We start from the raw sequence: 144,179 nt of genomic DNA, 5'->3' as shown, positions 1-144,179 counted from the left end.
ACACACGCTCTATTGATCTATGATAAACATCGAGTCACCCTTCGCAACCTTTGCCAAACCTAAATTAGTGTGCCGGTTAACCACACATGCTCCACTAACGTCTTGGCAAGGGTACAAAGTGTCATTCCATGGATTAGCATACAATTTCACATTTTGCCTAAAGTAACTATGATTTGGGAATTTTAAAAAATATTTAGTTACTTTGTACTTCATTATACTTTTAATGGAAGGTTTCTGTCCTATCCTACCCGTTCGGCTAACGACCCTCCATTAGTCAAGAGTGCGGTGGGTAAGAGTGGATACCCATTCAATCGCCATTTTATAGACAATTTCCATAAACACCCCTTATAGACTAGCTTCGTAAATGAGGCCTACTAACAGTAAGACTGACTATTTACTCATATATATAATATTAGACTTTTAATGTTACATATATATAGTATAGGGTGTATTTTACACTTTTAAAATACTAGGTGGTTTTATTAGCTTTCTCTTTTAATTAATTTAACAAAACCATGAGGGTGTAATTTGAACTCTTCAAAATACTAGAGTTTTAGAATTTAAATATTACATAATTAAACTATTAATCAAAATTTTAAATTCCAAAACTTGAGGGCAAGTTTTGAAACATTTCAAAACATTATGGTTTAGAATTTAAATCTTTCAAAATTAACTTTTAATCAAAAATTTAAATTCCAAAACTTGAGGGCAAGTTTTGAAACTATTCAAAACACACAAGATCAAATTGCAAATAATTTAAAATTAAACAATTAATTTAAAAATTATCTAAATTTGACTTAATCAAGATAATATACTAGATAATTCAAATCTAAATTACAAATAATCAATCTTTATCTAATAAAACAAATGATTATCTAAATTTTGACAATTATCTTCTATTTTGGCAAGGATATTCACCCAATATGGATAAAATTCGGATTTTATTGACAAAAAAACGTTTTAGGTAATTATCCACAGCCAAAACAAGTCAAAATCCCTCAAAAACAGCATTCTGCGTCTTAGACGCATCGAGTCAGCACTGGACTCGTCGAGTTCACAGTGGACTCGGCGAGTCCAGCCCCAAGAAACTCAAAATTTTCGATTTTAATCTTGAATAATCAAATATAGCATCAAATACATCAAACAAACAGCCCTAGGCTCTGATACCACTGATGGGTTTCGAGCACTACATCATTCCTATGGTGTACATGCAAACCCTAATAGCTTTTGGATCTAGGTTGTCTAATGAACATGCAATTGAATATCCAAAGCTATAAACCCTAGATCTAACATATTATAATCTGAATTAGGGTTTAGAAAAATACCTTTGATTGTTATGTAGTAATAGCAATCATTTCTTTGCTTTGATTGGCTTCAGAAAGCTTAGTGCCTCAAGTGTTGCACCTCTAATGGAGTCACAAACACCACTAAGCAACTTGGATGAATAGAGAAGAGAGAGGAGGCACCAAAAACGGCTGGAAACCCTAATCTAAGTGTTAGCCACGTTTTTGGTGCCTAAGGGTTCCTTATATACTTAGGTTATTAGGCTTATCCAACAAGGAAACCCTAATTTGACTGCTTAAGCCCTAAGCAGCCCATGAACCCCTTCTGGAACATGACTTGGACGATTTCTAATGGGCTTCCCCATAGAATTCATCCAACCTATTATTCCAAGGTGATCCATAGCCCAATTGCAATTATCTTATAATTACAATTCTAGTCCCCTAAGTTTAATGAATCTCTTTTAGCCACAAAATTAATTCTTTATTAATTATTGACTAATATTAATTAAACAATATGATTTCTCCTTTAATATATTATTCTCATAATATATTAATAAATCATAATTAAACCTTTCTCTCATGAATTCATCCTACATATTGCTATGGTGAAGGCAACCCAAAAGGACCATGCTCATAATCAGGTCAAGTACATACCAAAATAGTTATGGACTTAGACACCAATCCAACAGGTTCATCCTCCATTCCCTTTGTTAGATTCACTTCTTGTTCTTGTTTCTTCTTGTTCGGGCATTTCGTTGCGTAGTGTCCGTATTGTTGACACTCAAAGCACCTTTTTTCATGTGGATTTCGATTAGATCGTCCAACTTCTTGAGACAATTTCCTGTCATGTTCATCACCCCGACCACGATCTGCCCCATGACCCCCCGTGTGCTCCCTCTACCGCCTCTATCACCGTTCCAGCCTCTACCCCGACCACTAGCTGCCTTGTTCTTCTATTTGCTTACTGTTTGAATCTCCGTCTTTGTAAACAACAATGAACTTTCACTCGTCGATCCTCCTTGTCGAAGCTTCAACCTGTCTTCGTAGGCTTTCAATCGACCTATTGCTTCCTCAAAAGGCATTTCTTCTACATCTGAATATTGATCCATGGAAGCAATAAGATGAATGTATTTCTCTGTTACTGTATCAAAGAGTTTTCGAACCAATTCTTCATCATCCAGTGTTGAACCGACACTATTATACTTTGAGATCATCCCGGATAACTTCCCTGCATACTCGTCAATAGACTCGCCGTCCTTTATCCAAAGTGCCTCAAACTCACTCTTTAGCATGTGTAACCTGGCCTTCTGAACTCGTTCTTCTCCAACGAACCGAGTTTTCAGTGACTCCCACACTTCACGAGCTGTTTTCTTTTTAGCCACCTGCATCAAAATATCATCCAGGTATTGCTTGGAAGATGAACGCACGAGCCAATTTGCTTTTCTTCTTATCTACAACCACATCTGTTGATGGCTCAATGGATTCCCATAACCCTTGTGCATCCATTATGGCTTCCATCTTAGTGGCCCATGTCGTATAATTCGTAGAAGTGAGAACCGGGCACTGAAATGTAACTGGGTTTTCTTTGGGAGGGTTTGAGGTGTTTGTTACGAGAGACATTTCTGAGGATCGAATGATTTTTAGCATGTACAATTAAACACCAAGCTTGGGCTCTGATACCAAGTGATGGATTCAAAGCCTTAAAACTGAAATGGTGATAACAAAGAGGATGAGTCACTATTGTAATTCTTCACAAACAAAGCTTTATTGAATACTTCTTGACAGGGAAAAACACTTGAACAAAAAAACAGAACAGAAACTAAAATGGAGCTACTTGAAAGGCTGTTGTAACAGGCCTATTTATTCTTACAATAAAGTAAATAAAATGCTGAAAAATTGGTCCACCACCCTATTATCATGGATAACTGTCGACTGTTACCCATCCATAATAACTCATCAACATTAAAATAACCATTAATCAACATACTTAATATCGTGCAAATACATATAAGAATATGAGAATAATAAATTGAATCACATATCGTGCAAATACATCTAATCAGATACTTTTGACTTTGGTACAAGCCTTCACTTTTAACAATTAGTTTTGAATACTTTTGATATAAACCAACACTATAAAAACATCTAATCAATTTTGGAAAGCTATATAGCAAGTTAAAGTTTGATATACATAAGCAACATATGAAGCTTAAATCGATCTAGGAAGTTATATAGTGAGAATGGTAGGTAGAAGATTGGTAATTGGGTTGTGATTATGTGTTTGACTTGGTAGTTGGTGGTGTTAAAACTCTTTATTTCAAAGTTGTTGATATACTCAAGGTTTGATTGCCACCATAGCCTAGCTATCTTTGTGTTTTCCGCAAAAGTAAATTGCTAACTGGGTTGAGGTTTGCCTATTTGATTTATATTGGTTTAGGAACGCGGTTAAATCTCTTATCTACAACACTGACCGCAATATCCAAAATCGACTGATACCGTGATAAAAATATAAGTGACACAAATTAAACAAGCACAACTCTCCTATTGATGAAGAATCAATGCATGAACTTTTACAGATAAAATTCACAACAAAATTCTCTCAAACCTTAGACATATTATATCACTAAGTAATTAACACAAAGAACAAACGAGAAAAAAAACGAATAAAGAGAAGAATTCGACCAAGAACTCATAAAAGAACTCAACCAAGAACTCATAAAGAGAAGAAATCAACCAAAAACAAGAATTTATAGTTGAAAAGATGAAATAACAGAGAAATTGATCTAAATGTAAGTCTAACTCTCTAATGACTAAGAAACTATATATATATATATATATATATATATATATATATATATATATATATATATATATATATATATATATATATGTTTAAGTTATTTTATTCTAACTAATTATTATATGGATGTAGGAATGATTGTAGGCCAGTCATTTCACTTATTTTAAGAAAGTGATTAATACTTATTATTAAATTAAAGATAATTAAAAAATATCATCTAATTTCAATATAAAGGTATTTTAGACAATTGAGATAAATTTAAAAAAACAAAATTCCATATTTTTGGGCATAATTAATGCTCTTGATTTTAAAATTCTTATTTTTTTAATTAATTCAATTTTAACTATAAAGTAATTTTTAATTTTTAATTAAACCCGATTTTATTCTGTCAGAATGACATTCTGTTAGAATCATATTCTCTAGGAATGTCACGATACATATTTCTGTTAGAATGATATTCTATGAGAATGCCAACACAGACTAATAACAAACTTTTGGATACAACTTAAATTTTTCATTACATTCTTAAAAAATAAAAACTTTATATAATATTTTATGACAATGAAATACTCACTAATAACAAACAAAAACATGTATATTATTCCACCTGAATATTCTATCGGAATATATTATTACATATAGTCTTATCCAAGGTTGCAAAAAACGTTCGGCGTTAGCTAGTCGGTGGACTGAGGTCATGGGATTAATTGGCTAGGCGAAGATTAATCGGGTACCATTAATTACTAATTTGTTGAATTTTAAAAAAAATAAATATGACTAACATCATATCAAAGTTCGTAAATAACACTAATATAATAACAAAATAGGTTAATATGATTAATACAACACTAATCATGCCTCAAATAGTTTCCATTGAAATAAAACTTCTTCAAAATGTTAAAATTTCATCGTTTTATAATGTTTCACTCATTATGTATACAGGGATTAATCGCTAGGCGCCCTCTAATCGGTCGAGTATCGTCTAGGGATTAATCGGGATCTAGTCGGGATTTTTACAACAGTGGTCTTATCATTCTATTGTAGATTATTCTATCAGAATATAACGACGAATAGTTATTTCTTTTTTGAAGACCAGTGACCATTGTTCATCTGCATCCCACATGCCATCGTCTAATCTTCAAACCCTTGATCATCATGTTCTTTCCACCCGATGCCTTTCCGTGGAATGGAATTCATGATTCCTTGAGTCTTTTCAAATACTCCAATACAAAATTAGCATTTTTTTAGTGTTCTACTTTTATAAATATAAATCATGCATACCATAATATATATACTGTGGATACCTGCCAAGATTGATGCACCACGGAAAAATGAAAATGCAATATAAAACTTCCATCCAACAAGAGGCCATGGTTTTCCCTGGTATTAAATTATAAATTAACAGTTTGGGAAAGATTATATATAACTTGACCTATAAAAGTGAGCATTTTTAATAATAATCTTATAGAAACAGGGCAATAGACTGCAAGATATTCTTCCAAATAAGGAACTCCTTGAGGAGCATCAATCATTTCAAGGCCTCCATTATGTTTCACTTTCTCATGTGAAATATCTCCAACGTAAAACTGTCGGAATGGAAGGACCGAAGGACAAAATGGTAATTTACTTTTAGCTAAAAATGTTTTGTTATGCTTCATGTATGATATACTAATAGTGAAAATAAGAGGTTTACCAGACAGCTGTATGCAACATCACACATCTGATTTCCAAGAGTGGACAACTCCCAATCAAGAATCCCAATCACTTTATCCGGCATTTCCAAATTTCTACAAAGTCTTAAAGTACTAACAAAAGAAATACGTAATGAAAAAAATTATATATAGAAAATGAACGATTAAAAGCTTCAAAGATACACACCTCAACAGGATGGAAAACAAGATTATCAATCCGAAAGAATCTTCAAAAGGAATATTCTCAAGCAACCAGCCAATAGGTTGCAACATTTTAAGGTTTCTTTCAAATTTTCCTTCACTAGTAGAAGCAATGTACTGGATTGACCATAATATTCAAGACCAATAGCATCAACATCAGTAGAATGAAGAGAAGTTAAAGCTTTAGCAGTAGCATGGTATAAAGCTCGCCTCCTATTGGGTGTTATACCCTAATATAAAAGAAATAGATCAACTGAATATGTACTTGAAGCAATTAACAAAACAAACCAAAAATGGGAAGAAGGTTATTATAATATGTACCTACCGCCATAGCAGCATTCTGATATTCTTTGAAGATGTCAACTGAAGGAAATCGAACAGACAAGCTATGTGTCATCACCAAGGAATCCGAGGAACAATTTTCAGGACTTCGATTATGATACTACGAATAATACGAGGATGGTGTGGTAGGCGTGCAATGTACGTGCTTCACCATAACAAGAGGAGCAGGAGGATAAGTTGTTTCAGAGAGAGAAAACCTGAAGATCTTCTTTGGGCGTTGGTCGATGGAACTCTCCGTCTGTAATACCTCTCCCTCCGCTATTGAGTGACTTCTAGGTTTTGTGTTGCTGGATGACGGGGATGAAGAGGTGAATTTCTAGATGATCGGAAATGTGATTTAGGGAGAATGAAAATGACTACTATTATTTTTTTGAGGTTTGATAGGTTTGGAAGCGGAGGACAGAGACGAAAAGGCGGTAGCAGAGTCAATTACAGCCTACAGAGCTTCATCGTCGAGATCGTTGTCATTTAGGGTTTGGCATATCGGCGAGATAATCTCTCGGAGATGGAGTGATCGACAATTGTGGTAGGGTTTCAGATCGAGTGGTGGAAGACCGACAATGAAGGGTCAATTGATGTTAGTGTTCAGCGATGGAGATGATGATGGTGGGAGTGGCCGGCGGCTAAGAGGACGGTGCTTGGATTGAGTTGGGGGTGAAGAATCGAGATTGGGGCAAATAGGGTTTTTAAGATTAGTGGTAAGCATGCACAGATGATTTAAGGAAAGTAATCCAACTTTTTACGTTAATTAAATATTTTATTAATTATCAAAATTAATTAATGGTTAAAATTACCATTTAACCCTTATTTAGGTTTTTGAAATGATTGGCTCACAATCATTCATACATCTACACAATAATTAGTTAAAATACTCTCTCTCTCTCTCTCTCTCTCTCTCTCTATATATATATATATATATATATATATATATATATATATATATATATATATATATATATATATATATAACATCATAAAAATCAAAGAGATTTGAAATTTTCAAAATCAACCATTTTACATCATTGTTTATAAAAGAGTCATTGTTTTCAAAAACAGTATTTCAAAATCAAAGTTTTCTCAAGACCCAAAGCCATAAAAACAAGAAGTTGGTGCACGATCACGCCATTTTTCCCACGATCCTCTGAAGTACCTAAAATCATAAACTAAAATTGTAAGCCACAGCCTAATGAGTTCCCCACAAGTACCACCACACAAACATGTAACCAGACAAATCACGTGTCCACAACCTCGAGGTTGGATTACCCCTGCCCACAACCTTTTGGTTGGAATGCCCCAGTCTGTTGTCTGACAGCACAAAGCATTACAGTCTTGACCCCACCATATTATGTCGACATATACATAGCAATTAACACATATCTAGCAACAGATGAACATAAGACCAGTCAACAGACAAACAGACAGATCTACGGAATACTACAACATAACGACATCCTATATACCAGGATACACAATCTAGTGGGCTGACACTAGTGCCTTCGACCCACAGGCACAGTGAGGAAAACTCACCTCACAGTCTAACGAATAGCTGAAAAATACATTGCTCCGAATACCGACTCTATAGGTCACCTATTCAACAGATAGAGACCAAGGGTTAACTATAGCTCAAAATACCCAAAATACCTATAAGTCAAACTTGGTCAAAGTCAAAGTCAACGCTCAAGGTCCAAAAGTAAATATTTCTTCCTAGTGGAGCACGCCTTGCATACCAAGAGAGTACGCCCATCGTACTCTGATGTTAACAAAAAGCGGGGAGCTGACATCGTACGCGCAGCGTACCACCAGTTATGCCCAACGTACGCAACCTAGTCCCAAAATTCCATTAAGAGCTTATTACATTAAGCCCTTACACCCAAAACTCAGATCCAAGCCAAAAATGATGTCCTAAGTCATAAAGGTTCCAACTTTATGACTTTGCATGGCTATAAAGTGTTAAATGTCCAAAACCCTAAGTTCTTAACCCAATAAGACATCACAACTCTTGTATTGAAGGGATAGAGGGACTAAGATCACATTTTTTTGGTTCATAATAGCTCCATAATGGATAAAGTTTCCAACTTTATCCATTAGAATGGTCCCAACAAACAGGATCTAGTCTTTAAGTCTCAAAGGGACCCAAAAAGGCATCTTTTTTTCAACTTAATCTATTATGTCCAAGTCTCTAACCTTCATATCTGAATCAAAATGATGTTTAGATGAATAAAGTTACCAACTTTATCCATAACAAGGTCACAAACTTTCAAGATCTAAACTTTATGCACTTAAAGTGACCAAAAGCTCATAACACCCAAAACTAGTTAGATCTAACAATTTCATCATCAAGATTCAAACTTTATACCACTAGAAAAAAGATCAAGCTGGAAAAAACTTTGGATCTACAAGCTCCAATGCAACCAACACTTCTTCAATGAGTTCCTTCTTCTCCATGGTGCACCAAGAACACTCCAAAAAACTTAAAAGCACATTCTTTTTGCTCACAAGACTCAATCTAGGGTTAGGGTTTCAATAGAGGGTGTTGGAGAATTGGAGGGTGAGAATGGAATGAGTTTATGGAAGTTAAGGAGCCTAAATAGGGCTCAAACCACGAAAATAAGGTTTGAGCACTGATCGCTTACGCCCTACGTACTCCCGGTACGCCCAACGTACTAGGGATGCCCTAGTACGCCCTGCATACGCGGCTAACCCAAAAATCGTCCTGACTTCAAATGGTCGTAACTTCTTTGTTCCAACTCCGCTTTTGACGTTCATTATATCCACGAAAAGGTGTTGAAGAGCTCTACAATATTATCTAAATATCTTGGACTAAAAACTTCTCGAACAAAAATCCATATTTCATGCAAGAACCCGACCTATGACTTTTCCCTTTCTACCCTTCGGCCCACAACACAATTCAAGGGTAAAATCTCTTAACTATCATTACCTCCGTCCACAAGGACTAAACTTTTCCTCCTTAAGGCCCAAAACCTTACACAAATAGACTTCCGGTCCATGGCTCAAAAATAACTGGAAACCGAATGTTACAATTCTCCCTCACTTAAATTAGATTTCGTCCTCAAAATTAGCTCTCACTTCTGCTTCACGATGGAACCCCTAGCCGAAAACCCACAGATTTGATCGGCTCTAAACCTCCTCAGCCAATCGTCGTAATGCTAATTCCACACATAGGCGCACAATCGCGGCGAGAACCAACTGGGAAATAGAACCCTTGACTATTTACTATTGTTGAAACTTCCATTCAAAAAAAATGGCGACTCCCGACGCGAGTCTCATCTATATAACTGTTGCAGAGAAGCACGTACAACGCCAACATATTCCACAACTTCCTAGATATAATACCAAACTTCTAGTGAGAACCACGGAGTTGGGGACTCTCAAAACTACAATCACCGAATCAACTCTATCAATATGCTTCCCGAGACTAGTAACCCATCAGATCTAAACTTCAGAACCCATATTCCAGGACTGATATTCATCCATTCATTGAACCCACCCCTTTTCTTGACTAAGAACATGTAACCCCCGGGATTTGTCAGGTATTATGTTGCTTTCTATTGAAGTTATAATTATGAAATGTTGGGATTTTGGGGCGGAGACGTACGTTGTGCGTACAAGGTGTACGCACGGTGTACATATATGAGGCGTGGAGCAGGGAGTCCCCATGCGTACGTCGGGCGTACCCATACATACACGGGGCGTAGGGTGATCAGATGCAAACCCTAAGTTTTAGGGTTTTCCCCCTATTTAAGCAAATTATAACCCTCCAAACCTTATCCTCTCATACTCCCTTGTCCTCACAGTGCCCAACTCGAACCTTAACTCCATTGCATGTATCTTGAGCTTACTTTGAGCATTTTGGTGTTGTTTTGGTGGTTTTGAAGAGCAAGGAGTTTAAAGAGGGAGCAAGGACTTGAAGAGAGCTTGTAAATCTAGAAGTTTGGAATCTTTTTTTGACTTATTTGAGGTATCAAGCTCCAACCTTGACCATTGCATGCTTAGATGTAGTTTTGGGGTGTTTTATATCACATTTTGGTCCCATACTTGAGGTCCTTTGAGTTTTGGAAGAATTTGTTCATAAGAGTTGTCCTTTTGAGCTCTTTGAAGCATTTAGGACCATAAAAATTATATCTTGATGGTTTATCCCCAACCATGCAAGTGATAGATGGCCACAAAATGAGCTTATGGACTTAATGGGTGTCTTAATCCCCATCCATGCATGCAAAAGCATAAAGTTCATAAATTTTTGGCTAAGGACGTTGTTAGGAGCCTAGATCTATGTTATGGACATTAGGACTTAATGGATTAAGTCAAAAGAAGGACTTTAGGGTGACTGGTAGGAACGCTGGGCATACCCCCTAGTACGTTGCGCGTTCCGGGTCAGTTTCCCGCTTCTGGTCAAGGCCAGCGTACGCTAGGAGTACGTGCCAGGTATGCCGCATGTACGCATGAGAGTGGTTAACGTGGTTTTTGGGCAATGGGTGATTAGGCCTGGATTTGTTGGGCCTCATGTCCCACTGTAGAGTAAGGCCTCTAGGCCCAGGACTGAGATTTATGGTATTGGGCCTTTTGGGCTTATTGGGCTTTAAATCTTAAAGGAATGGATTTGGGTCTTAAACTGATTATGGGTTGGACCTTGGGGGAAGAGGCCCATTAGGGCAAGGACTAGGGTACCTTGCCTTGGGACATGAATTAGAAGTTGAGCCATAAGGGAGTCATACTTGGGGCCAATAACTAACTAGGGGACTCTTTATGCTTTAGGAAGAGGAGTCCCGAGCCATCCAAGGAGTACGATTTCAGCACAAATAGTTAAGGTGAGTTACCTTCCCGATACAAGTGGGTCGAAGGCACCAATGCCGACCTACTAGTAGTTGTTACAGTTGAGATGATTGTCTTTGTAATAATTGTCTGGTATGCCACTATCTGTCGAGGTTTATGTGCTTGTATGCTATGTTATTATGTGGTAGGGGTAGGGGTGTAGTAGACCCCATAACCGGTCGAAAGAGACCGAAGGGGTAGGCCAACACCCTGATATGCTAAACAGTATGTGATTTATGTATTTACATCCGAGGATGTTATGTGGCAGTGATAGGGGTGAAATAGAACCTGTAACCGGTTGAAAGAAACCGAAAGGGTAGGCCAGCACCCAGATATGCTAGGTAGTTACCGGTTGAAAGTGATTGAATGGATAGGCCAACACCCTGATATGCTAGGCAATACCGGTTGAAAGAGACCGAAGGGGTAGGCCAACACCCGGATAAGCTGGGCAATATCTTTTTTGTCTGGTATGTGGTATGATGGGAGAACTCACTAAGCATCTTACGATTTTCAGTTTTGGTTTCATGTACCTCTTCTTCGAAAGGAAAGGAGTTGGCATGATTGCAGCGCATCACACTATGATTTTCCGCACATGAGATATGTGGGAGTTGTACCTTGATGTTGTTTTCTTATGACATGTTTTGGATATTGATTTTGATTATGACATGTGATGACACCATTGATGTTTTTAGACTATTGGCTTTTATAACTACGTAATTATAAATGAAATTTTTGGTCATGAATTTTGGGATGTTACAAAACACCACCAAACACGCGGAATGAAGTACTCAAAACTCATCAATCACGAATTTCAACCAATTCCAAATCAATAAGATGTACCAAAAACCTTAAATAAACCCTTGACTCCCTGACACGCCATTATCAACCACTGCTCCTACGAGCAAAGATGATCAATCCAAGAATTTTCACTTTGCATCCAACCCTTATCAGCTCAAGTGTACCCCCACCTGGTAAATCACTCGAGACATTCACAATGAACTTCATGACTCGAGACTCCATAACTGATACCCAACTTGATGCGTGCAAATAGCTACACCAAGTTTTAAATTTATTAACCTAACTACCTTAACTAACTAATTGCACCTAGGCAGTGTACCTGGTCAGACTATAGTATAGCTTTGGGTAAGTCCGGTGTCGATCACAGGTAACAATATTGACTAATTAATCTACTTACTATTAAATTAACCTAATTATTAACAAAGGAAGGGATTTTATCTAATTTTGCAAGTTTAGATGAACTTAATTCTTTAATACAAACTCAATCAATAAACAAACACTTCTGTTAGTTCGAATCCACTTTCACTCAATTGTTTATAAATTAGTCATGACAATTACTGTTGGTTACCAATTAAAATAGTATTAGCAATTTAGGTCTAAATTTACTAATATTAACTAATTCATGTAGATCTATGTATGGTCATATAATAGCTAACACATAACCAATTATTTAAGGGACTGGAGCTATGTAAGATTGATTTGATAAACACAATTATGGTCATAATATGAGTTCTCTAGCACAACCTGTAACAGTCCGGATTTCCAGGTATCCTTTATTGCTTTGATTTTTGGTGTTTTGAGAGGGGACTCGGCGAGTTGGAGCTCAAACTCGCCGAGTAGGATCGCGATTCTGGACGCGGGATTTGATTGGACTCGGCAAGTCCAAGATCTGGACTCGGCGAGTCCGCGCTGTTTAATGAAACCCTAATTTCTCAGGTTTGGGACCTATTTAAAGGGCCTTATGGCCGTCATTTGTACCCAACAGTCCATAGAGAGAAACCCTAGAGTGCTTTGGCGATTTGGGAGAGAAATGAAGCATTTCTTGACCTTTGTGTGTTGTCTAGCAAAAAGGAGGGAGGTTCTAGCCAAGAGGAGGCAAAGGAGGTTGCTATTCTGCGGATTTGAAGCTTAGATCATCGATCTAGAGGTATGATTTCGGTTCATCTTCTGTTTTGTGGAGTATAGTTGGATTTAGGGTTTCTTGTGGCCTTGTTGAGTTGATTTGATGGCCAAATAGTCCCTTGCTAGTGATGAGGCTTTGGATCTGGATCCATAGAGGTCCAGAGAGCCTCATTCATCAAGCTTTATGGAGAGCAATGGAGGTCATGACCTTGGGTAGTGATATTTGTTGGTATTCCTTCATTTATAGCCATATAGAGGTTGTATGTGCATCAAGTTTGGGGCTTTACGTGGTGAATCAGTCTAGAAAGGCCAGATCTATGAATTGTTGGAACAGATCTGACCTTAGAAGCGAGTTTGAGCGATTGCATGGCATGGACTCGCCGAGTCTGATGAACAGACTCGGCGAGTAGCTTGAAGATTGCCTTGGACCGGCCAGTGAGTGGTCCAGTCGAGTCATGGGTTGACTCAGTGAGTCAGGGCGAGTTAGAGAGGGTTGACAGGTGGACTGAGTCGAACTGGGACTCGCCGAGTTGTTCTTGGAACTCGGCGAGTTGAGTCGGGGTGGCCCCGCGATTCTGCCAGGTGGAACTCGTCGAGTCAGGGGGAGTACTCGACGAGTAAAAAGGGAATCCTAGGGTGTTGGTGGAAACGTCTAGACTCGCCGAGTTGCCCTTGTGCACTCGCCGAGTTCGGTCAAAGTTGACCGTTGACCGTTGACCAGAGTTGACCTGTGTTGACTTCTTAGGGATACTCAACCTTAGAGATAAAAAGTGTTAATTAGAGTCATGTGATATTATAGGAGGATTAGAGCTCGGAGGATCGAGCACGGGGGATTTCCAGGATTCGTGAGATACCGAGACACGCGAGGTGAGTCTTCTCACTATACTTTACCTTGAGTAGGTAATCAGAGCTATGTGTTGGTGTGTGTATGTTATGTGTATGCTATGTGTGGTACTGCATTATTTCTATGTGATTATGTTGTGCATGTTTACAGAGTTGGGACCGGAAGGTTCCTAGAGTTAGAACCTGAGGGTTCACAGAGTCTGGGTGAACGGACCCATAGAGTTACAGCCTCGAGTGGCTAATATGTGTTTCATTTGTGGTATTTTGGGGAACTCACTAAGCTTCGTGCTTACAATGTTAGTGTTGTTGTTTCAGGTACTAGCGATGACCGTGGGAAGGCGCCGGCTTGATCCGTACACACTCAGGGGACTTTTGATATGTATTTATGAGATCTTGGGATTTGTATGACATGATTTGGAATTTTAATCTTAACGTTTTATGAAATTAAATGAGAAATGTTTTTATATTTGCGAAAAATTATTTTGAAAATTTACGGTGTTACACAACCTAATTCATTAATTCAAGTTCTCAACTAAGATTAGTTTGATCTTAGCTCTAATAATCTAATGCTCACTAAATTACTAGGTGTTCAAATTCATGCAAAATAATGGTCATTAACTACACCGAATAAGAAGTTTAAGCAATCAAATGAATAAGTTAAGCATGCTAGGTAAACCAATCAAACACAAGACATAACCAACAAGCAAAGTCTGGTTTAATTAAATAAAACCATGAGTTCCGGATTCATCTAGTTAACAGAAGTAGCTAGATTTAGCTGGACACCCTAGCAAGTAAACAAACACAATTCTAATTAATAAACATGTTCATAAGTACCAAACAAATAAACTTATTAAGAACTTTTACTCCCTTGGCTTTGAAACCCTTTTTCCATAACTTTTCTCCTACTAAAAATTGTCTTCTGAAAACCTTCCAACCAGCCAAAAGTCCCTCAAATCGTAATGGCCAAGAGTATTTATAATTTCTGATTTTGCCAAGTTCACGTCGTGAGCCAATAAGTTCTTACGACGTGAATATGAGATAAACGTGTTCGACAAGGATTCTTTCATCCGGATGCATATCTTCTAGATTACTCCACTCACGTCGTGAATCCATAATTGCTCACATCGTGAGTACGCATTATTGCTGGATTTTTTTATCTTTCTTCTTTCAAACCTTCATAGTTCCATGCTTTGTCCATTTTGGTTCCTTTCTTCGAAAATGCTTCACTTTGGCTGCAAATAACAATTTAACCCTATAAGTAGCATAATTATGTGCAAATAACCAAAATATTAATAAAAATGTAAATAAATATTGCCTAAAATATGTATAAATATGGCAATATCACCAACCTTGGTAACCAAACCCCTAATAACAGCTTGCGAACAATTGAGATTTATAATGCAAAAACTTCGCATAGACTTTTCTGATGCATGATTGATACTCCCAACAACCCTTAAGGCTCACTTTATCCAAACCATCTGGTTTGTAAGTCTCCCGACTTCCAACAATGCACTAACACCGAAAGTACCACAAGCAAAAGAAAAAAACAATCATGATCATTGGGCCCACAACCTATGTCTCGAATGCTCCCGATATTACACCGATCTTGTTGACATTCCATCATTCGTCTGGAAACTCACGACCAACACAACGGGGGACTAAAGATACTCAACCTCATTCCACCGCCTCGCAGGAACCCAATCAACGTCCCTCCTAACGCTAACCGAGTACAACAATGTCATACACTTTTACCACACATAATTCCTTTACAGTACAAGCTGCTACCAACCCATAATTTAACGAAAACATGGTCGCACACGAACTGAGAATGGGATAAACGGTCGTACTCTTGTTCCAATTCAAAGGCTATAACCCAAATAAGAACCATGCATATAATTCTAACAAAGTGCTCCATTGCTATCTTTTCTAGCCCACATACACCCCTCACGACAATACCTAATGAACTTACCTCAATACAAACCCTTAGGGAACCCATAACCTTACCCAAAAGGGGCAAAGTACCAAAGTTCTAGCAAAATAACAAACCTCAATCATTAATAGAAGACATCCTCATGAGCGGTCGAAACAAGATTTCATACCTTGATTGAGACTGAACATACCCCATCAATACGTAACTATCTCAATAAATCTTTGAAGGTTATCCATAAATGTAGCTAAGACTCTAGTTGGATCCATCCAAATACCAACCCTGCAAGCACGACATGCTAAAATTAGATTCCACGTAGATCTAATGTCCTGTCTGGAAAACTGAGCAACATTGTCCCAAATTCTAGACTCCTGATAACCAAGGACATCTTCCAAACTCGAGTCGAACTTGACGATAGGTCGATGAATCCGTTGACTTCTACTGATACAACCCAAAATTTTCGAAGAATCTCCACTTTGATGATATATGAAATGACCAATGATCGAGAACACATTGACACCTAATCCAGTGAACCCAAACCCACGCGGAGCTGAACATACCCATCTCTGAAACTGATTTATCGATCGACAGCTGCCCAAGCTAGACTGTAAATAACAATCCATACAACGAGTTGACAAATCCATTAACAACCGATACTCAATCTAAGCGATCCTAGCGCCTCTTCATCTATTCATTGGAATCCCAAAAAGGAACCAATGTCTACAACGAGCTCCTTGACCAACTACTCCCTGCTATGAGACAACTCGTGTATTTCCTAGACACATACATCCGATAGCCACTTGCTCTACACCCCTGACTTGACCAAATATTAAACCAAAATCTCGGATACCCACACCGCAGACCCCTATGAACCATTCTTCCGACACCATAAAATCGAACAGATCGATGATTGTCCAAGAAAAATACCTAGTTCTCCTCCATTTAGGGTCAGAACTACCACCTATTGGTGTTGCAACCAAAAAATATCTCAAACCGGCTCAACCAGGTACAAACCATCCCTAACTCTTGGAATGTATAACACACGCAAGATGATCTTCCAGATAAGGACCAAACAAACCCTAAGAGATTCTAAATCTCATAAACTTCCAATCATAACCACCTTTAACATTAAGGATTTCATGCAAATGCATAAGCAAAACACCAGCTTACTATCCCAAAACATACACTCACCGCTTGCAATCCCAAACGTCAATTCATCGCAAAAAAATCATTAATAAATACAAAAATGCATCATTCTCACAGTTGGGATACATCAGATTCATCGCAAAATAATATCGTTCATAAATACCAAAATGCATCATTCTTATAGTCGGGATACATTAGAGACAACAAAAGTTGTCGCTCTCGATTTTCCTGAAACCATCAGCTAGCACCTGACTTGCCTATATCCCAAGAAGCAGACCCTTGGTCTCATCACGAGGCTTCCATACCACAACAATCCTCCTACGCATTCACACACTATCATACAACCGCCAAACACTGTAGCCAATTAGCCCCATGTTGGGTTTACACCCTAACTCTGAAAGTCACAAGCCTACCCACTCCTTCTCCGAACTCGGAAAAATGGAAGGACACAACCCTCGCCATAGATAGTGACATTCCAATCCATCTGCTAATCACTCATACTCCGGCTGAAATTCTCGATCTGCTCCCGACAACCGCTTCCTTCTTGAGTCCTGTGACCCAACTAGCACTACTTGAGCAAGGCTCTTGAGACCTCAAAATCAACTAACTTACTTAGTTTTGCACCATTCATACCCAAACTGACATTGCCACTAAAGCATACCAATCACCAGACTCATCCTCAGCCTGGACAACCATAACCAAAAGATTGATAGATACAAAAACACTGCCACGAGTCATGGTTATTTGACCATGTTATCTACCAGCTCCTTAGAATCCTCGTGACTTCCTTGATTCAAGTATGGATCATGTGCTTCCAATAGTACGGGCTCAATACTACCTTCCACACCTATCCATATTTCCTTCAAGAATCATCCCGAGTCCTCTAAGTTACCTATTCATAATATTACTTCAAACACCCACTAAACAGCGTATCAACTGCACTAAAGCACTTCCTAGGCTCTTCTAGGATGCAACCCCCACAGATTCGGTCTTGGCTTGTAAATTTAGAGATAATAAACGTTAAAAATGACTTATTGATAGAAGATTATTTAGAATAAATAATCTTAACCAAAGTTATAGTTTATGTCACAAGGATTCGGTACATATAAAGAACGTTGAAAAATAACTTATTAACGAAGAAGTTATGACCCGTCAAAGATTTGCGATTAAACTGGCACGACTCCGCGTATCGTAAAAAGTGAATTTTTGACTAAATATTTTTTAGCCTTAGCGACCCAAACGACAATTGTAGTAGACGTTAAACCGATATCGTGGATATAGAGAACGTGCAAATCTGACTTCATTTGAGGAAGTTATGAATTTTCTAAAATTTAGTGTAGCGGTACACAACTTGGAAATCGAATTTTAGATCGATCGATTTTTAGTCAGCACAACCTAAACGAGATGTGAAGATCTCATTAATAGGAGATCAACGATATAAAAACAGTCGAAAATGGACGTCAGATGACAAAGTTATGATTTTTTAACGAACTTTAACTGTCTAAGATAGTTAAAATATAACTTTGAAAATAAAGTCAAAATTAGCTGACAATGTCTAAACGAAAATTGTCAGTTTATACCCGGGTTTTCGAATTTTAAGTCAAAGGCGGTCCGAGAAGTGAAGAATTAGAAAATTGTGATATTTTTGGATTTTCCGAATTTGTGCAAAATGTTTATGCCATGTGTCAAGGGGGATTTTTGTATGGAAAATTCCAAATTAAACGCTTTCTCATTCCCTCTTCGGTTTTATAATCATTTTTCGATTATAAAAAGTGGGAGAGATTTGAATATGAGAATTCGAAAGTTTTGGATTTTTCATATTATGCGGATTTGAAGACCGATGTGACCTTAAGAAATAGAAGTTTATGCAGTTATTCGATTTGAAATTCTAAAGTGATTTGGGTTTTCCTGGTTCATGAAGGGTTTGGATATAATGAAGATTTTTGGGGTGTGTTTTTATGATAAAAGTTGGGTAATTGATTTGTGGAGATTTGGATACTCCAACTTACCTTTTGATACTAAGATTGTAATGTCCCACACTCTAGAACCCGTATTGGAGAATCATTGAAGAATTGAAGATTTGATGCTCATTTCTACATTTGTCACACTTGAGGTTTCGTTCGTGAAGTTACTCATTTTGGAAGATTAAAGTCGGGTCATGCATTGCTAACTTTAAGAGGGAGAATGTTAGGCTGCAAAGTTATACATGGATTGAATTTGTAATGGATTGAATTGAGAAGACCCACTTGCATATGGGATTGAAACCTTATGACATGAGAGAGAGAGAGAGAGAGAGACTTGTTAGCACCTATATATAGTGGGTTGCATACCATTTGTAGAGTGTGCTTGAGAGATGTAATTCATAGAGAGTTTTGAGTGAGTTAATTATGTAGACTAGATCTAGTTCATTTTTGTAATCTCCTCATGATAATCGAATACATATTTTAGCACCCAAATCATCGTGTTCTTTGTGCTCTTACAATTACGCATGCCAAATCAAATGCTCATAATTCACTACAGGATGGGAAGAAGAAGTTTTTTCATTCTTAATCACAAGATGATCGCGTGACATGTCCTCCTCAAGGTCGGAGAGGGCGAAATAGACATCAGAATGAGTGACCTTAAGTCCTACGAGTCACAAAGGATCCTCGTAAGTTCAAGATCCTAACGATAAAATAATAAATTGAGGATCCTTACCAGTAGACATCGGAAAAGGTGGTAGATGAGCTCTCGTGGAAGCTGGGTGGCTCAGATTTAAAGGTTCTTTCGTTTTCAGGCAAGGCAAGGAGATTCTCGATCTTCTCTTTGGTTTCTTCATTGGCAGGAACAAGTTCTTCGAGCTTAATGGCTGCAAAAAATCGCACAAAAATAAGAAGAATGTAAATATAGGATCCCAAACAAATCAAATCCTACCCTTCTTAACCTAGTTCTTTGGTAGGAGATTGTCGTTTGGGATGAAATCTCATCTCATAAAGAAAAACATTTCTTTCCAGGAACCATCATTATGTTTGGTTTTCAGAACAAGAAGCGAGAAGACCCAAAGGTTGAGATATCATTGATGTAATATAACTCATGTAAACTGATTTTGAGATCCATGGACCGATTCAACCGATCAATCCAGAAAAGAATCATCCAGATCACATGCATGGTCTGAATGTAGGAGATTTTTGTGACTTCGAAGAACTAGTAGATGACGCTAGAAAAAGGATAAGTGAGGCCCAAAGAGAAAAGGAACATGGGGAAGCAGACCTAAGTGGGAGAGACAAAATTTGGTTGGACCTCAACATCAAAAGACTTGAAGATGGTGCCAGCAGGGAAAGCCCCATTTGCTTTCAAAGACGCTATATCATCATTGTTAAAAGAACATGTCTCCTCGTAATTTAGGAGTTTTTTATCTACGAAATCGTCTTAGAAGGAGTGAGGATACTGGCGCGAGAATGGAGGATCTTTTTTCCCATAGTCGATGAAGAAAAATAAAAATAAAAAATAAGACAATAAATTTACCTTGAAGCGATTGATAAACAATCGAAAGAAAAGCTGAGAGAAGTAAAGGACTATTGACAACCCCTATACCCTATGTATTTGGGATCACAGAGGAAAGATAATTGATTTGACGGATAATCATGCCTAATCGAACGTATAAAATTATATCCGTTAGAGTTTGAATCTCAAATTATTTATTTCAATTTAATTAAATTATACGCTTTAAATACTTGAAATTAATTCAGTTATTTTGCAGGTATTATTTGGGGGCAATTGTTAGGGGTAAAGATCCTCAAACCTGTCCAGGATTCCGAACCTTAAAGGAGTCTCAAGATCCCGAAACATACATCATGATCTTGACCATCACTGCTACTATTTTTTTCCTAACAAAATTAATGGATATATTTTATTGGTGCATGTAAATGCTCCACAAATAATGAGTGATACTTTGGTTGTATTTTCCCTTTATTTTGTATTGTTGATGTATTTATCTCTCCCTCCTATATAAAGGGAGAGTTAGTCATTTCTTTTTTTAAGCTAGCTCCTTTTCTAAGCTAGTGCACTTTTCTTACAATACCTACTTTTGACTTAGAATGCTTTATAAAAAGATTCCTTCATTAAAATATGAATAAATGGCCTTTACGGTACCATTTTTCATGGAAAAATAACATTTTTCTTCATCTGTACAGCCCTTCTCAGCCCCCCGGACCGCAGCCAAAAACTGCCTACCGGAGCCTCTTAAGAAGCCTACCCACAACCCCTTCTTAGCCTTGATCCGAGGTCCTCTCAGGTCTCATCCGCAACCTCGGTCAGCAGCCCAAGAGACCGCAACCTTCCCTCTTATATTGAACCGCAACTTCGGATCTCTGATAGCTTGGACCGCAGCCTCGTATCCGCAGTCTCTCACCCGCAATTCGGACCACAATCTTCTTGTCTCCGGTTCGGACCGCAACATCCTTTTTCGCACCGCAACCCGCTTTCCTCCTCGCACCGCAGTCAGCACCATCCGCACCCATTCCGACCCGTAGCCATTCCATCCAACCGCAACTCCGCCTCCGCCTTCCCCTTTGATCCGCAACACCTTAGACCCACAACCACCAGACTTCGGATCTACCCTCCATCAGCATCCTTCTTCGCCCAGACCTCCCCCCTCCTCCTTCCTTCAACCCCTCTCTTCAGCCCCTCCCTCCTTCTTTTTCCTCCCCTCCCTTCCTTTTTCCCTTCTTTTTTTTTTTTTTTTTTTTTTAAAAAAAAAAAACCCTTTTTTAGACTTTTTTTTATTATGTTTTTTTTCAATTATTTTTTTTTCAACCAATTTTTTTATTTATCAATTTATTTTTTTTAACACCAATTTTTTTATTTTAGCCATTTTTTATTATAACCAATTTCTTTTTATTAAAACAAATTATTTTTTTAATACCAATTTTTGCCACAACCGAACCTTGGATTGTCACATTGGTTTACTTCATGCCGATTATTATTATTGGAAGAATACTCTTACCGCAGTCGGACTTCATATTATCTTTTTTGTGATGCTTGCACCGCAACGGCGATTGATCAACAAAGTTGTTTCGCATTATTCACATTATGAGATTTTTATGACTTGGTTGCTTATTTTAAGCAAGTGGACTTTATTTTCTTTGAAGCCACTTCAAGTGTTCCGACACCGCAGTTGGATATTTGGCTATTATTTTTGGCACAACAGATGATTTTCTCAGCACAGCTTCAACAACTATGTCACCCTCCTTCTCATGACCTCAAGAATATTTATTTTACTTTATTTCTCGTGTTTTATCGAGACCCTTCATACATCTAGAGAGAGCTCTCTTAGCTCTTGGTATCCGACACTCTCCATCCGATGATTTGTTGATTTTTGATATCCGGTCATTGGTTATCAAAAATAGGGAGAGAATATCATCTAGATTTGATTATTATTGTTTGAGTTTGGATTTTTGAAGACTTCTAAAGACGATTATTTATTTAGTGATGCGCTGTGACACTTATTTTTGGTCTTTACGGATCAAATTTTTGGCATTACTCGATGTTTTCCGATTCAGATTATTTATTATTCGGACTCTACCACAAGATGATTTTGTGTTCACATCTGGTTTAGTTCTTATGGTTTCACGAGTTTGGATTTGTGATATGTTGAAAACGAAGATTATTTTGGCGATGTGACGTGACACTTATTTTTGATCCTTGGATCAAATTTTTGGCATTGTTGGACCACGTTTTTGGACTCACATTATCTTTATCCGGACTACATTCTATGGATGCTTCACATTTTTAGCAAGTTATTCTTTGAAGAATTTAGGTGTATTATGATTCGAGAACTCGAGATGTTTTTCAGACTTTTGAAGCCGAAGTGTTTCTTTTATTGGATCTTCTACTTGCTCATGGTGACCACCTTCTTCGGGTGATTATGACTGGTTTGAAGATTTGGATCTTATATTTTTTGCTTCATTGGTAGTGCTTTGAAGCCGAAGACCTTCATTGTTAGAGATTCATGGCCAGTTTCAGACTTCACAGACACTTCAGAGTTTCATAGACATTTCAGCACTTGATATCATTTTATTACCACACTTGCTAGTCGGATTATTGTATTGTAGCCTTGTATCATTTATTGTATCTCTCATCATTTGTAAGCACTTAGGGAGAGAATATTGGTGCATGTAAATGCTCCAAAAATAATGAGTGATAGTTAGGCTGTATTTTCTCTTTATTTTGTATTCTTGGTGTATTTATATCTCCCTCCTATATAAATGGAGAGTTGGTCATTTCTTTTTTTAAGCTAGCTCCTTTTCTAAGCTAATGCACTTTTCTTACAATGTAACTTCTAAAGAGAGAAAGTGGTAGGTTCTCCCACCCATGGAGAGTTTCTCTCCCACCATGTTCTTCATGTAATATATTATTATCTCTCTTTGTTCTTAGTCTTCTTCCAAAAACTCATAATATGTTTTTCGTGTTCATACTTACAAAAACACGATTAATCTCGAGATATTTTACTTCCGCATTCACCGTTCGTTATAAAAATGGGTTCCTACATATTTCTTATTTATTCCTCACATATGTAGAAATAGTCGACAAAAGACTCATCAACTCTGAAGAATCGTTTTAATCAAGCTTAAGAACCCGAAATACCAAGTCAAGGCAATGGAGGCTAGTGATGAGAGAGGCTTTGAGGTCATAAAGTGTTTAAATAGGGTCCAAACCCTATAATCTCTGCATGAGTACGCTAAGCATACTCATACGTACGCTCATCGTACTAGATGGAATCCGTGATCACTTTTAATGATTTACACTCAACGTAACCCACCATTACGCTTAGTGTAATGGCTTTCCATGCACTAAACAATAATTAAAAAAAACATGAATTTACCTGGGAACCGGGCGTTACAAAGTATGTTAAGATCAAATGCCCCTAGTATATTCTCCAAATATACTTGTTTGAGATACCATAAACAAAACTCTTTTATTAGATTTACATCATTATCATCAATTATCTCCATAACATAGTGCAAATTAAGATGTTTAAAAGACAAACCGACATTAGAACTGTATTCGAAACCTATCTTTAATGATACCAAATATAACAACCCATCAAAGTTTATATATGTGACGAAACCTATCTTTAATGATATCAAATTTAACAACCATCAAAGTTTATATATGTGGATAAAATATACACGTTAGTTATTCACCTTTGACCTAACATATTTAGTTTCCGCACCGATCGTCTCTAACGACCCTGTAATGCAAATAATAACAAAATTAAATTCTCTGTTTATTAAAAACGTATTTTTTTGAAAATTTATAGAAACATATATTTAATAACATTGATAAAAACATTATATATAATTTAACAGAAATAGATAACTGTTGGACTCGAACTTTTCGTAATACAAATATCAACATTCACCATATAAATAACAAATTTCTTAATATGGATATTTTTTCGCCCTGATTCCTTATCGCATTAGAGAGTATGTTAAGATCAAATGCCCCTAGTATATTCTCTAAATATACTTGTTTGAGATGCCATAAACATAACTCTTTTATAAGATTGACATCATTTTCATCAATCATCTCCATAACATAGTGCAAATTAAGATGTTTAAAAGACAAACCGATACTAGAACTATATTCGAAACCTATCTTTAATGATACCAAATATAACAACCCATCAAGGTTTATATATATGTGACGAAACCTCATATCAAAATTAACAACCCATCAAAGTTTATATATGTGGACAAAATATGCACGTTAGTTATTCACCTTTGACCTAACATATTTAGTTTCCGCATCGATCGTCTTCAATGACTCTGTAATGTAAATAATAACAGAATTAAACTCTTTGTTTATTAAAACATATTTTTTTATTGAAAATTTATAAAAACAATATATTTAATGACACTGATAAGAACATTATATAGAATTTAACAGAGATAAGTAAATGTTGGGCTCAAACTTTTCGTAATACAAATATCAGCATTCACCTTTCTTAATATGAATATTTTTTCGCCCGATTCCTTATCAAGATGCTATTTACTTAGTGCTCACTTGAGAAATACGGATAAAAATGATAGATTACTTGTAATTACAACTGCAAAAATTTAGTTTTGGAATTCGCTTTATTATTTCCTTTTTTGTAGATAGTGTTTAAAGAAAAATATCTATTTTTTTTTTCTCAAAAACAAATGTGAAGTGAGGCAAACTTTTCATATAAGAAGGGTAAAAGTTAATCCAAGGACTCATTCTGCGTTAATTAATATTTGAGGGATAAAGTTTGTAATTAATTGTATATTCTAGCAAACATATCCCCTTTTTGTTTGCTACCAAGAAAGAGAAGCCTCCCTCCTCCTCTCTCTCCCTCTGCCAAAACGTTCTCTTTCCAAAATTATTTTATCTGCGAAATTATCTGGATCATCGGCGATCAATCGAAGCAAAACTCGTTTGAAGCCCTAGAAATGTTGTGTATTCTCTTGTCAGGATTAGGTTAATTCTTCCGAATTTCCATTTCTCCGATCCAGGTTATCGTATAAACAAAACCCTAGCGATTTGGAGCCTTTTGATTCTAGATTACGAAACAAAAATAGAGAACAAATACAAAACCCTAGATTTTAGATTTATGTATTGAGCAGAGATGTTTAGATGAATGCGTTTTGAGGGAGTTGTATAATTTGTTCATGTATATGAAGGGATGAGTTAGTCTGCGTTTGTTCGCGTTCCGTAAGTAATTTCAAGATTGATCTAATGGAAAGGAGTTGTTTGAGTCGATAGGTGGTGTTTTAGGGGAGGATTTTCCAATTTTGAATAGGTTTGATCGGGGCAGAATAGGACTATTGTAAACAAGGCTTTCGAAGCAGTAGATGTAACTCAGTTTTGAATCTCATAGAAGGTTGTTACTTTCGTTAATCGTAGTTGGCTTTTACTGATAGGGTATAGAGGGGTTTGATTGCGGGCAGTTAGATTACGCTGTTACGGCAAAATGAGCTTGGCAAACGACGATGGAAGCTCAGCTATGGAGGCCTCTGAATCGATTCAAGAATCTGAAAAGTAATAGAGAAGTTTTTCAAAAATCTCTTCGTTGAAATTCTCTTTTAGTTTGATATTAATTTGGGTTGATTTTCTGTTTTGTGTTGGATGATTCAGGAAACCAAGAATTTCTTATACCAGAGATTTTCTCCTTTCATTAAGCGAGTTGGAAATCTGCAAAAGCCTGCCGAGTGGCTTCGACCAATCAGTTCTGAGGTAGATTTTTCTAGAATTTCTTGAATCTTTATGCAATCTCTATGCCAATCATGTGAACTATTCATTAAATGCTGTAGTAAGTTGTAACATGGTCTTTTGTTAATTTTGCTTCACTCAAACCAGTGAATTTGAAGATAATAGCGTACAAGAAAGGCCAAGAAGTCATGGCAATTTGCCATTACAAGGTTTTCGTCGTAATGATTACAGCTCTTCACCACCCACTCGGGGTGATTCAAGTACTTTCTCTCGAGGAGTCTATGGAAGATGGGACAATCGCGCGTCTGGATGGAGTGATAAAGATGGAGATTCACAATCTGATTTGGATCCAGGTTGGTTTTTGAGTACATATCAAATTTTTCGTTATAAATCACTATGCACATTGTTCCTTGATCATTAGGGTTAGCTGTCATAGATATGGAATTATGCATTATGCAACAAGTCAACGCAGTTATTGTATCTATATGTTAATATCTATGTCATTACGTATTTAACTGTTTTGATGCTATTATCTCGGAAAATAAGTAGTTGGTTGAATTAAATTATTCGACTCATTAAGTACTTCGTATCGGGATTGATTGTTTTCCATTTTTGTAGAAACTATATCTCTCAGAAACGTTAAAATATCTGTCTGTTTCCATAAAAAACATTGAATTGATGATAGTTTTCTTGTTTAGATTCTGGAAGACGCAATCATGGCAACAATCAATCTAGGAGACCATGGCAAAACTCCGAGCATGATGGACTTCTTGGAAGTGGCTCTTTTCCAAGACCTTCTGGATTTGCACCTGGGACATCTGCTCCAAAGAGTCAATCAAACGACCACTACCATCTTAATAGGAGTAATGAGGCATATCAACCCCCTCGCCCTTTCAAGGTTTAATTTTCATATCTAACCCTGAAGTTTTATAAATATGACCCACACCCCCTTGCGTGACGTGTATATACTTATTTTCATATTTAATGTTTTCTTCAGGCTATCCCGCACGCCCGAACTAATACCCATGACTCATTTAATGATGAAACATTTGGTTCCAGTGACATTGCAAGTCAGGATAGAGCAGAAGAGGAAAGAAAGAGAAGAGGTAAAAACAAAATAAAAAAAAACTTTTCTTTTTGTTGGTGGTTGATGATTTGCGAAGTTGATTTATGCTTTTTAAAAAAAAAAAAATTATTTCTTGCAGCTTCTTTTGAGTTGATGAGGAAGGAACAACAGAAAGTGCTACAAGAAAAGCAGAAATCAAGTGGAAATAAGCTTAAAAGTGATGCATTTAGTGAGCTTTTGGAGGAGAGCAAGGAAGAAGGGGTTTTGGAGGCAAGTAGTGGTGAATTGAATTCTGTAGTTCAATCTGTTCCAAATGAGGATTCTGGGAAATTATCCAGTGTGTTGCAGTCTTCCAAACCCCGACCACTTGTTCCACCAGGATTTAGAAGCACAATACTGGAGAAGAGTTCAACCACAAAAACTATCTCTTCCATGGAAAAAGAGGTAAAGGTCTTACATAATTTATATTCTGTTTTATCTCTTAGGGTCTGTTTGGAATGATGGAAAAGGTCAACTCATGTAAAATAATATCAACCATCTTTACTTATGATCTATTTTACTGATTGATGCATTTGTTATTTAGCAGAATCCTAAACCTGGAATAGAGGAAATCCATTTGATTGGGAAGGGTAACCACACTCAAAATGGAACCCTAGCCCTAGATAACATACAGTCACTTCATAAGTTAGATATAACAGAGCAGGGTGAACCAAATGAGAAGCTTGGAGTTGGTGATCATCATTCACACAGAATCTCTGGTTTTCCACAACTCCATGAAGCTGTTGATGGTGAAGTTTTTCAACTCAATAAAATTCTCAGCAATTCCTCTCAGGAACCTTCAACATCCATTCTTGGAAAGTTTTTTGGATCTTCTACTTCTCCAGCAGTTAAAGATGGTGGGCCCACAGGTTTTCTTGAGGTATGCATTACTACCAATTGATAATCCTAAGAAACCCTAAACTTTTGACTGTTTTACCCCTGATAGTGATACATCTATTTTTGTTCAGCAGCAAAAGACTAAGCAAGATGATCCTCTCAGCCCCCGTAACGTCCAATCTTCCAGATTTGCTCAGTGGTTTAATGAAGAAGGTATCTCTCTCTCTCTCTCTCTCTCACACACACACACACACTGTATACACACATTAATAAGTATGTCTCATAATTATGACTTATGAATTACGAATTGTCTTGTATCTTTTTTGCAGAAAAGAAACCTGTGGATGATCATCTCTCATCTACCAGACCAAATGACTTGCTTTCACTGATTGTTGGCGGTGACAAATCTGCATCTCAACTTCCTAATATCATATCACCCGACCCCCCAATTGCACCATTTGGTGTAATTACCAAAACGCCCTCGGACTCCAACCAGTTGTACAACAATTATAGACATGAATCCGCTGCACCTCCGGTTGTTGCTCCAGTCCTTACATGTGAAGACCTGGAACAAACTATACTCTCGGAATATACCGAAAAAACCTCCTCAGCCTTGCCGCCACCTGTCCCCGATTGGGCTGTTTCCGGCCAAGATAACTCAAATGCTATACCGGTTGACAACCAAGCCACTAATCACCTCCTTTCACTGTTACAAAAAGGAACCTCCACCACCACCATTGATGATGACATGAAATCATCAGAAAAGCAAAACCATCCTCCATCTGAAAAGCCAAAAGACGAAGGGAATCCCGGGCAGAATCTTTCACTGGAATCGCTTTTTGGGACTGCTTTTATGAAAGAGCTGCAATCTGCCCAAGCTCCTGTTTCTGCCCAGAGGGGCATGGGGTCTGCCCGAATGGATATATTTGAGCAGAATGAGCTATCAATGAATGGTCCTTTATCTTCTAGTGTGGAAGGAATGGGAAATTACGAAAGTAACCCCAACCCATTGTCCTCGAAACAGAAACAACCTGTGAAATCAGACGACCCTGAAAGCTGGTTGAAGTTCAACGGTCCACGGGTCGATCCTGACCCGTTGGAGTTCAGAATTCCAAAGGCGAAGATTGGGGAAATCGAGCTGCCCGAAGAGGAAAGCTTGATTAGCGTGGGCGATCCAAATGTGACCCGTGACCCGTTTGGCATATCGGAAAAACTTGCAGCTCTGAATTCTGGTTTTCTTCGTGGACCCCACGAGATGTTTGAACAGGAAAGTAGACAGTTTAATAACAACAATCTTCATGTTCATGGGCAAGGTCCATCTCCTCAAATGCATGCAGCAGCACAAATGAATCAGAATAATAACAATCGGCGTCCAATGTTTCATCCGTTGGATATAAATTCCCAAATGAGATTCCCGGAGCATCTTATGCAACGTGGCACGCCTCCACCACCTGCTCTTAATCAACAGTTTCAACCACCTTTTCATCATCACCCTGATACGCGTGTCACTGGGTTTGACGTTAATCCAGGTCATCATCAGCATCAGCAAATGTTGCCACCTCAGATGCGGATGCAGCAAGGAAACTTCCCTCCGCCTCACCTGATGCGTGATGTTCCAAGACCTTATATGGGAGACAGGGAAGCAGCAGCAATAGCAGCAATGCACGGGTTCCCATTTGGTCAGCAGAGCAACATTGGGGGACTCGGTATGCCATTACCTGGTAAATGTTTGAACCAAACCTTCAATACATAATAATAATAATTAATGTTTGATGTTTGATGTCATTATTTAAAAATTGTGTCAGGGGTTGGTGATGGGAGCCATCCGGAAGTATTTCAGAGGATGATGGAGATGGAACTGAGGGCCCAGTCGAAGCAGCAGATCCGGCCACTCCCGCTGAATAACAACCAAGGTGGGGGACAGGGGCTGGATATGGGTGGTTTCAGATACAGATAGGTGGCTGTGGTTGTGGTTGTGTAATGTACATGTGGACTGTGGAGTGGTCTGTGCTACACCTGCTACCTGAAATCCATGGTGATATTGTTAGTAGGGTTAGGGTGTTTGTTTTGAAACCGTAAGAAAACAGAGAGAGAGAGAGAGAGAGATGGTGAAACTTGTGTTTTCTGGTCGTGTTTTGTGTTTTCTTTTGTTGTTGGACTTGGACAAAGACAAAGACAAAGACAAAGGTTCCGTTCCTTGTTGGATACATATGGTTTGTCAGGATACAGGATGTAGATTCGTGAGATTTTATGTTGTAATGCGCATAGTTTTCTTTTCTTTTGTTGTTTTTGCCTGTTGTTACTCATGCAACATCATCATAACCAAATCACATTCAACTCCCATATATATTTTTCTACTGTGGGAGGGAGGGGGGAAAGGGATCAGGAAAGATCTGGTGGTGGAGAGTGGCAAAAAGAGGGAGGGGGTCGTTTTCTATATACGTGACATAATAATTTCAGGTCATGTGTTATATCAGTTTAAGGCAAGTGTCTTTCACATGCATAACCTAAGTAATAGTTTGAGTTTATCATACATATTTAAAAGGAGTAAATTATACGAATCATCCCTCGTGCAGATGCCAAAATGCATGTTCAGTCCCTATTTTCGAAAATTAACTCGGACCGTCCCTCGTTTGTTTAAAACTTGCAGACTTCATCCCTTAAGACATAAAAAGACTATTTTATCCTTAATAATTTATTTTCTAATTTTCTCTTATTAATTAATTTATTTTTAAATTCAAAATAGAAAAAGAAAAAAAAAAACTCTCCTCAAACCCACCGCTCCCCTTTACCTCCCCCTTCCGTTTCCGTTTCCCTTGTTTATTTTCTTCCCCAACCCTCTTGAAAGAAAAATGGTGGACCTGAATCTCTTGATGCTCTCTCTGCTCCGGCGTGCTCCGACACCGATCATCTCTTCCGTCTCTCACTACTTCTCCGACTCCATTACGTCGCTCTTTCACTATCGTCTCCAACATGTTGGCGAACCTAGACAGAAAGAAGAAAAAATTGACAGACTTGGACGAAAATGTGATAAGGATAAATCACTCCACCTGCGCACCTCTGGTCAGTAGCCACCTTCAACAACCAGCCACCTCGAGCACTAGCCACCTCCATCTGCTACTATAAACCTGAAATCCCTGAAGAAAAAATCCCAATCACCAAAAAAACGATTTTCTGAAATCATCTCTCCTGCTCTTTCTTTCTGAAAATCGAGTTTTAGATCTTAGTTATCATCGATTTTCTTCTTCAAGGCTCCAGATGAAAGATTTCCCCGATATCAGTTGATTTTCCAACAGATGCAAGGGGTTATGTTTTGATTTCTGATAGGGGATTCGATTTATGTTTTCTCCGTTCGAAATAATCCACCACAGTAAACCTAGATTCAAACTCTGATTGAGTGGCTATGTTTTTTCTTATTAGATCTGAGCAAATTGATTTTGGGTTTAGAATTTAACCAAAATGAGTTTGCCCTAATTCTCTATGTTCTCCGATTAGAAACACACAGTGAAAGGATTACAAGTTTCATATTTTTAATTGACTAGCACTGTGTGTGTATTTTAGGTTTTCAAAAAGATCAACCACCATTTTTTATTTTTGGAACTATTTGGATTTCATGTTGATTTTCATTTGAGTTTGATTTCTAAAACGATTTTGAGATTTCTAGAATCATTTGGGTTATAGGTTTCAGATTTTGATTTTTTTTATTTGCAATTTCTGGAACCAAAGAAGGTGCAAATCAGGGTGGTCGGAGAAGATGATCGTAGTATTGAGTATGATCTAAGTTAAGCGGAGAAGAACATACTGGTGGAGAGGAAGATAAGGGGTTTCCGGTGGTTTAAAGGTAGATGGACCCACAATTTTAATTAAAATATATTTTAGTAATTAAAATTAATCAAAAATGTTAAAAATAAATGAAAAATAAAATTGAAAAGGGTATTGTAGTCATTTCATGTCTCGCGAGGGATTAAGCGTGTTAATTTAAACTAATGAAGGATGAGACGTGCAACTTTTAACCAAACGAGGGACGATCCGAGTTAATTTTTAAAAATAGGGACCAAACGTGCATTTTGGCACCTGCACAAGGGACGATTCGTGTAATTTACTCATTTAAAAGCTAGCATTTTTCCTTAAACCTCATGCATTTGAAACCCCCATAAAAATTTGCAAACACCTCATGCATTTGAAACATTCTATTTTAATAAATATCACTCAAAAGTCTCTTAATAATGATTAACAATTCAAAGGTTTTATAACTAATATAATATATTTAATAAACAATTAATGGATACTCTATTATAAAAAGGTCAATCTTTTTGAGTAGATATACAAATACAAATCACATACCAAATTCACAAAGAAAACAAGTTTAAAGGTTTTTGTGCTGGTTTGAGGTTTTTAATTTGTAAGTTTGTTATATATTAATTCTTTTTTTGTATTTTCTTGATTTAAGTATTTTTTTAACAATATCATTGTATGTTGTGGTTGAAATTTTAATGTAAATTAGATTAGATTCATGTTATCGATCATATGTTATGGAATGTGATATATATATAATATTTAATTAATTATTGTATACATGTTTGTATGTTCATGTTGCTTCAAAACAATAATTAATTAAAAATCATGGATATGTCATATTATCCATATTATCCATGTAAGCTTTTTTTAAATGCAAACTGTCTATCTTATCACTTTATATTTTAGTATATGTTTAACATTTTAATTATAATAATAAATGTTTTTTAAAAGTTTATTTCACTTATTAATAATAACAAGTTGTTTTAAAATTAATAAGAAATAATTATAAATAATAAAGTCAAATTACATGGATATGTCATATTATCCATGCAAGTCTCTTTTGAAATGCAATTTGTCTATCTTATTGCTTTATTATTTAGTGTATGTTTCACTTTTTAATAATAATATTAAGTGTTTCTTAAAAGTCTTGTTTAACATATGATTAACAATAAGTGGTTTAAAATTAATGAATAACAATTTTAAATGATAATTACATCAAATTATAAATTACATTTAGCTATAAATAAATTGTATTTTAAATGAACATCATTATTGAAATTAGAAAATAATCGCATAAGTAAAAATATAATTAATCAATAATAATAATTGTTCAAAATAATACTAAATAGATAATTATATTTAATTCTATTAATGAAGAATGTGGGTTGATGTCAATGAATATTATTATTCAAAATAATAGAGATTATATATATATATATATATATATATATATATATATATATATAAATTAGTGTACAAATATTATCTCAAAGTTAATGTCAATAACATAACCATTTTAAACATATAATTTTCAATATTTTAACAATATATTTTTAATCTTCGCTGCGCAATGCACGAGAATTCGTCTAGTTTCAATATATTGTTAAGCAAAACCACAAAGTGGCTTACAATAGAGGATTTTCGAAAAGTTATTTCAGATTTACATAGAGATCATAATGATGATTTTTGAGAAAACTACAAAAATAGTTCCTCTGGTTTGCAATTTTCTTTGATCAAGGTCCAAAGTAGTTTCATTTTGCAAAATGGTCTTTATTTGAGAGTTTTATTGTAAATTTGGTCACTAATTGTAACCATTAAAATGCTTCTGATTTCTTCAACAACGTGTCCCTCACACAATGGCTTTTTTTTAAAAGACATGTCAATATGCTTACCACTAACATTAAACCCTTACATTACATAAATGAGCCCTCAACATCATTGTCCCTTGACATTCTCCCTCCTTTAGTGAGTGTAAAAACATAAAAAAAACCTTAATCCATCAAAGAGTTGAAGTCTTGATTTCTTGAATACAATAGAATATGATACTTACAATGTGGACAATAAGACATGTTGACCGGTTTTTTGATGTGGTGACTATGTATGATGAGTATCAGGGCCGACCCATAGGCCGGGCGAACTGGGCCATGGCTTAGGGCACCAAGATATAAGGGGCATCATGTTTCATCTACTTCTTATGGGTTAGTATTAATATAGGCCCAATTTTTTGTCCAGGTACACAGTTAGTCCAAGTTCAGCGGTAGTAGAGCATATACATAAGCTATTGAGTAGTCGGCATGCCTTCACGCTAATTTCAGAAGTCGAGTAGTCGGCATGCCTTCACGCTATTTCAGAAAACAAGGAAACCGGTCACTTGAAGCCTTGAAATTTAAATCACGAATAAATTGCTATCTGAATACCAGAAACTTTCTTGAGTTTTTAATTCATGATTTTTTTCACGTTTCCATAACACTGAAACTTTCATTGGTTTCTTGAGTTTTCTATTTTTTTTCATTGTATTTCTTTTTGGCTGAATCATAACAACTAGATGCAAGAACACATGATTTCAAGGATTTGTCAAATGAAGTGGAAAGACTCATATGAAAATATGTATGTACTAATTTATGGGGTATTAGCTGTTAAGAAGTTTTTATGGTTTGTTCTAGTCCCTTCTCTTTCTGTCATGAACAAGTAATTGCTTCTCCTCTTGCTTGTGAGTTTGTCTGCTTTCCAGAACTCAACAAACAGTTTAGTTTTTAGCTTAAGTTGGTTTCGAAGCTTTTACAAACCGAAAGCAGTTTTCTTACTGTTTTTTACTAGTCTTTTCTAACTAGAGTGTGCCAATCTTGTGGTGGGTTAATCTTATTTTTGCTCATGTTGTTGGTTTTTAAAGTCGTGATGTTCATATTTTATAATTATGGCTTTATGGTTGGCTTTCCCTCTTCTTATTTATGTTTGTATCTTTTCATTTTTTTATATTTTCTGTTAATAATTTAAGAATTTTTTTTATAGGCATTCATATGTTGTAATCCCTAGTTTTTTAGCCTACTCTTCCTTGGTTTTACCATGAATGAATTGGTATCTAACAAGAACTTAGGAACCTCCATTTTAAACTATAAATAACAACATGAATCCTAAATAAAGTTGATAGCTTTGTGTGAGATTCAACATTCTTACACATACTATTAAGTGGATTATCTTCTAAAAAGGAGATACATATTTAGTTCTTGGTGTCTATTATCCAGTTGATGCTTTCAATACAAAGGAAGAAACTAAGAGATAGTTTTTATCAAAAGCATACAATTTTTATATTTTTTTCCCCTTTCAAGTACGCAACATTTTTGTTATGATTTGTGTGTACCCATTAATTTTGGTATGAATAAAATTTGATTTCTTTTTTTGGATGTAGAAAATTTGTTTTTCTTGGCAACCAACTTGTTTCTTACTTCATATTAAAATGATAGCATGATTTTTTTTTATTGTAATGTGTCTTATTTAACATGGTAGCATGCTAATTTTTTTTGGTAATGTGTTTTATTGGCCTTGGTATTAATAATGCTAATATTACTTGGTGCTGAATTGTTGTCCATCCTTTTCCATTATTCTTTTGGTGATATTACTCTTTGTAATATACACACTTTGTTTTATGATGACTTTTAGTTTAAAAAAGTTGTTTGATGCTTCACAATCTAAATTCAATTTGTTTTTTGTGCATTTAGACCATCATGTTTGTTCGGCTTCACAATCCAAATTTCATTTGTTGTTCTGTGCATTTAGACCATTATGTTTGGTTGGCATGTATTTTTATAGTTTTATACTAAATATGTTTACATTTTGTATTTTTATAGTTTTATACTAAATATGTTTACATTTTGTATTTTTATAGTTTTATACTAAATATGTTTACATTTTGTCAGCATAATCTGTAAATTAAATAATATAAGCACTTTTTACTATTTAACATCACATACTTTTAAAATAAAGGGGCATTATTAAGCTTTTTTTCCGGGGGCATGAAAAACCAATAGACCGGCCCTGATGAGTATCATTGTCTCGTTTTATCCAATTTGCTAAAATTTTGAATGATCAAGCAAAATGCTAACTTGATTTGTGGTTATTATTATTATTATTACTATTATTATTATTTTGTATAGATGGTAATCCCACGTTCATGATCAGTTGCGGATCCAAAACAAATGGGAACTAGGGTCCATAAAACATTAAAAAAAATAGAAAATTTGTATGTATAAAAAAGTGTATGTAAAATCACAAAGGATCATTTTAAAGCATTTGTTTATTATAATAGCATCATATAGAGGTATTTAATTTGAGTTTATATATATATATATATATATATATATATATATAAACCTTGATTTAAGATCACATTAGTGATAAAGCTGGATTTTTTTGGAATTTCATTGCTCCTCCGTGGGTTTTTTTTTTCCACAAAAAATAGATGATAGACAATTTTGTTAGGTTTTAGGACAAATTAAGAGAAAGAAACAAAGTCTCAATTTTTGAAAGGGTGCCAGCCAAAAACAACTGGGGACCAACTCTAAAAACATATGAAACAAATCCTATTTTATCTAATATATATAAGATGGAATCTACAATCAAGTGGGGTCCATGCACTCCACTTCTAACACTCTACATCCACCACTGTTCATGATCTACACCATGATGAAAAATTCACCCGTTTTCCAGGAATAAGGTATACGTATAGGGACAAGTGAGATATTTGGACTTGATTGACATAGACGAGTTCTCAATGCATGAGTTAGATAGTGTCATGGAACAACTATGATATGTGGTACCCCTAGTAATATATTACTATTTTAGTCAACCCAACGAAAACTTGGATTTTGGTCTTAAAGCTCCAGATAATGATGATGTTCGTAGGCTATCTAAGTATATTGGGTCCAACAAAGTGATCAAGGTGTATACCGGTAACACCAACTTGTTAACATATTTCATGTCTCAAAATGACAATCAAATTTGTTATGGAGGAATTAAATGATGATAATGTTATGGAAAATGAACCGCGACAAGAACAATAACATGATGTGTCTTCATTGTCATTGGTAGCATATAGAGGTATATTAAGATAATTGTCACTAGAATTTAGGGCATCCGCAAGTTTAGGGACGGTCCTAACATATTAACATATTTTAGTCTCTGGGCGAAAACCAAAAAGGGGCCCTTTGTTAAAAAAAATTACTTAGGAATAATTATAAAAATTATCATCATAAATATGAGTTTATCTCTTTATAACTAACTTTTGAGTCATTTGTACAAATAATTCTAGTCTGAAATGGTTCGATTTCGGACTTTTTCAGACAAACTTTATTTCACATTAAAAGTATTTTTTCTAAAAAAAAAAATCTGAAAATTCAAAGAGAAGTCCAAATCCGATGAACATTCCAAATTAAGAAGTTGAGAGATTTTTTTTTTAAAAACATTTGATTCAAATGTGAAAATAAATAAACATTATATACCAACACAATCTTAAATGCTCATTTCTTATTTGATGGTAATTTTGGTAAACCCGTAAAACTTGAGTCATTTAAGTATATCTTCCATCATAATGTGATTGTTTTTATTTTTATGATTATCTCTTTACTTTTAAAATAAATTTAGAGCCAAAGTTTAAAATTAGGTTTTGTAAATTATTTTTAACAAATAAACTTACATGTAGAAATTTAATTGGCAGAAGTTGTATAAAGCAATTAAAAGTCAACAAATCTTAAGCGATTAAACTATAATTAGTTTTATATTTAATCTTAGTTTAAAAATTGACATTAATTAAAAAAATACTCCACAAGATTCGAAGTAGAGGCCTTCTCTTCAAAAGGCTAGGCAGTAGGCAATGCGCCTCTCAACCCACATGAGCTACAATCAAATTAATAATCAGTGTTTAAAACTATATATAAAACAAATTTTAAAGTGCTTAAATATAAAATTTTAAAGAGCTACTGTATGGATTCGAACATAAAACCTTCAAAAAAGTAAACAGACGTTGTTGCCATCTCCTCTGCATCGTGTTTACGTATTGTTAGTGTGCGTTTAGTACATATTTATTATATGTCAATACAAATAAATTCATAAACATTGGGACACCTAACGGTAGTTGTGCCCGGGGTCGTTGCCCAGCTTGCCCCACCCTATGGGCCGGCCCTGCACAAGTTCAATGGATTGCCACATCATTTTTCTACAATTCATACAACTTTATTATTTTTTTTTTCATACAATGCATTGATCTTCACAAATCACAAAGTTCATTAACATGTTACAAATGTAATTTATAGTAAATATTTAAGAATTAAAAACTTTTCTTTTTTCCACTGAAGAGTTCAATGACCATTGAACTCCAAATCTATTGAATGTTAAGGTGACATCTCACAATGACAAAGTTTCATCAATTGAATAACACATAGATTTGCCACCTCATTCAACTCTCGCATTGAACTCACTATTGCGGATGCTCAATTTTTGAAACGAAGTGAAGATTTAGGTCTTGTAGTAAGAGATCATGTATGAATTGTGTTGAGGAAGTAACTTTGAGTGAACAAGGGCATGAAGGAGTTCACATGATAGTTGTTACTATGTATGATGTTCCAATTAGTGTAATGGATTGTGAAACACGGGATGCTAATGACAAGGTAGTAAAAGACTGTAATGTTGTTGCAAAAGAGTATGTCCCAGTAGATGTAACTCAAAACATGGGTGACATGGAAGGAGAGCTTGATCATCAAGTGGAAAAAGGCATGATGCACGAATTTGAGCACTTTGATCAATTTATTGGAGATTAACTCAATGATGACAATACAACAATGTATAGCCTAAAGCAAGATGATGAAGATGATAGTAATTCAGACTCTAGTGCTAGTGATTTTCTAGTGGATGAAGAGAATGAAATGGAGGACACAATAAAAATTGATGTTGTGATTTCACCAAATCTTGCTTCTCCTCCTAGGCAATTTAAAAGGATTTTTGTTTGTATAGGAGCTATGAAAAAAAGATTTAGAAAGGGAGTATAAAGGATACATATGGAAATAAATAAGTGTCATAATTCCAACTATTAAAATGATATGAAAGATCCAGCCTCGTGTTACTTGTTCATACCAAGATATACATCTTATTCCAAATAAACAAACACAACATCTTGCAACATTCTGTTACACATGCCACCATATACAACATAAAACATATGATAATTAATCTCCAAGACTCAACATTTCAACAAACACACTCTATCTATATCCTATATACAAAGCAAAAGCAGCCCTCTAAAACGCACTTTGTTCTTGTAAAATGTAAAGTCAACAACAGAAACATATAATATATTACAGTTTACACTTTACACTTTACACATGCCTGCAAAACATCACAAAAAAACATGTGCCTCTAACTGGAAATTGGAGTTTATGTATACGACATGCTCTACCTGAGATTTTCAGAAAAAAAAAAAAAAAAAAAGCAGCAGGAATATTAGACATCTATGAAGACCGTATTGCACTCCCAGACAGCACTTGAAATGGACCGCTTGATGCCACTTTTCCAGTTCCTTCATCATATGACGAAAATACCCTCTTCTGCATGAAAACAAAAACATATATGTTTCTTCATTCATGAAAATGGTACACTGAGTACTACTAGTCTTTTACTACAATATTGCAGAGTACTTACATAGTCCTCGAATTGTGGGCTTTTCAAATTAGCACACAGATTTTTCATCAACAAAACCACCTGAACAAAAAACAAAACAAATTTGATATACATTTGTAATAAATAATCATATACTAATAACAAACTTTTGTAAACATAAAAAAAGACATACTGTCTCGACATCCACTGGATCCATCATCTTCAAGTTTTGCAAGTGATTGCTTTCGTTAGGGTCAAACATCCTCCCAATGAATCTATAGACTTTTGGGAAATCAGGCATCACTGCATGTAACACAAAGTTAAAAAATATATATATAAGTTGGAAAACAAATAACTCAAAACTCTAGGATAAGGGCATTCATGTCTTTTTACACAAACCTCTTCCTGTAGTTTTCTGCTTTAAGTCTTGTCGGTTGTTTGTTTCACCAGTACTGCTACTGCTACAGTTATGCGATGATCTCACATCATCTGCAACCCCCAAAAAAGAAGAAAAAAAAAGTTGGAGAACGAACCAAATTTGTTTTCTTTCAACAATCATCATAATAAGTAAAAACAAAGGGGTTGCAGTTTCTGTTTCAGTTTCAGACCTTGTGTTGCCACATCATTTGTTGCCACATCATTATATGTCCAGGTAGACAAACCGCCATTTGTAGGCCACAAATATGACTCTCTCAATACGATGTCTTCACTAGCAGATTGTGAAATTCCTCCTTTTGGATACACACAGAAAGTACATAAAATGTGAAATTCATCATGCTTAAAAGTTTCTTGAAAATGAGATGAATCAAGATCCTACCATTTTTAGGGGCTTTGTGAGGGTAGGGATGAGCTGCTTTCCTCTTTGGGCGAGGGGGTGGGACATGTTCATTTGCCCCACTCTTCTGGACCTTCAGAAAATACTTCTGGGCATGGCTGCGTATCTGAATAGCAGTCTTGGATCCAACAAAAGCTTCGATTTTTTTCCAGTCTCGATCGAATCTGGAAATTGTCAAACACCAATAAAAACAATCAGAATTTCACAATTTTTGAATGTGTTTACAGTTTACAAGGTAAACATTTACAGTTCCTAAGCATTTTATATCTCTTTTACACCCTTACCAAACAGACTCAATGATTAAACTTCAATCGATAGAAAGGGATAACAGCAGATATCTTCTTGTTCAGTTTATGTTTTCCTCAGACGAATAATTCAACAAAAACTGCAGTTAAGATAGATATACATACAGATGAAGCGCTTCGAGAAACTTATCGTGTTCAATGTCAGTCCAGTTCTGTCTAGACTTGGTAATAGTATACGGCTTCCGAATCTTCTTACTCGCATCATCCACCAATGGGTTCGGACAATTAACGCCGGGACCAGAGCTATCAGTGCTTACCGGCGCCGGCAGCAGCGAATCAAATCCCATGGAAGATTCAACAACTCCTAATCGATGCAAAACTTGAGCGGGTGATTGTTCCGATATCAAAAGAAGGATGGGAAACAAATTAGGGTTTGGATAGCAGATTGAATCGATGGTCTTTGAATTGGGTTTCCAGTTGATTTTAGAAAGTTCTTTGGATTTGAAAGTAAACTGTGTCGATGGGTTGGGGTTTATATATACAGAGAGAGAAAGAGTAGCAACGCGGATGGGTGTCCGGACACGTGTAGAAAGTTGTATGAATTAGATTTGGCCGGTATTGCTACCATCGAACTTCTACATCTACTTAACTTCTCAAATATAGTATGGGATCCCATATATTGCTTAAGCTAGAATGAAATATTGATTAAAAAAAATGTTTACTTTTTAATTTTATGTTTGCCTGCATAAGCGTTTTTTTTATTTAAGAGAAAATGACACTGTAGCATAACAAAATTTTGGCTATGTTATGAATTGATCATCTAAGTTAACTTTTTTTGTGTAATTAGTCATTGAAGTTTCAAATTTTCTTTTAATTACGCTATTATCCTCGATTTTAAAGGGTTAGGCGGTTCCGACGCTTCGTTGACATTGCTGACCTGAATGATTTATCCCTCGTGTATGACACGTCATCAGGAACTTATTAATTGAAACCCTTAATCGACACACTTCCTTCATCCTTATTCCCGTATTCGAAACCCTAAAAACCCTAACACCTCTCAACCATTCGTGCACAATGTCGTCGTCTTCTTCCTACAACTCATCCGTTCCTCACTTTGGTAATGAAGACGAAGTGAAGAAATGCTTATGTGACTTCGACGCACTGGAAAAGATATCGTAAACGGAAAAAAAAACCATACACCTTTTTGAACTGTCCAAACTCTTTGGTAATCTCCGATTTGTTCAAAATTTGTTTATTTTGTTTGAGTGTGATCTTCGTTCGCTTGGATTTTGGCTACTGTCATGTTTGGTTCTAATGTATGATGTTTGGGTTAGCTGAAATCTTGATCTGTTGTGTTTGGTGAGTTTCGATGTTTGATCTGTGATGTTTTGAGCTGAAATTTGTTAAATTTGTTTGGATGTGATCCTTGTTATGTTGGTTTTTGGTTACTGTCATGTTCGATTTTAGGTGTTTGATTTTTATATTCTTTTTGACTTGGATAGATGAATCACAGGAAGAAATGTAAATTCTTCCGCTATATAGATGATTTGCTAGAACTTGGATACTACAAGGTGAAGTTGTATGAAATGAAGTAGGGATTGGAGACATTGGAGGCTTTGCTTGTGAAGGCCAAAAACAACCAAAGATTTGCTCAACTAGAAGGTTGGTGGTTAAGCATGAAGCTACGATTGTAGGGTTGAAGAGGTGCTTGGTGTGGATTGTCTTGCTTTGTATCTGCTTCTTTGTAGGGTTGGATTGGTGTGTCATAAAGTTATTGAAGTGATGGCATAACTTTTAAGTCTTTTGTATGGTTGATGTAAAAATTCCAACCAAGTTACATGTCTTTTGTACGGTTGATGTATAATACCAACCAATATGAATATCTTTTGTTAAGTTATGGTAGTGGGGTCAATGTAAGCTTTTGGATGATTGATTCTAGGTTGATGGGGGTAGTGCTTTGGTTACAAAAATCAGTTTGTAAAATACTATTTATGTAAGTTAATCGAAAGTGTAACTGGAAATTTCTTGACATTATTATAACGATTAGTGTTGGATTATATTATATAACATAGGTAATAATAAGTGAGGAGACTCACCTGATACTGACGGCAAGTAAATCTCACACCCGAACTGTCGGAACTAGACTCCGCCTAGTCAATGAAATAATTAACCCTAATTAATAATTAAGGTCTCAAAACTCAACTCGTGGGTCCAAATCCCACAACTAAGTCCTTTAAGGGAAAAAGACCATTTTTCCCTTCTCATAGTCCAAAACCCTAAATATTGACCAAAGGTCAAAAGTCAACTGCCTAGCGTGTACGTTGGGAATACTCTTCCTTACGCGGGGCGTACTACGCGATCAACGACCAATCGGGGACAGAACCGGCTATGCGAGCTGTAGCCAGGAGTATGCCTGACGTACTCCATCTGATTCAACGTTCACCAAATTTGTGTCTTAATTAGCTAAGACATCTAACCCAACTTCAGATCTGACCATCCTAAGGTGTCTTAATCCATAAAGCCATCGAATTTAAGCCTTTGCATGGCTAGGAAGGGCCCAATGTAACAAACTTTAACTTCCATCACACTCTAAGTTACTTTATTCATGCATGGGCCATAGGGAATTATCAAGCAACCATTTTTATGAATCTACAAGTCCTAAAATGCATGAAAGGACAGCTAATATTCTCTGGTGTACTACAAACTCATAAATGTCCAATCTTGGGGACAAAAAAGTTCATAAAACTCAACCATGGAGATAAAATAGGAAAGCCACGCCCGTCCTACCACATGTATGCCTAGCGTACTAGTAGATCATCCGTATTTCCACAATACACGAGTACGCTGCGCGTACCCTCAAGTGCGCCCAACATACGACCAAAATGTGAAGCCCTTTTTCCTCAACGGACCAATTGTGCAACACGTACGCTCGACGTACCACACTTACACCTAGCGTACTAGAAGATCATCCGCATTTCCACATTACACGAGTACGCTGCGCGTACCCTCAAGTACGCCCAACACATGACCAAAATGCGAAGCTCTTTGTAACATCCAGAGTTCAGGAGTGCAAGTTCAGGGTTCAAAATGAAAATATGGATGGTCAACTCGGCGAGTCCATGGGTAGACTCGGCGAGCAGCGTCGCGATTCTGGTCGCGTGATAAGTGGCCAACTCGGCGAGTCGGTGGCTGGACTCGGCGAGTTGGTGCTGTGTGGAGAAAACCCTAATTCCGGGGGTTGAGCCCTATATAAAAAACATAATACCCTCTCCCCAGCCTCTTTACTCTCCCTTGAAGTCCAGAAACCCTAATATTCGTTTGTGAGAGAATTAGAGAGCATTTGGATCTTGAAGGAGTGTTGTTGAAGAGATCTTTGAAGATTAAGAGGCTTGGAGCAAGGGACTTTTCAAGGCTTTGGCTTATTCTTCTGTTGGAGTCTTCTCTTGAGGTAATAATTCATTGTTTGAGCTGTTATCCACCTAGATCTATCATTTGTGGGATTTTTGGGAGTATATCTAGTGATATCTTGAGTTTGGAGGTTGGATCTGAGGTTGCTACCTCAGATCTAGTGTAGTGATGATCCAAAAGAGCATAAAGTCCCTGTTTAAGAGTTGTTGATGAAGCCTTTTAGTCCCAAACCCTATCCCTAGAGTGTATTATGCTTAGATCTCCTTGGATTCACGTAAAGTTTGCCACTTTACATGATGGATGACTTGTAGAAGAGTAGATCTATGGATTGGAGACCCTGCATGGCTTGGAAAGCCTCTGTATGGGTTAAGAGCTAGTGGTACTCGGCGAGTCACATGGGTGTACTCGGCGATTTGCATGAAGATAGGCAGCAACTCGACGAGTTGGAAGAACAACTCGGCGAGTTGGTTGAAGATAGCCTTGGACTCGGCGAGTCTGGTCGTGAGGTCCTAACCTTTCCTGGTTAAGCTGTGAATTGGTGAGTCAAGGGATGACTCAGTGAGTTGAGTGCGATTAGACTCAGAGTTGTGGGACTCGGCGAGTCTTGGGGAGACTCGACGAGTTAATTCGTGCTATGGGAGTTTCAGAGCATAGGGACTCGACGAGTCAGCGGGGTGACTCGGCGAGTAGAGATAGTCTTGGGCTGACCAGTTGTCTTCCAGGGGTATTTTGGTATTTATTGAGTTCAGTGTTTTGGTTGTTGATCAGTGGTGAAGTTCGTGTCAGAGGTTGGAGCAGCGTGATCTTATCTTTTCAGTTAGCAGTTGCGAGGTGAGTTATCCTCACTATATCAACAGGGTCTAAGGCACCAAGGCCGGCCCTTTATCGGATTGTAATCCGGGTATCGTTGTTATGTTATTGCTTTGCTATGTTTGCATCCTAGTAGTTAGGATGGTATATGTTAGAGACCAGGTTAAGGTCGGTATCCTGGTATATAGGATTATGCTATGCTAGTGACCGGTTAGGTCGGTATCCTGGTTAGGATGATGTTATGTTATGTGATCTGCTAGATCGGTTTGATTGGATGCGTATTGTTATACGATTGTATGTTTATGTGCACATGGTTGTTGGAATGGGGTTGGGTTGAGGTGGGTCCTGCTTTGTGCTGTAGGCCAACATACCCAGGGCGGACCGGTTATCCCGAAGGCCCAGCGAGCGGTCCGGATAGGCTGTAGGCCCCACGAGGGTGGACCAGACGTGCCGAGGCTCGGAGAGTCGACCAGGACGACTGAAGGCCCGGTGCGGGCGGACCGGTCATACTGTAGACTTAGAGAGTGGACCAGGTGGGTTGAAGGCCCGGTGCGGGCGGACCAACCACACTGCCGACTCGATGGATATGGCTAGACTCTGAGGGTAGACCAGGTGGACTGAAGGCCCGATGTAGCGGACCAGTCACACAGTAGACCCGAAGTGCATGGTTGTTCTGTTCGGTTATGATATGTTATGCGTGGTATATGTGGTTCGTATTTTGGGGGTATCTCACTAAGCTTTCGGGCTTACAGTTGTGGTTTAATGTTTTTCAGGTACTTCAGGAGACCGTGGCAAGGCGAAGGCGTGATCATACCGCTCCTCATGTTCTTGTTTTATGATATGGTTCTGGGAATACTCTGATAATAAATGTATTGAAAACCTTTTTGTAATAACTTAATGAAACTGGGTGGTTTTTGAAAAGTTTAAATTGGCTTGGATTTTGGGAGCGTAACACTCTTTTTCCTCAAGGGACCAATTGTACATCTTTTGATAAAGTTAAGAGCAATAATAATAATACATGGTATTCGGATGTTACATATTACCTTATTTTATTTGGGAAAGCGTGTGTATCAGTATATTGAATATGCAGGAGTGGACCAATTTGTCTCCTTTTTAATGTGCAGGAATCGACAAAGTATTAAACATTTGGGACCACATTCTTTTGGTCCATGTACATCATGCACAAATAATCTTAATGTACCATATTACCCATTCGTGTGCATGTATTCAAGAATCAACAACCTAGTTTCTTACATGAAAAACTCAATGGTCCTAAAATAAAACAAATTGAAGCATTCCAATTTAGGCAACCTACTTTCTTACATGAAAAATTCAATGGTCCTAAATTAAAACAATTTGAAACATTCTAATATTTGAAGCATTCCAATTTAGGGAACCTAAAATAAAACAACTTTCATACAACCATTCCAATTTAGACAACCAAGTTTCTTAAATGACAAATTCAAGAGACCTAAATTAAAACAAGTTTGAAAACATGGAAAAACACTATGCTAGTCTATATTAAGAATTTTTTTCTTTGAATTTCTTGGATCATTATCACCACCAACTCTCTTACCCAACTTCAACTTCAAGATTCTCTCTGACTTCCTTTTCCTCATCCTCTTCAATAAGGATGAAATGTGGGGTACTACTGGGACCTTTATAACATGTATATTTGCAACATTCTCCTCTTGAAATTACACCTCATCAATTTCCTCTTCTACTTGAACCTCATCTAATGTCTCTTTAACTTGCACCTCGTCTAATGCCTTCTCAACTTGCACCTCCTCTAGTGCTTCTTCAACTAGCACGCCATCAAATAATTCCTCTAAATCCTCCTCAGCCTGAACTTATGTTACTTGTGTTGGAGTAACTTGCACCTCAAATTGAGTGACTTTTATTTATTCATGTTGTTCACCTTCAACTTGTATATCATGGAAAAAGATTATTATGTAATGAACAAAAACCAACAAAACAATTAAAACATTGTTTTCTTGTCCTCTTTACATTTACTTTTTGGGGTCTTCCAACAGAACAAGTTGCTTTATTGTGACCTGGTTGCTTGTAAATACTGCACTTCATCCCCTTTCCACTTTTAGACACCTTATTGGTACCATTATTAATTGTCGAAGCCTTACTCTTTTTTGTTTGTGTCCGACCATTATTTTCTGTGGCATCCCTCTTCCTTTTAACAGTTGGTCTTCAAGGCATTCTTCTATTCACATTGGGTAAAGGTGGTGTGTATTTAGTTTTTGGCCACATGTTATATCCATAATATGATACACTAGTGAAATCATTTACGTGTCCTCAAGATGAGATATGAAAAATGTTCAAGGTGGTGCAAGAAGTTACAAGGAAAGATGTGGATTGGGCATTTGGAGTCTTTAATAAACTTTAGAGCATAATACAAAACTCGTCAGGAGCATGAGATTCGAAAAAATAAGAGGCATAATGTACATTTGTATCATATTACATAACATGATACGAACATCAAGTCATTTATTGGTATAACATAGAAGCACTTAAAGTACCACATGATTCTAAACAATAACTATCGAGAATTTAGAGATTTAATGTTACGTCGCAATTTTCAACCCAAATTTTTTATTTTTATTTATTAATATATCAGAGTATAATTACATTTAGTGGAAACATGTTGCAAATACGCGTTTGTACAGTCAAACCTTGCCCTTCTCACTAACCAATGAAGTGTCTGAAAAACATTTATAACAATTGGGTAAACGCTAGGCTTAGTGAGTTTCCCAAGATACAATATACCACAATACATATACATACATACAAATAAATGGGTCCAACCAACATACATAACGGGCCCCACCAAAACTACATGGCGGGCCTCGCCTGACATACATAACCATACATAGAGACCACACATTACATCCTACTAATACAAGCATATATAAGCTATACTATCGACTCTATCTTACTAACTCCTATGTCCTAACATATATATATATATACATATATATATATATATACATATATATATATATATATATATATATATAGAGAGAGAGAGAGAGTACTACATGTTATAGTGAGATAACTCACCTGGAGAGTTACTCAGATGATTGATGGATATCCCTCCGGCATAATGGGTGATGCGCCGAACAACTATTAACCTATAATACTTTAACCTATTAATTTCTATGATGATATGGTAATGAAAACTGGATCTTTCACTAATCCCAATGAATACCGAGAGTTCTATCAAATAAGGATCATCCACGTTGAACAGTTGGGATAAAAGATCTTTTTGGCGTATAACCTTTCTGACATCCAACAACCAAGCCAACATTACCATTCTAGACACCTCTCCCATAAGTAGATCAATCAACATTATAACTGGAATTACTAATAAATCTTATTTATATATCCATAAAAACGACTATGAATATAAATATAAGTTACACTTAAAGTGCAACTTAACTAACTTATAGTCGTAGCGAAACATCAGATGCTCCAGGGCCTTGCTAAAGTATCCGTAAACTAGAAAGTAAATGAACTAAGACTACGAGAGAGTTCCAGAGAGGTCATGGAGGAAAAGAGATGTGAGAAATTAATGAAAATTGTCGCCTATTTATAGTTGATTTTGGGGTGCACGCCGCACACATGGTCGGGTACGCGTCGCGTAATTGTTCGGGGTGACGACATGGATCCACGCAGAAAGTGACACGTGACGAATTCTGGGTGATGTGTCAGTGCATGCCGGGCATCTGGTATGTGCGCGCGGCTGATGTGAAGATTTCTGATTTCTTGTAAATTTCATATCTTTTCCGCATGAGCTCCGTTTTCGACAAGTTTTTTATCCACACGTAGCTATCGACGAGATCTACAACTTCCATTTAGACTTCGTCGTCTAATTTTGAATTTATTTTTAAAGTTATATTTTTAATAGGCTTACACTGTTAAAACTTGTATAAAAATCATAACTCTCTCATATGATATTCGTTCTCGACCATCTTTTATGTCAATGAAATCATATTGATGAGATCTACAACTCTCGTTTAAATTGTTTTACCTAACAATCGACTGATTTCTATTTCGGTTTCTTTGTCGTACAGTACTACGCTGAAACTTCTAAAAATCATAGCTTCCTCTTATGAAGTCATATTTGGACGTTCTCTATATACATGCTCTCGGTTTTGCGATTACTATGACTTTCGTGAAGACTATTTATCCTAGATAGCCCTCTATCAAATTGTGTATTTACATAATTGGTCATTTATACTATAAGGCGAAAATGGGGCGTTACAACTCTCCCCCAATTATAGAGATTCCGTCCCCAAATCCTACTCCTAGCGAACCTTAAGGTAATTCCTATACTATCCTACTAGGGTTTCACGAGATCAACTCAGGACCTAGCCGATGTCGCTGCATCGAATTCGTCCATCTGTACTTTTTTGGCCCTAGAACTTCATTTTATACCTTAGGCCTACTCCCGAACTTCTCGCGAAGTCTTCCAAAACCAAATATGCATTGGTTTGGACTACGATTGATGATCACCTTCAGACGCGAAATATCGACACAGTCGACTTGATATAAGACGATTAATTAAGCAAATGTATCTACGACATCCTAACGGAATGCACTCTCCAGATAATACTGTTAGATGCCATTTTATGCATATTATAGGGTAGTTTTCATTATCATTTAGCATCATATTTTGTACATTGGCATGTAATTTATTTAAATAATGTTCAACTCATGTCTTTTGTTAGAATTCCCGTACTGCTCATATTTTTATGTCAATTTCAGATAGTTCGAGTGAAGCAGTGCTTTGGGAGCAGTTGGATGCGTGTTTGGAGCTTAAAATGGAGCTTGGAACTTCTGGAGTATGTTGATGAATGATTTCAAGGTGCTTTGGTCAAGAAACATTCGATTGAATTGATCACACGAAGATAGAATATACAATATCAAAGTTAAAGGATGTTGCTGGCAGCTTTGACCCCCTGTCAGTATTTTGACCATATCTCGAGAACCGTAACTCCGATTGACGTGATTCAAAATGATCTGAAAAGTATACGAAATTTCGGACGTCATAGGAACAACCTGTGATCGCAGGTTGTCTCCTTGCGATCGCAGGTGACCTTTTTGCGATCGCAAGTTTGGTCGCAGGTTGCCTTCGAGGTTCTTTTGTGCCCACAATTCATCCAGAAGTGAAAACTCAAAACCTACGATCGCAGGTTGTCTCCTTTAGATCGCAGGTTGGCCAAAAAGTGTCAAAATAGCATCGTACTTCATTAAAACGACATTAGATGTGTTTATTTCAAAACCTGCGATCGTAGGTTGTGTACATGCGATTGCAGGTGCGTCGTTTTTGCTGCTGGACGTATTAAAAGACCCTGATAGCCTTCCAGTAACCTAAGTTGGCGATTTCAGAGGTACCAGACGACGAAAATATGATTTTTTGGAGGCGTTTCTTCTCTGATTTCATCAATTTCTGAATATCTGAAGACTGTGGATCATCTCCTTCAAGTAGATTAGTAAGATTAGTTGTTTGATGTCTCTTTTTATTTGTTTTGATCATATTTTAGCCATGTTTGGCTAAACCCTAGTTTTCAGTTCTGCAAAGACAAGTACTTTTCATGTGATTGATCGTTAGATTTGGTTTTTGATTTGTGTTTCTATCTAAATTCTTCAGTTTTGTTCTTAATGAATGTTTGATTTTGATTCTTGTTAGTTTGATCACCTAGCTAGGGTTTTATCATTCCAATTAATCAATTAATATAATCCGTAATTGTTCTTTTCAACTGATAAAAGTAACAAGTATCAGATTGGTTCCGTTTTGAGATTTAACTCGGGTATAAATTGTAAAAATCATATCTTTACGCTTCCGAGCTGTGAGAAGTATTGGATATTGCTGAGAATTTTACATAGATTATAATGCAACTTTTCTGATTTAATTAAGAGCTTAATTAATTGAACAGTAAAAATTTAGGGTTAATTAAAGAGCTTGTTTTGGTTAACTAAATAAGGTAAAAGTGGAATTACTAGAACTTGTTAGTTTTTCTCAGTACCAGCTTAGATAGAACGCATCTCAAATAACCAAGTCAATATTGATTGCATGATTAGGAAAGTTGCAGCAGAGCTGAAATAGTTTTTATTATTGATTTTAGTTTAATTTAATATCATTGCAATTCTAGTTTTTAGTCTAATTCAAAACCCCCTTTCTATATTTTCTATTTCTTGACTAGATTGTGCCTAATGCAAAAAGGCATTGACCATTAGGCTGTATCTCTGAGGTTCGACCCTGCTTCCTTGTGCTATATTTTTAGTGCAACCAGTAGTGATAATTTATTTACTTAATATGTGTGCGACAATGTGTTAACAAATACCTCTAAAAAGGCTTACGACATATCTTAAAACACACACAAATCTAGATTTCAATTGGTTTCTTTACTTAGTTCAACAATTCCATCATAATGAAATTTACCCAAAATTACTACAACGAGTTTACTAATTTGAAAACTCTGGAACCAATACTCTAATATTGGTGAAAAGCTCATTATAAGGCTTGATTATCATCCTTCCTACTGAATTATAATGATCACCAGGTCACCAATAACCTTCTTGAAAGGCTCTAACTACATTACCTATATTGAGGTACAACTATGGTTCGAGCAATTCATTCACGATATGTCGTGATGCTTATCCAACTATTAGGATTTTGATACCATATCGTTCTTTTCATCATCCTTCCTTAATATCTACTTAAGTGTTAGAGTGTTCTGAGTCTGCGGGTGTAGCCGTAGCCTTCACTAGCAGCCAGATATCGTGAGAAAGTGTTGTAAGTCTGTGGGTGTAGTCGTATCCTTCACTAGCAGCCAAATAGTGTTAAAGTGTTGTAAGTATGCGGGTGTAGTTGTAGAATTCGTAAATTATTTTGAAGGTTGAGGGTTGTTTAGTAAATTATGGGCTTATTATGAAGTGATTTTTCAAAAACAAGGACTGTTTGGTAAATGTTGGACTTAAATTCAAAATATTTTATGGGGTCAGGGGCTAAAGTGTAAGTTTTGGGATTAATTAGAAATGATTTTAGAAAGGAGGGACCATAGTTGTTATTATGAAAATATGTGTTGAAGGAAGCAGGTATATATAGTCACCACCCCCCGAAACTATAACCCTAATAGAGATCAGTCGCACCACCCTTATGCCTCCCATCTTCCAACCGCCATCCTCACATACCCTTCTTTTATTTCCGGCGCCGCCACCATCGTGTTGAGGTCGCAAGCCACCGAGCTAAGTGTCGCTACCGTCGTTTCTGTTGTGGCTGAAGATGAAGACCGGCGGTGAGGCATTGTTCTGTCGGAGACGTTGTGTGCACCGATGAACCGTCAAGAGCGAGGTTGCTGTTGCGTTTTTCCTTCTTACGAGACGTCCATCTCCCTCCTTCATCATTTTCCTCCTACCGTTTCTTCCCCGATTGCGTCTGCTGGCTCCCGACACTGCCGTCCTTTCCTCATGGTAGCCTCCTGTCGAGTTTTTGGTGGTTGCCGACGTTTTGTAGAGGGCTCAGTCGATGGAAAGGGGTGCGTGTTTGGGTACATTCAGTGTGCATGATGCTGTGATGATTTCAAGCTGTTGATGTGGGTGTTTGTAGCCGGTGACTAAGAAGAACAACCATGGCGGCCAGCCATGGTGGCTGCCATCGGTGATGTCGCTGCTGTCGTCGCCATATGCCACCAGTTGGGTGGTTGGGGTCGTTTTGTGAATAGATAGTGTGTGTTGGGTGTGGTTTTATTTGGCCGAAAAACCGAGAACAGCCATCGCAGTGGTGGCTGCTGCCATGTACCACCGCTGGCCACCACTAGGGTGGCTGTGTGTGTGTTTATCTTAGTGTGTGCGTTATTTTTTTTTGGGTTAAAGTATTGTAAAATGTAATTGGAAAGTAGAATAATGGAAAGAAACTCAAAACCACCACTGAAGGGTGGTGGCCGTCGCCACCAGCCACCGTGTTGGGTGGCGGTGTGCTTTAGCTTGTGACTAGTTTGTTTTTGTGATGTTTAGACTTAATCGGACTAGAACCCTAACCACCACTGTGAGCCGTCGTTGACCACCACTACCTGAGGTGGTAATGGGTGGTGCCCAACTTATGAAACCCTAATGAGACTAAGGACTTAGCTTTTGGGCCTAATTGGGTTGTGAGGGGTTAGAAACCCTAATTAAGGTTTAGATAACCCTTATTTTGGATATATAGGCCTTGGACATATCGGGACCCACATTTGAGCAATTGGAATGGAATTGTGAATTACACCCAATCACATCATATGAACTTACCTAGTAGAGTGATGGACTTAATGGATTAAGTCCTTAATGGTTTAAGTGAGAAACACTTAACCCTAATTGTCATTTTATGTGAAACCCTAATTTCACTTGGGCTTTGAGTTGGGCCTTCCTATTGTGCTTTGGTGATTGGGATAATAATGGACCATCCAAGAATGATCATATGGACTAGAATATTTAGATGGGCTTTAGGGTAAGGCCCATTATTAGACTTCTGGGCCTTTGGATTGGGCCTTGGGCTTGAAATAAGTTAAAACCTAATGTTTTGAAATGTTTCAAAATTTGCCCTCAAGTTTTGGATTTTAAAAGTTGATTAAAAGTTTAATTTTGAAATGTTAAATTCTAAAACCCTAGTAATTTGAAAAGTTCAAATCACACCCTTATGGTTTTATTAATTAATTAAAGTGTATAATTAAAAGAGATTTAATAAACCCATAAAGTTTTGGTTTACATTTAATTAAATTAAAAGTATAATTTACTAAATTAAAGCACCTAGTATTTTAAAAATGTAAAATACACCCTATACTATATATAATATTAAAAGTCTAATATTATATATATGTATGAGTCAAAAGTTTGTCTTACCGTTAGTAGGCCTCATTCACGAAGCTGGTCTATAAGGGGTGTTTAAGGAAATTGCCTATAAAATGGCGATTGAATGGGTATCCACTCTTACCCACCGCACTCTTGACTAGTGGAGGGTCGTTAGCCGAACGGGTAGGATAGGACAAAAACCTTCCATTATAAGTATAATGAAGTACAAAGTAACTAAATGCTTATACAAATTCCCAAATCATAGTTACTTTAAGAAAAATGTGAAATTATATGCTAATCCATGGAATTAAACTTCGTACCCTTGTCAAACGTTAGTGGAGCATGTGTGGTTAACCGGCACACTAATTTGGGGCGACATTGGTGGTGAAGGGTGGCTCGATGCTTATCATAGATCAATGGAGCGTGTGTGGCTAACCGACACATTGATTAGGTGATAGTAGCATTGGGTGGACCACGTGATTCATATGGTTATTCACACCTTATTTGTGATCCTCGATATCCCAGTCACAAATTGTAGGGCATAATCGAGATTAAAAATGCCATTGAAAAGTTCAATGAATCCTAAAAGATCTAGGAGTTTCAATTCATTTAAAACTTAAACTTCCTTTTCGTTTTTCATGGTGGAAATTAGTAAATCGTCATTTACATACCTTCAAATATTCTGCGACTAGATTACGAAATCCCTTTTATAGGTTGTAGAGTATTGTGTTGGATCCTAGATTGATGTTTCATTTGGGTGTTACATCAAGAATTCTAATCAACTTAACTTGAATTTTCTCCCGTTTTGTAGATGTCTAGTTCTGACAATCATGGTCTTCCTAAATCCCATGGAACAAGCTTTCCAAATGAAGATGATGTTCCACAATATGATCGAGGAACAAGAGATCATGCTTCACTTCCTCCACCTCCTCCAGTTGTTCTCCCTGACCCACAAGTTCAAAGGCTTGAAAAGTTCAAGCTCACTCGAGCCCTTTTGGCAAGTAAACACGAAGATGGGAAACTTGTGTGTGCACACGTCTTAGAGATGAAGTCATAAATTGATAGGTTAAGCATGTTGGGTGTCGAGATTTCAAGTGAGTTGGCTGTTGACTGGGTTCTTCAGTCACTTCCTGAATCATATAGTGAGTTCGTTAGAGAGTACTATATGATGGATCACGACATGACCCTCATTAATCTCACCTATTTGCTTATAGCTGCTGAATCAACAATGATTTGGCGTGCTAATCAATCAAATTTGTCTGGTGAGTCAAACTCCCAAACTTCAATGGACACTAGCAACATTGGAAGTCCAGAAAGAACTAAGTCTGTGATTGTCCGATGTGCTGTGCCAAAGGAGTCCATTTGCTTTTATTGCCAAGAGAAGGGGCATTGGAGACAAAGCTGTCCTATTTACCTGAGAGATCTAAGAGATGGGAGAGTCAAGATATATGGCTCTACTTTAGGTAAAATCCATTAACTAACTCTATAAGTTCCTATTTTTTGATTCTTAATACATGATGTGATAAGATTACATTTTGATGTTTTGCAGGATCGAAGAAAAGAAAGGAAGCTTAAGGAAGAAGCGTGCTGAATCTGATCATGAAGAAATGGATTTCGATCGCATGGATTCAAAGAGCAGATTTTTGAGCTGCTACTTTAGAGTTAGGGTACATTGCTAAGAAATATGTAATAGCATAGTTTTTTAGTTGAATTGCATTGTAAGGACAAGCTTTTCCGCAATAAAATAAATTTTGATTTTATCTTATTTATTTATCCTTACAATGGCGTGTATGAAAATTTGATGTTTGAAGGTTTCTATTATTAGCAATAATGGGTTTGATTCTTAATTATGTTATTTGTGGAAATGTCGAGAATTTTCCAAATAGGGAGAGTTTCTCATCGCCCAAGTTTCAATTGGATAAAAACTTGGAATCATACAACTTGGTTGCGTGATGAATGAGAAATTTCATATCTGGAAATTAGACTAATTCTTTGACAAAGTGTCAAGTGAAGGACTAGGAAATCAAGTACACTAGGTTGTGCGTTGATTTAGTCCACCACAAGAGTGATAAAGATATTCGTCATGATTTACTAAAGTTTAGTAAATATGATTATACTTATAAGAATAAGTGTAATTCTGAGTTAATTGAAAGAGTTTCAATGAATAACAGAACGAATAAAGAAGAATCAAGTAGGCAGAAAGATAAAAGTTTCTCTATTATAAGAAGAAAAGAGAGTACCTTTTATTGTGTTTTATGATAAAGTCTTAATGATTAAGTGTTGGATTAGTGTCTAAGTCCATAACTATTTTGGTATGTACTTGACCCGATGGTGCATGGTCCTTTTGGGTTGCCTTCACCAAAGCAACTTGACTGGAGAAATAATAGAGAAAGAGGTTATTATGATTTATTAATATGTTATAAGAATAATATATTAAAGGAGTAATCATATTTGTTTAATTAATATTGGTCAATAATTAATTAAGAATTAATTTTGTGATCAAATGTAATTAATTAAACTAGAGGGGCAGAATTGTAATTATGTGATAGTTGCAAAATAGGGCAATGGTTATCCTTGTTAAAGGATGGACGAATTCAAGGATAAGGATATCCTTGAAATCGTCCAAGGTCCAAGAGATAAGGGTTTTCAAGGTTTATCTTGTGGTTGCTTGGGGGGCAAGTAACTGGATAAGGATAAGGACTGAAACCCTAATCCCAACCCTATATAAAGACCCCTAAGGCCTTAGGATGTCGTGCACTTGATCCCTAGAGCATCTAAGGACGAATTTCTACCTCTCTCATCTCTCTTTATACCTTCTCCATTTGCTCTTGGTGTTTGTAAGCCATTAGAGGCATTACACTTGTGGTGCTTGCTTTCAGGACTTTGGGTTTGAAGATTTAAGTTGTTATTACAATATAACAACAAGAGGTATATAATCTAACCTTCTTGGTTAATTTCGAAAATAGCAATCATGATTAAGGTTTAATTATGTGTTCATAATGCTGTGTATCTAATAGTGAAAACATAGATCCAATGCTAGGGTTGCATGTATACATAGGATTGTTTGTATAAAACCCAACAGTGGTATCAGAGCCTTTGGTTAACTTGTTTTCAATTAGTTTATTCAATTGTATGAACTTGACACATTAGGGTTTATTGCCAATAAACCCTAGGAGGCTAAGGTTTTTCGAGATTAGGGCTTGCAAACCCTAATTTGCAAGAGTTTGAATAAGATCTTCAAATCCTTTCCTTAAAACCTTAAATTTCGAAATATAGGGTTTGTTTTAATCCCTTGATTTTCGAAATTAGCCTCCTCCCCAAGATAAGATCCTAAATTTTAGGGATTTGGATTATCCCATATCTTGTAATTATCCTCTAATTGTTATATATGTATAAATGGTAATTATCCTCATGATTTAGATAATCCCTTATGATTTAATAATTAAATTAATAGTCTAATTCAAGATAATTATTAAATCAAGGTTTTTAATATTTAAAATTTTAATTTATATGTCATAAATTCGAAAATTTTAAGAGAAATTAAAGCTAAATTGTGTTGAAATGTTTCAAAACTTGCCCTCAAGTTTTGGAATTTAAAAGTTGATTAAAAGTTTAATTATGAATGTTAAATTCTAAAACTCTAGTATAGTTTTGAAAAAGTTCAAATCACACCCTTATGGTTTTATTAATTAATTAAGGTGTATAATTAAAAGAAGTTTAATAAATCCATAAAAGTTTTGGTTACAATTAAAAGTATAATTGTTATATTTGACCACCTAGTATTTTTAAAGTGTAAAACACACCCTATACTATATATAACATTAAAAGTCTAACATTATATATATGTATAAGTAAAAGTCAGTCTTACCGTTAGTAGGCCTCATTCACGAAGCTGGTCTATAAGGGGTGTTTAAGGAAATTGCCTATAAAATGACGATTGAATGGGTATCCACTCTTACCCACCGCACTCTTGACTAGTGGAGGGTCGTTAGCCGAACGGGTAGGATAGGACAAAAACCTTCCATTATAAGTATAATGAAGTACAAAAGTAACTAAATGTTTTACAAATTCCCAATCTTAGTTACTTAGGCAAAAGTGAATTGATGCAACTCCATGAAATTACACTTTGTGCTCTTGCAAAGACGTTAGTGGAGCGTGTGTGGTTTACTGGCACACTAAATGGTTCTAAGCAAAGGTAGCAAAGGGTGACTCAATGTTTGTCATAGTTCGGTGGAGCGTGTGTGGTTTACCAGCACATCGAATAGGTGACTGTAACATGTGAGGGCACCATGTAAGTTTGCATGGTTATTCACACCCGCTTTGTGATCCTCGGCATCCCAGTCACAAACAAGAGGGGCGTATCGAGATTTAAACATGCCATTGAAAGTTCAATGAATCTCAAAGGATCTAGGAGTTTTCATAGATTTAAAACTTAAATTCTTTTTCGTTTTTCGTGGTGAAAATTAGTGAATCGTCATTCACTTACCTTCAAATATTCTGCAATTAGGGTTACGGCATCCCTCTCCCGAGTTGTAGAATATTGTGTTGGGTCCTAGCCTTAGTATCTCATTTGGGTGATTTACTAAGGACTCAATCAATCAACTAACTTGAATTCGTTTTCTCCCGTTTTGTAGATGTCAAAGTTTGACAACTATGGTCTTCTCAAATCCCGTGGAACAAGCATTCCACATGAAGATGATATTCCACGATTCGATCGAGGAACAAGAAATCATGCTTCATTTCCTCCACCTCCTCCAATTATTCTCCCTAACCCACAAGTTCGAAGGCTTGAAAAGTTCAAGATCACTTAAGCCCTTTTGGCAAGTAAACATAAAGAAGGAAAGTCGGTGTGTGCACACGTCCTAGGGATGAAGTCACACATTGATAAGTTAAGAATGTTGGGATCAGTTGTCTGTGAGGAAATGGCTGTTGATTGGGTTCTTCAGTCACTTCCTAACTCATATAGTGAGTTCGTAATAGAGTACTATATGATGAACCGCGACGTGACCCTTATAGATCTCACCTATATGCTTATTGCTGCTGAATCAGAAATGTTTTGGCGCAATGGAAAAGCAAAATTGATTAGTGAATCTGCCTTCAAGACCTCTATGGATATAGACAATGGCAATGAAAGATATTCTATGATCGAAAAGTTTGATCATAAGAGAAAGGCAATGTCTGAAGTAGTTCCATGTCAAGTTCCAAAGGAGTCAATTTGCTTCTATTGCCAAGAGAAAGGACATTGGAGACGAAGCTGCCCCATTTACCTAAGAGATCTAAGAGATGGGAGAGTCGAAACGTATGGCTCTAATAAAGGTAAAATCCATTAACCAACTCTTTTAAGCTTCTATTCTAGATTCTTAATACACAATGTGATAAGATTACAATTGATGTTTTGTAGGATCGAAGAAAAGAAAGGAAGCTTAAGGGAAGAAGTGAGCAAAATCTAACCGTGAAGAAATGGATTTCGATCGCATTACTTGAAAATTAGATTATTGAGCTACTACTTGGAGTTAGAATTAGATTGCTAAGAAAGATGTATTAGCATAGTTTTTCAATGAATTGCATTGTAAGGACAAATTTTTCCGCAATAAAATAAATTTTGATTTTATATTATTTATTTATCCTTGCAATGGCGTATATGAAAAATTGATGTTTGAATGTTTCTATTATTAGCAATAATGGATTTAGTTCTTATTATGTTATTTATGGAAAGTCGAGAGTTTACCAAATAGGGAGAGTTTCTCATCGCCCAAGTTTCAATTGGACAGAAACTCGGAATCATGCAACTTGGTTGCACGATGAATGAGGAATTTCATATTTGGAAATTAGACTAATTCATTGATAAAGTGTCAAGTGAAGGACTAGGAGATCGAATACACAAAGTTGCGTGTTGATCAAGTCCACCATAAGAGTAACAAAGATATTCGTCGTGATTTACTAAAGGTTTAGTAAATGTGATTATACTTACAAGATTAAGTGTAATTCTAGAAAGGAACGAATAAGAAGAATCAAGTAGGCAGAAAGATAAAAGTTTCTCCATTCTAAGAAGGGAGAGTACCTTTTATGATTTATGATGGGTCTTAATGATTAAGAACCATATCTCAATTGATCCTCTAAGTAAATCTTAGCACAATTGTATGTTTAAGAAGAGGAATCAAGGATTGAAGAAATGGTTAAATCAAGAAGTCTATCATACTTCATTCCAATAACAAGTCTTAAAGTTAAGATTGTGACAATAAGTGACAAGTATTAAGAAGGTTTATAACATTCATCAAATGTGGAAAGTTGTGACGTCTTGGATAAGACAAAGTCCAACTAGGTCCAATTTATGAAGTGTTTTGATAAAAGCTACACTAACTCTTGAATATTTGTTTGTCAAGAAATGGTTATTGACAAAAGAATCTTATATGTCAAGGAGTCAGTGGGAGTTTTAATGGTCTTGAAAAGGTTCAAGAACGAATCAAATAAACCTTACCGATCATCACTAGCACACGAGTTGTGGTTTACAACCTATCGTGTTGACATTTTTTTATTTCTATGCCATTCCAATTGAGTTAATTACGCATGTGAGTTCTATGAGTTCTCATTTTGAACGCATAAAAGGCAAGGCACCTTAATCAATGAAAGGTACATTAATAGGAAAGGGTGAGCTGCTTAACTACTTGGAAGACGTGGTGGGCAGCTGTGCTACCATAAGGCAAGAAATCAAGATTAAGAAATTTCGATCCATATGAGTTTGAATTTGTCGTAAACTTTGTTTTTAACAAATTCACATGGATAGGAACACATACACCGTTTAAATCTAAGTGTCATAAGGTTTACTCCTTCATGAAAATGATTGTGAAGAAATGCTTTCACTAAGAAAGATTTTAAGAAGATAGTGATTGTAAAATTGCATTCTCAAATTCGATCATGGTTACGGTATCCCTTTCCATGATTTGAGTTGTGAGGTTTGGCAGTTAGTCTTAATTGTTTAGACACACATATGAACTATCTAAGGCAAAGGTGTATAAGTTCAAAAAGCCTTGATAAAGGATTATCAAAGCATTAAGTATTAAAAACATGAACTTAAGAAATTCAATAGGTATTGTTTTTCTGAAAGTTAAGATGTTTATGAATACATGTCGAAGCTAGTGGTAGCATAAGTGTTATATTTTATAATAATCATCATGATAGTGGGAGCATAAATGTTATGATTGTATGATTATTAAGGCACGTATTGCAAGTTGGCAATATTAATTATAGAAAACAAGAGTTATACCTTGCAAAGTTGTAAGGGTTGTAAAGTTGTTTTGCTATAATTAAGGGAGAGAATATTATGCTTCATTTCAAATCTAAAGGATTAGGTTGAGAAATGTTAATAAATTTAGTCAAGAGTACATAGTGTGTTCTTAAAATTTCGATTATGATTACGGCGTTCCTCTTCACAATTCGAATTTTGAGAACATAGCAAATAAAACATTATGCGTCGTGTCCCATACGCTTCGGGTATAGGATCAATTGCAAATGCTTTAATGTTTGAACATTCTAAAATTTTCCAAATGTCGAGCGCATTTAGAGGGAAAAGGGACTAGAATTGGTTTTGACTAAAATAATTAAACAACTATCAAAGGACAATCCAAAGTTCGACGAGGATTGGTTGCTTGTGAGTAGTTGGAAGTATAGTATTAGAAAATATGGAAATGTTTCCATATTGGATGGACCATATCGACTCTATTATGAATAGAAAAGATTCTATTAAGAATGAGTTGTCATATGGAACATATGGAAGTGTGTCCATACTGGGAATTGAATATTGAGAAATCTATGACTAGATTAGAAACTTCTATGCAAAAGGATGTTCAAAGAATGTACTTTGAGTGAGAGACATCATGTCTATGGAATTGTCTTGTAACAATCTCCGATATAGGACTTTGTAATATCATTGGCAATAGTCTTTGGTGCAGTGACATTACGAAATGATAGTTGCATAGAATTTTAGAATCTAGCATATTCTATAAGTAGCAAGAATTTGATATTATTTAACTTATGAAAAACGGATTTGGAGTTGTGAAATGAGAATGATTGGAAATGTGTTCAATTTGATCTATTTCACAAAGTTAGAACCATAGGTAAACATTGTGTGCATGCTAGGAGCATGGGACAAGTGTAATAATTCAAGTAAGAAGTTGATTACCCGAAACGACAAATAATGAGTAATCGATATGGTGATAAATAAAAAGTGTTTTATTTATACTCAAAGGTTTGAGGCCATATGGGATTAGTATTATTCTTGTGTTTCACATTTGCATGTTTTGACTTCCAAAATAATTGAATTTATTAAGAATAATCAAATTATTCTAACGGGCCACAGTCGTTCATATGTTGGAAGTAGATATGAATGAAGACTGTCGTGAATTGGTGTGTGGATTGTCTAAAAGAGTATTAGACATAAGCAAATGGTTGCTGCAATGTTCATGAGTGCTTATGAATATGATTTGAGCATTGGATTAAACCCACGCTCACTTGGATCACTCCATGGATTGTATCACGAGTGATTGGTGAGACGATAACATCTTATATTCTTGAAACCGAGATGTGTGAGTTGTATCTTGCGAATTGGTTGCACATTGATAATATGTAAACACACTAGTAACTTGGTGTTATAAAACATATTGTTGTGTGTGATTCGGAGAGTGAGTGCAAGCAAGCATTGTATCAAAGTTTATCCGTTCCTTTTATTCAAAGTAGGATAAAAGCGATATCTTTGGGCCCCTCGATGGTTTAGTGATGACAAACGTAAATGCTCGGCCGGGCTAGGGCTAATTTGATTTGTTCAATTAGCCAGTCGTCATAAATCGGGAATCGAGATATAGTACAAAGAGAATGATTTGAAATCATATCTCATATGATATCTAGAATGGAGGAATATATGATCCCTTATCTAAGGACATGCGTATCTGATAGGATCAGAGTTGACAGCGGTTTTGGAAAGCTACGATTGCAGATCAGGATCTGAAGTCATATGCAGAATAGTTGTTAGACTTATCCAAGTGGGAGACTGTTGGATTAGTATCTAAGTCCATAACTATTTTGGTATGTACTTGACCCGATGGTGCATGGTCCTTTTGGGTTGCCTTCACCAAAGCAACTTGACTGGAGAAATAATAGAGAAAGAGGTTATTATGATTTATGAATATGTTATAAGAATAATATATTAAAGGAGTAATCATATTTGTTTAATTAATATTGGTCAATAATTAATTAAGAATTAATTTTGTGATCAAATGTAATTAATTAAACTAGAGGGACTGAATTGTAATTATGTGATAGTTGCAAAATAGGGCAATGGTTATCCTTGTTAAAGGATAGACGAATTCAAGGATAAGGATATCCTTGAAATCGTCCAAGGTCCAAGAGATAAGGGTTTTCAAGGCTTATCTTGTGGTTGCTTGGTGGGCAAGTAACTGGATAAGGATAAGGACTGAAACCCTAATCCCAACCCTATATAAATACCCCTAAGGCCTTAGGATTTCGTGCACTTGATCCCTAGAGCATCTAAGGACGAATTTCTACCTCTCTCCTCTCTCTTTATACCTTCTCCATTTGCTCTTGGTGTTTGTAAGCCATTAGAGGCATTACACTTGTGGTGCTTGCTTTCAAGACTTTGGGTTTGAAGATTTAAGTTGTTATTACAATATAACAACAAGAGGTATGTAATCTAACCTTCTTGGTTAATTTCGAAAATAGCAATCATGATTAGGGTTTAATTATGTGTTCATAATGTTGTGTATCTAATAGTGAAAACATAGATCCAATGCTAGGGTTGCATGTACACATATGATTGTTTGTATAAAACCCAACATTAAGAACCATATCTCAATTGGTTCTCTAAGTGAGTCTTAGTACATTTGTATGTCTAAGAAGAAGAATCAGGATTTGTGGAAATGGTTAAATCAAGAAGCCAATCATACTGCGTTCCAATATCAAGTCTTAGAGTCATACTCCAAGATTGTGACATTGAGTGACAAGTCTTAAGAAGGTTTATAACACTCAACAAATTTGGAATTTGGAAAAGTTTTCTTATTCTTGCACATTTGAAATTGGTAAGTTGTGCTGTCTTGGATAAGACAAAGACCAACTAGGACCTATTATGTGAAGTGTTTTGTCTTGATAATAACTACACTAACTCTTGAATATTTGTTTGTCAAGGAATGTTTCTTGACAAGAGAACTTTATATGTCAAGGAGTCAGTGGGAGTTTTAATGATATTGAAAAAGGTTTCAAGAACAAATCAAGAATAAACCTTATCGATCGTCACTAGCACACGACTTGAGGTTTACAACCTATCGTGTTGACATTATTTTGTTTTCTGTGCCATTCCAATTGAGTTAGTTATGTGTGTGAGTTCTATGAAAGTACCTTGATCGATGGAAAGTACATTGGTGTGAAAGGATAAGTTGCTAAACTACTTGAAAGACATGGTGGGCACTCGTGTTACCATAAGGCAAGAAATCAAGATTAAGAAAGTTCAGTCCATATGAGTTTGGATTTGTCGCAAACTTTGGTTTTGGAAAATTCACATGGATAGGAACTCATACACCATAAAATCTAAGTGTCATAAGATTCCCTCTTTCATGAAAATGACTGTGAGGAAATGCTTTCACTAAGAGAGATTTTAAGAAAATAGAAATTGTGAAAATTGTATTCTCAAATTCGATTATGGTTACGGCATCCCTTTCCATAGTTCGAATTGTGAGATTTGGCAATTAGTCTAACATTTGGGAGTTATTGATAAAAGTTCTGAATAGTTTAGACACACATATGAGCTATCTAAGGCAAAGGTGTACAAGTTTAAGAAGCTTAGATAAAGGCTTATCGAAGCATCTGGTATTAGAAATGTGAGTTTCAGAAATTCAATAGGCATTGTTTTCTGGAAGTTCAGTTGTTTTCTGAATGCATGTCAAAGCTAGTGGGAGCATAAGTGTTATGCTTATATGATAATAATCATCATGATAGTGGGAGCATAAGTGTTATGCTTATATGATAATAATCATCATGATAGTGGGAGCATAAGTGTTATGCTTGTATGATTATTATGGCAAGTATTGCAAGTTAGCAATATTAATTATAGAAAAACAAAGATTCAATTTGCAAAGTTGCATGGGTTGAAAAGTTGTTTTGCTATAATTAAGGGAGAGAATATTATACTTCGTTTCAAAATCTAAAGCTTAGATTGAGAAATTTTAATAAATTTAGTCAAAGGATACATAGTGTGTTCTTAAATTTCGATTATGATTACGGTATCCCTCTTCATAGTTCGAATTGTGAGAATGCGACACATAAAATATTATGGCAAAAGATTGGTAAAGTATCATATCTTTATGTAAGACATTATGCATCGTGTCCCATACGCTTCGGGTATAGGATCGATTGAAAATGCTATAATATTTGACTATTCTTAAATTTTCCAAATGTCTAGCGCATTAAGAGGGAAAAAGGACTAGAATTGGTTTTGACTAAAATAATTAAACAACTATCAAAGGACGATTCAAAGATCGTTGAATATTGGTCGCTTGTGAGTAGTTGGAAGTATGGTATTGGATGGACCATATCGACATTATTATAAATAGATAAGATTCTATTAAGAATGAGTTGTCATATGGCAAATGTGGAAATGTTTCCATATTGGGAGTTGGATATTGAGAGTCTATGTCTAGATTAGAATCTTTTATGCAAGAAGGATGTTCAAAGGAATGTACTTTGAATGTGAGACTTCACGTCTATGGAATTGTCTTGTAACAATTTCCGATAGAGTACTTTGTCATTTCATTGGCCAAGTCTTGGTGACTTTTGTGCTATGATTTTGCGAAAGGATCGTTACATAAAATGTTAGAATCTAGCATATTCTAGTAGTGGCAAGAACCTTGTGTTCTAACACTAATGACAAGGATTGGGAAATTGTGAAATGAGCATCATTGGAAAAATTTTCAATTGATCTATTTCACAAAGTAAGGACCATAGGAAACATAGTGTGCATGCTTTGTGCATGGGACAACTATTGTTTAATTTGAGTAATAAGTTGATTTTATGAAACAGTAAACGATGAATAATGAGTAATCAATATTGTGTTTAAATAGAAGTGTTTTATTTACTCTCACAAGTTTGGGTCCATATAGGATTAAGTATTATTGTTGTGTTTCAGTTTGCATGTTTTGACTTCCAGAATAACTGGATTATTCAAACCTCCACAGTCGGTCATGCGTTGGAAGTAGGTATGAAGGAAGACCGTCATGAAGAGTCTGTAGATTGTCTAAAGAGTTTAGACATAACACAAGTTTGCTGCAGAGTTCATGAGTGCTTTAATAAGATTAGAGTATTGGATTAAACCCACGCTCACTTGGATCACTTCATGTATTTTTCACGGGTGATTAGTGAGACGATAATATTGTATATTCTTGAAACCGAGACGTGTGAGTTGTTATTTGTTGGTCGGTTGCACATTGATAATAAGTAAACACACCAGTAACTTGTTGTTATAAAACTTATTTTTGTGTGTGATTCGATCAGTAAATGCAAGCGAGCATTTGAGTTGAGGTTTATCCATTCCTTTTACCCAAAGTGGGATAAAAGCGATATTTATGGGCCCCTCGATGATTTAGTGATGACACTTAAGCGCTTGGCCAAGCCGGGACTAAGTTGATGTGTTCAATTGTGGTCTGTTGTCAGTCGTCATATATCGGAAGTCCGGAAACAATATAGAGAGAATGATTGAAATTCATGTCTTATGTTTATACGATATCTTGAGAATGGAGGAATACATGATCCCTTATCTAAAGGACACGCGTATCTAATAAGATCAGAGTTAACAACGGCTTTTGGAAGCTACGATTGCTGATCAAGTTCTGAAGTCATACGAAAAATAGTTATTAGACTTATCCAAGTGGGAGACTGTTGGATTAGTGTCTAAGTCCATAACTATTTTGGTATGTACTTGACCCGATTATGAGCATGGTCCTTTTGGGTTGCCTTCACCATAGCAATATGTAGGATCATTTAAGGAGAGAAAGGTTTAAATATGATTTATTAATATATTATGAGAATAATATATTAAAGGAGAAATCATATTGTTTAATTAATATTAGTCAAGAATTAATTAAGAATTAATTTTATGGCTAAAAGAGATTAATTAAACTTAAGGACTAAAGTTGTAATTATAAGATAATTATAATTGGGCCGTGGATCACCTAATAATATATAGGTTGGACGAATTCTATGGGAAGCCCATTAGAAATCGTCCAAGGGATATGTTAAAGGAGTCCATGGGCTGCTTAGGGCTTAAGCAGCAAGATTAGGGTTTCCTAGTTGTAAACCCAAATAACCTACATGTATATAAAGGGCCCATATGCCCCAAAAACGTGGCTAAGAGTTCCTTTAGGGTTTCTAGACGTTTTGGGTAGCCTCCTCTCTCCTCCTCTTCATCCAAGTTGCTTAGTGGTGTTTGTGACTCCATTAGAGGTGCAACACTTGAGGCACTAAGCTTTCTGAAGCCAATGATTGATTGTTATTGCTATATAACAATCAAAGGTAATTACTAAACCCTTATTTTAGTTCTTATTTGATAGATCTAGGGTTTATAGCTTTGGATATTCAATTGCATGTTCATTAGACAAACTAGATCCAAAAGCTATTAGGGTTTGCATGCACACCATAGGAATGATGTTTTGCTGAAAACCCATCAGTTGGAACCCAATTATTAATTGAGTGTTATTTTGATGTTGACAGATTCAAGAATCTATCATCCAACAGCTAGGGTTTTGTCAGCAGGACTTCAACAGTGTGAGGTGAGTTTTCCTGCATTAGGAACAGGTCCAAGGCACCAATGCTGACCCGTTTATGTATATAGAGTATGCTAGGCTTCGGTCTGATGTTGGGGTAGCCCGATGCAGATTGTATGTTTCCGGACTTCGGTCCGATGTCGGGGCATTCCCGAGAAGAGTATATGTATTTGTGATTCATACATGTTATGTGTTATGTATGTCGGGGTAAGCCCGATGCAGAATTAGTTTATATATACCGGACTTTGGTCTGATGACGAGGCAAGCTCGAGGAAGTTTATTATGTTTATGTGTTATATGTTTATGTGATATGTGTTATGATATGTATTCCGGACTTCGGTCCGATGTCGGGCGGGGCCCGATGCCAGATTAGTTAGATGCTAGGCGGGGCCCGATGCAGTGGGCAAGGCCCAATATGTGTTAGTATGTGATGGTATGGTATGTGGTAGTTTGGGGGAGCTCACTAAGCTTCGTGCTTACAGTTTTCAGTTTTGGTTTCAGGTACCTCGGTTTTCAAAAGAAGAGATCGGGAAGATTGCAGTGCACACACCATTTGTTCAGTTTGGGATGTTTATACTATGATATATTTGACATATGTTATGATATTCTTGAGATATACGATTTATGATTTTTATATGTTGCAAGATAATTATGGTTTTATTAATGATTTAAAACGAAATTTTTAGACTGTATTTTTGGGATGTTTCATTATACTTCAAGTTAGGTTTCATTATCAACTCCTTCAAAAAGTGTCTTGCTAGCCATCTAGGGCTCAGTAAATTTGAAATATTGAAATTTCTAACACATTTGTGATCATCAACTAAGGTTTTAATCTGAAAAGACCAAGGTTCTAAAAGGCGTGAGGCGTGGCGTGGCAGCAAGGCCAAGCCACAAGTTTAACGAGTTATGGCGAGCCATGGCGTTTTTCAAGGCGTGATGTAAGGCGGCGATTTTGTATTAATTTATAATTATATTACCACATAAATATAAATTTATATCAAATATACCTAGTTTTTAGAAGTGTTGTATCAACAACTAATAACAGAAAGTTAATAAAAAAACACAATACTTGTATGTCCGATTAGAAAAGGTATAAAAAAGAGCAAAAAATGTGTCTCAAACAAAAAAACACGCGCCATAACACGCCATAACGCGCCATGGCACGCCATATCACGCCTTGCCACGCGCCACGCCTAACAGCAATGTTATTTCGTAACGGCGACGCCGCGCCTCACGCCATGGCGCGCCTTGGCGCCCGCCATGGCGCGCCTTTTAGAACACTGGAAAAGACCTTTCTTGAGTCATCCAAGAAGCATAAACTCTGAATGGACATGGTTGGGACTTCATCTTAGAAGCACATTTGGCAACTAATCTCACAGTGTCACACTTCGCAAATGTAATGTTATACCCTGTCTTAATAGCATAATTAGTGAGACATTGTTGCAACTGATGTGATTGTTCATACCTTTCACCAACAAAGTGCTTCATCTTATTCTACTTAACTGATGGATTGTGAATTGGGAAGCCTACACCACCCACATCTCCCAAATGAAGATCATTAGCCCTTTTCGTGTCATCGATTTCCTTTTCTGACCCAAACCTTTCTTCATCTTCATCAGAAGTGCCATTGTCTTCATCGGCGTCATTATCTTCATAATCAGAACTGAAGTTAAAAAGCATCCTTGCATCTCTCTTTACCCTATGCCTTGAAATCATCTTCCATTTCCACATCTATGTGCTTAGTATCGAGCACTTCCTCATCGTCCTCGTATTCTTCAAAGTCGTATTCTTCAGATGATTCTTGGTGAACTTTCTCTGATTCGACACCCATGAATAAAAATGGTTGGGGTTTACCTTCGTTTCTCTCGGTATAACCCCACTTCCTTCGTGTTTCTCTTTGTAAAACCCTAGCCTTTTTCTCTCAATCGGTTTACCCCAGACGACGAACGAAGTGGAAATGGAAGGGTAAAACCCTCATTTACACGTAAGGTGCCACATACGCATAGTACCAGTGGGGTACCGGCTAACCCAATAATTATCCCGTTTTGATTATTTTTACCAGTAATTAGGACTTAATTGGAATATATATATATATATATATATATATATATATATATATATATATATATATATATATATATAAATTGATTATAGGGTCGATACATTAGCATTTTATTACAGTTTTATTATAATTTAATGAAACATATATACAACAATTAGCCACCTAAGGGCAACACTAACAAGCAAATATAATGTTTTAATTTTATTTTTTAATTTATGAAATAACATTATAAGAAAATAGCTATATAACGTATGAAATGGTGGAGTGATTGAGTGAAAGATAATATGTTCTATCGATGTAGGCTAATATGAAGTAATAATATATATAGCCACACCCAATAACCTAAATAGGCCGCTATTTTTATATATATTTCTTTCTTAGAATCAATGTGTCGTAACTGTGGAAAAAAATGAATATTAACATTTAATGCTTCAACTTTGAAAATACAATAGCCCTTGATAAAGTTACTTTATCATATTCAATAATGGCAAGATGGAGAGAGTCCACCGTTTTCATCCTTCCTAATACTATAGGATGTGGTATAACTTGTGTACTTCCACCTCATCTTTTCCAACAAATGAAAATTCACCTCCCTACTTACACCCTTTGGTACAATTTATAATGCATATGGTACAAGTGGAGTGAAAAATAAAGTGGGCAACGGTTCATCTAACCCTTTCAACCCGCATTTTTGCAGTACCACAAGAGAGGAAACAGTATTCCTAGAGGTACCAGCAGTACCGCTTTGCACTCTTACAAATTTAATTACAACTTCTTAATATTAGTAACATGAAGAATATCCTTTAAGTACAAAGTTTTTTTTTTTTTTTTTTTTTTTTTTTTTTTTTTTTTTTTTTTTTTGAAGTAGATTGTATGTCCACTTCATGCACAATTTCTTCTAGCCGCAAACATGCTCAATAGTCCCAAATATAATACTACTAATCATCATATATTGTAACACTTCCTACACACATTTCTTGTATCATTCTTATGTTCAATTCTCAAGTTCCATTTCAATTTTCTTGTTATTCACTTGATTCGTATTCTACATGAGATTCTTGCAAAACATCTTGATATGACCTTTGTCGGTTGTCACCATACTTATAACAAGTGACTTCCAACAACCTTTCTTTTGAATGTTTGTGGAGGGAGATGAATTACATGTCCTCTTCTTGCCTTCCTTTTTCCCCCAAAAGTCAACATTCTTTTTTGGATTTTCTTTTCAACTTTTTCCAAGTTCGATCCAAAGAATAATTCCTCTACAACATCAACTTTTTCTTGAGTTCGTGATAAGATGGGGTTAGATTAGAATGCGCATAAACTTTTTCATAAATTTCACATGATTTCTTGATTTTAGAGACAAAAAGAAATTCATCAACTTGATCAATGATAAAAACGGTGTATGGATTGATGGCTAAGATATATATTCATATACAACCCCAAAAACACTGTGCATTATTCATTGAGATTCCATAGAAGATCCACTTATTACAAGAAATGAAAAGTCATTGACAAAAACAAAGGGGTTTTGGTGCCACAGGGAGATTATACATTAAAAACAAAACTCAGAGTGAAAAAAAAACCTAGCTACAAAAACAACATTTCGAGCAAACCCATTAACTTACTTTTCCGTGCTACTACTTCTTTATGTATATATATATATATATATATATATATATATATATATATATATATATATATATATATATATATATATATATCAAAAAAAAGCTCCATTTATCTTTATATATGTCTCTCAAAGAAGCTCCATTTGAGGGTGGAATTGGATTGCCATATAGGGACTACTACTGGATATTCAAAATCCAGAGTGTGTACAGTGTATGTTAGTTTGCCATTTTTGAAGATGTGGGAAGTGAGAAAAAACCTCAAAAGAATCGCCTCCTGAAATTCCGTGTGGTTGCTTGATATGAGCGCATGAGCAATCCGACACCAATGCCGATTCCGAGACACATTCCGAGGCCAATTCCGACTCCAACTCTTACACCGGCATTGAACCATGTAAGCTGCCCATCTTCATCGTAATACATCTCCTCTGAATAATAGCTTGGCCCTACTTTACCTTCTGATTCATACCCATCGGCTTCTTCCCCTGATGTATGCTGCTGGACAAGAAAACATATCAGTAATCAGATAGCAGATTAGTAATAAGGAAGAAGATAACTGATAACATGTTCAAGTTACCGGTAATTTGCGTTGCCGGAGAACCCCATTGTCCCTCGAAGGTTCCTTATCGACTTCTTCTTCATCCTCCGGAATAGCATGGAGCATCCCATGTCTTGAACCACCGCGTCTCCGGGGACTAACTTGAATAGTTTTGGTCAATATCACTGGTACAGAGGAGCAACATCCTGCAATGTAAACTTCGATCGACGGGGAAGAAGTACCAAACTTTGACAAATTTGCAGCGTAGAAATCCATACTCCAACCTGTTTTTGATCCGTTGTTATTGTGATTGTGATGATGATGAGTATGAGTATTGCCGTTATCTAAACTCCCATTGCTCCAAGTTGGTTCAATCCTCTCCAAAGACCCACACAAGATCATCTCCCTGTCATCTCCTTCGTTTTCAATCACCTCAAATTCAATCGCCCCAGTGACCCTAATATTATCGGTGCTAACATACGTCACTTCCGACGACTCCTTGTCGACACGGTCCCTTCGTAACGTTACTAAAGCAGTGTTAGCTGACGGAACCCTAAATCCATTAATCTCGAGTGACACGCCGATTTCACGGCGTAGGTTCCGCAGCGTTAAATGTTCCGGCACGGTGTTCACGGCGCACGGCGTGATTCGGACGTAGAACAGCCGAATTTCGAGCCAACCTGACGTCGTTTGATGATGAATATTACCTGAACCATTCACTACCCTGTAATTGAACGGTTTGTATTCTGCTAGCGACAAATTACTCTCCTCTCGATCCATTGAATCCACAAATGGTGATTCCAAAAACAAATTTCATATAACCTCCGAAAACTCAAGTTTTTCCGCTTTCCGGAACAAGAGATTGAGGATTTCGTAGAGGTTTGTGAGAATTTGGTGAGAAGAAAACCAGAAATTAGGGTAATTTGAGGGACGATTGAATTGGGATTTCGAGATGGAGAATGGGAAGCACAGAGATTTTTTGTTTTTGGGCTTAAGGAACTGCTGGATGTACACGCGCCACTCCACGCGGCGGAGATTTCTACGACACGTGTGTGAGATGTGCCATCAAGATGTACAGGTCAACAACGTTAACAAGTTTTGCAATTTACAATTTTGTCCTGATTTTTTTAATGATTTTTTTTACTCTCTCAAATCGCAAAAGAAAAAAAAAAGCATTTGTACCCTTTATTCTTCGAGTCATGTCACCTTAACTATTGTAATATAAGAAGATATAATTGTCAGCATTGGTTTCATTTCAATAACATGTGTTATTTTATGTATAGTACTTTCTTCATTTTATATTAACAGGGAGGTAGTTAATGTAATTTTCACACTTCCCTTCACGAGTGTTGCAAACTTCACACGAAAATGCAAGGAGAATATGGCAACATGAGAAAAACCACTTCGAGTTTTAACTTTTTGCCAAAAGAACCTCCCTTAAACACATTTTCCCAATGCATAAAGCATGAAACCCATGAAGAGTAAAACTTCTTCAAGAATTTCATACAATCTACTTGATTTCTTCCATGAACCTCAAAGTATCCATACATTCTTCATACATGGTGAGTTCAGAAAAACCCATGTTGAAAATGAACCAGAAACGCCTCCTTTTCACCAAGTTACCTCTAATGGCGTTTTCTGTCCTCATGGTCATCTTCATCATCTTCAACCTCTACATAAAAAACCCATTTCAACATTCATCAAATGTCCAAAACTACCCTTCAACAAAGCGATTCAACCTCCTAATAGGGATCCTAACTCGAGCAGATAAACATGAACACCGCCATTTCCTTCGCCTCATCTATGGAATCGAATCCTCTCCCATAGCTCAAATAGACCTCAAATTTGTATTCTGCAACCTCACAAAACAAGAACAAAGAGTTCTAATCTCCCTCGAGATCTTAAAATTCAATGACATTATCATTCTCAACTGTTCAGAAAACATGAACGATGGGAAAACCTACACATACTTCTCTTCACTTCCAAATATTCTATCTCACCCTTATGATTATGTCATGAAAGCAGATGATGATGTCTATTTTCGTCTTTTACCACTCGCATCATCCCTCCAACCACTTCCAAGATCGGATTTGTACTATGGGTTTGTGATTCCATGCCAAAGTATGGATCCGTTTGTGTCGTATATGTCCGGAATGGGGTTTGTTTTATCATGGGATTTAGTGGAATGGATTGCAAATTCGGATATTCCTAGGAATGATACAATTGGCCCTGAGGATAAACTGGTTGGAAAATGGTTAAATCTTGGGAAAAAAGCAAGAAATAGGGTTTCTAATAAGCCTGCTATGTATGATTATCCTGGCATGAATGGCAGGTGTTCACATGAGCTTATTCCTGAAACAATAGCCGTTCATAAGCTCAAAAGATGGGATCAATGGCTTGATGTGATTCGGTATTTTAATGTTACTAAACATCTTAATACATCGAAGCTTTACAATGGTTTGAACTTTGACTCGGTTTTCAATTTAAAAATGTAAAATTTGTTCCTTTTATTATTGTTAAATGTTATCGATCATGCTTTTCATATAGATATAGCGGCTTAAAATCAGGATAGTCGACTGTATTTACCCCATTATCTAATTTTTTTTTTTTTTTTTTTCCTTTTGATCCGTTGTTGATTGTATGAAATAATTCAGTTTCAATAGTTGACGATGTAATTTCTACATAAAAACACAATGTAGACAAAGAATGTGCATTTCTTTATTATCTTTCTTCATACATGTTAGCTCTCGCTCTTTACAATAATTCATCGGTTTTTTATTGGAATCTTGTTTTCTTTCAATTATACTTTCTTGGAAGAACAGGAAGTTATGAAGCCATATGATCTTGAAGTAGATGCATTGCCATCAAACCTTTATGCTCCAAATAGCTTGAAATGAAGCAACAAATTAGTCAACACTTTTTTGTCGTCCCAAAGCAGGACTCGATAATTATTATAAATCCGGTCTTTTTCTTACCTTTGAAGAGTGGATTGCGAACTTCTGCTAGACAAAAATAAATAAATAAATAAATATTTGTCTAAAAACCAAATTTTATAAATTATAATTAAAAATGTATATATTTAGATGACATGCCTCGTAGTTGGCGTTGTTGTAAGCTTCGCTTTTGGCACTGGTGTAGATTGAACCTCATCAGTACCAATAGGCACAATCCTAACCTGTGACATTATATTGAATATTAAAAAATAATAATAATAAAAATAATAAATAAAATGCCATCAATTATAGGCAAATATATATATATATATATATATATATATATATATATATATATATATATATATACCAAATTCTTGTAATGCAGATTGTAAAATAATTCAATGTATCTCTGTTTCGCTTCTTTATGTTCCTTATTTATCCGCTTCCAGAATGCATAAATGTTCCTCATATTCAACACTTTATTCGCATAAATCTTCCACGTGTAGCTAAAAAATCACAAAAAAGAATAATAATAATTAATACCAAATGACCATTTTACCCTTAACCGGTTAAAGAAACACTATTACCATTCATATATATGTTGCAAACCACTACAAGAAAAATCATAAATAGCTACGGAAAGTTACTATGGAATCAAAATCCGTTGTTATTTTACTACGGAATATGCTACAAAACGACTTGTCGTAGCTATTTTGCTACATAAATGGTTACGGAATTGCATTATGTAGCTAAATCTTAAGTAACTACGTAAAATTGTTACATAATCTAAATTTATAGTTATTTTACTACGGAATATGTTACAAAATGGTTGGTTGTAACTAATTTGCTACGGAAATGACTACGTAATTGCATTTCGTAGCTAAATCATGAATAGTTGCTACAGAATTAAAATCTGTAGCTAGTTTACTACAAATAATGCTACAATTTTTTTGGTTGTAGCTAGTTCTCTATGAAACTTGTTATAAAATCCATGTATGTAGCTAGTTGGCTACACAATTGGCTACGAAATAAAAATACGTAGCTAGTTAGCTATGGAATTGAGATCCGTAGTTATTTTGCTAGGAAAATTTGCTACAAAATAAAACTTTGTAGCTAATCTATTATGAAACTTGTTACAAAAAGGTAAATTTGCAAAATAGCTACGAAATCAAAATCCATAAGTATTTGGTTACGGAAAATTCCGTAGTCAAGTAGTTACGAAATATGTTTCCGTAGCAAAATATATAAGATTATTGAAAAAAATATATTAAAATACACAATTATCGTTGAAAACTCAACAACAAAAATAAAATCTTATTTTTAATTGTTTTGCAATTTTAATTATAATATAATTTATACATTATAAATATTCTGTAATTTTTAGATTTCGATGACATACATTTGTTAATTTTCATATAATAATATTATCCCCATATTTTTTAGGCTTTGAAAATTATTACCCTTAAATCAAAATTTATTTACCCTCTGCCTTGTACCAGCTTTTTCTAAAAAAAAAAAAATTTAATTTAATTTATTTTGGTTTTTTAGTAAAAAAAATAGAATGAGAATCCTTTGATGAACTTGAACCATTTGTTTCAATGTTTTATTAAGAATAAATTACTAAATCAATACAAATCTACTTCCTCCGACCCTAAATTAAAGTTATCATGATTTAAAAATATCCCGTTCAAAAATATTTCGTTTTTAATATCCTTTATCACTTTTCATTTAATGCCCTTTATTTTCTATTAAAGTAACAAAATCTACCTTCCACTTTCCACTTTATAGTTTTTATTTTACTGTTTTGTTTATTAATTTGTTTTATTAACTAAACTTATTTTTTGTATATATAAAATAAAACACATGGTAATTATTATTATTTTCAACATTGTCTCTTTTTAATGATTGAGAATTTTAAAATGCTCGACACCAAATAAAAAATGTTAAAACTTTCTTAACCATATAACAAAAAATAGTAAAGTTTAAATAGAACATTAAGGGTGGATTTTGAAAAATCTTTGCAAGTTGAGGGACAAATTAATCGATTGGACATTAAAACCGATGACTGTTGTTTGTAGAATTAATTTTATCTTGTCATTTGACCTTTATATACGAATCCTTCGTGCATATAGGAGTACCCAAATTTTTTTGACCAGTCTTATTAAGGGCAAATGAGTCAGATCACATGACTCAAATAAGTCTTCTTCCCCAAATCAGAGGTATCCGGATCAAACTTTTCAATCGTCGGTCGCATTCCTCATTCCCCAAACGGTTTATCGATCGGAGCTTCTCGCACTCTCATTTGCTTTGTCGTTCGCCTCCTGCTCCGTCAACCTGTAGATTTTTCTCGATCGTCTTCATCCCTACCAGGTAATATTCTTCTCTCTTCTTTTTGCTTCATTTTCTCTTTCTATCATCCAATGACTCAAAGGATATTGATCTCTCCATTAGATTATTCAACATAAATAAGTCATATGTTTCTTATATGCTCAAATGGTAAGAAGAATCATGCATTGTGAACGAATGACAATCTGTTTCATTCACTGCTTTACATTATTTAACCAACGATCATACAGACCCGCACCTCATACTTGTCATCCAATTTTTGTTTTTAATTTGACAGTTACAGAGCTTAACGTCGGTATCTTTTAACTTATCACTAATTCAAAAACCCTAGAAATCAACTGTTAGTAGCGTTCTCCAGTTGTAAATTTATTTGTTTTGCAATCGATTATCTACTTGCAATGCAGATTGATTGAACAGTTCTTAACTTTTATGTGGTAGTTGAGAAAATCAATCGATTGAGTCAAATCGTTTGCCAATTTAGTGGTTTCACGCCTGATTGCTGAGAAAAAAAATATGATTTTTGATCGGCATTTACATGAACCAATTTCTAATTAGCGATGACATTGCTCTTGATTATAGTTCCTCTGCTTGGAATATCGTATGTCTATTCAGGATTTGTGATTAGTTTGTTTGATTATAGTCTTCTGAGATCTTTTACCATGTTTAATCGTCAAATCAATGTCTCTTGGACTTGTAGCTATTTTTGTATTGCATTCACCGTTCCTGACTAGAGTCCATTTCTGTAATTTGTGAGGATACCTGTGATTTTTTACTTCTTATTTTGGGATAATTATTAGGACACCATTTGGTTCAATGCTTTTGCTAGCGCTTGTTGTGTGAAAATAGTTTGCTGCTCAAAACAAGCTGAACAAGCATCCATTATTTGCAAAAAGTTTGCAAAATGGCTCATGGATTTTGACAACTGATATATAACGAAAATATGAAATATGATGAATGAGCAGAGCATGCCTTTTTTAGTGGAACACCATCCTTCTCAGGGCTAATGTCATGGATTGCCACCAATACTTCTACTGGTGTCAGTGCGGGCCCCATATGAGCTGAACCCTGCTCATACCAACAACAAATTTTTTAGGTAAAACTATTTTCTATTCTATTATTATACTCCTTCATCTTCAGTTATACTAAATGTTGAACCACAAAAAATTGAAACTTGGCCAGTGCTATCTGAAACTTGTCCAATGGAAGTTGAACAAGACGTGGGAAAATAGGCAAAACCTCATTCTATTTCTATGATTTCTGCAAGGACTGTGGAAAACAAGTTTACCTCGGTATTTAAGAAATTATACGTAGCATTGAAATCCCATTCTATTGCAATATGTATATGAATATGTTTAATTATATTTATTTAAATTATATATATATATATATATATATATATATATATATATATATATATTCTTTATTATTTTTGTAGGTGGATTTGATACTGCATATGCTGCTGCTAGGTAAATATCTTCTGCACTTTTTCAGTTTTCTGACATTAGTTTCATCATTTAATCATGTTAAATTTTATAAACCTGATATTTTTCTACATGGCATATGATCGGGTTGCTATAAAATTTCGTGGTGTTAATGCTGATATTAATTTCAATATAAGTGATTACGAGGATGACTTGAATCAGGTTAATTTAACTAAATTTGATGTATAATATAAAAATTGTTTCTTATAATTAGTTGAAAATCCCAATGAATATTCTGTTAATTTATGTATATCTTATGTTACACAGATAAAAAACTTGACCAAGGAAGAGTTTGTGCATATACTTCATCGTCAAAGCACTGGATTCTCATGAGGAAGCTCAAAGTATAGAGGTGTTACCCTACACAAATATGGTCGTTGGGAAGCTCGAATGGGCCAATTTCTTGGGAAAAAGTGAGTTTTGTCATTTAGTGAGTTGGATCTGTGAAATTAATGATTATTTGATAGAATTAATTTTTTGTTGTTTAAATTTTGAAAAAAGTTAAGATTTGTTATTTTTTCGAAAAAGTATATAAAAAAACTCTTATCTTATATTAACTAAAAATATTGTAGAGGGGTGACGTTATTGATTGTCACACGTTTTTGGTTTGCAGATATATCTATCTTGGATTGTTCGATAGTAAAGGATCTTCTAAAATGCATTGCGAACAATACGAGGATAATAATGTCGAGAAAAAGTCGAGATTGGGAATTTGAAGAAGTTAGTTGAGACGCAAAGCGGACAATATGAGATATTCAACGAAAATATGAGGATGTTCAGCAAAAATATGAAGATGCTCAGAAAAAGAATGTAAAGTTTCAACAGAAAAATATGGATGTTCAAGCAAAGTTTGAACAACAACTTGCACAAGCAATAAATGTCATTAACACGTTGAGTGAACAGGTCAAAACTTTTATTAATCAATGATAGAATATGATGTATCGAATAGTGTTTTACGTTAAATTTGTAGCGACTTTTGATGTTGCAATATGTATCTTTTGATGTATTGGATATTTCTTTTAGTTTCTATAGAAATATTTTGTTATTTTTGGTTTTATATTAATTGTATTTTTGTAAATTGATATAATAAGTCAAATTAAATAACCGAATTTTATAGAAAAAATGGTATGGAACGATTGTTATGGAATTGACTACAAAAAAAGTTGTTACAAAATTTGCTACGGAATGAATGACTACAGAATTTGTTACGGAACGAATGACTACAGAATTTGCTACGGAACAATTAGTTACGGAATTTTCTATGGACCAAATGGTTACGGAATTTGCTATGGAACTTGCTATGGACCAAATGGCTACGGAATTTGCTACGGACCAAATGACTACGGAATTTGCTACGGAACAATTAGCTACAAAATTTGCTATGGACCAAATGGCTACGGAATTTGCTACATAACAAAATAGATACGGAATTTGCTACAAAATTCATTGTTACGAAATTGTGATGGAAGTGTGTTGTAGTTGAAATGCTACGGATAGACGTCGTAGCAACAGCCATAGCAAAATTGCTACGGAACTATAATTTCGTAGTTAAACATTTTGCTACAAGAAATCTTACTATGGAATCTAATTGGCAAAATCTGTAGCAATTTCCGTAGTTATTTAGGTTTAGCTACGGAATTACATCATTTGGCTACGGAATTTTTTCGTAGTTAAATCGAAATTTTCTTGTAGTGAACCACCATCATAAATTCTACTCCAATATCCATCATCCTCTTTACATTTCTAAAAAAAATCAGCAATCTTGTTGCTAGATTCATCGCCATTATTTGGATCAATTTGAAATCCAGAAATCTCATCGACAATAATCTCAGCGGGCCCACCTTGATTAGTTGCAAAAGTAGGCAACCCACAATTCATAGCCTCAATAAATGTTAATCCAAAAGCTTCATATAAAGCTGGTTGAACAAACACGCCTTTTGAGTCAACAATAAGCCTGTACAATTCACTGTTTTTGTTTCGATCCGTTTATGCAGCTATCCATCTTATTTGACCTTTTAATTCGTATTTTTCGATTAATAAATGCATGATTTTAATTTCTGCCATTTCTTCTCTATCTTTTGACTTTGAAGGGTCAAAAAAACCGACTACAATTACAAGGTTGACCAGGGATCTGACTTGCTTGTTTTGTCTGAACCACTCAGTGAGTTCAGTTATGTTTTTCACTGTGTCGAGTCATGCCATTGAGAAGATGATTGGTTTAGTTTTGTCTTCTAAGTATCCGTTGTTTAATTGATTGAGTAAGTTAAATTAAATGCATACAATATAAGAAGATATAATTGTCAGCATTGGTTTCATTTCAATAACATGCGTTATTTTATGTATAGCAAGGACTCTCAAGGGTACTTTCAGCATTTTATATTAACATGGAGGTAGTTAATGTAATTTTCACACTTCCCTTCATGAGTGTTGCAACCTTCACACGAAAATGCAAGGAGAATGTGGCAACATGAGAAAAACCACTTCGAGTTTTAACTTTTTGCCAAAAGAACCTCCCTTAAACACATTTTCCCGATGCACAAAGCATGAGACCCATGAACAGTAAAACTTCTTCAAGAATTTCATACAATCTACTTGATTTCTTCCATGAACCTCAAAGTATCCATACATTCTTCATACATGGTGAGTTCAGAAAAACCCGTGTTGAAAATGAACCAGAAACGCCTCCTTTTCACCAAGTTACCTCTAATGAAGTTTTTTGTCCTCATGGTCATCTTCATCATCTTCAACCTCTACATAAAAAACCCATTTCAACATTCATCAAATGTCCAAAACTACCCTTCAACAAAGTGATTCAGCCTCCTAATAGGGATCCTAACACAAGCAGATAAGCATGAACACCGCCATTTCCTTCGTCTCATCTATGGAATCCAATTCTATCCCTTAGCTCAAATAGACCTCAAATTTGTATTCTGCAACCTCACAAAACAAGAACAAAGAGTTCTAATCTCCCTCGAGATCTTAAAATTCAATGACATTATCATTCTAAACTGTTCAGAAAACATGACGATGGGAAAACCTACACGTACTTCTCTTCACTTCCAAATATTCTATCTCACCCTTATGATTATGTCATGAAAGCAGATGATGATGCCTATTTTCGGCTTTTACCACTCGCATCATCCCTCCAACCACTTCCAAGATCGGATTTGTACTATGGGTTTGTGATTCCAAGCCAAAGTATGGATCCGTTTGTGTCGTATATGTCCGGAATGGGGTTCGTTTTATCATGGGATTTAGTGGAATGGATTTGTAACGCCCCATTTATGGTAAGTAATTTAAATATGTTTTTTTTTTCAGTTTTCAAGGGGAACTCGACGATTCAGTAGCCCGACTCGTTGAGTAGAGGCGGGATTTTGAGCACGTTTCAGTAGGTAACTCGATGAGTCCATATTCTTGGACTCGGCGAGTCCGCCAGTCTGGATGAAACCCTAACTTCAAGGGTTTACACCCTATTTAAACAACTTTTTGGGCCTCAAGTCTGTCCCCATCACTTCCAGAACGCTCCTCTTGAAAACCCTAGCATTCCCTTTTGGCTTTTTGAGTGTATTTTGTGATTCTTTGAAGATTTGGGGAGAAGAAGGAAGGTAGATCCAAAGGAGGAGAAGAAGATCCAAGATCTTGAGTCCATTTTGGAGCTTTGTGAGGTACAACTCAAACATTTACTGTTTCCATGTTTGAATCTCCATTAAGGCCCCAATAAAGTCATTTTTGGGACATTTCTTGGCTTGTTAGTGAATAGAGAGCTTATAGGACCGAAAGGACATCAGATCTAGTCATGATCGAGCTCTAGAAGCTCAGATCCATTGTCTTTATTGAGTCAAACTCGTATGCAAGCCTAGATCTACGCTTTTAGTCCATTTAGAGCCTTTTAAACTCTTGGATATACATGCATTTACGTAAAGTTGGAAACTTTACGTGTAAAAACCAGACTAGGAACCCAGATCCATGAGTTGCATGCGCTGGAATCGATCAAAATTGTCTGTATGGTGTTTGCATGCATGTGACTCGGCGAGTTGTTCTTCAGACTCGACGAGCTGTTCATCTGACTCGGCGAGTCATAGTCTGGACATGTTCATATGTTGAAGGAGAACTCGACGAGTTGTTCATGCAGCTCGACGAGTCGGATGAAGTTAGACTTGATGTTAGCATCGAAGAAGAATTCGTCGAGTCTTTGCCAAACTCGATGAGTAGAAGCGGGTAGAGGACTAGAATGGATGATAGGGACTCAGCGAGTCCGGTCAACTGGAAGTTGACTTTGAACAGGGAGTTTACTTTGACCAGAGGTAAAATAGTCATTTTACCTTGAAGGCGTTTATCAGTACCTGACCTAGTGTTTTGTGGGATTTATAGCCGGACAGTTCCGGAGCAGCAGCCAGCTAGCGTTAGAGTTAGCATCTCAGCAGCCAGCGTTACGAGTGAGTTTTCCTTCCAGTAGGAACGGGTCTACGACCACAATGTCGGCCCATTTAGTTAGCAGTAGTTTCGGACTTCGGTCCGATGCAGTAGTTCAGTGTGCTTGATGTCTTTGTGATTCAAGCATGTCTTTTTGTTATGTGTTCCAGACTTCGGTCCGATGCAGTATGCAGTATATGTGCCTATGCCAGTTGATATGTCTATACTATGCTATGTTATGCTCAGTCAGTTCCGGACTTCGCTCCGAGGCAGTCAGTTCCAAACTGCGGTCCAATGCAGGGGACAAGGTCCCAGTTAGTTCCGGACTTCGGTCCGATGCAGAGGGCAAGGCCCTGGTTAGTACCGAACTTCGGTCCGATGTAGTTTCCAGACTTCGGTCCGAAGCAGTTTCCGAACTTTGGTCCGATGCAGTTTCCAGACTCCAGTCCGATGCAATGGGCTAGGCCCAATAGTTGTTTATGTGTTATTGTATGGTATATGGTAGGTTGGGGGAGCTCACTAAGATCCGTGCTTACAATTTCAGTTTTGGTTTCAGGTACTTCCGCAAGCAAAGGGAAGAGCTCGGTATGATGGCATCGCACACACCACAACTTCAGTTTATCCTGGGAGTTTATTTTTGGATGTTACTATGATTGATACAAATTTGGTTGACACAGTACTATGACATTTGAGTTGCTCATTCCGTGGTTTTATTATATATGATGTGATTTTTAGTATTATTGAAACAAAATTTTTTGGGTCGTATTTTGGGTCGTTTCAAGTTGGTATCAGAGCCTCGGTTTGAGGGATTCTGGCACGCTTTCGAGTGTGTGTGAACTCAAACTATGGATATGGTAAAAGATTTTCAAAAGAGAAACATATTCGAAAAGAATTTTTGAAAAAGAACTTAGAAAATAAAAAGAGTTTTCTTTAAAAGGGGTGTGGTGCATGCGATCAGCCGAGCTCAAGTAAGTACTCCCATATTACCCATACAAGTTTATATTATGATTATTAGTTTCAGTTTCAGTAGAACATCATGCTAGAATAGGACTAAGGATCTAGGAGGATGCCTTATGTGCCTGCTATATGTGTTCCATCTTTATGAGAATTGCATGCTAGTATTGAGTAGACAACAGTAGGATGGCTTGTTTAGGTTATGCCTGATATTATGAGCTTAGCATTGTATGCTAGTACAGTTTCTTTTTATGAGAATAGAATTGCTTGAGTAGTTCCTGTGTCCGAATGCTGCTTGCCTTGTGCTTTGTAGGACTCCAAGTGGTGGGAGTTAGCCATTAGGTGAATACGTCACATCACATGTGGTCAGGGTTGAATAATCTCATAGTGCTGGATTTGGCCCTATTGCGCAACTCTTGTTTGAGTCCAACCGTTGTAGGAACTAGTCATTTACTCGAAGGATTATCTGAGCCTCGTCACATGTGATGGTATTCAGGTGATGACTAATTGGCATCACAAAGAGGCCTTCAGCGACTGAGGACTGGTTTTGGTTGAGTCAAAGAATTCCCTAGGGCAAGCCTAGGATGAGAGTAGCAGAGATCAGTAGCAATAGTAGTGACTTGGTGGAGTCGAGGCAGTTCTTGAGGAAAGTACGGATAGATGTGGAAGGTGGTATGGGCCCGTACTACTGAAAGCAGAGGATCCGTACTTGAATCAAGGAAGGCCGAGGCGAGGCCAGGAAACCTGTAGTAGTAGCGATCCCTTAAGATATATCAGTGTTTCTGACGTTTATCGTGATGTGTTTTCAGAATGGTGGTTTTACGGCCTAGGCCAGCAGTCGGCAGTTTAGGAGCCGGTGAGGGATTGGGATCAGGCTCGGGGCCGAGCATCTAGATGAGCAGACCAGAGAGTTCCTCACCTCAGAAGTTACTCGTATCATACTTGAGCAGACTCCTGTGATCTTTGGTTCGATCAAGGAGGGCATTTTGGAGTTGATGGATGAGAGGATGAGCACATTTCGTGCTAAGGTGGCGACCATGATGGGGTCGTGCACACTCACTTTCAGGGAGTTTAGAGCTTGTGGAGCTCCAGAATACCATGGGGCGCGAGACCCCATTGCGAGTACTTGGTAGTTGGCAGATGTCGCCAACGCTTTCCGCACCGGCAGATGTCCCGATGGGGACAAGGTCAGATTAGCATCCTGTCTTCTGAAGGACAGGGCACAAGATTGGTGGGAGGAGGTAGGGCATGTCATCGGTGATGACGCAACACTTGATGCTATGACTTGGGCTGATTTTACTACCAGGTTCAGAGCCGAGTTTGCATCGGTTATTGAGGTGCAACAGTTAGCCAGGGAGTTTTAGGTTTTTACTCAGACTACAGAGACAGTGGTGGAGATTACTGCAAAGTTCAAGGAGAGGGCTCTTCTCGTTCCTCAGTATGCAGCTGATGAGGAAATGAAGAAGGCCCGATATCATGAGATGTTACAGAGTTACATCCGCCAGTTTATGAGCCGATCCAGCTATAAGACGTTGGATGATATGATTGCGAGGGCGAGGGCGAGAGAGAAAGAGAGAGAGAGAGAGAGAGAGAGAGAGAGATCTTGAGATGGAGAAGAAGAGGAAGCCGGAGGCGGCTTCGGGTACAGGGAGTTTGTGCAAGAAGCCCAAGGTTTCGGATCACAGATCTAGAGGACAGAAGAGCCACAATCGGTGTGGCAAGTGTGGGAGATTGCACGATGGGGCGTGCAAGGCAGGGAGTCCTGGTTGCTACAAGTATGGCCGGACCGGGCATATGAGCAGAGATTGTACAGCTCCTCCCACCGTTACCGCAACATCTGATCTAATTTGCTTCCATTGCAATCAAAGGGGACATAAAAAGTCGCAGTGTCCGAGTTTGTCAGCCGCAGGGAAGGTGGTAGCACCTGCCCCTGCAACTTTGAGGATTACAGACGGCCGTCAGGGCCGGAGTGAGGCACCAGTGGCGTAGAGTAGAGCTTTTCAGATGGCAGCTGAGGAGGCGCGAGCGACTCTTGATGTGGTGACGGGTATGTATTTTTCCCTTCATCTCTTTATGATTTTTGATTGTTTCTTATAGTTATATGTTCTATTGTATAGGGTCATTCTTAGTGAACGACATATCAGCTACAGTCTTGTTTGATTCGGGGGCTACCCGATCATTTGTTTCGCTTGCACTTAGCAAGAGGTTTAGCAAAGCTCCGGGGGAGCTGGATTGTCCACTTGAGGTTGAGATAGCTGATGACAGGACCGTCAGGGTCGCGAGAGTACATAGAGCTTGTTCGCTGCAGTTATTTGGTGAGCAGTTTTCAGTGGATTTGGTTCCCATTCCCCTGCGAAGGAATAAGGTTATAGTGGGTATGGATTGGCTGAGACCCAATGGGGTGGTGATGGATTGTGAGATACAACTAGTGAGGGTCCGCACCCCAAGTGGGGGAGATTTAGTGATACAGGGCGAGAGGCCACAGCGCGGACCGATTCTTTGCTCAGCAGCGAGAGCGAGACGCTACTTCCAACAGGGTTGCACAGGGTTCGTCACCTACATCTTAGATGCCCGGGAGAAGGGCAAGGTGGCAATTGACGATGTACCGGTAGTGCGAGACTACCCGGACGTATTCCCGGGGGATTTTACTGGGATACTTCCGGAGAGACAGGTTGAGTTCAGGATCGGCCTAGTCCTTGGTGCGGCCCCGATAGCCAAGGCACCATATCGGTTTGGCTCCTCCAGAGATGTAGGAGTTGTCTACGCAGCTGCAAAAGCTGCTAGACAAGGGTTTCATCAGACCGAGTAGTTCACCATGGGGAGCCCCGATCCTATTTGTGAAGAAGAAGGATGGGTCGCACTGTATGTGCATAGATTACCGGGATTTGAACATGGTAACGGTGAAGAACCGTTACCCACTCCCGAGGATAGATGACTTGTTCGATCATATTTCAGGGAGCATCTTGGTTTTCCAAGATTGATCTGAGCTCTGGTTATCCTCAGATACGGGTTAGGGGTGAGGATGTTCAGAAGACAGCTTTTAGGACCCGTTATGGTTATTATGAGTTTGTGGTGATGCCGTTTGGGCTTACCAACACTCCAACCGTGTTCATGGATCTCATGAACCGCGTATGCAGGCCGATGTTGGATCGGTCTGTGATAGTATTCATCGATGACATCTTGGTTTACTCCAAGACGCATGAGAAGCATGAGGAGCACTTGAGAGAGGTGCTAGAGACGCTGAGGAGGGAGAGACTTTTTGTGAAGTTCTCTAAGTGCGAGTTATGGTTGCGCGAGGTGCAGTTCCTTGGTCACCTCGTCAACCAAAAGGGTATTCTGGTAGATCCGGCCAAGATCGAGGTCATGATGCAGTGGGAGGTCCCGAGGTCTCCATCAGAGATTCGGAGCTTCCTAGGTTTGGAAGGGTATTACAGGAGATTCATCCAGGATTTCTCCAAGATAGCAGTTCCACTCACCCGACTGACTAGGAAGTCGGTGGTGTTTTGCTGGGGGCCTGAGCAACAGACAAAATTTGAGACCCTCAGACAGCGATTGTGCGAGGCACCGATTCTCACCCTGCTAGATGGAGTGGATGACTTCGTAGTCTATTGTGATGCTTCGATCACAGGGATGGGAGCAGTGTTGATGCAGCGGGGGTATGTGATAGCTTGTGCCTTTAGACCGTTGAAGCCTCATGAGGCTAACTATCCAACGAGCGATTTAGAGCTGGGGGCAGTGGTGTTTGCCCTCAAGATTTGGTGACATTACCTCTATGGGTTCCGTTGTACCATTTACACAGATCACAAGAGTTTGAGGTACCTCATGGACTAGCCGAATTTGAACATGAGACAGCGTCGATGGTTAGATGTGGTAAAGGACTACGATTGTGAGATCCTCTATCATCCGAGCAAGGCCAACGTTGTGGCCGACGCCCTGAGCTGCAAGGCGATGGCGACACCGATCAGGGATATATGCCTGAGGATGACAGTGATTACTCCATTGTTGGAGCAGATCAGGGAGGCGCAGTCGAGGGCCTTAAGGAGGTGAGGCAAAAGTGTGAGAGGATCGTGGGCCGAGTAGCTTCTTTTGACTATGACAGTCGGGGATTGTTGACCCTTCATGGGAGAGTTTGGGTACCGTACTGGGGCGGAGTACGACATGTGTTGATGGACGAGGCTCATAAGTCTAGATTCTCAATCCACCTAGGGGCAATGAAGATGTATAGAGATCTTCGACCAAACTATTGGTGGCCCTGCATGAAGCGGGATGTCGCCTGGTATGTGGAGAGATGCCTGACCTGCAGGAAGGTCAAGGCAGAGCACTAGAGACCCCACGGCAAGATGCAACCGTTAGACATTCCAGTATGGAAATGAGAGGACATCACCATGGATTTTATCACTAAGTTTCCTAGGACTGCACGTGGGGTGGATTCGATTTGGGTTATTGTGGATCAGTTGACGAAGAGTGCCCATTTTATACCGATCCCGGAGAGCATATCGGCTGAGAAGCTAGCCGATATCTATGTGCGCGAGGTAGTGGCACGTCACGGAATGCCTGTTTTGGTAGTGTCAGATCGAGACATCCGTTTTACTTCCAAATTCTAGAAGCGGTTTCACGACGAGATGGGTACTCGTATCCTTTTTAGCACCGCTTTCCACCCTCAGACGGACGGGCAGTGCGAGAGGACGATTCAGACTCTCGAGGACATGCTTCAGGCATGCATTCTAGACTTCGGTGGTAGTTGGGATACATATCTTCCACTAGCAGAATTTCCGTATAACAACAGTTACCACGCTAGTATTGACCGCCCTCCTTTCGAGATGCTCTACGGAAGGAAGTGCAGGACCCCGATTTGTTGGGGCGAGGTCGGTCAGCGAGTCATCGGGAGCACCGAGGTGGTGCTCAAGACCATAGAGTTGATCCAGCAGGTTCGTAGCAGACTGCAGACTGCGCAGAGTAGGCAGAAGAGTTACGCCGACAGGAGGCGTTCGGACTTGGATTTTCAGGTGGGTGATATGGTCCTCCTGAAAGTATCACCCTGGAAGTGTGTTATTCGGTTTCGGAAGAGGGGCAAGTTGGGCCCCAGGTTCATTAGTCCTTTTAGGGTTTTGGCCCGGGTGGGTCGGGTTGCTTATCGGTTGGATCTTCCGGCAGAGCTTAGCCAGATCCACAACACTTTCCATGTTTCTCAATTGAGGAAGTGTTTGGTGGACGAGTCAGCAGTTGTACCCTTGGAGGATATTCAGGTTGATAGTAGCCTGAATTATATCGAGAGACCAGTTGCAATCTTAGACCGGAAGACGAAGACCTTGAGGAACAAGGTGGTTCAGTTAGTGAAGGTGCAGTGGCAGCACCGAAAGGGTTCAGAGTGGACATGGGAGACTGAGGGGGATATGAGGGAGCATTATCCCGAGTTATTTTCAGATTCAGTAGCAGCAGATTTCGAGGACGAAGTCTAAGATAAGTGGGGGATAGTTGTAACGCCCCATTTCTGGTAAATTATTTAAATATGTTTTTTTTTTCAGTTTTCAAGGGGAACTCGACGAGTCAGTAGCCCGACTCGTCGAGTAGAGGCGGGATTTTGAGCACGTTTAAGTAGGCAACTCGACGAGTCCAAATTCTTGGACTCGGCGAGTCCGCCAGTCTGGATGAAACCCTAACTTCAAGGGTTTACACCCAATTTAAACAACTTTTTGGGCCTCAAGTCAGCCCCCATCATTTCCAGAACACTCCTCTCGAAAACCCTAGCATTCCCTTTTGGCTTTTTGCGTGTATTTTGTGATTCTTTAAAGATTTGGGGAGAAGAAGGAAGGTAGATCCAAAGGAGGAGAAGAAGATCCAAGATCTCGAGTCCATTTCGGAGCTTTGTGAGGTACAACTCGAAAATTTACTGTTTCCATGTTTGAATCTCCATTAAAACCCCAATAAAGTCATTTTTGGGTCATTTCTTGGCTTTTTAGTGAATAGAGAGCTTATATGAGCGAAAGGACATCAGATCTAGTCATGATCGAGCTCTAGAATCTCAGATCCATTGCCTTTATTGAGTCAAATTCGTATGCAAGCCTAGATCTACGCTTTTAGTCCATTTAGAGCCCTTTAAACTCTTGGATATGCATGCAAGCACGTAAAGTTGGAAACTTTACGTGTAAAAACCACCCTAGGAACCCAGATCTATGAGTTGCATGCGCTGGAATCGATCAAAACCGTTTGTATGGTGTTTGCATGCATGTGACTCGGTGAGTTGTTCTTTAACTCGACGAGTTGTTCTTCAGACTTGACAAGTCGTTCAGCTGACTTGGCGAGTCATAGTCTGGACGTGTTCATATGTTGAAGGAGAACTCGACGAGTTGTTCATGCAGCTCGGCGAGTCAGATGAAGTTAGACTCGATGTTAGCATCGAAGAAGAACTCGTCGAGTCTTTGCCAAACTCGACGAGTAGAAGCGGGTAGAGGACTAGAATGGATGATAGGGACTCGGCGAGTTGATGGCTCAATTCGGCGAGTCCGGTCAACTGGAAGTTGACTTTGACCAGGGAGTTGACTTTGACCAGGGGTAAAATAGTCATTTTACCATTAAGGCGTTTATCAGTACCTGACCTAGTGTTTTGTGGGATTTGTAGCTGGACAGTTCCGGAGCAGCAGCCAGCCAACGTTAGAGTTAGCATCTCAGCAGCCAGCGTTACAAGGTGAGTTTTCCTTCCAGTAGGAACGGGTCTATGGCTACAATGTCGACCAGTTTAGTTAGCAGTAGTTCCGGACTTCAGTCCAATGTAGTAGTTCAGTGTGCTTGATGGCTTTGTGATTCAAGTATGTCTTTGTGTTATGTGTTCCGGACTTCGGTCCGATGCAGTATGCAGTATATGTGCTTATGCCAGTTGATATTTCTATACTGTGCTATGTTATGCTCAGTCAGTTCCGGACTTCGCTCTGATGCAGTCAATTCCGGACTTCGTCCGATGCAGTTAGTTCTAGAATGCGGTCCGATGCAGGGGACAAGGTCCTAGTTAGTTCCGGACTTCGGTCCGATGCAGAGGGCAAGGCCCTGGTTAGTTCCGGACTTCGGTCCGATGCAGTTTCCGGACTTCAGTTCGATGCAGTTTCCGGACTCCGGTCCGATACAGTGGGCTAGGCCCAATAATTGTTTATGTGTTATTGTATGGTATGTGGTAGTTTGGGGGAGCTCACTAAGCTTCGTTCTTATAGTTTTAGTTTTGGTTTCAGGTACTTCCGCATGCAAATGGAAGAGCTCGGGATGATGACATCACACACACCACAGCTTCAGTTTATCCTGGGAGTTTCTTTTTGGATGTTACTATGATTGATACAGATTTGGTTGACATAGTACTATAACATTTGAGTTGCTCATTCCGTGGTTTTATTATATATGATGTGATTTTTAGTATTATTGAAAAAAAATTGGGTCGTATTTTGGGTCGTTTCAGGATTGCAAATTCGGATATTCCTAGGAATGATACGATTGGCCCTGGGGATAAACTGGTTGGAAATGGTTAAATCTTGGGAAAAAAGCAAGAAATAGGGTTTCTAATAAGCCTGCTATGTATGATTATCCTGGCATGAATGACATGTGTTCACATGAGCTTATTCCTGAAACAATAGCCGTTCATAAGCTCAAAAGATGGGATCAATGGCTTGATATGATTCGGTATTTTAATGTTACTAAAGATCTTAATACATCATAGTTTTACAATGGTTTGAACTTTGACTTGGTTTCAATTTAAAAATGTAAATTTTTTTTCCCTTTTTATTGTTAAATGTTATCGATCATGCTTTTCATATAGATATAGCAGCTAAAAATCAGGATGGCGACTGTATTTACCCATATTCAACAACGGATCAAAAGGAAAAAAAATAGATAATGGGGTAAATACAGTCGACTATCCTGATTTTAAACCTTCGTACCCTTTGAAACCTTTCTTGGGTCAAAGGAAGGAGTGACGAAACCTTTCTGGGTTCCACTTGAAGAAGAGCCATCAAGAATCCTAGCCTTCGTACCCTTCGAAGAGCTCTTCCTCTTCTTCCCTCTAGCTTTCCCGATTTCAAGACAGGGGCGGAGTTTGGAGTAGCAGTAGGAGTGTTAACAACCGACTTACCTTTAAGACTTGTTTATGTGGTCTTTAGGAGTCCCTGAAGTTTTCTGAGTGTGACTTCTTCCTTATTCATGTGGTATGTCATGCGGAATTGATCATAACACGAGGGTAAGGAGTGCAAAATGATATCTATTGCAAGCTCCTCGGGGAAGTTCACATTAAGCTTCAAAAAACGATCCACATACCTTTTCATTTTCTGCATGTGGCTCGTGACGGATTCTCCGTCCTTCATCCTGGTTGTTATCATGGAGGAGATTATTTCATACCGCTCTTGACGAGCACACTGATGGTATCTTTCCATCATATCTTGGTGCATCTCAAAAGGGTAGTAGTCCTCATAGGACTTCTGAAGTTCAGCTGTCATGGTCGCCATCATGATGCATGCCACTTTGGTGGCATCTCTTTCATGAGTCCGGAAGTCAGCGATCTCCTGTGGAGTAGCAGTGGACTCATCGATCTCCTTTAGCTCCTTGTCGAGGACATATTCCTTGTCCTTGTAGCGAGTCACCATCCTGATGTTCTGGATCCAATCCATAAAGTTGGAACCATCGAAGATGACCCTCCCACATAGGTTCATGAGGGAGAAGGAGCCAGTAGGGTTTGAGCCAGAAGCAGTGTTGTTGGAAGACATCTGAAAAAGAAGAGAACAAGTTTAGTTTAGATACCAAGATAGTCTTTAATAAAACACCCAAAATGTAATATTAATGCTAGGATCCAATCACAATATATCATAACTTAGAAGAGGTATGCCGTAATCTAAGCTATAACATATTTGAAAGGTAGATGAATGACGATTCACCAACTTCCACCAAAAACCGAAATATAAATTATTAGGTTTTAATTGGTTCTTAGAAATTCCTAGATTCTTTTGAGATTCAATGAACTTTTCAAAGACATGTTTCAATCTCGAGTGTGCTCTCCAAGTTTTTTGACTGGGATACCGAGGATCATAAAACGAGGTGTGAAGTAACCATGCAAATTTCTTGGTACCCTTAAAGTTTATCACCCAATCAATGTGCCGGTTAACCATACGCGCTCCACCAGCCTATAATAAACCTTAAGTTACCCTTTACCTACCTTGTTAAGTTCAATTTAGTGTGCCGGTTAACCACACACGCTTTACTAACGACTTAAACAAAGTGTAAAGTGTAATTTCATGGATTAGCACCTTATTCACATTTTCCTAAAGTAACTATTATTGAGAATTTAATAAAACATTTATTTACTTTATAATATTCATCATACTTTTAATGAGAATTTATAAGTCCTTGTCCTACCCGTTCGGCTAACGACCCTCCACCGATCAAGGAAGCGGTGGGTGAGAGTGGACACCCATTAAGCTGTCATTTTATAGGCAGCAACCTTATACCCCCTTTATAGACCGCCTTCGTGAATGAGGACTACTAACGATAAAACGATTTTGTTCTTATACATATATAATAATTATTAAACTTATAATATTATAAAGTATAAGGGTTGAATTTTAACTTTTAAAATTCTAGGGGTTGGAACTTAAAGTTTTTAAAATGACTTTACATGTTCCAAAATTTGAGGGTAAGTTTTTGTAACTTTCAAAACTTTTCATCTTTCATAACTTATGAGTTAATGGATTAATAAAATGAGTGACTTTTCATTTTATGTAACCTATGTGTTTAATAATGGACTTTAAAAGTGTGAATTTTGGTAATCCATAACTTGAGGACAAATTATGGATTCCATTGAAACACATAATGATCAAGAATTAAACTAACAAGCAAGTTACAAATAATTCCTATGATCTTCTAAACTCATAAGTTCATGAACATGCATATCAACAATTTCAAGAATCATAAAATTAACCAAATGAAACTTGAAATTTTGATAATTGCTATTGCAAATGGATTAGCAAAAGCATTACACCATCTAAAACAAGTTTTATAACACCAAAACAGTTTAGGGTAATGTTTCTAGTCCATTTCCAACAGCAAAGCTCCAAAAACTGCTCACTGGATGACAAACTCGTCGAGTTCATGCAATAACACATAAACTTCGTGAGTTTTTAGCCACTCGTCGAGTTTTCTTGTCTGGACAGTTTTTGGATTTTGAAAAACAAGTTTGCATCAAGTATTTAACAAACAAGCCTAGGCTCTGATACCACTGATGGGTTTTGAGCATTCTAACACCCCTAAGTGTACATGCAACCCTAGAAAACCTTGGATCTATGTTTGTCTAAAATACATGAAAAATATGATTTCCAAGGTTCATAATCCTATCTAGCATACATGGGGAACTTTTAATCTAAAAGATGGCTAGAATTACATACCTTGTAGTTGATTTGATTCCTTGAAAACCTTGAGAGCCTAGCACCCCAAGTGTGATGCCTCAAATGCTTCACACAACACCAAATGCTTTGGAATAACTTTAGAGTATGCATAACACTTGTAAAAATAGGCTTGCCCTCTCTTGTTCTTAGTGTGTAGCTGATTTTGGTGAGTATGATGTCCTTTATATAGTATGTCACATCTAGGGTTACACCATGTAAACCCTAACGTGACATGACTCTTCATTTCCATGACCCATGGGTTTGTAACTCCCATGGAGCATCTATGGATCATCATATGGGTTTAACCCAACTTGATAATCCATGTAGCCTTTTAGCCCACTATATAACTTATGGATGATTTACACAATCAACCCATATATTTAATTAGTTATCTTTTGATCACTTAATTAATTCCAAATTAATTCTTGATCAATAATAATTAAATAATACTATTAATATATTAGAACTTATAATATATTAATAAACCACAAGTGTTATTTCTCTCATTAAGTCTATCCAAATGCATGATGCCGTGTAACCCAAATAGACCATGCCGGGTCGGGTCAAGTATATACCAAATATAGTTATGAACTTAGACACCTTATCCAACAGTTACATGTTTAGATTACCTACGATAATAAGAAACCTATCTAAAATTCACCTTTTATGACGTGCATAGTCGTGTCGGATTAATCGCGAAACTTCGAAGAAACATAACTTATTCATACAAAGTCAGATTTTAGAATTATTTATATGTACGGAATCCTTATCACATATACTATAACTTTGCTTAAGATTATTTATCCTAAATAATCTTCTATCAAAATTGCGTTTTATCGCTTATTATACCTTAATTGTTTAGCTTGAATCTTCAAGCGTTACAATTCATATCATGAAATTATAGGAATGTGTGTTGGAAGCGATGTGATGTGAAACAACTGCCACATGGAATCAGTTTGTCTTCATATCTAGGAGAACATTAAGACGATCAACTTTCTCAAACAACTTATGGAGAAATACTAAGAAAAAATAGGAACCTTAATGTAGTGTTTGCTAGCCATGAGAAAGCTTATAAAGGTGTATCTTGAAGATGATTTAGAGGATCCTGGTGGATAAAGGGGATCTACAAATATATGTTACAACTATATCAATATGTATTGGTATTTAAGGACCTATGTAGGGTCGGTCCAGAGAATTCAAATCCCCGGGACGAGCCGGAAAAAAGGCCCTTAGGCCCTACTTGTAACGAATTATTTCAATCCAAAGATGATCCCTAAAACACGATTTTCTCAACCTAAGATGAAATCAAATTAATCTACATAACAAAAAGGACAAATTGAACTCGAAATTATAAAACGTTAACAATTTGATTACAAATTGTAGACTAACCTTCTTTGATCTTTTTTTAAAGAAGCTAACAATGCCTTTCTCCTTGTCTTCTGCTACCCCGACATACGACAAATCTCACAAATCATACAAAATTTCAACAAAAAATTTAAATAAAAAATGGAAAAAAACTCAAAAATGACCCTCCCAAATCTGTAAAACGTCAACTATATAATGTCATGCTTGGTTGATTTCCCAAAATGGCTTTGTCCCCCCCCCCCTCTTTTTTTCTTTAAACATATCGCTTTCAAAGGAAAAACATTGTATATGTACTTTTTATGTTTATTGGTTTTCCTCTGTTATTTGTATATCTCTTAAAAGAGATGACACTACTAAACATTCATATAGATGGCTTATTGGTGTTCTTGATAATAAAAGAAAAGTGTTAGTGTAAATATCTTTTATGCTTGACATGCTTTTTTGTTTTATTGTTTGTTGTTCATTATGAACCATGATTTTTTGATAACATAAAGAGAACCTTCAAGGCAATTCATCTATTAAGAGTTTTTTCTGAGTAATTAGTAAAATAGATCTGTCGAGAGGCTTGAACAAAAGAGATAAAACCTTTCGGACTTTCGATATTGTTAAGCTTTGACATCGGACAAGATGGATTTGTATAGAGCAATTAGGGTTTGAAGGAACAAGAGCAAATGTGATTCCCGACATGAATAATTAATATACTTAAAAATAAGAGGGCCCCCAAAAAATGGGCCCTGTGTACATGCTCATCTTGCCCACGCTCATAACCGACTATGGACCTATGTCTAAACTCATATATATTTCTGAGAGATTTTCATGGTAAAAATAGGGTTCCATATAAAACAACACTTAACTGATATATTTGTTTGTTTTATCTTGGATATGAATTCTCATGGGATCTAGGGAGGGTTGTCATGGTTTAACATCTATAAGGTGATGTTATGTAACGCCCGCGTTTCCAGGCTAGGCATTATTGTTGATGTAATAGTCTAAGTTAACCCTTGTAACTCTTTTTGAAGTATTAATGATGAAATATTTGAGTATTATGTGAATTATGTGTTTATTTCCTTAATTATTATAATTTAATGAATTAAGAATAAAATGAGCGTCAAAATTAAAATGTGAGATAAGCCCGATATCCGTGCATGAAGATGTAGTGGTTGAAACAAGGATTCCGGAGATATAAAGAATGACGAAATCCGAGTTATAACGAAGAAGTCATGACCTGTCGAAGTTTCGCGACAGAACCGACAACGCTGAATGACGTAAAAAGTGAAATTTACGTTAGAGCGATATTTAGCCTTAGTGATATAAACGAAAGTCATAGAGTTCGTTAAACCGAGAGCGTGCATAAAAAGAACGCCCAAATTTGACTTCATATGAAGAAGTTATGATTTTCCGAAGCTTCGACTTAGTAGTATGCAGCCCGAATATTCGATTTGAGATCGAGCGGTTTTTAGCCGAAACAATCTAAATGAGAATCGAAGATCTCGTTAATAGTATTAAAATGATAAAGAGACAGGCGAAAACGGACGTCAGATGAAGAAGTTACGAATTTATAATGGAGTTTTCGTGTCCCGGCCTACTAAAAATAAATAATAAAAATAAATTCGAAATTAGCCGACGGAGTCTAAACGAAAGTTGTAGAGTGTAGTCTCACCTACGCGGGGATATAAATAACGTCGAAAACGGATTTTGTATGAGAAAGATATGAATTTTTGAAGTTTATTAAATAATTTCGATATTAAATTTAATTATAAAATATCCGATATTATCCAAAGGGGGGGAGTCAGCGGTCTTATCCAGGTTACGCCCAACGTACCTAGATTTACGCCCAGCATAAATCGAGGATCCAGACCCTATAAAAGGAAGTCGACTGCAGCCGATTCTTTTGCTCAATTTCTTTTCTCGCTCTCTCTCACTCTCTCTCTCTCTCTCTCCCGTTTTACCTCGTTTTTCGTGCAAGAATTATCCCGAAGCCCCGATATTAATCTCGAGACCCGAAGCAAGTCCCGAAGCCCTGAAGATCCCGAGAAGTAAGATTCCCGAGCCGAAGCTCTGCCCGCGAGGATTCCTGTTTTTGTGAAGATCTTCCAGATCTACCGAAGAATACTACTTCTACAAGTCATAGTGCTGTCCGATCATCTTCTGATCAAGTGAGTGTGTAGTTACTTTCTTTTGATACATAAATACGAAGTATTTACTATAAAATATATGTTATGTGTTTATATATTGGTGTTGATTTGAAGGGGGTACATAATCTCTTTCAAATGCACGATTTTATACAAGTATCGATTTAACGTACTAAGTATATGTGTTATGTGAGTGTATCGATGTTATCTTCTAATCTCATAGATATGATTTATCCTCTATGAAATACGTGTTATGTTTATGTGTCTCATCTTTTATCTGGAATGTGTTTTGAATGAACATACTATACAGGTTTTAAACTATGTATAAGAATGTATATTTTATCTACTAAAATGTTGGGTAGAACATGGGTAGATAGTTGTCTTGTGATAAAAAGATGAGAGGCCTCGATGTTTTGATTCAGTCATCTAGTGGAGTTTAGATGACGACCACAAACTTTTCTAGACAATCCTGTGGAACGCTAGCAAGTTCGCCACCTGTAGGTGTTAATAAACTTGGGTGTTCATTCTCTGTACTCCATCCCCCTCATGGTTGCCTTATTTGACATATATTGTTGGGAAACCCCCGTATGCATGTGTTGTCGCCCCGATGAAAAATTCTAAGACTAGGCCCCTTGTGTTAGTTGTATTAGGGACGTAAAGTGAGAATAACATGAATGGGTAATTGGGTTATTGTTGGTTTGTGGAATTAAATATAATTATTTATTGTGGGTTGAAAACCCTACATGCTCACCAGGCTCCCAAGCCTGACCCACTCAGTTTCTTTGTATTACAGGCAGTGGCGCCAGAGCATAAGTTGGATGATTTGTCAGGATATTTTGGATTATAGACCTATTGTTGTAAATAACTGTTGTAAGGTCTGTATTGAAATGTTTATGCTTTTGGTCTGTTTATCGGAACATGATATCCCAAGTATTGTAATATAATGAAAAATACATTTCTTTAAGAAATGCTTTGGTAAATCTTATTTTTATCATATTTCATTTTGGGAACAAATTCCACAACTGTTTTAATCAAAGGATTACTCTGAAATTATTTTAAAAGCATAAATTAAACCGGTCTTTTCTGGCCGTGATTTTGGGGATGTCATAGTTGGTATCAGAGCATTAGTTTAAGCGAACTAGGAACTTGTAGGATTTCTAGACTTAAACTTAGAATGCTAAGTGAAATTGTGAGATGTGTGTCTGTTATATTTTAGACACGAGCACTAGTTTATTTTAGGAAAATTGCCTAAAATGGTTTTATGTGCTAAATGTTATATGTTTGCCAAATATGATATTATTTGTTCGGATCAATGGTCTGTTGCCGACCAGATCTGAAAACCTTATGTGTGTAGGATTCTAAGCGTACGTCTATGATATTAGAACTAACATGTAAACGTTTCGGAGTGATAAGGATGATTTGAATATGTATCGTGAATGAGGATCTAATTTCACCTTATTTGGTGTGTCGATAAAAAAATGGTGAGAACGAGGAGTGGAGTTGAAAATGCTGATGAAAACAGGAATCAACCACCAGTGATTGAGCAAATACTTGTCGTAGCAGCAGCACCTGAGCCGATAACACTGGCTGGTGTACAAATGATGACTCAAACAATGTTGGATCATCAAATGGAGGAGACTAGGCGGTTGCTTCAACAGAATCGTGAAGAACTGTCAATTCATGTGGAAGAGCCCGAAGTTAATGGAGGGCAGTCTGAAGGAGAGAACTTCAGTGGAACCATTGATCAAGCTAACCCACCGATAGTTAGGCAAAACAACCAGGATGGAAGGAATGATGGAATGGGATACAAGTACAAGGAATTTCTAACTTGCAAACCATCGACCTTCACTGGAAAGGAGGACCCGATCAGATTGATGGATTGGATCTCCGAAATGGAGTTAGCCTTCATGACTTGTGGATGCAGAGGCAAGTTGCATACTACCTTTGCAGTGCGTCAATTCAGAGGTGGAGCCGTTCGTTGGTGGAACACTCTAGGGAAGACATTAAGCCCTAATTAGCCACTGCAATTGTCACGGGCAGAGTTCTTGGCGCAGTTCAAGCGCAAGTTCTGCTCGGCTCAAAATGTGTTGGAGTTGGAGAACAAGTTTCTGACATTGACAAAGGGCAGCATGTCAGTTGATGAATACACAAATGCTTTCACCGACAAAATGGATTTTGCCTTGCGCATTGTTCCAGATGAGCTGACAAAGGTTGACCGATACGCAAAAGGACTCTCTTGGGAGTACGCAGTGCCAGTGCATCAGGCACCTACTCTAGAGGCAGCTATTTGGGCTGCCATGTCTGTTGAGAATATGATCAAGGGGAGGACCACCAACAAGGTTGAAGTTGGCGAGAAGAGAAAGTTTGAAGGAAATTCAGGTTCCAATAAGAAAAGGAAATTTTCGAAGTCTGATTCGAAAAAGTTTGGAAGAAAAGGAGGCAAAGCGAAATGGTGTGAGAAGTGCAAGAAAAACCACTTTGGGAAATGTAGTGAGGATGTAACTTGGTACAAGTGTGGAAAATTTGGACATTTTGCCAATGAGTGTTCATCCAACAAAAGGATGTGTTTTGGCTGTAATGAAGAGGGGCACATTTTGAAAGACTGTCCGAAAAAGAAAGAGGCAGCAAAACCCAACATTCCCCCAAAGCTGAAAGCAAGAGCCTTCCAGATGACACTTGAGGTTGCGAAGGATGAAACGGATGTCGCTTCAGGTACCTTTCTTGTAAACGAATTACCTGCTCAAATTTTGTTTGATTCTAGAGCCAACTACTCCTTTATTTCGCATCAGTTTGGTAGAAAACTAGCTTTGCCTATTGATAGACTAGATAATGCTTTATTAGTTGAAGTTGCTAGTGGCAAGTTTGTACCTGTTAGCCATCGCATGAAAAATATCTTCATTGACTTGAGTGAGAATAAGTTCCACGAGGAATTATTGCCTATAGAACTAAATGGTTTCGACATCATTCTGGGAATGGATTGGCTTAGCGCCAATGATGCTGAAATATTGTGCAGAAAGAAGATAGTAAAAGTAAACCCGCCAGGGAAAGAGTCATTTATGGTGTACGGGGACAAACGCCGAGTAAATTCTGGAATCATTTCCCTAATGAAAGCCGGAAAGTGTTTGACCAAGGGATGTACATCATATTTAGCATTCGTGATCGATGCTAAGAAGGAAAAGAAGGTGATGCAGAGTATTCCAGTGGTATGTGATTATCCAGAAGTATTTCCCGAAGATCTTCATGGATTACCACCTGATAGACAAGTGGAGTTCAGAATAGACTTGTTACCAGGAACATCGCCAATAGCAAAAGTACCGTACCGATTAGCATCGATGAGGATGAAGGAGCTAATGATGCAACTTCAAGAATTACTGGACAAAGGTTTCATTAGACCTAGTTCATCACCTTGGGGAGCTCCGGTGTTATTCGTGAAGAAGAAAGATGGAAGTATGAGAATGTGCATCGATTATAGAGAGATGAACAAGGAAACAATAAAAAATAGATATCTGTTGCCGAGGATTGATGACCTGTTCGATCAACTTCAAGGTTCGAGCTATTTCTCGAAGATCAATCTTAGGTCAGGATATCATCAACTGAAAGTAAGAGAGCAGGATATAGAGAAGACTGCATTCAAAACACGATATAGACACTGCGATTTTTTGGTTATGTCGTTTGGACTAACTAATGCTCCAACAACATTCATGGATTTAATGAACAGGGTTTGTAATCCGTTCCTTGATGAATTTGTGATAGTGTTCATAGATGACATTCTGATTTTACTCGAAAAGCCAAAAGGAGCATGGTAGACACTTGCGAGAAGTGTTAGAAGTCTTGAAGAAGGAGAAGATGTACGCAAAGTTCTCCAAATGTGATTTTTGGATTCGAGAAGTCCAATTCTAGGGTCACGTGGTCAACCAAGAAGGGATAATGGTTGATCCAGCAAAGATTGAGGTTGTAATGAAGTGGGAACTACCGAAAAGTCCCACGGAGATCTGAAGCTTTTTAGGATTAGCCGGATATTACCGAAGATTTATCCAAGGCTTTTCTTCGATCGCTAGTCCATTAACAACTTTGACCCGCAAAGGAGCTACTTATGCTTGGAGTGATAAGCATAAAGAAGCATTCGAGAAGCTATAGAAGAAGCTATGCGAGGCACCGATACTTTCTCTACCCGATGGAGTTGAAGACTTCGCTGTCTACAACAATGCGTCTGGGGTTGGATTGGGTTGTGTTTTGACCCAAAGAGAAAAGTTGATAGCATATGCGTCTCGACAGCTGAAAGAGCATGAAAAGAACTACCCCACTCATGATTTGGAGCTGGCAGCGGTAGTTTTCGCTCTGAAAATATGGAGGCATTATCTCTTTGGCATGAAGTGCAAACTTTTCACTGATCATAAGAGTCTCCAATATCTCTTTAATCTGAAAGAGTTAAATATGAGGCATAGACGCTGGCTGGAGTTACTCAAGGACTACGACTGTGAGATACTTTACCACCTCGGTAAATCTAATGTTGTTGCTGATGCTCTTAGTCGGAAAGTCAATGTTGAGAGAAAAAGGCCAAGAGCGTTGAGAATAGAAGTTGTCTCGACAATTGTGGAGAGTATAAAGAAAGCTCAAGAAGAAGCTTTAAAGAAGAATGACCGAAAGGAGCAACGTTTGGGTAAAAGGTTAGTGTTTGGTATAAACAGTCACGGACTGAAGGTGTTCCAAGATCGGATTTGGGTACCTATGTCCAAAGGAATTAGAGATCTTCTGATGGAAGAAGCTCACAAAACCATGTACTCAATTCATCCTGGCAGCACTAAAATGTATAAGGACCTGAAACCCTACTGCTGGTGGCCAACGATGAAGCTTGATGTTGCAAAGTATGTGGTCGAGTGTGTGACTTGTGCGAGAGTCAAGACACAACATCAGAAACCATATGGGAGTTTAGAACCTTTTCCTGTACCCATGGGTAAATGGGAAGACATCGCAATGGATTTTGTCACTAAACTGCCCAGAACAAAGAACGATAACGACATGATTTGAGTGGTCGTTAATCGCTTCACTAAGAGTGCGCATTTCATAGCAGCCAATGAGAAGTGGTCTATGGATAAGCTTGTGAATTCTTACGTGAAGGAAATTGTGAGGCTTCATGGTGTTCCGTTAATGATTGTATCGGATCGTGATAGCCGTTTCACCTCAAGGTTTTGGAAAAGTCTACAAGAGGAAATGGGTACCAAGTTGTGTTTAAGTACAACTTATCATTTGCAGACTGATGGTCAGAGTGAAAGAACGACACAAACACTTATGCTAAGAGCATGTACCCTAGAATTCCTAGGTAATTGTGATGAGCATTTACCTTTGGTAGAATTTTTCCTACAATAATAGTTTCCACTCGAGCATAAAGATGGCACCTTATCAATCTTTGTACGGACAAAAGTGTTGTACGCCGTCTTGTTGGATTGAGGCTGGGGAAAAGCAGTTTATGGGGCCTGAGATGGTCCATCAAACCGCTAAAAAGTTGAAAATAATTAGAGAAAGAATGTTAGCAGCTCAAGATCGTCAAAAGAGCTATGCCGACAAGAAGCGAAGGCCGATGACTTTTGAAGTTGGAGATTCGGTTTTGCTTAAAGTCTCGCCGTGGAAGGGACTTATAAGATTTGGTAAAAGGGGAAAGTTGAGTCTAAGGTTTATTAGACCGTTTAAAGTTCTTCAGAGGATTGGGAACCAAGCTTACAAGGTCGAATTACCAGAAGAACTAAATGGTATTCATAACACTTTCCATGTGTGTTATTTGAGGAAGTTCACGGGGGAAGTTCCCGACATAATTCCAATTTCTGAACTAAGATTGGATGAGAACAAGAGGTTGATTGAAGAACCAGAGGCAATTATTGACCGAAAGACTAAGAAGCTTCGATGCAAGATGGTCGAATTAGTGCTTGTCCGTTGGAAACATTCGAATGGGCCAAATATCACTTGGGAAACGGAGAGTGTCATGTTGAGTCGCTATCCACATTTGTTTGTTGATGTGTGATTCCGGGGACAGAATCATCCTAAGGGGGAGAGAATTGTAATGCCCGCGTTTCCAGGCTAGGCATTATTGTTGATGTAATACTCTAGGTTAACCCTTGTAACTCTTTTTGAAGTATTAATGATGAAATATTTGAGTATTATGTGAATTATGTGTTTATTTCCTTAATTATTATAATTTAATGAATTAAGAATAAAATGAGCGTCAAAATTAAAATGTGAGATAAGTCCGGTATCTGTGCATGAAGATGTAGTGGTTGAAACAAGGATTCCGTAGATATAAAGAATGCCGAAATCCGAGTTATAACGAAGAAATTATGACCTGTCGAAGTTTCGCGACAGAACCGGCAATGCTGAATGACGTAAAAAGTGAAATTTACGTTAGAGAGATATTTAGTCTTAGTGATATAAACGAAAGTCGTAGAGTTCGTTAAACCGAGAGCGTGCATAAAAAGAACGCCCAAATTTGACTTCGTATGAGGAAGTTATGATTTTCCGAAGCTTCGACTTAGCAGTATGCAGCCCGAATACTCGATTTGAGATCGAGCGGTTTTTAGCCAAAGCAATCTAAACGAGAATCGAATATCTTGTTAATAGTATTAAAACGATAAAAAGACAGGCGAAAACGGACGTCAGATGAAGAAGTTATGAATTTATAACGGAGTTGTCGTGTCCCGGCCTACTAAAAATAAATAATAAAATAAATTCGAAATTAGCCGACGGAGTCTAAACGAAAGTTTTAGAGCGTAGTCTCACCTACGCGGGGATATAAAGAACGTCAAAAACGGAGTTCGGACGAGGAAGATATGAATTTTTGAAGTTTTTTAAATAATTTCGATATTAAATTTAATTATAAAATATCTAATATTATCCAAGGGGGGGGGGGGGGGGGGAATCAGCGGTCTTATCCAGGTTACACCCAGCGTACCTAGATTTACGCCCATCGTAAATTGAGGATCCAGACCCTATAAAAGGAAGTCGAGTGCAGCCGATTCTTTTGCTCAATTTCTTTTCTCTCTATCCCGTTTTACCTCGTTTTTCGTGCAAGAATTATCCCGAAGCCCCAAAGATCCCGAGAAGTAAGATTCCCAAGCCGAAGCTCTGCCCCGCGAGGAGTCCGGTTTTTGTGAAGATCTTCCAGATCTCCCGAAGAATACTACTTCTACAAGTCGTAGTGCTGTCCGATCATCTTCTGATCAAGTGAGTGTGTAGTTACTTTCTTCTGATACATAAATACGAAGTATTTACTATAAAATACGTGTTATGTGTTTATATATTGATGTCGATTTGAAGGGGGTACATAATCTCTTTCAAATGCACGATTTTATACAAGTATCGATTTAACGTACTAAGTAGATGTGTTATGTGAGTGTATCAATGTTATCTTCTAATCTCATAGATATGATTTATCCTCTATGAAATACGTGTTATGTTTATGTGTCTCATCTTTTATCTGGAATGTGTTTTGAATGAACATACTATACAGGTTTTAAACTATGTATAAGAATGTATATTTTATCTACTAAAATGTTGGGTAGAACATGGGTAGATAGTTGTCTTGTGATAAAAAGATGAGAGGCCTCAATGTTTTGATTCGGTCATCTAGCGAAGTTTAGATGATGACCACAGACTTTTCTAGACAATCCTGTGTAACGCTAGCAGGTTCGCCACCTGTAGGTGTTAATGAACTTGGGTGTTCAGTCGATGTACTCCATCCCCCTCATGGTTGCCTTATTTGACATATATTGCTGGGAAACCCTCGTATGCATGTGTTGTCGCCCCGATGAAAAATTCTAAGACTAGGCCCCTTGTGTTAGTTGTTTTAGGGACGTAAAGTGAGAATAACAGGAATAAGTAATTGGGTTATTGTTGGTTTGTGGAATTAAATATAATTATTTATTATGTGTTGAAAACCCTATATGCTCACCAGGCTCCCAAGCCTGACCTACTCAGTTTCTTTGTATTACAGGTAGTGGTGCCAGAGAATAAGTTGGATGATTTGTCAGGATATTTTGGATTATAGACCTATTGTTGTAAATAACTGTTGTAAGGTCTGTATTGAAATGTTTATGCTTTTGGTCTGTTTATCGGGACATGACATCCCAAGTATTGTAATATAATGAAAAATACATTTCTTTAAGAAATGCTTTGGTAAATCTTATTTTTATCATATTTCGTTTTGGGAACAAATTCTATAACTGTTTTAATCAAAGGATTACTCTAAAATTATTTTAAAAGCATAAATTAAACCGGTCTTTTTTGGCCATGATTTTGGGGATGTCACATGTTAGACGTTTTAACATTTAAGTTTACTTAGATTTAATTACTTCATTTCCAATTATATATTAAATAGATAAAAGTTAATGGTAGAAGAAGTCTCACAAAGGTGAAATTATAATGCATGTGGAAATTTACTAGTACATTGTTATTATATGAATGCTTAGAACTTAAATATAGCGTGGGGAATTAGGGTATTATTGGTAATTAACAACTAATTAATAAATAATGTATTGACTTAAGTAATTGGTTCATTTCACAATGATAATTGTAACGAGTAAAGAGGAAAGTCATATAGAAGAGTATAAATACCCAAGTCCTTGAGGATTTGGGGTTTTAGAAGTTGTTGAGACTTTTCACATTATATATATATATATATATATATATATATATATATACACACAAAGTTACAACTAAATGATGAACATGACGTCTTTCCTATTGGACCACCACTAATTTTGTTTTTTTCTCTGTGTGTGTGACTTCTGCCTGGTTCCAACTTCTAGCACATTGTTTTGTTGATCATTGTAGCTTCTCGCACGTCGCCCCTTTTCTTTCATAAGGTTAATACCTACATGTCCGCCTCTTAAACCAGGTCACCGCCTCTTAAGGATACGTGTATGCTCCTCCTAATTTCGATTCTTTCAACATATTCCACCGCCTTCATCAGTCGTTCTCTTATCTTTCTTGCAACTACATGAGAACATCTTTAATGGTGCCGACTTCAACTCTTCTTCTTCGATTTTAGCCACAGCTACAACCATCTTTAACCCTTTTGTAGGTTTTTTTTCTAGTATTTAGACTTCAATTCTTTGCCTCCACCTCCTTCGCTTAGCTATCGTCAGCGATGGGTTGTTTCTCTGGTGGTTGGGCTTCCCCTAACCCACAAAATCGTAGGGCAACAATGGTTCATTCATCTTTGTGTTTGAAGGAAGCATCGACTGCCATAAAATCATTGGTGAACCCTGAATCCCCCATCAAGGCGTCAATATTTGCCTCTGAGTTGCCATATAGCATACATCGTCTAACATCATTGTTCAGTGTAAGTCGAGAAGAAGATGAAGAAGCTCAGGAAGATACAGAAGAACGTTAATTTTTGGAATGGAAGAGAAAAGGCGGCCACATAGATGAGTGGCCACAGGGGCTGTTTTGGTGGTTTTGCTATTCATCACATGAAAGTCCCATTAGAACTTTTGATGGTGATACCAAACTCGGGTACTCTTCATAAGCTTCCTATCTTTTTAATTTATATATAACGAAATGGCTCTTTCTTATTTTCCGATTTTCAAATTCGGATTGACCTTGGATTTAAATTTGGTTCTTTTGGAAGATGTAAGAATTAACTTTGGGATGGAAATATTTTTGTCATCAAGACATTGTACATGAGCAATCTACCCAATTATAGCACCGTGCTATAGTCAAGTAGCTTTCTTAAAGTAAAAATGCACAATAGGAAGAAATAGAAGTAGGGTGTGCATTGTTATTCCATGCATTTAACCTAAATTTTTAATTGATGTCGTAGCAATCAGGTGCTTATAACTACCCATTGCATTAACAAAGCAGGGTTGAGGCGAAAGCAAATCACATATACAAATTAGAGACGAAAATGGAAGCAAAATTGGGTGATTATGTAACAAAATGAGAACATGTGTTTGGGTGTGCATCTTGAAAGAAATTATCAGATGTTTAAGACTTTAAGTTGTAATTATCAGTTAAATACCTTATGCTCTAAAGCTCATCATTCGCTTTCTCTATGACTCACATTATGATTTAGATAGTGAGTAATGGTCGACTCTGGTAAATCATGGTTAACAATTTTATGGTTTATGAAAGTAATTATGGTAGTGACTGATTCTCTATTGAATAAATTGGTTACAGAAAGCAGAGAACGATGTCACCAATTCATAAAGCTATATAAATGTTCCCTTCCTAATAGTGAATTACAGAATTTGTGCCTCTGTTTCCAGATATTACAGAAATGGTTCCTATGCTTCACAAAAATACATAAATAGTCCCTACTTTATTGAAAAGTTATAGACTTTTTCCTTATTTTTCATAAATTTACAAAAATACCTTTAGAGTGCATCTACTTTAATATTTCTCTTCTGTCTTTTCGTCATTCAATAACTAATTACTTTTTCGATAAAGCTTCCTCAAGTTGATGTTACAAATTCTTTTAGGGCTAAATACAAGAAGTAATATCCTACTTTCAATCTTTTTATTACACAATTGTACTTCAATTATTTTTCTTATCAAGACACTATACATTGAAAAGCGTATGAGTATATGTAAAACATTGTAAAGTTTATTGCTATTTTATGTTTTTAAATAAGACTATGCAATACCCTCGCAACTCCAACACCCGCAACGCGAGATTCTTCCCTAGTTTTATAGAAACGATGAGGGATTCTAGATCGGATCTTTATTAAAGTTCAAAGTAATCCTATTTTTTATTTTCATTCACTTCAATAAGACCAACAAGGTAAGCTAATTTTCTTTATTTCAATACCGTTATTAGTTTCTTTTAAGAAAACATGTATGAATAAACCAAGTTTATAAGCGTTTAATAATTTGGGATGTTATATGATGTGGACACATTAGTTTCATGTCTTATGATGATCATAAATCAATTAGAACTCATATTTGGAAGTAAAAAATCTCATTAGACAAATTTTGGATCAAAACCCCTTGGAAATTTGATGATATCAAAAACCACTATGTATGTAGAGATGACAAAAAAACCCGTACCCGATGGGTACCCGAAACCCAAACCCGAATTAACCGGGTAAATCCCCGGATTTATCGGGGATGGGGACGGGTACGGGTATTACCCGAATGCGAAAAACGGGGATGGGGACGGGGATGGTTCTACCTATCGGGTACCCATACCCTTACCCGAAACCGTACCCGATGGGTACCCGATATATATATATATATATATATATATATATATATATATATATATATATATATATATATATATATATATAATTCATTTATGTAATATTTTTAATCCATTCAAAACATCATATACATAACTCAAATTGTGAAAGTGAGAATTCGTTTACGTCATGTTATGTATGGATTCAATCAACCTTCTGTCAAGTGTAAATTCAATTACGTTATATTTTTAATCAATTCAAAATTCTCGCCGATTAACCTCATTGTGAAACTAAGTCAAACAATCAATACTCAATAGGGTTTTTTTATTCCTTAATCAACTCATCGTCTCTTCAAGTCTTCGTCGAGTCCCGCTCCCGCTCCTATTGTGACGTTGTTTGCCCTCGCTCCTGCCTTGCTTCATCTGTGAGACTACGAATTTACATTTCGACTTCCAAGTTCTAACCGGCGTCCGGCAACCATCTTCATTCTCCATCGACGCTGTGCTATACCACTACTCCAGCGTAACCATCAAATGACGGATAATCGGCGGTCAATTGAGTACATTGACGTTCAATCAGGTTTTTCCGTTCGATTTTTAACTTGCTTGATTTTTAACTTTTGAGTCCGGTTGATGATTTTGCATCCTCCCCATGTTCAGTCGATTGTTTATGAATGTATATGTATCAGTGGAGATTAATTGTTGTCTATTGTGAATATCTATTATGTATTTGTGTATGATTGAAACAGTGAATATCTATTGTGATGAATGTTTATATGCTGAACTCTCGTGTGATTAATTTGTTTTGGGCAGAAAAATGGAAAAGATTGACTCAGGGAGTGAACCTTCAACACCAATTGGTTCTACAAATTTAGAAGAAGGGATTGAGCCTGAATCTCAAGGCTTTGATATTTTGATGTTGTGGAAGTTAAGGGCAACAAAATATCCTATATTGAAAGCAATAGCTAGAGATATATTGGCTATTCCCGTCTCAACCGTTGCCTCCGAATCCGCATTTAGTACTAGTGGAAGATTGATAAGCCCACATCGAAGTTGACTTAAACCAAACACAATCGAAGCTCTAATGTGCACACAAAGTTGGTTGTGGGAAATTGTTAACAAAGGTAATCATCTATTTTATTATTATTTATATTTGTTTTTAAATTGCTAACTTTTTTGTTCTATTTAGATGAAGGTGTGCAATTTACCTCGGATAATCATGCAACTATTTTTGATGATTACGACACAGACAGTGAAACTTGATGGTAATAATGAAACCATTTTTTCATGATTATAATCGATTAAATTAAAGTTTTTTGTTTCATGCATTTATTTATACTTTGTCTTTCTTTTGTTGGTAGGTGAATATATGATAAATGATGGTTCGATGCGAAAGTTGGAATTGAAATTTGGTGAACTTGATTGTTATTGTTTGGATGATAGGCGATGTTTGACTACTTTTTGGATGACTTTTTATGTTTATGTTTTTTTTTGTTGCAAAAAAGTAGTCTAATTTGTAAACTTGAAAGTTATTGTTCGTGTTTGAATACGTTCGATGATTGAAGTGCTTTATATTATTTCTGTAAGTTTTTTTTTGTTTGTTAATATATCTATGACTTATTTTTTCATAAACTTTCAAAACCTTTTAATGGGGAAAATTCCCCGATTACCCGCTCGGGATCCCCGTTCCCCATTGGGGATGGGGATGGGGATGGATTTTTAATCCCCGATGGGGATGGGGTCGGGTATGGGTATGGGGATGGGGATTCGGGTATGGGGATGGGGAACATGAAACCCGATATACCCGTACCAATTGCCATCCCTACATGTATGCGTGCATTGTATAATCTCTCTTTATAGATCGCACACGGGGCCTTGATGATTAAAGCATTTGAGGTGGTCTTCGGTACGATCTTGGTATGCTAAATTTTGGCGCAAATATATATATATATATATATATATATATATATATATATATATATATATATATATATATATATAGGTTTATGTATTTAAAGTAATTATTGTTTTATTGTATGAATAAATATAGGTCAATCATTTTAAATGGGTAAATATGTAATCATACATTTAATTAATTATGGTAAATATATAAATCAATTAATATCCCTTTAATTTAGGAATATCAGTTTTAAAGCCAAATTTCTAGTATATATCCTCACGTTCGCCTCTTCCCTCTTCTCTTCTATTCATCGTCGCCCCCAACTTTTTTCTTTCTCATCTCCCTCTCGTACACACTCCACTTCCGACCGACCAAGCACACACATGATGACATATTCTGGAACATGCATCCAAACACGAGCAGAAACACTCGTACTCATGTGAAACACAACGCGACAGCCAATATCTTTCTTCTTCCAATCGCTCGCTGCCATAGTTACAATCGGCGGCCTTCGTCTTCGATGCTCGTTGAAGCGGCGACGGTGGTTGGGCACCGGTAGTTTACAGCAGCCATATAAGCATGGCGGTGACTGAGCGGTTCACGACAGTTAGCTACCATGAAAGGGATGGTGGCGTGACAACCCTAGACTTCTTGCATCCGACTGGCTCGCTCTCTTTCAAACGTAGGAGGGGGGTGGCTCCGACGATTTCCGGCTCCAATGGCGGATAGGAGGTGGCGGGTGAAGGATGGGGTATAAATGATGCCTCTTAGCACCATTATTCTTTTAGAATGTAGTAGTGTCTTTGTTAGATTTTGATGTTTTTTTTTCCAGATTTGAAAGTTTTTTTAGTTTTATTATTTAACAATAAATGTAATTCTTAGCAATTGTTACATGTATTCTATAAGAATTAATGTAATTTTTGTTTTAATTCTTCAATTGATAGTTCGATAATTTTGTTATTCTACAAGAAAATTTTAAAGTCATGATAAAAAAATGTGTTCAAGAATATTTTTATTATTTTATGGTTCAATTTTTTTTATTTTTTTTTATTTTTGAACATACTCAAACATATTCTGTCAGAATGTCCGAATTAAAAATTTTATAATTCGTAAAATCAGATTTTTAAAATTAATAGAATATATGATCCCTTAAAATATGAAAATTTCCTTTATTAAATCTATGTTAATTGACTAAAATACCCTTCTAGTTATATTAGATGGTATTTTTCAATTATATTTAATTCAATAATATCTATTAATCACTTTCTTAAAATAAGTAAAATGATTGGCCCACATTTATGCATACAATAACACAATAATTACTTTGAATATATATATATATATATATATATATATATATATATATATATATATATATATATATATATATAGTAGACCTGGCAATTCGTGTGTTCGTGTCATGAAAACGTGTCAGCTATGAATTTGACACGATACGATTACACAATGAGAAATAAGATTTATCTCAATTTTTAAGATGTATTCGTATCGTGTATTTGTGTCGTGTCGTGTCGTGTCTCTCACAGAATGAACTATAATATTATTTTCAACATAAAATATAATATCATGGAAAATACATGGGATATGTATACCGTTTCTTGTACATATGTACATGACTCCTAGGCAGACTGTAGAAATATTGGATTAACATGAACATTTTGGTTAGTATGGATTATGGAATGGGTTGGAGGGGACTTAGGTATATACGTATGTGGGATGGCTTTCGTGTACGCCTCTTTTAGCAAGATCATACAATATTGACATGGAGGCGAATAATTTTAATGTATATTATATAGTCGCACGTGGTATTGTATGACCCATACATACCATGGAATTTGACTAGTTCATTTCTAGAACTTGTCATGTATGAGCCTTTCATCATTTTAAATAAATGTAGGAGTTCACGGAAACTAGGAATGGCAATGGGGCGGGTTCGGGGCGGGGCATGGATTCCCAAACCCACCCCGATAACTTTCGGGTATCTTATCGGGGCGCCCCATTGGGTTTCGGGTTTCCCCATCGGGTTTCGGGTATCTTATCGGGTTTACAACAATTGATAACGAAATCTTTATTCTCTTTTAGGGTACCCCAATGTCTTATAAAATATACATGTTCTAGCAACTCTTTTAAATTAAAAACATGATGCATCACTTTAATAAAATAAACTGGACGTTATATTAAAAATTATTTGATTTAAGTTTTGTTTAATACGTCAAAACACATAAAAATGATCATTAACACCAGATTGTTAATAACTAAAAAATTTGTCCACAATAAGTATTTTATATTTGAACGCATACAATTAACAGCAAAATTTTTTGAGCATTATATATATATATATATATATATATATATATATATATATATATATATATATATATATATATATATATATATATAATCGGGGCGGGGCGGGTCGGGGCGAGGATAACCCACTCCCTGCCCCGAACCCGATAAAAAACCCGATAACGACCCGTTACCCGACCCGAAATCATCGGGTTTCGGGTTTCCCCATCGGGTTCGGGCTTTTTTGCCATCCCTAACGGAAACAACCAAAAGTGTGTAGGGAAATAACAAAAAATTCTTAAAGGAGCCTTAACTCGAGAGAATTAAGATACAAATTTAAGAAGCCCTTAACTATAAGTGAACTATCTTTATCTTCTAACTTTATGTAATTCTTAATGATAATTAATACCATAAGAAAATGGAATGACAATTGTATAGTTGAATGTTTATATAAAATTAGCATTATAAATTTGATATAGATATATGTATAAAATGCTTGAGTATCTTATAGAAATTTGAATGGAAATCCCTATGAGTAGTCTATATAGCCATGTAGTTATTGGGAGTGAGTGGAAATCTAAAGTAGACCGTGTTACACATTAGAAACAATGGGATTGAGAATAATCGTGTTAGTGTGTGTGTGTATATATATATATATATATATATATATATATATATATATATATATATATATATATATATATATATATATATATATATATATATATATATATATATATATATATCGTGTTAGTGTGTGTGTATATATATATATATATATATATATATATATATATATATATATATATATATATATATATATAGGGTTATGATTAAATATGAATTCTAAATATTGTGTGAATGTATGACCAAATTATGATCATTGGATTAAAAAAAATTGACTATGATTTTAGGATGCATTGTATTAATGTAGGATAGCAATTACTATATAATTACAATCAATTAATTCTAAGGTTATTAAAGAGTAATTATGACATTTTATTAAATGAGATAAAAGAGAAGTAAATATATTTTAGGAAACTAAGTTAAATATATTAACAAAATCCATATTATTATTTTTAAAACCAAATCACAGAAAATCACGTATTGAAAAATGTGCAATATTTTTTTTACACAATAATTACAAAAAAAAAAATAGATTTCATTCTTTAAAAATTACTTAGTTTGATAACATATTTCTTTCGATAATAATTAGATGATTTCACTATTAGTTTTAAAAACTATTAACAAAATGTTTTTATACAATGTTTAGAAAGTATAAAATTAAAGAATTGGACGGTTTGATTATTTAAAAATCAAGAATTTACTTGAAACTTATTTCATTCTTTAAGAATGCATTGACTAATAAATATTTGTTAACTCCTGTCATAAAACTAGTGAGATATGTGAAAAAAAAAATCATTCTTTAGAACGATCCATTAATATTTTATAACATATTTTTTTAAAGTATATGTAATATTCTTTTTATATAAATTCACCAAAACTATAGACCAACTCAAAATTTTTGAAGAATAGGAAAATATTATTTTTACAAATAAAAATATGTTATAGTATGTAACATAATCTTGAAGAATATGCAATAAACTAATATATTCTTTATATGAATTCTAAAAGAATGAGCATTTGATTCGGCATTATATCTGAGTTTTAGTCACCAACTTTCTTGATACATATATTAAAGAATTCAATTTAAACTATTTACCAAAATTATAGGAGTGAAGTTAAATGAAATGAGTTACAATAATTATAAGATTGTAACTGAAAATGCATTTATTGATTTATATGTTAATTAGTATCATACTTTTTTTAAATGATTGGTCAAAAATTGGTTATACAATCACACAATATATAGTGTTTATATATGAACCTAACTCTCTCTCTCTCTCTCTCTATATATATATATATATATATATATATATATATATATAGAGAGAGAGAGAGAGAGAGAGAGTTAGGTTCATATATAAACACTATATATTGTGTGCCTTCAACAACCAATCAGAATTAAGAAAAAATAAATTCAATAATAAATCATAAAAGGGTATAATAGTAATCTTAATTATGATAAATATGGTAAATAATTAAAATCATTAATACCCTTTAAATATGAAAATTCTGTTAATAAACACTACAAAATCACAAAACAGATCCCTTTATTCAACATCTTCCTCTTCTAACCCTAGCCCAAAGTCGACTCTCCCTGTTTCTCTTAAAATCATCGTGCACCACCACCATCATTTTGTTCTCTGTTTACAGGCCCCGAAAACCTTTCTCCTCTTCTTATTTCGACACCACTAGAACAGCAGCACCACCCCACACCACAATCGAACCACTAGATTTATGAATCGGAGAACCACTAGCTGCGAAATTTCTAGGGTTTGTCCACTTGTTGCTGCCGAGAAGATGATAACTTTTGTGAGTTTTTTTATTGTTTAGAATTTCATAAACTTCATTTGTATCTATATGCAATTCGTTTGATGAAATTAATCCAACTTCATCTATTTCTTACTTTTGTGAGTTTTTTCATTGTTTAAAATTTCACCAACTTCATCTGTATATATTTCACAACTCGTTGGATGAAATTGGATTAAATAGTTTGTCTAATAATCATTGAGTTATATTTGGATTAATTGTTGTGTTTGTTCCTTTTTCTTCTATTATGTTACTCTTATGCACATAATTTAGTGTATCACAATCTCGCTCCTGATTGTTTAATTCATATGGACATTATAGATTTTGTTAATGTAAACACCTTCAAATATTTCATTTACAAAGAATTTGGTTTATTCTGATAAAATTTTAGCATTTATATGTTGATAATGCATTCTAATAGAATTTTATTGTTGCATTCTAATAGAATTTTACTGTTGCATTATAATAGAATTTTATTATTGCATTATAATAGATTTTTAGTTGATAAGTGTGCATTCTAATAGAATTTTACTGTTGCATTCTAATAGATATATTCTGTCAGAATGTATTATATGTATTCTGTCATATTCTATATATTCTACTAGAATATATAAAGTGATACTTTATTGCAAGTAACATGTTTTTAACCATTATTAGTTTTTGTTGTATTTATGATAGGAATTGCTGGAAGAATGCGTTGAAGACCTAATAGGAATAACTTGAAGAATAAATAAAGTTTGATCATACCCACAATTTAAGAATGTTGTTATTTTTTAAGAATTTTATTCATTTTTGTTGATATTCTTTTAAAATATATATAATTATATTAAAATGTATAAGACTTTTAGTCTGTAAGAATATGTATGAATTTGTATTTAAGTTTGCATGTATAAAAATATATTAGAATGTTCTTATTTTTCAATCACAGATTCAAAAATTTTGTTATTCTTCAATAATATTATAATAGAATAGAATTCTGAAAGAGCATCATTCTAACAAAAAAAAATATTCTGACAGAATAAAATCGGTTATATTTACAAATTATGTTATAATTAAAATTGAATTAATTAAAAAAATTCAGATATTTAAAATTATGAGAATTAATTATCCCTAAAAATACGAAAATTTCCTTTTATAATTGTAGTTAATTGTCCAAAATACCCTTTTGCTAAAATTTGTGTGATTATATGGTACATGCTATCCCACTGTAATATCATACACTCTCAAATCATGTTCATTGATTAATTTCATCCATTGGTCCAGATCTGTGCATTCTGGCACACAATAGTTAGTAAAAACAAAATAACCTAACCTTATATATATATATATATATCATACATACTTATATAACTAGCATTTTTTCTTGAATCTCATTCATTTGAAACCCCCATTCTTTTTTCCTTTCACCATGTTCATTTGAAACTCCCATGACTTTTCAATTTCTTTATAATAATAATTATAATTTGGTAATTAGGTTAGATAAATATCAAATCTAAAGTGTATTCATATATAAACTAAATTTCAATATTAAAATAATATCTTTAATTCTACTTATAAAATTATGTTTTTTAACTTTTAACATATTATACTTAATTTATTAGTTTTAATATATTGTTGGATGTAAACCATTATCATTTTAAAGGTATAATTTTTGAACAATTTGTATAAAATACTTAATATATTAATTAAAATATAACATTATAGGCTCAACTTAAATATAAATTTTATTTAACTTAAACAACCCAAAGATTATTTTATAAATAGTTAAAAGTGATAAATTGTAGTGTCTTTCTAATAATGATTGTAAGTTGGTTAATAAGGTTAAATAAATATCAAACCTAAAGTGTAATCATAAATAGACTAAATTTCAATTTTAAAATAATATCTTTACTTCTATTTATAAAGTTATGTCTTTAAATTTTAACATATTATACTAAATTTATTAGATTTAAAATGTTGTTGCATGTAAACCATTATCAGTTTAAAGTTATAATTTTTGAACAGTTTGGAAAAAATACTTAAATTGTTAATTTAAATATAACATTATAGTGTCAACTTAAATATAAATTTCAGTTCCACTAAAAAACCAAATAATATTTTGTAAATAGTTAAAAGTGATAAATTATAGTGATAAATGCAAAAACTAAATTGCAATATCAGTTTAACTAAAATATTTCCTAAATATATTTACATAATCGTTAAAAAATTTCAAATAAGTGGATTAAAATAACTTATAATAACAATAGTTAAAAATAACTTTATGTAAATGATTATATTGTTACATTTAAAATCAAAAAATAATGTTTAATATTTTAAATAATTATAATGATAGAAATTAAAACATTAAGCAAATAAATTTTAAAATATTAGTTAAAAATCACAACTATAAATAATATTAAACCATATATAATATTTAGTTTTATTGGTGTGTAACTCACGAGTAGAATTCATTCAAACGACTGGGATTATGACGTTATAATAGATTTATATATTATCATATAATTCAAAGTAATCAATATATTATATCAAATTAATATACGAATTATTATATCAAATTTAACAACAACGTTAGTGTTATATTTTAAAAAATATATATTTGTAAAGACTTCAATTATATATGTGTTTTTGCGCATTACAATGTCAACTAAATATAAATTTCAGTTCCATTTAAAAAAACTAAAGAGTATTTTGTAAATAGTTAAAAGTGGAAATTGTAGTGATAAAAGCAAAAACTAAATTGTAATCTCAATTTAACTATAATATTTCTTAAATATATTTTTATAATCGTTAAAAGTTTCCAAATAAGTAGCTTAAAATAACTGACAATAACAATAGTTAAAAACAACTCTATATAAATGATTATATTGTTAGTTTTAAAATAAAAAAACAATGTTTGATGTTTTAAATAATTATAATGATAGAAATTAAAACATTAAGCAAATAAATTTTAAAAAATTAATTAACAATAAAAATAACTATAAATAACATCAAATCATATATTATATTTAATATTATTCATGTCTAACTCACGGGTAGAAGTCATTCAAACGATTGAGATTACGAAGATATAATAAATGTATATATTATCATATAATTCAAAATAATCAATATATTATATCAATTTAGTATATACAAATTATTATATCAAATTTAACAACAACATTATTGTTATATTTAAAAAATCATATATTTGTAAACACTTTAACTATATATGTGTTTTTACGCAACGCGAGAGCATTCGCCTAGTATACTTATAAAGCTAGCATTTTTCCTTTCACCACATTCATTTGAAACTCCCATACATTTTTTCTTTTCACCACATTCATTTGAAACTCCCATGACTTTTCAATTTCTTTCTAATAATAATTATAATTTGGTTAATTATGTTAAATAAATATCAAGTCTAAAGTATAATCATACATAAAATAAATTCCAATATTAAAATAATATCTTTACTTCTACTTATAAAGTTATGTTTTTAACTTTTAATATATAATATTTAATTTATTAGTTTTAATATATCGTTGGATGTAAACCATTATCATTTTAAAGATACAATTTTAGAACAATTTGTATAAAATACTTAAACTATTAATTTAAATATATATAACATTACAATGTAAGCTTAAAACAAATTTTAGTTTAACTTAAACAACCTAAAGAACATTTTGTAAATAGTTAAAAATGATAAATTGTAGTGTCTTTCTAATAATGATTATAAGTTGGTTAATAATGTTAAAAAAATATCAAACCTAAAGTGTCATTATAAATAAACTAAATTTCAATTTTAAAATAATATTTTTACTTCTACGTATAAAGTTATGTCTTTAACGTTTAACATATTATAATTAATTTATTAGATTGAATATGTTGTAATATATATACCATTATCAGTTTATAACTACAACTTTTGAACAGTTTGGACAAAATACTTAAACTTGTAACTTAAATATAACATTATAATGTCGACTTAAATATAAATTTCAGTTCCACTTAAAAAACAAAAGATGTTACCTTTAAAATCAAAAAATAATATTTGATTTTTCTAAATAATTATAATGATAGAATTTAAAACATTAAGCAAATAAATTTTTAAAAAAATTATTTAACAATAACAACAACTATAAATAACATTAAACCATATATTATATTTAATTTTATGCATGTGTAACTCGCGGGTAGAAGTCATTCAAACGATTGAGATTATGAAGTTATAATAGATGTATATATTATCATATAATTCAAAATAATAAATATATTATATCAATTTAGTATACAAATTATTATATCAAATTTAATAACAATGTTATTGTTATATTTAAAAAAACATATATTTGTAAAGACTTCAACTATATTGGTGTTTCTGCGCAACGCGCGGGCATTCGCCTAATATATATATATATATATATATATATATATATATATATATATATATATTGTATGTATTATGTACCCTATATTGTTCTTGTTAGACAGGCTTGGCTTGTATTCAGCCCGTGTTCACATACCAGGCCCATATTGTATGTTTTGTATATATTGGAATGCATGGCCTAAGGCCGATTCATGGGAATTATGTGCGTCAACATGGTATCAGAGCGCATATGCTAAACCAAGCCTCCGATCCTTACCTGTCGACTGCCCTAGCTAAAAAAAAAATCTCTCTCGCAACATCTTCTCCCCTATTCATCTTCATCATGCCAGACACAGGTTCTTCCACTCCCTCTTCTGGTCCATCAGATAAGATTTATGGAATAACAAACATCAAATCATATATCCCTTTTTTGCTTGATCTTGATCGATTAAACTACGATTCCTGGAAAGAGTTGTTCAAAACACACTGCATTGGGTACTCTGTATATGATCATCTTGATAGCTCATCTTCATCCTCTTCAAAACAGCCAATAGATCAGTCTCCATCATGGAAAGAGGTTGATAACATTGTCAAACAATGGTTATATGGGACTCACACTCAATCGATCCTTCAATCCATTCTTGTACCCGATGCCACTGCTGCTGAAGTTTGGAAAGCTATTGAAGATCTCTTTCATGAGAATAAAGAAAGTAAAGCTATGGAATTGGACGATGAACTGCGCTCTCTAACCATTGGAGACTCCACTATTATGGAATATTGCACCAAGATTAAGTCTATATCCGACCCGCTCGCCAATATTGGCTCTTCGGTGAATGAATGAAATCTTGTCATATGTGCCCTAAACGGACTATCGCCAAAGTTCTCTCACATTGTTACAACGATCTGCCATCAAAAACCCTTTTAGACCTTCTTGGAGATGCGCTCCATGTTTACTCTTGAAGAACGATCGATGAATAAAGAGCATAATCGACTTGTACAATCCCCGCATCTTGATACTCCTTCTGCCCCGACGATCCTCAATACTCAACATCAAAATCGAGAGCCAACCTCCAACTGTGGCTCATCAACCGGCGATAGAGGGGGGTGTCATTAGCGGGGCGAACGGTCTGGTCATTCTGGTGGGAGGAATGGCGGTAGACGGGGTGGCCGTTCAAACGATGGTGGTGGCTTCTCGCACTCTTCAGCTGTGGGGGGAGGGTTCTATGCTTGGCCCATGTCTTACCCTCCTCAGCGTGGTTTTTTTCCATAGCCTCCTCCATCATCCCAAGGGCCACTTTTTGCAGGTCCAACGCATCCACATCAAACAGCCTAGTGGCCCAATGTCACTCCATCCCAACAACATCATGCAATGCTTACTTCTAGTGAGCCCAACAGCGGACAACCCATTTATCATCCAAATGACTTTCAGTTTTTTCAATACACGCCATTTGCTGACCAAGCAACTACCTTACCTCAAGCATTCAATACTATGACTTTCTAAGATCCGGGAAACAAAAATTGGTTCATGGACACCGGGGCGACTGCTCACCTCAATAATGATGCAGGTATCCTAAATTCTGTTACAAATAAGTGCAATAATTTTTTTGTTTTAGTTGGAGACGGTGTAACACCCGTAGTTCTGGGCTAGTCAATTTAGAGACGATAAACATCAAAAGTGACTTTTTGATAAAATACTATTTAGAATGAATAATCTTAACTAGGTTGTAGTGGTCGTGACAAGGATTCCAAATATATAAAGAATGCCGAAATCCGAGTTATAATGAAAAAGTTATGACTTGTGAAAGTTTCGCGACAGATTCGGCACGACACTGTAGGACGTAAATAGTGAATTTACGATAGATTGATATTCAGTCTTAGTGATCTAAACGAAAGTCGTAGAATACGTTAAACTGAGAGCGTGCATAAAAAGAACGTCTAAATCTGACTTCGTATGAGGAATTTATGATTTTTCGAAGTTTCAACTTAGCGGTATGCAGCCCAAAGTTCGAATATGAGATCGAGTGATTTCTGGCCGAAACAATCTAAACGAGAATCGAAGATCTCTTTAATAGTAATTCAATGGTAAAAAGACAGACGAAAACAGACATCAGATGAAGAAGTTATGAATTTTTAACGGACTTTTCCTGTCCCGGCCTATTAAAAATATAATAATAAAAATAAATTCAAAATTAGCCAAGAGAGTCTAAAGAAAGTTGTAGAGCATAGTATCACCTACGCGTAGATATAAAGAACGTCAAAAACGGAGCTCGTATGCAGAAGTTATGAATTTCTGAAGTTTTTAAATAAATAAAATAAATAAATAAAATAAATGAGTAACAATATTAATTCGGAGCTTATCCGAAGTCGTGACGCATCCGGTCTGATCCACCCAGTACGCCCAGCGTACATGTCGACAGCGGAGTACGCCCAACGTAAATCGGGGTTCGGCCCTTATAAATAGAAAGTGAGACCTCTGGGTTTTATTGCTAATTTTCCACTTCTTCACCCTTTTTCTTTCTTCTGCTTGGCAAGAAATACCCCCGAAGTCCAAGTATCATCTCGACACCCGAAGCGAGTCCCGAAGCCCCGAAGATCTCGAGAAGAAAAGAGTTTCAAGCCGAAGCTCTGCCCACGAGAAGCCCGGTGTGTGAAGATATCCCAGTTTCATAGAAGAACTTATACTTGAAGAGTCGTAGTGCTATCCGACAATCGTCTTAACAAGTGAGTGTGTAGTTACTTTTTCTAACACATAGATATGAAGTATTTACTATGAAATACGTGTTATGTGTTTATATATTGTTTGTTTATTTGAGATAAATGTTGAATGAATGTTTTATATAGGTTTTTAAATGGTTTAAACTATATATGTAATTTTTATCTACAAATATGCTGGGTGGAACATGGGTAGACGAAATAGTTGGTGTGTGATGAATGATGAGTTTAAGGATGAGACGAAAGATGATATAGATCATGAGATGAGGGTGACAGGTGAAAAATGAGTGAAACCTTTACCCAAACGATGGTCACGTCATTTAGCAGAGTAGGGATGACAACCACAGACTATTCTAGACAGTCCTGTGGAACACTAGCAGACTCGCAACTTGTAGGTGTTGTGGACTTGATGTTCACTAGTGTACTCTAAAAAAACCCTAACAACTATAGATTTAGTGCCTTATATAAGAACCTTGGTAGATATGGATTTAATATTGTGTAAATGAACGATGGTAGCTATGGATTTAGTATTATGTAGATGAACCTTGGTAACTATGGATTTAGTACTGTGTAGATGAACTACAAGCGACAATGGACTTTGTGTCAATTCCTTAGGTCAATCCTTAGGAATGAAGGAAGGAATGATAGTTGATTCTTAGGGTAAAACCTTAAAAAATAAATAAGATAATGGGGATGGGTAATTGGGTTGATTGTTTGATGATTAAATATAATAATTATATTATTGTGGGTAGAAAACTCTATATGTTTACCAGGCTTCCAAGCCTGTCGCACTCAGTTTTCTCTGTGATATCACAGGTAGTGACACACGAGTATAAGTTGGTTGACATGACGAGAGATTTTGGATTATAGATCAGTAGTTATAAATAACTGTTATAAGGTCTATTTCATACTGTTTATGCTTTTGGTCTGTATCGGAACATGACATCCCGAGATTTTGTTATTTTATGAAAATACATGTCTTTAAAGAAATGCTTTGTTAAATTTTTATCACATTTTGTTTTGGGAACAAATTCCACAACAGTTTTCTTTAAACGATTACTCTGATTTTAAAACACAGCATAAATAAATCAGTCTTTTCTGACCGTGAAAATTGGAGATGTCACAGACGGGTCTCGAAGTCACGTAGTTATTGGGAACGAGTAGTAATTTAATGTCACCGTCTTGAATCTCATCATTTTGTTAGTCATTTTCTCATCTTTGGACTTACTTTCTTTAGGTCTTAAAACATGTCGATTTATGTTGTTTATGTATATATCTTAGCAATGTAATTCATATACTTTCATCAAACACATTTTCCCTCTACATCGATCACTTATCAGCATTCAATATGTTCTACTTACTATGGTAGAACACACGTCAATATATATATATATATATATATATATATATATATATATATATATATATATATATATATATATATATATTCTTTTGCTATTTCGTCTTTCAACATTTAACAGTTCGAAACACGTTTTCCGTCAGATAATCGTTGTTCATTCGTTAAAATTTTAAAATGTTCATACCTTTATGCCTCATTTTTTGCATAGATTTTTCGCCAATTGTGTTTACTTTATACAATTATTTTCTTTTTCAAATTCCATGTGTCAACCATAACTTGAATTAAATTTCAACTTCTCGGCTATTATAGATATTTCATCATCCACATTGTAGTCTGAAAAACTTGATGAAGAAGCTACTTATCCTTTATTCCTCCTGAGCATCGAGGTTCTATTGGCTCCATGTCGTCATCCTCGTTAAGGAGATCAAAAAAACAATGTGCATCTGACGATATCTTATAATCATTAAAGTCAGACGTCTTGGTTTGTTCCCGACCACATGTTCAAGTCGGACGTCTATGTTCGTTTCGTCTCATTTCCCATTGTCGAACGTTGATGTGGTTTAACTAGTAAGGTTAGAAGCCAAGATTAAAGTAAATGAGTATCCTCGAAATTTTTCCAAAAAAAAATTTACACTACTGCTACCCCGGGAACCACCTAGCTCCGTCTATGAGTAAGGCAATTTTTGTTACAACTTACAAGAGGATGTTGAGGTTGGTATATTACTATATTTTGAAGGATTTTGTGAATATATTTTAGGCAAACAAGAAAGAATTGTAGAATGAGTGTGTAAAAATGTTGAAGGTCGAAGTATTTAAAAAACATTTTTAAGAAAAAATTGACCTTTTAGCGTCACAAACTAACATAGAAAGGAAAGAAGAGAGTGACAATGAGTGTCGGTTCAGGACAGGAGAGAAAGCTCGGGGGCCGCCCAAGGAGGTATGGTGTTTCCGTTGGGGCCCGATAGCCACCTCTACACCCCCAATGTTTGACTTTCCTTTGGTAATTTAAGATCTAGTCGCCAAGTCCCATTTTTCTTATTTGATCTTTTTTTTATTCTTGGTCCCAATGTTACTAAATTATTTGTTTAATAAGAAATTAATATACCTTCTTTCTCATTTGGTTAAGGATGTTATTACAAATCTTTTGAAGGCTTGTGGAATTTGTTCGTGAGATTGATCCCACCAAGATCGGTAATTTTTAATGAACGTAAAGAAGTAAGATTATTGGATTTATATGGAGAGATTGTTCCCTCCACCCCCTCCCTTTCGTCTTTCTCATGTTAAATTAAGATGCAAGAATGGTAATTAAATTTCCCAAACCAACGTGGAGTTAAAAATGTCATTTTATATTTTTCAGAGACCAAAACAGCAACTACTATACTCTTGGACACAATCGTTACAAAGAAAATATATTTTGGATTGCTTGTAAACCATATTTCCATTGTTCTAATTTGCTCTAATAACTATATTGTCAACTTGTCAACAAATAACAAATAATCAACAAAGTCAGCAAAAGATATCATTTTCTATTCTATTTTTATGAAAAAATCGTATCAACAAAAACATATTAAAGTTGGTTGAACCAGAAAAAAGAATATATAAATTAAATAGTTTCATTAGCATAAATTGATTTATACGGTTAAGGAGTTCCAATCCGTCCCTTTTCTCTCATGTTTCTTTCATGTTCTCTCTTTCTAAATCAATCTAAAATAAATCATGTCGAAAAGCATTAATGTTTTCTCGGATCCTAATCATTCTCATCCATTATACATTTATCCTTCGGATCATCCATCATCCAGGATTAATATTTGGTATCCAAACAATTCGATGGATCCGGATTTCAAGAGAAAACATATTTTAGTTTTCATTTACGTTTATTTCAATTTTCATTTCGTTTAAAACAAATCATTTGTTAGCCGACTCCATAAAAAAAATTAAACTTGTACCGAAAAATTAATTAATTTTCCATTTAAAATAAAAATAATTTAATCTAGAATGAGCTAGCATCCGATTGCCGTCAATCCTGATGTAAAAATTATTTTTGTTTATTTTATAAAATAACCAAAATTTCTGACTTTATTTTTTTCTTTTAGCAAATGATCACCAATTTGTATCCAAAATTATATATATATATATATATATATATATATATATATATATATATATATATATATATATATATATATATATATATATATATATATATATATTAACAACTAACATGCATGAAAAATGATGGATGTGCTATAATGTTTGGTTCCTAGAATTTGTTTGTGATAATTAAATTTAAGTTTTGAATTATTAAGAGACTATAACAGTAGTTTTTTATTTTAAAAATCTATAAAAAAAACTTGTTAGAGTTTTTTTCACTCAAGAATTTAAGTGTTTTAAACATTAATTTTTAATAAACATTAAAATATATATTATAAAGTATTAACATTTAGTTTTTTTTTGAAAGAGAAACATTGAGTTTTTTTGAATTGAGTTGTTCTAAACGTAAAAGAAAACAAAAGGAAGAACAATTTATTTATAGTCAAAGAGAATCGATCTATCAATCAATTTATGGTCAAACAAATATAAAAATATCATCGTAATGTAGAATCACTTGTGAAAGAACATGGAGATGAAGAAGTTGAATTGCCTGTGCTAGAAAATATGGATGAACATTATGAAGTTGAGGAAAGAGCCTAGAGAAGAAATTCATGATGTTGTGGAAGAACCTAGAGAAGAAGAAGTTGAACTGAAAATGTAAAAAAGATAGCCACCATGAATGGTAACAGTGATTACAAAAGAGAAGATATACCACTGAACATCTATGATTGTAGAAATGGAACATCTAATGAATGAAGATGATGTTGTGGTAATGAATAATGGGATGTTTGTTAGCAACTTTGAGTTTTGGATTTAATGGTAACAAATTTACTTAATATTTACAAGAAAACTTTTATGGGGTTTCACTTTGATTTTCACACAAGGCCTCAAGAATATTAGGACCGAGCCTAATGGTTCGTCCTCCCCGCCACAAATGACCATGACAACTACCAACAACACCAAAGGGCCAATGGCCCAGCGGTATGGAGTAACCATCTCATATGAGAGGTCAAAGGTTCAAATCTCGATGGAGACGTATGTGGTTATTTAGGAGTAGATTAGTTAGTTTGCCGTTTCAAAAAAAAACTACCAACAACTATCGACCACCAACCACCAAGGTGGTGTTCACGAATAGTGATTGATGTCAAGTAGACCAGGAAGGTGTATGTAATATATATTCTAGATAGCCTAACCGTTTGAATCTCATCGTATAGGCATAGGTATCGATTCTATTAAACTAATATTTGGGTTTAATATTATTATCATACATAAAGACCATCCAAATGTTTTGATAGATTGTTTTTCCCTTTGTTATCATTATATTAATAAGAATAATATTTCTTATAAAGTATATAAATAAAATATAATATAAGTTTGAAACTGTATGTATTACGTTTTAATCTAATGGGAAAATTTCATACATATGCTTACAAACTTTAAATATTACCTCTATATCCTTATAAATTTTAAAATTACGTATATGTCCGCCTTAAATTATAAAACTCACATCTATATCCAAGCTCATAATTTAATTAGGTTTAAATCAATTTAATATTAAAAACTAAAAATTTCATATGATTATACTAAAATACTCTTTCCAAAATAAAGATTAATATTTAATTAAGTTTAATTGTTATCGTAATTTACCAGATGAAAAACTTCTATTAAATGTTTAAACTCGATTAAAATATTGCAGATGACAATGATGGTGGTGGAACTTGATATGCGATCTCAGATAACAAGTTGAATGAGTTTTATATGTTTTTAATTCATTCCTAATGATTATTAATTCTTCATTTTTGTTCTTCAATTGTTACATGCTTCAATGATTATTAATTCTTCCTTTTTGTTCTTCAATTGTTACATGCTTCAATGATTATTAATTCTTCTTCAATCTGTTACATGCTTCAAAAGAGACAAGGCCTTAAACCAACAATGCAGACATCAACTTCTTCTTTTTCATGTTTCCCTAAACTATAAATCCTAATAATAATAAAAACCAAACCAAGCTTAAAACTTTATCTGGTTTTAGAAATTACATAACCTAAATCCATCAACCCTTTTAGCTACTTCAATTCAAGCTCCCACAAGCCCTTGTTTTTGCTTTTCCTCTTTCTTTGTCTTCCTGATACTGCACCCTTCATTTTGACATGTAATTCTAGGATTTTTTTCACTTCCATGTCGCATAAAATGATTTCAAGTTGTGGATTTCGTATCAGAGATGAAACTCTGGTTCTTCGCGTCCAAGAACAATTGATAGTTGTAAAATCTGAATTTAATGGTGAGGAAAATTGAGAAATAATAAGTTTTTTTGTTGTATTAGAGATTAATTCTCCGTTTTGTAGAAATCGGGAGGTGTTATATGAGTTTTGTTGAAGATTTGGTAAGCAACCAGTAAGAAAAAAAAAGATCGAAGAAATGTTGAGTCTCATCTGTCAGTGTGTCGGCATGAATGTGGAGGTCGATATTTTTTTTCTTATTCTTGACCAATGTTCCATTTAGTTGTTGATTCGATTTAATCAGGTTGGAATCTGGTTCCTTCTGAGGAAAGGGTTGGGTTTGGTCACAACAATTGCCGACATTGCTGGTTAACGAAGACGAAGGGGATGTGAGAACTCATCAGCGAAGGGTATTTCATATTTGGGTATAATTCTAATTAAAATAAACTTTAATTTAGAATGCAAGGGTATTTCGATATAATCGTATGAAATATTGATTTTTTTTAATATGTTCTATAATATTAAATTGATTTGAACCTAATTAAATATGAACTTGGATATAAATGTGAATTCCAAAGTTTGAAAAGGATATATATGTAATTTTAAAATTTATAAGGATATATAAGTAATATTCAAAGTTTGCAAGTATATAAATGAAATTTTCCCTTAATCTAATAATTTGTGTTTCATCTCAATTTTATTTCATGGAATACTCGTTATAAATATTTATCATTTAATTAGCGGCGAAACATTCTTAATGAAGTTTATGCTAAAAACACTTTTTTAGATGAAGTGTGGACTTAACGAAAATGAGAGGAGAAGCAGCACAAAGCCATCGATCAATCTCTACAATGTATGGTGGCGACGGTGCGGCGGCGGCTGGAAGAGTCACACCCCTTGGATTGGTTGGTTGGTTATCGTGGGAAAATATTATTCATTAACTTTGAAAAACTGTAACTATTGATTAAAGTATAAATTAATTAAGAACACATCATAGTTTAGTTGGTATTCACTAAAATGACGTAAAGAGCGGTATTGTTTAATCAGAAAATTAATTTGATCAGGAATTCAATAAAACGACAACTTAAAAGGTCAAAGATACATCGTGGATTCGCATATACTTTTTTTTTTTACATGAAACAGAACCGCCAACCATTTACAATAATTTCATCATTCTTAAAAGAAAAATAAATATTTACAAGAGATATAACCGAGACCGGTGCTGAGAAATTAAATACTTTCAAAGACCCAAAACGAGTCAGAAAAAAAGATCCTTATTGTTATTATTTTAAATAAAAAAAATTATATATAATATATAATCAAAAAATAAGCATTATACAGTTGTCCATTTTGTCCCTCTAAATGTAACTGCTATGGAAATCAATGTTAAACATAGTTGATTAAGGCTAACTAGTGGTCTCATTATCCCTTCAATTTTTAGCGTCATATAATAGCAATCTAAAACCAAAACTTGCTAATTTTATGTTTGTTTTCTTTAAGTAATATATTTGTCAAACCTCATAGTAAAGCCCTTCATCCTATTCCATAAAATAGGAGTTGGAGTCAAGATAACCACTGCGGGTTGAGCTACTATAATGACCACAGGTCCGAAATTTGTTGTCATACCGGTTAAGCTCACATGATAACTAACACCCTCAGTTAGTAAAGGGATCAAAGTTCCGAGTGGTGGAAACCTATACTCACTAGATTTGACCTAGACCGAGAAAACTCAGAACCTTCGGAAGAGTAGTTGCAGTAGATGCTCGCACTACTCGGGCACTTCGTCCACCCGTTACCGACGAGTAGTGCCTAGGACCCTCCACCCTCTCGCATGGAGGAAATCGTCGTCGCCCTGTAGACGATAGACTGCATTCTCCGAAAGGAAACACTAGAATACCGAGAACCACAGGATAACCTCCGCAGCCAAGAATACTCGATCAAAGTGCGAAAGTAGTCGCGTTAAGCCTCATGACCCAGATCCCGAAGAGATTATAGACTTGACACCAGCCTTGGTGTTAGTCGAGGGGTTATGCAGGAGCATGCGCTTTCCGCACTAGAATAAACCAAAGACTTAGAGATTCATTGGACTATTATGTGTTCCACGAATACTATCTCGCGCAGAAATAGTAGAACCACCTCCCGAGATAGTCCAACACTCGTCTGGTGAAACCCTATCTCCCTGACCCTAAGGGTTTCCGTCAGGGATATCTCAAGATTCATTCGTGCAGGTTCATTTTGCACAAGATTGAGATAGCCACTCTACAGCAAAAAGATACCGTAGATACACAACCCATCCGACGACCTAGAAAGCCTCTAAAAGCCAATTGACAGGAAACGCGAAACCAAAGACAACCCGAGCTTCCTAAGAACCAACCTGAAGGACTACACTACCAGTATGAGAGAGAACGTTAGGAACTTCGGAATGGCGACCACACCAGTGATGATCTTGCCATAAAAGTACACTATGTTCTAAGTACTGAAGAGCTCTACCCTTCCTAGAGCTTAGGACCATCTAAGAATCCTCACGGAGATTGGTCCAACCCTCGTCAGACCACTACTACTTTCGGATATCCCACAAGTTTCACACCCGATCGATCCACTTCTTAGACTTGATATGTGTTTACCCGACGTCACTCTTCGTATCCCACTCATCTTGATAGAAACCATTGAGAACCCTAACATCATAGATACGCCAGTCGGAACTCGCTAACTACACGAGACGGAATCCGCATCCCGTAGGTGAAGGTTTGTTGGAATGACAAACACATACCAGAGTTCACTTGGGAATGCGAGGACAAACCGAATAGGAAGTACCCTCCTGCCTCTATCATTCATACCTACTCCCTTGCCTAGACCTGAATTTCGGGACGAAATTCCCTCTAACGGGGGGATGGTGTGACAACCCAAAGTTTATTCCGTTGCATTACCTTGTTTCTGTTAACGGAATATTTCACTGTATAAAAGTTCCGTTAATAAGAGGTCGCTAAATAAATAAATGTTTTATTTATTTATATTATATGTCGTTAACATCGTGATAAAAGAAATGAAAACACTTAAATTACATTTCCATAGTAATTTGGAAAAAGTTAGTTTTTATTATTACGACCACTAAATCGGGTGCGAACAAAAGCCCCGTTTGACGGCAGTATCGGGTAGATTCCCACTGAGCTTCAACTCTAACCCCTATATAAGGGAGAGTAAACTTCATTTCACCCTTTTTACTCTCTCTCTAAACTCTCTCTCTACAACTTTTTCCCGAGCCAAAAATCGTCCGTTTCGAGCCCCAAACGAGTAGGTAAACTATCCTAACTTGATATATAGCTTATCTAGCCTGTAAATTCGAGTTTAAAACATAAATTAGGGATAAAATGATGTGTTTACGGCCCAAGAACACTCTTGGACCATGAACACCATTTAATGGGGTTTTTAAGCCCCAAAACCCCACCAAATTGCCCCTAAGGCTTGGATATGACTTTTAGGCTTACATATTCGGACTTAGAACACCTTGAAACGAGTTTTTGAAGAGTAAACATGATTTTAATGCCTAAGAACATGCTTGGGTCGTAAACTCCTCTTCATGGGGAGTAAACTCATATTTGTGTGTTAAAAATGCCCTTAAACACTAGGGATGTTATTTGGGTCGGAACCGAACCGAACCGACCCGAACCCGAATAAACTGAAAACCGAATAAGGGTAATTATATGAACCGAAAACCGAACCAAATAAGCAATACGGGTTTGGTTCGGTTCAGGTATTATTCGATTCGGTTCGGTTCCGGCCCGAATAACCCAAATAACATGTACAAGATGATTAAGGAGCCGAATAACCCAAATAACCCAAATAACATTTATAATGTGATTATAAATATTGTATTTTGTATGACTTTTGTAGCTTATGATAAACATAAATAACACGGATTAACTATTCTTGATATATAAAATGTAAAATCCAACCACCACATTCTTAAGATATAGTTATTAAGCAACATATTAAACACTAAACATTAAACATCTAAAACACCCAAAAATCTATCTATAAGTATATAAGTTAAACATTAAAAATTACGTGGGTATTTTGGGTAACGATCGATAGAACACAAGACCGAATAAACAATCGTGCAAGTGGAAAAAAAAATGTGACTTTTCATATTTGGTTCGGTCCTTTTGGATCGAATAAGCCCTTATTCGGGTAACCCGGACCGAATAACCTGAAAACCGAATAAGCCTTATATAGATACCCGAAAACCGAATCTAATTGCTTATTCGGGTCTAATTCGGTTCGGTTCGGTTCGGTTTTCGGTTCAGTTCGGGTTTTCGGGCCAAATTCTCATCCCTATTAAACACACCAATGGCCTTAGATTAAATTCTAGAATCAACCACAAATAAGCTAGGGACCTTAAACTCAATTAAAACAACTCCATAAGGATTTCACGCCTGTAAACCCCTCATGAAAGGGTACCTGGGCCGTAAACTCCTATAAAGGGGTTAAATGGTGCCCTAAACTCCCCATTTGACTTTGAAAAATGCTTAGGATTTTATCCTCTACCATTTAAGACTTAAAACATCCAAGGAAGAGGTCTTTGGGAGCTTACGGCCGTAAACTCCCATGGTTGGGGCCGTAAACTCCCATTTGGTCCCTTTAAATGCCTTAAACCCATTCATACCTTTTGGATTTGGACCTAGCATAATTCCACGATCAAGATAGAGCCTTTAAACACCCTAGAACACTCTCACCATGAGTTTACGGCCGTAAACTCATGGGAGTTGTCCTAGGGCCGTAAACACTAAGTATAGAGTTTACTCTTGGAGAGTAAACTCCATTCCTAAGTCATTCAAGCCCTTAAATGTTACCCGGGACACCCCAAACACTTAACCAAAGTGTTTTCCGCTCCTTAGAGTGTGTATACTTGTTTAATTAGTATTAAATGTACTAATTGTATGTGAACATATGTTATCATATGTTAAATAGGTCACTAAGTGTGTCTAAGTATTTACTTGACACCGATCACCCAACCGGCACCTGCGTCGGATCCACTTACACCAGGTGAGTTCATACCCCTGAATGAACCTTTTAAATGTTTTTACATGTTTTATAGGGGGTAATACAAGTTAAACATGCCAGTTATCATATCAATCACATGTGATTGATAACCCGCATGCACAAGGATTTACCACACTGTAAACTGTTTTACCAAGTAGGATACTATAAATGGTTTTCACTTGTTCAAAACTCTTACTTATACTGTTTTATCAAAGTTCATTTCAAACTGGTTTATGAAAAGTTTCCAAGGAACTTCTAAAGGTTTTCAAACTTATTTTACCAAAGTTGTGATTTTCTCAAGTTAAAAGGTTTTCTTCCATGTTTTGATACTCCCTCTTAGTTTGAACTCCTACTTGATAACGCTTTCACTTCGTGATGCGTTTATACCTGTTATCGCCTCTATTTCTCTTACTTGTAGTCGCTTATGCCTATTAGATGCTCTTACTTCACTTGTTGTCGCTTCCACTTCGTGATACACTTATATTTGGTAACGCTTATACTTCACGATCCGGTTATTCCACACTGTATGCTTATACTTCACGATTCGGTTATTCCACACTATACGCTTATACTTCACAAGACGGTTATTCCACACTGTACACTTATACTTCACGATTCGGTTATTACACACGATTTGGTTATACTTCACGATATGCTTCCACTTGTTACACACTCAAACGTAGTTAGATGTATGCCCGTGCTTGTATAGATGCATATAAATAATGGTTGAAGGACTTAGGAAGGCTTGTCCGCCCTATTTCCTTTTCTTCGTTGAGATGTGGTCTGGTGGGATCGGATGTCCGTCCAAAGGTCGTTTGATTCATTAGTTATATATTATGTATATGAGCATAGACATATAGGTTTACTCTAGTCAGTTCGGTTATGAGTCTTTACCTCTAGTTCAGCACTTACATTGGAAACCCACTACCCACTATTTGGGATGCATCTTCGGGACACGACCTTCTCCGTCGTCTAGTTGGTAACCAGAGTCTCCTGTAGGGAGAGCGGACATTGTGTGTATAGATCTATACGGGATTGACACCCCCGCACCCTGACTGCTAGCTACAGTCCATGGCCTACCAAGCCAAGGGGTGACAAATGTCACATTTCATAGACGCTTGCAGGGCGTCGGGTACTCTAGTGTCAGTTAGTATGGTTACGAGTATCCCAGGTTACCTTATAATTCATGGCCTTAAGGTAACGATATTTCACACTGTATTTTACACTGTATGCTAAAAACCCACTCTCAGAGTCACATTGTTTTTAGACCTTGCTAGCTGTATCTTTCATTTGATACTGTCTGGGGTCTGTATTCCTTGTTTTAGACCTTACTAGCTGTATCTTTCATTTGATACTATCTGGGGTCTGTATCCCTTGTTTTAGATCTTACTAGTTGTATCTTTCATTTGATACTGTCTGGGGTCTGTATTCCTTGTTTTAGAGCTTACTAGTTGTACCTTTCATTTGATACTGTCTGGGGTCTGTATTCCTTATTTTAGACCTTGCTAGCCGTACCTTTCATTCGGTACCGTCTGGGGTCTGTGTCTCCCTTGGTTAGACTGAGCCAAGCGTGTCGTTTGTTCGATACTCTCTTGGAGTCTAAGATTTCTTTTACCTTAGTCAGCAGTCTTCACTGCTGAGGCATATGTTATTCCCTGATTTCTCTTGCTTTCTTTAATAATCAAATTCTGTATTTTGATAATGATAGCGATTAAGGAAAACTACTTTTTACCACATAACTTCGTCCAGTCTTGGTAGAAGACTGCTTTTATTAAAGAAAATATAGGATTTTCTGGAAAGGACTCTAAGTTAATGGATACTCTAAAACTACCACTTTTATTAAAGTTATTTGGATAAAAATGACACTAAATACTTATAAACTCACCAGCATTTGTAAAAATGCTGATACTTGCTTTTCAAATAACTTGTATTCTCAAGTCAGCATTAGACAGGTACATTCCTGGAGCTGTTGATGAAGATAGCTTAGTACCAAACTGTACTTATTATACTTACTTGTATTACTTTGATGTATCGTAATGTAAACCATGTAAAACTATTACTATTAATGCAATGTTTTGTTGTACTTTGATTACTATAATGCATGTGTTGTGATACTTGACATGACGTCATCCACCCCAGAACGTTTCTGCCGTTCCGGTTTCGGGGTGTGACAAGTAAAATAAAACTAATCTAAAACTGTTGTCATTTCATGTCATTTGATGAAATTGCATCATTGATGTCTAAATTTTTTGATTTCGCCATCTAAATTGTTGGCATTTCATACCATTGGATGAGGTGGTATCATTCATTTTTAAAATTAAAATATTTAATTCAAAAAGATCATAAATATTAACATTAAAGGAAAAATACAGAAAAGCCCAACAAATTATACATGTATATGCAGAAAAACCCTTATATTATTTTTATATTCAGAAAAACCCTTATATTAATAGTTATCATTCGAAAAAGACCAAAATACGGGGTTTTAAGAGAAATTGAAAACTAAAAATCTAATGTCGCTTACATTTTTGTTTATCAATATGACACTGATTTTAATTGGGATATAGCTGACCGTTTCTCTTCAAAATCTACAATTTGGTTTTATTTGAAATGAAAAAAATAATATAAGAGTTTTTCTAAACATAAAAATAATATAAGGGTTTTTCTAGCATATACATATATAATTGGTTGGGCTTTTCTGCATTTTTCCCTAACATTAAAAGAAAAAAATAGCATTAAAATTATAAAGCATAAATTACAAAAAAAAAACATAACATTAAATTTAAAATTAGTAAGGCACAAAATTGAAAATTAAAATTTAACTAAAGTAAGTCATTTAATCCCAAAAAACTTATGAATCATTCTATAGTCTCAATCGATAAGATTAAATTGAAATATATGTTCCGTAAAATAGCTGCGAAGGTCATGATGTTTGAGATTGCTACACATCTCTTTACTTTAGTCAACATACAATGAGTTACTAGGTTTTACTAGTGACACATTTGAGGAGACATTTTAATTTTCGATATACATGTATATTGCTTTTCGTTCATGTTCTAAATTTTTATTGTGTAAAATGATACACATATACATAATAGTTGTGAGTTTTTTCTTATCTCAGGATGTGTCAGATTGCTTAGTATGTGTCAATTCTTCTAGAGGGCTCCAATTGTTCGTTCAATATCATTTGTAGCTCTTTATTGAGTTGTTTTATATTTTATATGTTTTGGATCACGTTGACATCTTAATGTTTTCACAAGCACAATATATTCATGATCTATACCATCTACAAGATAATAATCGTATATGTATGTCACTATGTTTTACTTTAAACGGACAATCAGGGATGGACCCGTCAAAAAAATTGTCGAATATAATTGACATGACCAAAACATTGATATAATTGTTTGAATTATGATCGTCCGATGAGTCTAAGCGATCATTATTTCCATCAATTTCAAAATAGTTGACCCCACATTAATCAACTATTCATTTCTTTGAGATGGTATCGGTAAATTTAAGAGAGATTGGCGAGAAATAGTTGTGGTTATTTTATATATATATATATATATATATATATATATATATAGTAGCTGAAATCAAGATGTATCTTATTTACATACAAAGACAATGCTCATAAATTTTAATATTATTTTGATTGTATTTAATCATACTTTTTGTTGGAAATAGTGTCGAATATCATTAACTATTGATAATACTTTTAATAATAACATAGTCATTTTAGGTTAGCTTCATGACCTATTTGAGCAAAACACAAAATAGAAGAAATTACTTTATTAATTTATCATGGCTTGATAAATTAATTAGAAACTATTTTGAAGTTTATTAAGAATTAATTAATTCAGTAAGTTGAATTGGAATATTCCAAAAACCCTAAAGGGACAGGGTAAAATCTATGGCTTATCTAAAGAGTTTAAGAGTTACTTTGGGACTAAGCAACTGAAGCCTATAAATAAGGTTCTAAGGATCAAACTCTATTTGCTCATTCCTTCATTGAAATTTTGTTTTCCCCTTTTCCTTTAAGGAGGATCGAAATTCTTAACCCTTTTAGGGTTTGTAGAATTATCAATCTTGTTTCTCTCTCCTAGTTTCTTTTGAATTTGCTCTTTTTGTGATTTTGTGTGTGATACCATTATAGGGATTATGGTTTGGGGCCTCTCATCCAAGGAAAATGCAAATAACAAGGTCTCAAGCAAGGAGATCATTGACTTCGAAAAAGGTATGTACTTTTCTTGTTTCCTTATAGTAGTAGCAATAATTGCATGAAACTTAGATCATCTAGGTTGCATGAACACATATAAATTATTGTTATGTTTCCACAACGCATTAGCGTGTGTTTAGATGTAGAAAACCTATCATTTTTATTTTTCATGATAATAGTATACATAGTTTAAATTTAAATGATGTATGTTGCTATATGGTAAATATATACGCCCCTCAAGACCTACTGGCTAAATCTCAACTATGGGATGAGATTACAACGTTCATCAACAATCATCAAGGTAGCTATATTATGTTTGGGGACTTTAATGAAGTCCGAGCTGCAAGATGAAAGTTTTGGATCTATGTTTTCTCTACAAGGGGCAAATGTATTTAATCAATTTATTGAAATGTGGGTTTATTGGAAATCCAATTAGGAGCAAGGAGATATACGTAGATGAATAAACTTGGAACCAAAATGTCAAAATTAGACAGGTTCCTAGTTACTCCTGATGTTATTGATTTTATCCCAAATTTGGCCGTTATAGTGCTTGAAAGGAGGGGGTCTGGCCACAACCCTATCTTATGTATAAATTGAAGGAAAATTATGTCCCTATTCATTTTATATTTTTTCATTCATGATCCTTAGTTGATGGTTTTGAAGAGGTGGTAAAACTAGATTGGGCAACCGGTTCTGGAAATAAAAAATAATCAGATTGATAATGGAGCAGTTCGATTTGAAAACAATCTCAAAGATATAATTTTTTTTTTCTGAAAAAATGGAGTAGTGATCTTAAAGCCAAAGAAAGATACAGTAAGTTAGATCTAGAAAAAGATAATGATACTCTGGATAAAAAGATAGACACTCGTTTAGCTATTGATGAAAATGTTTCTCAAAAACTTCATCTCTTAAAAAAATTGGATGATATTGATTGTCTTCAAGCTGTTGATTATGCTCAAACTGCTAGAATTAAGTGGGATATGGACCAGGATGAAAATTCAAAGTTCTGTTATGGTATGTTAAAGTTAAGAAGACGACAACAGTCGATTCAAGGAGTTATGGTTGATGATATTTGGTGTACAAAACGTGCAGAACTAAAAGACACTTTCTCTCATTCTATAAGTCTATGTTTGATAGAATTATAGTGTCAGATCCTGAGACTACTAACCCTCAGTTTATTTCCTTAAAAGAATGTGATTCAATTTTCTTGGAAACTAATGTAACGGTAGACGAAATCAAAGATGCAGTATGGGAATGTGGTGGAGATAAAGCACCAGGACCAGATGGGTTTACTTTTAAACAATTTTGGTTACTATTTCAGTCGGATATTGTTAGCTACGTTGAAGAATTTTTTAATTCCGGTATCATACCAAAGGGGTGTAACTCTTCATTCATAATCTTAATTGCTAAGAATCAACACCCGTTAGTAGTCAAGGATTTTAGGCTGATCTCACTCATTGGTGTGCAATACAAAAATATAGCAAAAATTTTAGCCTTGCATTTGGCTAAAGTGATTGATAGCGTGATTTCAGATGAGCAGACTGCTTTCATGAAAGAAGAAAAATACTTGATGACCCCCTGATGCTTAGTGAAATCATTGAATGGTATAAGCATAAAAAACAAAATCTTCTCATTATCAAAATAGACTTTGAGAAGGCCTTTGACTCATTGATCTAGGATTATCTTGACCATGTTATAAGAGCTATTAGTTTTGGTGAAAATGGAAAAGTTGGATCGAAGCATGTCTCTCATCTGTCAGAGCCTCCATACTTATGAATGGAAGTCCTACATTAGAGTTTTTTCTATATAGATGAATTAGAAAAGGTGACCCATTATCCCATTTTTTGTTCATTTTAGCAATTGAGGGTCTACATGTTATGATACAAGATCCCATGGAAAATAACTTTATTAGGGGTATGAAGGTGGGAAGAACAGAATTTCGACTATCTTACCTACTGTATGTAGATGATGTTGTCTTTATTTTAGATTGGTGCTCTAATGAGGTAGACAATATTTCTAGGCTTCTTGATGGGTTTTATCGGCTATCTGGTTTAAACTAATCATGCAAAAGTCTCATTTATATGGTGTTGGTGTGGATTGGACTCTTATCCAAGATTTGGAAACTCGTTATGGTTGAATTGTAGGTAAACTACCTTTCACTTATCTTGGACTTCCCCTTGGATCAAATATGGGAAGAAAAGGGAGTTGGGATGTTATTATTCAAAAATTAAAATCTCGGATTTCTACTTGGAAAGCTAAATCTCTTTCTATGGGTGAAATATCTACTCTTACTAAATCGGTTCTAGGCAGTATTGCCATCTACTTTGTGTCTATTTTTAAGGTATCAATAGGGGTGATAAATACCTTGGAATAATTACGGATCAATTTCTTTTGGGGAGGGGGGGGGACATTGAAAGTCGAAAAATTGCATGAGTTAAGTGGGACCATGTTGTTGCTCCTTTTGAAAAAAAGGGGGTCTTGGTATTGGTAGTCTTAAGGTCTTCAATATTACATTACTTCAAAAATGGCTTTGGAGGTTTGTATCATATAACAACGCTTTTTGGGTGAGGCTTATGAAGACAATTTATGGCCCCGATGGTGCTATTGCCTCTAACAAAAAATTACATGGTGGATATTGGTCAAAAATTGTGTCAACGATTCACCATATGCATGCTTCTAATCTAGTACCGTTAGATACACTAGAAAAAAGATTAGGCAATGGTAACTCCATTCGTTTTTGGCATGAAACCTGGATTAACCAACAATCTCTAAAGTCTTGTTTTGATAGACTTTGTAGGCTTGAGTTTAATCCTGAGCGCTTAGTAAGTGATCGTTGTTTGAACGGGTAGTGGTGGTGGACTCAGCGCAGGTCAGTTAGAGGCAAGGTTGCAGAAATCGTTCGGCGGTAGCTCAACGGTGGATTGGGTCAAGCGATTAATCGGTCATGCGGGGATTAATCGGAGACCATTAATTATTAAAAAATTATTAAATATAACATTAATCCTAAGAATATAACATTAAGTATAACATTAATAAATATAACCCTATATCAATTAAAAAATTAATAAAGATAACATTATAACAGCAAACTATGATTACAAAACCCCCCCCTTTAATCCTTAATACATCACATCTAAATAACCAACTATTGTATTTGGATCTAAGTTATCAAATGAAAACAGGAAGAATCCATTCTTGCGAGGTATGATTTCACATTATCAACATGTTATTGCACCTTATTAGCATTAACACTTTCATTCCGAGTTTATAACCAATCCATTCTTATGTCCTGCAACGCACAATCCATTCTTGTGAGGCATGATTTCACCAATCTTGTCATATAACATGTTTGTTTGTCGGTGTTTGTATGCATAACCAATCCATTCTTATGTGCAACATATATATATATATATATATATATATATATATATATATATATATATATATATATATATATTCCAAAAACAATAACTAAACCCAGTACATATTTATTGCTAAAGTTTTGATCAAGAACCCGTGAATACCAATACCTTGCCTTGATAATCAAGACTATTTGATAATCATGACTACAAGATTCATTCAGGAAATTGATCGAACACTTGGTGGGAAGATGGTTTCATACACCAATCGAGCGATTTGCTAATCATCTTAACCACCATATACACATAAAACCAATCTGTGTCGAGATTGAAGAACTAAGAAACATCAAACTAAGATTAAAAAACCAATCAACATTAACATCTTCCAATAGGGCGACAGAGGGCAGAGGGTTGTCGAACGATGGCAACGAAGTGTGAATCAGGTCGTTGATGACATCAAGAATCAGGTCGACATGCGAACGATGGTGGAATCAGGTCGTCAACGCATCTACAAAGCCTAAAATTACAGATAAAAATAAATTATTAGATGTAATCATGTAAACGAAATCGAATTGAGACTATAAACGATTAAACAAAATCCCAACAACCACCACACTTCCATGGTTGATGATCATCGTCTTCAAGGTAATTATTCGATAGATCTTGAGAAAGTTTCATCTCGACCTAATCCTAGATTCTGAATTGACGAATTTCATCTCAACCTAATCATGGGGAAGTTTCGTGTTTCTAGTGAAGAAGAAGGGTGGTGCAGAGGGTGTTCGCTGGTGTTGTGAAGAAGGAATTTTCATGTTTGCATCCCACATCGCTCGTGTTTCCAGTGAAAAAGGAAGTTCCGTGTTTGCATCCCACATCGTTGGTGGAACAATAGACGAATGCACACATATCTTATAAAAGGAGAGTTAGTTCCTTCAAAAAATCAAACCCAACTACTTGGTGGGATAAGAAAACCCGACCCAACTATATTTTGGGCAAGCTGGCTCATTTGAGCTAGCGGGTTAGAGTAATTTTGGTCTAATTTTAGGTCCAAGTTGGGACGAATTAGTCCGATTTGGACCGTCTTTGACCGATATTGACCAAGGCCTACTAGCTTACTTGATATTAGCTATTCGTAAGCGGTTAGAGTCCTCCAAGTACCTAGGCGCCGATTAATCGACTGCCTAGACCGATTTTTACAACCATGGTTAGAGGTGGTCAAGAGCAAGAGCAAATGAGCTCTTTGGAATAGCTTTTGCTTGGTTCAGGTTACTAGGAAACACATTGAGAATCTCTCAATAGGGGGTGGTGGTGGTCCAACCAGATGGTGTAAGATGATACCAAGGCGAATTAACATATTTATATGGAGAATTTCTTTAGATATATTACCAACAATATTTTATCTGTGACAACCCAAAGTTTATTCCGTTACATTACCCCGTTACCGTTAACGGAATATTCCATTTTATAAAAGTTCCGTTAATTAGAGGTCACCAAATAAATAAATGTTTTATTTATTTATATTTTTATGTCGTTATAATCGTAATAAAATAAATAAAACAATTACTTTACATTTCCATATTAATTTGGAAAAAAAAAAGTTAAATTTTATTACGACCACTAAATCGGGTGCGACCAAAAGCCCCGTTTAACGATAGTATCGGGTAGATTCCCACTGAGCTCCAACTCCAACCCATATATAAGGGGGAATGGACTTCATTCCACCCCTTTTCACTCTCTCTCTATACTCTCTCTCATACAAGCCCGATTTCGATTCAAATCCGCAACCAAACGCCTCTTAAACGTAAGACCCTCAACCCTAACTTGTTTTAAACATGCATTATTGTTGTTTTAGCCCAAAAATCGGACTTAGAAGCTGTTGAAAAGGAGTTTACGGCCTAAGAGCCTCCTTAGGCCGTAAACCCCTAAAAAGAGGCCAAAATGACCCAAATTTGTCCCTAAAAGCTTGGAAACTAATTGAGGATTTAGCCTAGGAGTGTTTGCACCTTAAAACAATCATTTTTGGGACATAAAAGAGGGTTTACTGCCCAGGCACATGCTTAGGTCGTAAACACCCTCTAAACTTGTTAAATCAAGTTCCAAACACTCCCAAACCACCCTTAGGCTTAAGACATAAATTAGGGACTTGCTATTTCGGGTTTGGAGCCATTAAAGACAAAGAAATAAAGGGTAAAAAGGAGTTTACAGCCCAAGCACATGCTTAGGCCGTAAACACCCCCAAACCATGCCAAATGATAGTAAATGTCCCCTAAATGGCCTTATACCTTCACTAGAAAATGCTAGGGTTGAAACAAGGGCTTAAAATCAAAGTTTAAAGGGGTGCATGAGAGTTCACGGCCAAGCCAAGAGCTTACGGCCGTAAAATCCCAAGGAGTGGTCATTTTGACTGTAAACTCCAAGGGAGTGCACTCTTGGAACCCTAAACACCCCTATATCCCCGGATAATTACTTAAAACCAATTCTAGAAGCACTTAGGACTTGAAACTACCCTAAAACAATCCTCCCATGAGTTTACGGCCGTAAAATCATGGGGAATATGGCCTCCCAACCGTGAACTCATATAAAGTGAGTTTTAGGAGAGTAAACTCCTTATTCAAGCCATACACACCCTTAGATGTTACCCGAGACACCCCTAACATTTAATCAAAATGTTTTCCGCACTTTTGGATGCGTATACTTGTTTAATTAGTATTATATATACTAATTGTATGTGAAAATATGTTATCATATGTTAAATAGGTCACTAAGTGTGTCCAAGTCTTTACTTGACACCGAGCACCCAACCGACACCTTCGTCGGATCCACTTACACCAGGTGAGTTCATATCCCTGAATGAACCTTTTAAATGTTTTTACATGTTTTGTAGGGGGGGAATACAAGTTAAAAATTTTAGTTATCATATCAATCACATGTGATTGATAACCCGCATGCACAAGGATTTACCACACTGTAAACTGTTTTACCAAGTAGGATACTATAAATGATTTTCCAAAAGGGTTTCACTTGTTCAAAACTCTTACTTATACTGTTTTACCAAACTTCATTTTAAACTGGTTTATGAAAAGTTTCCAAAGAAATTCTAAAGGTTTTCAAACTTATTTTACCAAAGAACACCAAGCTGTGGTTTTCTCAAGTATAAAGGTTTTCTTCCATGTTTTGATACTCCCTCTTAGTTTAAACTCCTACTTGATAGCGCTTTCACT

General features: G+C 35.9%; 7 protein-coding genes, 2 long non-coding RNA genes and 1 pseudogene across 16 annotated transcripts; 6 read left to right on the top strand and 4 right to left on the bottom strand.

Annotated features, from left to right (window-relative positions):
• Window positions 1-2,236: 2,236 nt before the first annotated feature.
• LOC145098392 (uncharacterized) lies at window positions 2,237-2,801 on the bottom strand. The gene is made up of 2 exons (XM_079036022.1): window positions 2,742-2,801; window positions 2,237-2,665 (listed from the first exon to the last, which is right to left on the bottom strand). The coding sequence occupies exons 1-2, from the start codon at window positions 2,799-2,801 to the stop codon at window positions 2,237-2,239; spliced, it is 489 nt and encodes a 162-aa protein (XP_078892148.1).
• A 2,137-nt stretch (window positions 2,802-4,938) lies between these two features.
• LOC145101602 (putative acyl-CoA dehydrogenase IBR3) lies at window positions 4,939-7,014 on the bottom strand. 5 transcript variants are annotated; one of them, XM_079038836.1, is made up of 5 exons: window positions 6,297-7,014; window positions 5,962-6,205; window positions 5,777-5,888; window positions 5,388-5,463; window positions 4,939-5,303 (listed from the first exon to the last, which is right to left on the bottom strand). In XM_079038836.1, exons 2-5 carry the CDS (start codon window positions 6,045-6,047, stop codon window positions 5,215-5,217), a joined length of 363 nt encoding a protein of 120 aa, XP_078894962.1. In that variant the 5' UTR covers window positions 6,048-6,205; window positions 6,297-7,014; the 3' UTR covers window positions 4,939-5,214. The 5 variants fall into 5 exon arrangements, with proteins under 5 accessions (XP_078894962.1, XP_078894961.1, XP_078894958.1 ...); XM_079038835.1 differs by having other exon boundaries at window positions 6,301-7,014; XM_079038832.1 differs by having other exon boundaries at window positions 5,962-6,092; window positions 6,301-7,014.
• Window positions 7,015-25,296: 18,282 nt separating this feature from the next.
• On the top strand, window positions 25,297-30,419 carry LOC145101601 (chorismate synthase). 3 transcript variants are annotated; one of them, XM_079038830.1, is made up of 10 exons: window positions 25,297-26,025; window positions 26,122-26,220; window positions 26,344-26,549; window positions 26,895-27,094; window positions 27,194-27,302; window positions 27,402-27,706; window positions 27,849-28,181; window positions 28,270-28,351; window positions 28,468-29,859; window positions 29,944-30,419. In XM_079038830.1, exons 1-10 carry the CDS (start codon window positions 25,958-25,960, stop codon window positions 30,093-30,095), a joined length of 2,946 nt encoding a protein of 981 aa, XP_078894956.1. In that variant the 5' UTR covers window positions 25,297-25,957; the 3' UTR covers window positions 30,096-30,419. The 3 variants fall into 3 exon arrangements, with proteins under 3 accessions (XP_078894956.1, XP_078894957.1, XP_078894955.1); XM_079038831.1 differs by having other exon boundaries at window positions 27,846-28,181; window positions 28,273-28,351; XM_079038829.1 differs by having other exon boundaries at window positions 27,846-28,181.
• An 8,601-nt stretch (window positions 30,420-39,020) lies between these two features.
• On the bottom strand, window positions 39,021-41,221 carry LOC145101600 (protein REVEILLE 6-like). The gene is made up of 7 exons (XM_079038828.1): window positions 40,826-41,221; window positions 40,398-40,579; window positions 40,189-40,311; window positions 39,980-40,069; window positions 39,774-39,883; window positions 39,623-39,682; window positions 39,021-39,528 (listed from the first exon to the last, which is right to left on the bottom strand). The coding sequence occupies exons 1-7, from the start codon at window positions 41,005-41,007 to the stop codon at window positions 39,433-39,435; spliced, it is 843 nt and encodes a 280-aa protein (XP_078894954.1). The 5' UTR covers window positions 41,008-41,221; the 3' UTR covers window positions 39,021-39,432.
• Window positions 41,222-71,443: 30,222 nt separating this feature from the next.
• LOC145101599 (Erythronate-4-phosphate dehydrogenase family protein) lies at window positions 71,444-72,755 on the bottom strand. Of its 2 annotated transcripts, none has more exons than XM_079038826.1 (2): window positions 71,804-72,755; window positions 71,444-71,724 (listed from the first exon to the last, which is right to left on the bottom strand). In XM_079038826.1, exons 1-2 carry the CDS (start codon window positions 72,542-72,544, stop codon window positions 71,488-71,490), a joined length of 978 nt encoding a protein of 325 aa, XP_078894952.1. In that variant the 5' UTR covers window positions 72,545-72,755; the 3' UTR covers window positions 71,444-71,487. The 2 variants fall into 2 exon arrangements, with proteins under 2 accessions (XP_078894952.1, XP_078894953.1); XM_079038827.1 differs by having other exon boundaries at window positions 71,444-71,721; window positions 71,804-72,753.
• Window positions 72,756-73,341: 586 nt separating this feature from the next.
• On the top strand, window positions 73,342-74,294 carry LOC145100134 (beta-1,3-galactosyltransferase pvg3-like). The gene has a single exon (XM_079037518.1). The coding sequence runs from the start codon at window positions 73,345-73,347 to the stop codon at window positions 74,257-74,259; it is 915 nt and encodes a 304-aa protein (XP_078893644.1). The 5' UTR covers window positions 73,342-73,344; the 3' UTR covers window positions 74,260-74,294.
• Window positions 74,295-81,164: 6,870 nt separating this feature from the next.
• On the top strand, window positions 81,165-91,593 carry LOC145098391 (beta-1,3-galactosyltransferase pvg3-like; annotated as a pseudogene).
• A 14,927-nt stretch (window positions 91,594-106,520) lies between these two features.
• LOC145100133 (uncharacterized) lies at window positions 106,521-107,843 on the top strand. The gene is made up of 2 exons (XR_013704844.1): window positions 106,521-107,304; window positions 107,612-107,843. It is a non-coding gene; the product is annotated as an uncharacterized LOC145100133 (long non-coding RNA).
• A 1,968-nt stretch (window positions 107,844-109,811) lies between these two features.
• On the top strand, window positions 109,812-110,461 carry LOC145100132 (uncharacterized). Its single transcript, XR_013704843.1, has 3 exons — window positions 109,812-110,094; window positions 110,160-110,235; window positions 110,332-110,461. It is a non-coding gene; the product is annotated as an uncharacterized LOC145100132 (long non-coding RNA).
• Window positions 110,462-120,301: 9,840 nt separating this feature from the next.
• On the top strand, window positions 120,302-120,799 carry LOC145098390 (uncharacterized). The gene has a single exon (XM_079036021.1). The coding sequence runs from the start codon at window positions 120,302-120,304 to the stop codon at window positions 120,797-120,799; it is 498 nt and encodes a 165-aa protein (XP_078892147.1).
• Window positions 120,800-144,179: the final 23,380 nt, after the last annotated feature.

Source organism: Lactuca serriola, chromosome 4 (assembly GCF_051521515.1).
Source record: "Lactuca serriola cultivar US96UC23 chromosome 4, Lser_US96UC23_V15, whole genome shotgun sequence".
NCBI classification, from domain to species: Eukaryota; Viridiplantae; Streptophyta; class Magnoliopsida; order Asterales; family Asteraceae; genus Lactuca; species Lactuca serriola.
The sequence above is the reverse complement of the archived record's forward strand: the minus strand, read 5'-3'. Positions and strand labels throughout refer to the sequence as shown.

Excerpts from the sequence above, each read along its gene's own strand:
- LOC145098392 (XM_079036022.1), bottom strand. The coding sequence starts at position 2,801 with ATGGAAGCCATAATGGATGCACAAGGGTTATGGGAATCCATTGAGCCA. Across the intron at positions 2,666-2,741 it reads TTGAGCCATCAACAGATGTG|GTGGCTAAAAAGAAAACAGC; the intron begins GTTGTAGATAAG and ends ATTTTGATGCAG.
- LOC145101602 (XM_079038832.1), bottom strand. The coding sequence starts at position 6,372 with ATGACACATAGCTTGTCTGTTCGATTTCCTTCAGTTGACATCTTCAAA. Across the intron at positions 6,093-6,300 it reads ATCAGAATGCTGCTATGGCG|TACATTGCTTCTACTAGTGA; the intron begins GTAGGTACATAT and ends TGGTCAATCCAG. Across the intron at positions 5,304-5,387 it reads TGGTGCATCAATCTTGGCAG|TATTTGAAAAGACTCAAGGA; the intron begins GTATCCACAGTA and ends TTTGTATTGGAG.
- LOC145101601 (XM_079038829.1), top strand. The coding sequence starts at position 25,958 with ATGAGCTTGGCAAACGACGATGGAAGCTCAGCTATGGAGGCCTCTGAA. Across the intron at positions 26,550-26,894 it reads ACAATCTGATTTGGATCCAG|ATTCTGGAAGACGCAATCAT; the intron begins GTTGGTTTTTGA and ends TTTCTTGTTTAG. Across the intron at positions 27,707-27,845 it reads TCTCTTCCATGGAAAAAGAG|CAGAATCCTAAACCTGGAAT; the intron begins GTAAAGGTCTTA and ends TTTGTTATTTAG.
- LOC145101600 (XM_079038828.1), bottom strand. The coding sequence starts at position 41,007 with ATGGGATTTGATTCGCTGCTGCCGGCGCCGGTAAGCACTGATAGCTCT. Across the intron at positions 40,312-40,397 it reads TCACAAAGCCCCTAAAAATG|GAGGAATTTCACAATCTGCT; the intron begins GTAGGATCTTGA and ends TGTATCCAAAAG. Across the intron at positions 39,529-39,622 it reads GCCCACAATTCGAGGACTAT|AAGAGGGTATTTTCGTCATA; the intron begins GTAAGTACTCTG and ends GTTTTCATGCAG.
- LOC145101599 (XM_079038826.1), bottom strand. The coding sequence starts at position 72,544 with ATGGATCGAGAGGAGAGTAATTTGTCGCTAGCAGAATACAAACCGTTC. Across the intron at positions 71,725-71,803 it reads TCCGGCAACGCAAATTACCG|CAGCATACATCAGGGGAAGA; the intron begins GTAACTTGAACA and ends TTTCTTGTCCAG.
- LOC145100134 (XM_079037518.1), top strand. The coding sequence starts at position 73,345 with ATGTTGAAAATGAACCAGAAACGCCTCCTTTTCACCAAGTTACCTCTA.
- LOC145098390 (XM_079036021.1), top strand. The coding sequence starts at position 120,302 with ATGCCAGACACAGGTTCTTCCACTCCCTCTTCTGGTCCATCAGATAAG.